Consider the following 144179-nt stretch of genomic DNA (forward strand, 5'->3'; position numbering starts at 1 on the left):
TAGGAAACGAACAAAGCCTACACACCATACATGAAAGCTCCCAAGTGCCCTCTCATTTCAGTGAAGGCCGGTTCATGCAGGCACATTTACCTGGACCTGGAGACGTCCTGAACCTAAGCACCAATGGAACACAAACATTAGGCTATCGTGAATGCTTGAGGCGTCGTATCGAAGTTAGTGCGTAAAAACTACCCATTGCTGGTGCTTCATGGGCTTCTTAGTGAGCGGGTACCATTAGAGACTATCCCAGGCTTTTTATTCCAACGGATAAAGTGCAGCCGCCTCTCAAGCCCATGTGCGAAAGGGCTGAAGTGTTTAGTAAAGAAGGCGCCACGTTTAACCTCCGTTTAATCAAAATTTCGGCGAGGGTATGTTTTATCTCAGGGTTGCTTGCACTGTTTTCTTTTACTTATGGCGCAGAATCGGCCCTTCCCCAGTGTTTCCAGTACATGATACCCATGCCCATATATTGACTCCTTTTGAACTCTACCGACATTCTCATGAACAAAAGCTAGAAAATCCGGCCTTCGCGGCGACAATGTAGTATTTCGTCAATTGGTGACTGCCTGAGTTCCAGCTCGCAAAAATCAAAATATATTTTTGTTTGCTCAGTATATGTCTTTATAATTTAAAATATTCCCTTGTATCAACGCCGCTCCTCATTATTTTGTAAGTGAGGGTGCTTGGCGTCTTTTACGCCGCTTTAGCAGCAAAGCGCAGCCCACCCTCGCATTTATATGAGTTTCCGGCCAGTAAAATAAAGGCCGCAGGGGAAGCGAAATGTTTCGTCGCAGTGGGTACAACACAGAAACACCTCGTGTTTCCCCACCGATCTCTGTCAGAGGTACATGCACTCGATGTGTCTCCAAAATGGAGAAGCGCGCACCGTGAGTACAAACGCTTCCTGCTTTTGCGTACGTGGCATACATTTAGCTTGCGGGTGAGTCAACTGTCAACTTAAACGACAAAGAAACTGATAACAATGGTTTCTTTTCAACACCATTTTCATATTTCTGGGCCTATGCCCTGTGCTTTCAATAAGTCGGCACTCTAGACCCAACACTTGAGCTCATTGCCAGTGCCACGTGTGGTTATGCGGCATACAAGCGATTGAAAAAGAACCAAAAACGAGCAACACCAGGCGTGAATATGGCGAAATTTTTTTTGTTAAGACCATGCCGCGTTAAAAGCGTGGACAACTCACCCGCGCTCCCGTACTGCGGAAATTCCAAACGTGCTTTAAACACAATTCAATGCCTTTTTACGGGGCATGCCACCCTGCCACCCGGAAGGCACTTATTGCTTTTATTCTTACTACAGGACAAACGTGTGCTGCGCCGAACAGGACAATACTTCCATGTGCATTCTAGTGCAAAGCCAGTGGTATACGCATTCTTCCTGGATTTTGTATGCGGAAAGTTCAGCGAAACTTCGTGCGCTTTGTCATCCTGTTTTCTTCCTGCTGATAGACACAGACAATAAAACTTCCGGACATAATCATGGGAACTGACTTCAGTTGGGTAAATTAAGTCCTTAGATGTATATGCACGTGCGATTGGTACTGGTTCGTGAAAAGTTATATTTTTATTCTAGGTATTGTAGTAGTAGGCTTTAAGCGAAACTTCGCTAGCACTTTCACGCTGATGTCACCCTTGAACAGCAATTTCATTTCGGTTGTTACGCCAGAAGCTCTGCGACTATCGTTAGCGGGTTGGATTTTTTTAGGGCCGGGTACCTTGCAATATCCCACCCAAGACTATAACGTCTTCGCCCAACTTGATAAAAATATCCAGAAGAAGATATACGGTGTGGCTGGCTGCTTTCTTGTAAACAACAATAGGTACCAATAGCATGGGTCCAAGGCTTCCCATCATTCAATATTTGACGGTCAGCGATCTGTTGCTAGACGTTACCAAGATCATTTGGAGGCTCACTTATTGCACACCATAACTGCTCGGGTTGCTATCGCATCTTTGAAGTTAGCCTAATGCTAAATACGAATACGAAGTAGTTTCTGGTCTTATTTTCTGCAGCCATCGTTTGAGGTCTGTACAGACATAGCAACATTTCGTGGTCGAGCGGGTAATTCGCCTATTTTTCATTTAAGCGGTTTCGGTTTTATGTCCCCCAGCGACTGGTTGACTTCCTTCTCTTCGTGCTTAATTCCTGGTTCCTGTGGTCAAACCGCCAGACGTGCAGGCCAGGATTTCTAATACAGCAGGAATCCCAGTTCGTAAAACAAAAAGCCGTTCGTTTTTAAGTGAATCATTTGCTTACATCAGCTGTGGTTGGACTACTCTTATGTGCATTTCAAGAGCGCAAACACGTTCGCAACAATTCTCACCTACATTCAGTATGAAAAAAAACTGTGAGGTGAAGTTTTTTTTTTGTTATTGACCAACGTGGCATCATTGTTACCCGACTTCTTACAGCAGGGCTCGTTCAAACTGAAGGACAAAATGTTCCACCATTCTCAGAAAAAGGCCTGAAAAGGGCCTGATTGTTACTGTTCAAACAGTCGCCACACGACTTAAGGTCAACCTACGGGCTTCAAGGACTCCAGAGATGGCTCTATTTTCACTAGCATCAGATTCGAACATCTTAGTGGCTATCTCTTGTCTAAAGTTGGTAAACAGAAATGGTTTGCTCTCTTCTTGGTAAAGCCCGGAAGCACTCCCCAAAAACTAGAGAAGACGTTGCAATCAAGTCTTTGTGCGTAACGTACAGGAGGGAGCGAAACATGTAGTGGAAAAAACAGGACGACTGGCTGGTGTTTACTTCGAAGCACACGGCACTGTGATGCTTCACGCAAACCTAGAATATTTATTAACCTTACGTTAATTAAGGTTCACCATGGCGCGTTTTGTTTTCCCGCAAAAATCAAATCGGCAACTCACCTCAATGAATGCGGCAGCCTGGACTAATGTCGTCCGCTCCGGTGTACATCTGTTGTCATCTATCGGACATTCATTCGGACAAATGTCCTGGCACCGACCAATCGAATCAGGGACGCATCCCTGTGCATGCCGCCGGCAAGAGTAGCCCACAACAAAGGTCCACCCTCGGTGACCCAAATAGGCGTCATCGCACTAGGGATCTACTCTGCCGCGCTTGGCCAAACCAGCTGCGCGCATTCGAGCGTTTAATGCAGGGACAAAAACGGCTGCCTGTGGTCCTCCGGGCGTATCATATCAGCCGAACGCTTCAGTGAATCGGCGACTTCCGAGGTGGCGGCGTCCGTGCATTCGCCGCGGGTCCTCTTTGAGCACCGACATATACGGCATTGACGCCTCTATGTCACTGTCAATGCGAGATTGGCAGGTCAAACTTGACTCTCAAGCAAGCTTGTTTCAAGTTCACGCCCTTAAACCGGTTCGTGTTCACTTCATTACCACGGGGTCGTTAGTTCGACAATGAACCGGTCGCGTTTCAATTAAAAATAGAGGAGGATGCTCGCGTCTGGGAGGAGGGCAACCGGTGCGTTCATTTTATGCCGCCCTTCTCGGCTGATTGAGGATATCATTCGGGCGCTGTGCATGTCGAGGTTGCCGGGTCAGGGTATATCACATCATCGATGCCTTTGATTCATTTGGGTGTGCCTGGCATGTCCGGCGCAACATCTTATTTCCTCGATAGTTTAGTCATTTGAATCTGCCAATGAAGAGCAACGGTTATGCACCGGTTCGGAAAAAAGCCTGTCGTTATCAGTGTTGTTTGATTGGATCATGTATTAGTGTCAATGGGCGCACATTCTTCGACGTATTCCTCGTGAGTATTCCTTCACACTCGAGCTGTGTCCTACCTAGCGTTGTTTTTCTACACGCCAGAGAGAATTCACCTTTATCGCATGTAGAAACAGGACGGGAGAAGCTATGTATATCTTTTTACTACTGTTGAATAGAAAATTGCCTCCCAGCCACCATAACTGAACTGTTTTATGAACCACTGTAACGCTTGGAAACACAACACGCCTCATATCTTTACAGAGAGGAAGCGAAAGTTCTGGGCACCTTCGAGATATGTGGTTCACAATGTATGCGCACTTGGCATCAAGTTTCATTTGAACACAATCCTATTAGTTTACCAGGTATCTAGATAACCAAGCTTGGACTAAAGAGACACGTTGTTGGAGGCGTATGTACAACCTTATAGTGACCACTGACAGCAACTGACGCAGACACAGCAAAAATGCGTTTATTTTCTATCTTCGAAATAGTTCCGGCAGAAAGAATTTGTTTCGAGTGTTTTTAAAGTTATCGATTATCGATTTTGTACCCACGCTGCCTGTACGCCATTTTTGTTTTTTTTTATTTCTTCAACACTTTTCTCAATTTTCTTTTCCAAATTCTAACTGCTTGCGGAACGTACTCAACCAACACAGCCAGCACGTAGATAAGGGGATCGAAAACTACCTCAGCCAAAATCGTACGGCTCTATTCCCATCAGATAACTCAGAAACTTGCTCAAAAAACCTTTCTCTGTTTCCCAGTCTTGACGTTCTTCGACCGCTGGAATTGCGTCATTACAGCGGTGTAGCGGCTATTGGCCTGCTTTTTTTTTTCAATTGCAACAATGAACTCATTCCACGGCCACTTGAAAGAAAAGCCACAAGAGCAAAGCAGAAACGGAAGGCGTATCTGCTGCGACGAGCAAATCCCGCAATGCCGCTCTGTTCTGGCAATAACTACAACTTTCTTAGTGATTCCGGAGGCGAATGAAATCAGTTAGCGTATTTATCCAAAGTGTTGCCGATCACCTTTACGCACTTTCAGATAATAGAAAATACAATTTCACCCCCTGCGCCGAAGGAAAGTAGGGTCGAAGTCATTAAAATTTGTTCCTTTTGTCCTTTTTCCGCTTTTGCTGAACCCTAACCAGAAATACATTATATTCTCTTGATATCGTCAAAAGTCCCCGAATCCTCCAGCTCATTCACTTAGAGCAATTATTTTGCGGCCAGTTTAAGAAACGCAGTGTCTTGAGTGCAGTCCGACGGTATTCTGGTTCAGTGCTTTATGCATGACTACCATGTAGTCCGACAGGATTCTAATATATAAGGCGAGGCTGGCCAGTTCAGAACGTCTGCAATAGTGGCGTAGAAGTTTTTTTCTTCGCTTGTTGATGCCAAGGGCGATGGTTCAACCAGATGGTTTGCTGGATCAACTTCCAGGTTTAGCTCCAATTAAAATTTGTACGGCTGAGGTTAGTTTCCGGTGTTTTAAATGCTTTTCTGTATACTTTAAACTATGTTAGGTTGGTTTGGAAAGAGCAACCCAGTGCCAGCCGTGGCGTTTCGCTAGAAAAAAAAACGGAGGATGTCACTTTAGTGAATTGAATAATGTTGCCCTGCAACACGTTTCTCAACTTACTTCAAAATCCTAAATGCTTGCAGAACGTCGCCAACCAAAACATCAAATACTTAGACTAGGCAGCCTAAAATACCTCAACCAAAAAACTGCTCCATGTCCATCAAATAACTTAAAAATTTGCTCAATTTTTTTTTTCTGTGTCCTAGTCTTGGCGTTCTTCGACCGCTGGAATCGTGGCATTACAGCGGTGCAGCGGCTATTGGCCAGCTTTCGTTCAGTTGCCGCACTAAACGCTTTCTACGGTCACTTTAATAGGAAAGCTACAAAAGCAAACCAGAAATTAAAAGCGTATCTGCTGGGACGAGCAAATCACGCAGAGGCCCCACGTGCTGGCGATAACTATAGCCTTCGCAGTGATTCCAGGCGCGAACGGAAGAGTTAAGGCGTTTATCGGAAGTGATGCAGAGCCCCTTTACAGCACCTTCGGAACTGCACTCTATACATATGTTTAAAGGACAGACAACCTGTTTTTGTCGAGTATAAGAGGTGTTTTTTTTTAATGAGCCAGATCCAGAAACCGAAACAAACTCAGATAATAGAAAATAGCCAGCGCAAGGAAGACGAGGACAAGGAAGGTAACAACAGACACAGCGCGGCACTCACAACTGAATTTTTATTGGAAAAGGAAAAACATATATACACCAAAAACCGCGCATGTTTTTTTCTTTTCCAATAAAAATTCAGTTGTGAGTGCCGCGCTGTGTCTGTTGTTACCTTCCTCGTCCTCGTCTTCCTTGCGCTGGCTATTTTCTATCACCATGAACCAATACCAACTCGCCCAGCTTGCCATCTTGGTGAAACTCAGATAAAACTGCGCTGACAAGAAAAACCCGGCAACTACCCCCTAAAAAAGGCGTGGCAAGAAAATGGGTGAAATAATGCCCTGCAAACGTTTACGCAGACCGTATTTTCTATCAAAAATGAGCCAAATCCTTTTTCCCAATGGGAGTTAACTTTTGGCTTCACTGTTCAGACTTATTCGTGTGTGTTTTCAGATTTTTTTTTTGTTTTTTTTTTGCTTTTCGGAGCTGGCTTATTATGAAGGGGTAATTAGGAGGTTTTCGAAAGATTTTTTGGTGGATGACAACGACGATGTGAACGGAAGAAGGGAACGAAGTGAAACTGAGAGATATGTGAAACAATGAATTCATCTCGTTGCTTCCGTCCCTACGGAGTAACTCTGGCTATGTTTATCTTGTTACTACCATACTTACCATTTTAGTACTTAACTAAATAACCGCCGCTTACAAACCCTGGCGAACCACCCCCACGCTTTCCCCCTTTGAGAGTACGAACCACTTCATTTAAGGTGAAGAAGAATATATCAGCAGCCTTCTTGCAAAGCGTTTCGGAAATTCATGGCCATGCAATGAAGCATGCTTACTTTTTGAGTGCCTTCAGGCGCGCATAAGAAAATAATCCCAGGGAACGATTTGAAAAGAGCTGCTAATGGTGTCAAGGAGACTCACCCGCTCCGGATGTATGTTTATACTGTTCTTGAAGCCCTTTTCATATAATGCCTTTTCCGCCAACACTCAATCGCACCATCCTTCAAAGCCAATTTATGTAAAGTTCTCATACGAATACCGCATCAACTTGAGTGTTTCAATTCGATATGAGCCAAATGCAAACTTATCACCCCAAAATTGCTGAAATTCACCGCATAATTTTTAATTACTTGTGGCCATAAACTTCTCCTACCTGACATGTAAAATATACCATAAAATAGCTTTGACAGCCTTGCATTTAGGTCTGGTAACAAACTTCCGCCTGTTTCTCAAATTCACTAAAGGTGAATCTGGCTCGTTTCGAAAAAAAAAAACGCCTAATATGTTCTCTATCCCAAATTAAAGGGCATCCCTTTAAACACCTTCACGCCAAACGGTTTTGCGGACAGCGCCCTAGAACTTGTTAAATCGATATCTTTAGATCTGCGAGCCGTACGTGTCCGCTTAAAAATAAGGCTGGCAACCATGACATACAGTAGCGTGGCAACATACTTTTGTCTGTATGCCAGATGAAAACCGGTATTTAAAAGCTTGTCCCCAGCATAAAAAATTGTAAATTGCCAGCTTTCTTATTTCTTTACTTGTTCTTTTAATCATTAGGAGCAGACAGATGTGCGTATAGATGGAGTATGATATACACTATTTTGCACGAAGTGGCCATCTGTTGGGATGGATGAGAAATTGCGTGAATGCTGGATTCGTGTTGTGGAGGTTGCTTGTTCGATTTTCCCCGGGCGCGTTCTTCTTTTAAGCTGCCATTGTCGTTTTTGGAAAGTAAAAACGAATATTTCGGCACAATAAACGCCCCTCACTGACGCAGAATCGTCACACAACGTAGAACACATGCAGGAAGCTCCTTCACTGTGTGTGTTTACTGAACGCCGTCGTTGATTCTGGGCATGAGGGTTCAGTTAGCCCCACTGCGCCCAACACAGCGCGGCGGGTGGCGTGTTCTTAAAATTTTCAAAAGGATTTTTTTAAAATAGATACACAATATAAACTTATACAAAGGTGTTCAAGGTTTTGAATAAGCGAGTAAACGCTTTGGCAATTTCAGCTGCACGGTTTGCAGGTCACGTGAGCAGGACACGTTATATATATATAGTCACGTTTGTACATTACGAACAGCCACCTTTCGGATTTCAAAAAGTTCAGTGCCAAAATAAAATTATTTGCGCAAATTTGTTGCTGAATTTCTGGTGGTTACCTCACTATATATAACGCCGGCTTTTATATGAGCTAGACGACATATACTCGACAAAAGTCGGTGGTCCGTCACTTTAAGAAAACTGATGTTATCAATAGGCTATGCGTGCAGCATTTCACACCGCAGTGCTGTCCAGTTGGTCCGCTGCGGACACACACAGCACGGTGCACTCTGAAAGAAAGCGGAAAAGGAAGCTTTATTTTTATGCCGCGTCCGAAGTGATGATTGGCATCTTGATACAGTAACAGAAACTTGTCCAGCCCCGGTGTCTGCTTCTGATATGCGTTAGTTATACAAACAATAAGAGTTGTTCAGCTGAAAAGGCATTTCTGTTTTATTTGCCAAGGCCTAACTGCTCCAGAACCGCGCTTAGCTTGTTCTTAGGCTTAGGCTTGCAGAAGTCTTCCATGTCGCCTTCGGCGTCTCGGCGCCTGTACTCGTTCACCCAGCGCACAAAGCGTGACACGCGCGTGAACCGCATCGGTGCGGTGACCGTGCCGCATTTTCTGGGGCCTCCCGAGAGCACGCCCTCCAGGATCCACGTACCGTTGTCGTTTCGTCGCACCATGGGGCCACCACTGTCACCCTGCGCAGCCAGAAGCAACGTTTTATTGACAAACTTGTAATGAGGACTGGGTTTCGCGCTTGTGAAACCGGTGGCTTTTAACGTGCCAGTGACCCTCAGAGATAGCGAGGTCGAGATGCTCGCGAACGCGCAGAGGAACTGAGAGAAGAGGGGCTGTGATGGGTTAGCACCTTCTTGTTATAACATTCATATTATTTAAATTTTGTACCACAGACGTTTTCTGCATATTAGTCTTTCTTATGGAGAATTAAACGAGTTATTAGTTTGCGCATCGTCTTGTCTTTGGGTTGTTCCTTTTCTGTTTAGGCCCTAAGTCAGCGCGTATGAGCAGTATGTAAAACTAACTAGCCTTGATGCCAATAATCGTTTCCACTGAGGTTTAGACGCAACCATTGCGGTTCTTGACTCGGTGAGTCAGGGAGTGACTGAGTGATTTATAGAAATAGAAAGTGGAAAAGAAGTGGACTGGGGATTTTTTGAACTCATTTGGGAGGTCGCCTGCATACAACCCAGTCAGGTGGAAGGGGAGATGGGTAATGAAAGCGGGTAAGCGAGAGGAGAAGATTTGGAATCTGCCGAGCTAAAATTTGTTCGCTATATTTACTTCTAGTTCGTGGTGTTTTAAAACTATCTAAAATTATAATGACATTCAGTATCGACATACATTGATAAGAATGAACCACGGTCGCTTTTCATTTGTGAGTACGCAATTTCAGGCAGTCGCAATTTTACAGGTTATAAATTGGAAGGGCCCGAAGCTGTCTGAAATAAGGAGACGTATGCTCATACCTAGCCAGGTTTGAGAACAAGAAAGTCTGTCGTGAAGCATATTGTAAAGCAGCCCTCTCTCCCGTATGCGGTTCGCCACTGGGTCGCTATAAACTTAGCTATCATTTCACAGAAGAAGAAAAACGGGACCTGGGGCCCAATTGTCTAAAACAATGGCCGTCACTTTGAAACGAAGCGCTATCGGCATGCGAATGAATGTGTTCGTCGCTTCGGGAGTGGCGTGAAGGGGCGGGAAGCTGTAGAAAGATGATTCCTGGCTGAAAACGACGCTTACTGCGCGCGTAGTTTCGCGCGACGTTCTGGGCCCTGCACGAGGTGGTTCTCCTCGGGACCTCCCTTGTGACTTCACGGGACCTCCCTTGTGACTCCCTTGTGACTTCACGCAACTCCCAAACGAAAGAATTCTTGCATTTGTATGTCGATACAGCGTGGTTTCAAGGTGACGGTCGGTTTTGAGAATAGGGCTCGTGATGCCCGCTTTCTGCATATTCTCAAAATATTTCAGGCAAGAAGCATGACACAACCAACACTGTGAGAGTGAAAATCAGCGAAGAGGAGGTGAGGCAAAAGTTTGAACCAAGGTACGAACTCTTGACGGAAGTCGAGCTGCGACTAGCCGTTCTTCGGCGACATTCAATGTCGGTTGGTGGCGTGGAATTGGTTGAGAACGAGCAGGGGGCGTTGCAGACCTATCCGTTTGTGGTGGAAAATCAGGGCGCGGCACCTTTAAAAAGGTGTTCTGACGTCACGCTAACTTGGACATTTTCGACGCCCCGCGCACTTGATTCTACGATGCCCGCAGCTTACTCATTGCGACGAGATAAGAGAAGTTCTGATTGGAAAACAAAAGCTTGCGGAGCAGACGAACTGTGCAGCCAAATGAAAGCAAGCACACAAAAACAAACAAGCAAGCGCGTCAATGCCTGACAACATATGGCACTCCACGCGCGCTTATTCCCAAAACTTCGGAGTAAAGTTTTGCACACCGAAATTTGTTGATCGACACAACAATGCACGGTAACCCAGCCGTTAACAGCTTTGGTTTAAAAAACTACCGGAGGTCGTGTTAAAAAACTCCGGACGTTATCTCCACCTTCCATTCCAATGAACGTTTGCTGACAACAACAGGCATCATCCCCAAAGTCAGGAATGGGGGGCTTCTAACAAGCGCTCATCAATGTCTAACCCGTACTTCAACGGCAATGAAATGTTGCCTATGCGATCTTAGATCTCTTCTTGGTCTCCTCTACAAGCGTATTCTGGATTAACTGGAATAAACGCTCCCATAATCACGCTGATTCAGGCCCGGTATAGCTGAACTGCAACTGTGGGTTTAAAAAAACGCGTCTTATAAGAGCTTACGTGACACGTAGAGCCGTCGGAGTGTTCTGTGCAGATGGAGGTGTCCAGAATATTGAAGGTGACCCGCTTCTGGCACTCCTCGTTGCTAAGTGTCGTCATCCTGAGCTGCTTCAGTACTTCAGCCAGAACATCTTCTTCGTCCCCTGGGCATAAACCATAACTCTTAAGAGAAACTAGCATAAGTGAGGTGCAGTGTATTTAGGCTGATTTCCGAAAATTGTCGAACGCGTTTAAGCAACAAAAATGCTTTTGCCTAGTCTGTTTTAGGGGAATACAGCCTAGAACATATTTAAAATAAATTTTGAAGTGTGCGAAACGCAACCGAGCAGCCAGCAGAGGACCACGCGCAATTGTAAATAAACAACATCCAAACACGTCACGAGTTTGTGTTTGCCGCTTCCGCACTACCGGCGTTTTCCGCCGGCTCGCCCGGCTCGCCGCTCCAATCGGAGGGCCGGAGGGCGGAGCTTCTTCTCTCGAGAACGAACGACCCGATCGTTGGCGGCGGAGGCGCCGTGATTTCGTCAGCTAATCGGGCAGCTGGCCGCGACCAAAGTTCTACAGCGATTCCAGGCACTCTGTTTCTATTACTGTTTATTACCATTGGATGCGAAAACGCGCCGGAGGCACGAAAAGCTCACTGAGCTAGCCGCACGGTCGCTGTGCAGGCGGCGGCCACGGCCGCGAAGTGGCCCAGGCCGGCGCAGGTAGCTCGAGTGATAACTTGTTACCGCTGCACGAAATTGTCCCCAAGTCCCGACCATGGTGGCTTACATGAGAAAGGAGTTAATGATGCGATGGCGGGTTGCATTAAAAATTGTCATCTGCACCGCTTACGAGAGCGGCACTCGAATATCCGCCGCAGTGCTGAGCCGAACACATCTGTAGGCGGACCTGTAGGCAGACCGGCCGGCTGCTCCCAGCGCGCGTCTTGCCACCCACCGTCTCGATCGTCGCGCGTCGTTCGTTAGCCGCGAGCGGTAGCATTTGCACTCGCAGCGCCTGCGTCACATCCACGGTCGCTTTTTAATTAAGCGCCTCACGAGATCAGTACGTGGGTGCATTCGCAGAAACTGCCGTCGATGCGGATTCGACAGTGCTACGGCGGCTCTTCTCTGTGATATCCCTCCGACGGTCACGTGGTCAGCTTTGTTCACACAAAATCCACAAAATCCATCGTTTCGCGGCACTCGCTGAAACCGAAACTGCGACTGGCCGCATTGAAAATGCCTCTAATTAAACAACCGTCGCACCCTGAAGCAAATGAGGTTTCTACAGGTTATAAGTAGGTCACTAGCTACTTATCGCAACAAAAAAAACAACATGCAAAATTTTTGTGTCAGTGCCCCTTTTGGCCCGCTAAAAGCCGTTGCGGGAAACGACAACTTTAAACACTCTATTACTCTTTTTCTCTCTATCTCTACCTATACATTGATGTGCTTTCCTTATTTTTAATGAGCGTGTTTGTGAGGCCTTTTTGCTTGCATTTTCGTTAAATCCTGGTGCACTATTTTACCATTTTAAGCAACCCGTCCGGTATTGGGCAGGGCTGGCCCTTTCAGGCCACCTAAAAAATGCGCTCTATTTCTCCTTTCCCGGGACAATGTGCACAATCACGTTAGGATTTCATTCTATTCCACAATTATTACGCACTTGTTTCCTTTACTTGATTGCTATGGGATGCGTGGTCCCCAGCAACGAAAGGCCAATGTTTTCACAATTTTAACAGCGATGCTGTTTAAGCTGCTGGTTGGGCCGGCAAACGTGCCCAGAAAAACCTGGTCGTGCGTTGACGTCATCATGTGCACCGGCACCCCAGCTTTAGCGTGGCTTTGCCTCGCTACGCAGGTTCCGGATTCGTGTCGCCACCTGTCGGAGGTGCAATGCAACTGGTACAACCACGGCTTTTGAAACGGTTCACAGGCATGCCTGCTCTATTGCTTGTTGCAGCGATTGGTTCAGTTTCTGTCAACGAAAGACTTAATGCCCACACAAAACAAGCCAATAGGCGTAAATGCTATAACGTTAAGCAACATCTCATTTAGCGTACCACACGCCAGTCCACACAAGCCTAACGGTGCCAACTACACCGGTTTGAGCAACCGCTCGTCTAGCTGCGCCCTTCGCTACTCTTGGAGCTTCACCGCAAAGCCGGTGGGCACGCGTACATTGTATATACCTACATTATGGGGGACTAACGAAGACACCACGCTGAAAACTTGACAGTCTCAACGCATAAATCACCAGAAAACTTGACCGAGTCTGTAAGCATAACCACGCACAAAGTTAGCTGAACCAAGAATAAGCTAGATGAGGCCTCCAGCTTCGCTGTTTGCACAGTCTTCGTTCCACTAGTGCGAAGCTGCCCTTAATTTTTTTTAAGTAGCCTGCCCACATTGATTCTATCTGTTTGTTTACCGTTGACAGCGCAGGTATGTATGAAAACTGCTAACATTGATGTTTTTTAAATCTCGCTATCTCATAACATATCAAATTCGGAGCCTGTGGATGTTTTGCGCCTAAAATTGGCTTGGGCTATGAGGCGCGCCGTAATGGAGGACTCCGAATTGAATTTGGCCATCTCAGAATTTTGAACATGGGCCCATTTTATATGTCACGCCACATATTACAAGCACTGGATGTCGATCTTTGGGACACGCAGGCACGCTTTGTGTGTCCCCATGTGGATATGTCAATTTGCGCGGGTTAGCGTTTTTTGCACACAAATACGTGCCTAGACTTGTATCGGATATTATAAGCTATTCCTTATCTTGAACAATCTAAAATTTTCTTCCGAAATACCGAGTACATTGTACCGAAATTATCTTAAATAGAAGCCCCACTCTGTATCATAACAGGATCATTTTTCGAAACCTGTTTTAACGGGGCAAGGCGGTCTCTCCTGTGGAGAGCTTATTTCGGGCATTCTTATCACCACTTCATTAATGACCTAGCTTGCTTTGGAAAATGCAACTGCATTAAACATCTTGACGAAGCAGCCCTCAAAAATTATTGCGCTTGGCCAAATTATTACCAGATCGGCTTGGGCACACCCGACCAATTGTTTTCGACAATTCAACAACACCCGAACAAAAGGTGCAATTCTTTTAACTCTGCTATTCTAGACGTGCTTCTGCACATATGCAGTGATCGTTCTACTGTTATTTTTTGCCTTCTCGCAAACTATTTTTCCCGCACGAATAATGGTCAACTGCATTCTTGGTCGGGGCGCCACTGTGCTCAACGCTTTTCTGTTTTTGTTTTAACAGTTCCTCGTGCTGTGTGCCCCTCTTGGTTTCATGTTACGGTACGAGCTTTACGCCGTTACATCGCTACCAACAACTTGCATCTTTTTTAATTACTTATTCCATTTGTCACTCAACTAAACAAGAAGATCTCGGTTGGGGCGCGTGCAACTCAGCCCACGGCGGGCGCAAACCTTGAAAGCCCTTTTCATGACCCAACCCTTGCCCACTTGAGCGTATGGACGTGGTTCGAAAAGCTGGCAAAGAGACGATGACATATCCTCTTACAGACTTTGGAAATGAAAGGAAGTGATTTGCAACCTTGCGGCATTAATTGTTGCATGGTTGACATCTCGCGCGTTATCCACTCTAACATAACAATTTTTTTTCGGAACCGTAAATATTCCAGCATTCCCAGCGGCGCTTGAGATACCTACTTCAAAAACTGCTTAACTAATTTCTGTGCGTACAGATCGCCATTTGATGTACCGATACATCACAATACACGGCAACACCGCTCGTGTCGACCACTCGCAAGCTGCAGTTTGAACATTTGTGATTGAATACGGAACGAGCCATTGTAATCATGATACCCTAGGGTAAACAGGCTAGTACCCGTCTTGTCATGCCATATTTGGAGCAAAGTGTACGGTAGATGAATAACATAACATAACAAAACTTTATTACAGAAGGTGGACGCGTAGGTCAGCATGGGGAAGAAAGGAAGGTTGGGGGGGGGAGAGAGTTTAAAGGTTACAATCGGCGGTCGACGCCTCAGGAGCGCGCGAACTCCCACAGAGAAAGCAGCGTCTGCTGTGCAGTGGCGCGTGGCAGCGGGGTTGTGCGCCGCGGGGCTATCTAATGGGCTGGGGGGCGGGGTCTGGTTGGAACCAAATTCCTCAACGACTGCTTGGACGTGGTACATGAAAAAAAAAAGTGGCTTCTCAAGCTCGCCTGAGCACGGCTTTTTCGCCTTTAATTTAAGGACAAGTACTAGAATCCTATCAGGAGGTGGCAACCAAGTTTTTGCTGGAAACTGATCATAGCTAACTGAATGCTTCGTCAGTACGACAGTGTGTAGCCTCTCTTTTTTAAATTGTAGAAACAGTAATATGGTTATCCCTTCTCTATTCATTTCTCACTGCGGCTACGCAAGAATGATAAAGGATAAGGCATCAGGCCGCGAGGTTGTTTCGCAAGCAATCCAATGCACCATTTTGGAGTCCTCTTTACAAAAAACAGACTTCTGAAGTAACTCTAACAGTGTGAAATAATAACACTTAATTGCGGTCATGCTCAAATATGAACAGCTTTATAATGGCCCCGCGCAGTCTGTTGTAAATTTTAGGACACCGATCTGCAGGGATGAAACACTGTGAAGTTAATAAAGAAATATACAGCACTTATTACAGACAGCTAAATTGCGGGAAACCTTTGTGCATACAGGCGATGTTATCATTATAATCGTAAAAGCAAGGCTCAATCCCCGCAGAAACAAAAAAAAAGTAAGCACTTGAGGTGGCAGAGTTTACACGGAACCGGCCCATAGCTCATTGCCTGCTTCGTTGCTCTAAATGAGTGCCAACCAACCCAACGGAAACAACAAGGACACTGACCCCGCAAAGTTCACAGCGCGCATGTTGCGATAAGGCTCGTAGCTGCTGGTAATCATGTGCTTCTTTGGGATTTCAAGGCAAAAGGTGCGTGGTAGTATACCGGTGTGATCTACGTAATGAACCACTTTCGCTTTGCATTACAGACAACGCCGTACGCTTCTACGATCACCTCCAAGGCGAACAGGCGCGCCTCCCGCTGGGACTCGAAGAGAACGAAATTACCCTGAACAAGAAGGACAGCGAATTTGCGCTTATATATAGTGGTGTCGCGTTTTCCTGATTTAGGAAAGAATGCACAAGTGCGAAAACCATTTAGCTTGGTGTTTTGTTTTCTTTTTTTGGGGAGATGGGGTAGTTTTTCACAAAGCTACATTTTAACCCCCCCCCCCCCCCCCGTCCAAACTACAAAATCTGTTTTTGTAAGTTTGAAATTGTCATTTTTTTTTACCTAGGTTTCATACCGCGGATGTATTGAAGGGACCCGGCAAACTCTTTTTGCAATCTCAAACGCCCGCGACCCTAGTAAACAAAATCCAGTACTTCGATTAGGGTCCCAAAGTACCTCAGCCGAAAATTAAGGCTTTATGCACATCAGATGACTTAGAAACTTGCTCAAAAGATTTTTAAATGCAGAGCATTTCAGTAACTGACGATGTCACCCGCGTTGACGTCCGTAGTCGTAGTCCGCACCCCTCCCCCTACACTATATAAAAAAATACTATCCGGCGCGTGGTTTCGATCCCTCGACCCTGCGGGCGGAACGCAATGTACATGGTGCTCTACCCACTGCGCCACAAAGCCGACACAGAATGGAGGCTACGAACGCGCCTTATATCCTTGACTCATTCAAACTACGTCAAGAAGCTGCTGATACAACGCATTCACTACCACCAACTCCCCAAACAGTAAACGTTAACGCAATACACCCACCCCCTATGCCACGCATTTACTCGAGTCCCCCTCGCGGGGAGATGGGCCCTTTTTCTCTCTTTCCCGCTATTGGCTTTCTTCGCCCGCCGGAATTACGTAATTATGGCGGTGTAGTGGGTATTGACCGGCCTTCTTTCAGTGACAGCAATGAACGCAGTCGGCGGCGGCCACTTTAGAAAGAAATGCTCAAAAGCTAAGCAGAAACCGAAGGCATATCTCTCGCGGCAAGGAAATCTGGCCGTGATGCTTGAGGCTGACGATAACTATAGATTTCGCAGGGCTTCCAAACGCGAAGGAAAGTGTGAAAGCGTTCGTCGAAAGTGCTGACCGAGTTTCTTTATTTACAGACAATAATCGTGCAGCCCGACACCGTTCATAGTAGCATGACGTAACTTATCTCCCTACCGTACCATTAGGTAATAATTAAAGCAATGTTAACACAGGGGTATTTCGTTCATATTGCGGGCATCACAGTAGTTTCGCGACTTATTATACGCTCAAGTTCTTGAGTGCTCCGCAAAATTACTTTATTTGGTTAATGTCCAAACGTACCCCTTTACTTTTGGCCAAAATCAACATTAGAAGTTCTTTTTACCCGTTTCCGCATTGTGGACACCTATCGAATATATCTAGCTGGGAAACAGCTGTGGATAATTGATAACGCAAGCGAGTTGTATAGTTCTAAGAAAGTTATTTTACTCCGTTGTTGCTTGAGGTGCAAACTTGCTGCATCCGAATGGGCACCACTCATTAGCGCAGCGTACAGGGTGCATACAATCGGCAACAAACTTCATATGTACAAGCGTAAAAGCCGTACTACCCGCGTTACTCCCGGACAGAAATGATTTACAGTAGCGGCCTTCTTTTTCGGACTCCAGAAATTCGGACTTGCTGGATATTCAGGACATTTCCGAGGAACCGTCATTTGTGCCTTTGAAGATTGTATATGAACAACGGCTATTTCAGACAAAATAAAGCCAAAAGTTCATTTTTCCGAACTAACTTTTCGGCGACAGAGCCACGGTGCTACTCCAGGACGATTTCCTTTTGAATCCTAAGCCACCTGACAAGCTTTAGATTGGACGGGGTTGCCTTGACTCCCGCCGGGGTAACAAACTTTGACCTTGGAGAAGATAATTTTGCATGTAGTAAGCACTCTCTGTACCCCGAAACGGGTCATCCACGCCGCAGTTCTTTTTTCTAGGCACCACTTATTTTTAGGCATCAAGTGATTTTAACTATAGGCAACATCATCATCTGGTATGTCCTGTGTTGCGCATCGCACACGTTCTCTCTTACTTGATCGGTAGCCATTGTTCCATGTGGTTCACCCCGTAGCCTGTACACTGTCCAGTGTTTACGAAGAAAACGTGACGCATGCAGAGATGCGGCCAGACGTTCTAACACGAAGGATGAATTTAAGGCGAGGAACCATTGCCGACTTCTTCAGTCCTGTTTGAACAAACTTTGAATCGTTTTTGCCACTCGCGGATTTTTCGGACGGCTCTTTTATTCTGTCTATTTTTCTTCCCCCTCCAGGTTATAAAAATCGGTCGGCTATTGTAGGTTCATCTGATATAACGAAAGCGATAGAGTGCAGCCCCTCCGATGGCAAGTTTAATTCATCGCCCCCCGGCGGCTTGAATCGTATGAAGGCGGCAAACAATTTAGGCGTCTAGGGGAGAGCGACTTAATATTTATAATGCAATAGCATTCACCCATTTCGCTGTCAGCAGCAGTGATAGGTCGGACAAACCATTCTTCCGCGGCCATCTCCTCTCGAGACTGCTGAAATAAAGTTTAGCAATTATTTTCGGCTAAGTTGTACACGAAACCAACATTTCTAGCCAAAACGTCGGCTAGGAAGAAAACGTTTTATATTTTGGTAAGGTTGAAAACTGGGCGAGTATGTTTAACATTACTCAGACTACAGCGCAGAAAAAACTACGCAGGAGGAATACGTATGTCCTTATCTTGCCCTTGTGTGCGTTTCCCTGCTCTGTACACTGAGTTGTTTTGTACTTTAACCTTAACTGAAAGTTTGCCCTTCGTTGCATAATAACAAAAACGCTGCGACGAGAGAGAATACGCCTCGTATTGATTGATTATAAGATTTAACGCCCTGGCGCTACCCAGGCGATGAGGCAAGCCATATTGGGAGGCTCAGGATTAATTTTGACCACCTGGGGTTCTTCAACGTGCGCCCAAATCTCGAACACACGGGTGTTTTTGCTTTTCGCCTCCATCACAAAAACGGGAGCCGCGGCCGGGAATCATCCGCGTCCTTGTGCGCAACAGCACAACGCCATAGCCACTGAGCCACCGCGGCGGTTTACCCGCCGCGTTGGCTCAGTGGCTAAGTGCTGCTGATGGGGCTGTTCTGCTGAGTGCAAGGACGCGGGTTCAATCCCGGCAGCGGTGGCTGCTTTGCTGGTGGAGCGAAAAACAAAACGCCCGTGTGTACGAGATTTGGGCGCACGTTGAGGATCCCCAGAGGTCAAAATTAATCCGGAGCCCTCCACTGCGGCGCGCCTCATCGCCCAGATGTAGCTCGCTTCCCCGTGATAACCATAAAATTCCAAATTTGAATGAGTGTGTCCAGATGGGTGTTCAGAAGTGGCGTCTCCAAGCAGTCTTCCTCTGTTTAAAGGGTCCGTAGAGGTGTGTCCGAGAGAGAGAGAGAGAGAAACACTTTTATTGAGTCTTGTGGTTTAGCAATGCGTGGTGGCCACCGGTTGGAGTCTAGCGGCGACGGTGGCAGCTCTTGTGACCAAGAGTGTTTGCACGTCCAGGTACGAGCTGCCCAGCGCACGCTCCCACTGCTCATCACTATTTACATACTGGAAGGGGTCTTGGGGGCATGCCCATATGGAGTGGACAAGTGTGGCGGGGCGCCACAGAGGAGGCAGTTCGGTGATGGATACTGAGCGGGGTAGATGCGATCCAGTACTGCCCGACAAGCGAGGGTATTCGTTTGCAAAAGTCGCGAGTGGCGTTCCTGATAGTCGGTGAGCCCTGTATGAGCGGGGGGATAATGGCGGCGGGCGAGGCGGTAATGCACGACGATGTCGTGATAGGTGATAAGTCGGTCCCTCGCGGATCGGGCACCCTGGTAGGGGGTGAGGCTAGCCCCGGCACGGATAGTGAGCCCTCGTGCCGCATTGTGGGCCGCCTCGTTCCCTCCCAGACCAGTGTGCGCCGGGGTCCAAATGAGTTCGACCGGAGAGGTCGGGGGATTTTTGGAGAGGATTTTGGATGCCACGAGGGAAATTGACCCACGGGCGAAATTTTGGATGGCCGTTTTCAAATCTGTGATTATAATTGTTGGAGTAGGCCGGGTCGTTAACGCAACTGCTATTGCATCCTCCTCCGCCACCGCTGGGGAGGTGGTACGCACGGTAAGAGAGGTAACAGGGGGGCTATCCGGGCTGTGGATGGCTGCGAGGGCATAGCCTCCGTGATGGCGGTATTCTGCCGCGTCGACATACATGATGTCTGGTCGTATGGGCAATATCTTCGCCAGTGCTCGCGCTCGCTCCTCCCTGCGAGCCCTATGGTACTCGGGGTGCATGTTCCGTGGAAGGCGACGAACGCGGAGACAGGCATGGGTGGTTCTTGGGGTGGGGACCTTCGGGTCGTAGATCTCTGATGCGCGGATACCCAAACGTTTTAGAATGTGCTCACCAGTGGATGTAGTGGAAAGTCGGCAGAGTTGGTTGATGTGATGGGCTTCAATCAGCTCCTGAGCCGTATTGTGGAGGCCTAGGCGTTCAAGTCTGGCAGTGGGTGCATTCTGGGGAATATGCAGTGCTGCCCTGTATGCCTTTCTAATTAGATTATTAACTTTCCCCAGATCCGCATTGGTGACGCGAAGGTAGTGTAGGGAATAAGTTATCCGGCTGATGACAAACGCCTGTACGAGCCGTAGCCTCTCCTGTTCTTTGAGCCCATGATTTTGAACGGAAATTCGTTTCAGGAGTCCAATCGTTTGATTTACATGGGAGCTTAATTTTGAGATGTATTGTGTGTTTCCTCGGTTTCGTTGTATTACCAGCCCTAGCACTTTAAGGGCAGGCACCTGTGGGATCAGGTGATTATCTATGAAAACTGCGATGTTTGGGGGCTTCGCGATCCGAATTTAGATGGTAGAAGGAGCAGTTCAGATTTGGCGGGTGAGCACGCAAGGCCTGCCAGCAAAGCTTCTTCGGCAACTGCTTGGGCCCCTTGCTACAAGGTGTCCTCGATTTGTGCGTCATTACCGCTTGTTACCCATTACGTTATATCGTCCGCATAGAGACTGTAGTGAAGGTGGGGTATTACTTCTAGGCGTTTGGGAATATTAAGAATGGCCATATTAAAGAGTGGGGGTGATAATACAGCCCTTTGCGGGGTACCAATGGAGGGAAGAGTGAGAATTTTCGATTTGAGATCTGCTACTTGGAGAAACGCCGTGCGCGCCGTGAGAAACGCACGCACGTAGTTGTAAGTGCGTTCCCCAGGGGCCATCGATTCTAGACCGCGCATGATGGCGGCGTGCGAGACCCCATCGAAGGCTTTTGTAAGGTCCAGAGCCAATATTGCTGCTGTGTCGCGCTTGGTAGTAGGTGTTATTACGTCTCGAGATAATTGGAGCAGGACGTCCTGGGTGGATGACCCGGGCCTAAAGCCAATCATTGAATGCGGAAGAGTATCAGTAGATGTAAGGTGGAGCGTGAGGCGAGAGAGGATGATGTGCCCCATGACTTTACCAATGCATGAGGTGAGTGAGATGGGTCTGAGGTGATCGATGGTAAGAGGCTTCCCTGGTTTCGGAAAGAGGGTGATCTGGGCGTGCCTTCATGCCTGGGGGAGATAACCGAGCTTCCAAAAGTGGTTAAAATAATCTGTAAGAGCCGATATTGAGGAGTCGTCCAGGTTATGGAGCATCTTATTGGTTATTCCATCCGGCCCCGGGGCTGACCCGGGGCGGAGAGCAAGGAGGGCGCTGCGTACCTCTGCTTCTGTAATATCTGCATCAAGATCAGTATTGGATGGTCATTTATATAGTGGGAGCTGTTGGGTGTCACCAGTGGGCATATAAGGGAGCAAACTTTGTCTAGTAGTTCTTCATTGGTACCCGGGAAATTTTGTGTGACCATTGTAAGCCGATGGGTCTGCTCGGTCTTCGCACGAGAGGGGTCTAATAGATGCCTGAGGAGGTACCAAGTGCTTTTCATTCCGAGGATTCCCTTCATTTTATTGCAGATTTCATGCCACTTATCTTGGGCAAGCTGGGCGGAGTACTGCTCAATTTCAGCGTTGAGGCGAGATAGTTTCGAGCGCAGTTTTCTGTTGTGCTTCTGTTTGCGCCATCTACGTTGTATACTGCGTTATGCAGCCCACAAATGCTGTAGGTGGGAATCAAGCACATCTGAAGAAATTTCCGGATCCAGCGCGATACTTGTGTGCCTCGCATCTTTAAGAATTTGTTCAGCCCAATTGTCTAATCCAGAAGTGCTAATTTCGGGGGTATCGAGAGTTTGGCGTACTTGCCGGAAGTCGTCCCAATTCGGTAAAAAGGCCTGCCGAGGGCGGCGGCGCACGAAACTGGCTACTGTCACGTCCGTTTAGAGGATGAAATGATCACTTCCTTATGTGTCAGGAGTGGATGCCCAACATGCGTGTTTGACGTGATAAGTGAGGGTGCGATCGGGTGATGAATCACGCTGCACGCTATTGCCTATCCTAGCTGGAATCAACGGGTCCGATTCTCTAGAAAGCCGATGTGCTTGAATCTGATCCCAGAGAAGTCTGCCCTTTCGAGTACAATGGCGGTATCCCCCGGCTGTATGTGGCGCATTAAAATCGCCTACTATGATAACATGGGGGTAACTCACTGTCCGTCCTTCCCCAGCCTGTTGCGTACACTTCGGTGTCTTCCAGCAAGGTGTCGTTGATCGAGTACTCAGGCAGGCAAACCGGCTGAATGAAGTCGCTGAATGGAACTTCTTCCTCGAGCTTCAGAATAGCGATGTCGTTCTGCAGAATAGGAAAGGGGGAAACACTCTGTGGGGACGTCCAAACTCCGTCATCAACATGAGATAGGCGAGCTCGTCTACTCTTGCGGAGGATAAAGGCGCAGTTCACCCTATTGTAGCCCGAATAAAATGTATTTCATGTCGGCTGCGCCGATTTCTGGTGAAATCACTAGGGGCATGCTCCTAATTAGTGGCCTATTTCCTGTACTTCAGTGGAATGTTAGACGCCATTTTCCTCGGTGTAAATAAGGACCTATACAGAGGCATTGAGGTAGGCGTATCTGTGTCGGCAGATAAAAGACTTCAATACCGACTCTCAATCTTTTCCAACCAGATTAACACTGAACTATGCCTAAAAGTAATTTCCAATGACTAAGACCTCCTCCCATTGGGAAAATTGTGAGTGCTTCAGTTCAAATGTCAGCACTGATATATTACGCTACCACTGTTGTTTGTCCCCTCTCTATCGTTTCCAGCACAAATGCACATTTGCAGAATGCGGACGCAATCACAGTGTTCGCCTCATGGACTTCAATAGGACGACATTTCTATTAGAGAATACAGCGGTCCCAGAAAATTATGATTCTGTATTCTTCGCGTCTAGGTGTTGTTTTTATCAGTATGATTATTCTAAAAGTAAGCTAAGACGGGAAACATGACCGGAACCAACGCTCATTTGTCAGATTTCCTTAAAAAAGGATTGCCGCGATAAATCGAGTTATTCGTTTCCAAACTGGCTGTACAAATTTGCGCTCCCGCCAATCCACCAAATGCACTGTCTTGAGAACCATATGAAGTAACTTTGGGGTGGAATCATCCTGATTCCATTAAATTCTTTTTATTTTAAATTTAAATTGTTTTAAATTCGTATCTTTAACGCCTTCAACCCTGGGACCTGCTACGGCGTTTTTATTCACTCAGATATCATGTACACTTTCTGGGAATAAAATTCATTTCGAATAAAAACTTCAATTCATTCGCTCCGCTTTTTAGTCTAAATTGCAGCATATCCGTTAGTTTTAATCAAATGCGTGTGTATCAAATATGATGCGCGAGGTTTTCTTTTCCCACATGCGGCTCACGTACGTTTGTCTTGAACGATGCGCGGTGCTCGCACACGTGCTCCACCCCCACGTCCACTTCAGTCGGGTCTTCAGTCTCCCTTCGGTGCGAGCCCAGGTGTACTCGAACCATTGACATCACCAAGGGTGGGAAGTACCTATCATCAAGCGTCAAGACCAATAAGACAAAAAGCCGAAATCGCGCGAACAGTAAACCATTGCGGCGTTACGTTTCCAACGCCAAGTCGATAGATCCACAGCTCACATGAACGTATGAACAGAACGTCAAGGGTACTGCTGCTCATTTCACGAAACCCATTCCCCAAGTTTACACCTACGGTCCTACAAATTCTTTAGCGTTCCTACAAATCTTTTAGATCCGCTGTCTGAATGCGACGCAGATCTTTTGGAAGCAGTTTCAATATGAAGCACTTGTTACAGCGATCATATACATATATGTCCCTTAAAGTGGCAATGAAAACAAGATACAACTTTGTTTTTGCCCCGAAGTAAAACAAAACAACTTTGTTTCCATTCAAGTCCCGAAAGATAATTTTTTTACCAGATACCGCTAAAAATATTTAAAAACTCGAATTCATTTTTTCGATGAGGCAATATGCGAACGAGAGACGCGATAGAGGACTGCACTAAAAACATACACATGTCTGAACTGCGGATTAGCATTAAAGTGATACGACCAGATGGAAGTGAAGGCCCCGTTACAATAGCCAGACCAGTCAGGTTTCCTTGCGGTGACTTTGGTCGACATAAACCCATCACACAAACAACATTCTGTCATCGTACACACATCGCCGGAAGTCGTCAAGATGTTGTCGGAAGGTTGCGGGGGAGTGGGCGCTGCTTTGTCTTTTCTTCATTGTCTCGGTTATTTAGCAGCCTTATTGGCACACCAAACCAGTATATACTATTTATCACACCTTCAATCCACCTGTTCGAGCACGAAGCGTAGATTTTATGGCTGGCTGGGCTGTAGTACGTATTTCAGTGGTAATATACATAGGCAAACGGGGCCTGGGGTGCCCACTTCAAATGCCTCCATTTGCGGTAGCAAACTCCTGTGATAGACAACTAAATAATTGAGGTAACGAACAAAAGAAACATGGTAACGTATTAGTTGGTTAGGTTAGTTGGTTTAAATGGTAACGTATTAGTTGGTTAGGGAGGCTTCGACAACAATACTTAATGCCTGTCGAACAATGCATTTACAAAGAAATGTGCTGCTATAATAGGTTTCATGAGAATGTAGTTGGGACTTTCGCCTCCACTTTCCTCGCCGCACAGTAACTGCTTAAGCTCACTAACTTCTAAATGACTCAATAAGTCGGATCTCACCCCTATTTCTAAATTAAGTCGCAGAATCATTCGAGTAGCGTTCTTCACGACCGCAATGATTGTGTATTGCTTCGCCCACTTATTACAGTACCGTTTTGTACAGCATAGAATCTTCAAACTGTGAAGTGGCCCCGGTGAGCAGGGCACGATAATCTTTCCGTAAAGTTATTGTTCGTTAATGAGGATGTTGATACCCCTGCGTTAAAAGTTGGAATGTTTAAATTGGGCTTTGGTCGCCGAAGCTATGCCTATGCTACGAGGCGCGCCGTAATGGACGGCCACGGAACTGATTTAGACTACCTTAATATCAGAAATTGCAGCCAAAGCTAGGCACACCGGTTTGCCTGTTTTTGTCTCGATTAGAACGACGAAAGTCATGGGTGCGGTCGAACTCAGCTCGTCGGGCTCAGCAACACGACAACTCAGCAACTAAGCAAGTGCGTAGGGTGTATACGCATGTCCTCTACGTTAGGAGGGGTATGGTAATAACGATGAAAATTTTGTGCCGTATGCACGTTGGAAATAAGGCACGCCAAGTGCACTTCGTGCTTGGACCAGGGGGGCATACATCATATTCCACCACAAAACGTATGTCAGGCAACTAACACAGAGGGGCACGCTGCTTTATTTGTACTTGGACTAGATGTGATGTACTTCCCTGCGGAAAAAAAAGAGTATAAACGATGACACTCCACGGATTTTTGTTTAAGAGGAAAATGGTGTACTGCTAATTGTTTTCCGGTTTTTAAATTCATCACTATGAAGGACTGGCATCCATTCAATAGCTCGACTTATAAACAAGCCCAAGTATTTCTCATCTCACCACCAGAAAGATAGTATTGTGGCGCCAGGGCTTAGATGATCGTCGATGATCCTCGCAAAAAATGTACACAGAATGTACAAACGTAAAAGAAAGTACATACAACTATACTAACTTATTCGGCCACGTATACGCTAGCTACCTTGCAAATATCACCAAAAACGAAAGTGCCTCTGCAGTTGCAAGGCAATACTTAGATAACTGAGCTCCCTTCGAACACCTCCGTCGAAATATGTGCTAATTCAGATTTAAGATCACCTTGTTCACCTATAGGGCACCAGTGAAAAAGTAGTGCCCTACCCACCTCGCTGTTTGGCTCGAATTGCGCGCTTTAGTGCTCAAACGAGCGCAACTGCGTCTGTCACGTTGTTCTTCGCATTCTCCGACCAGTTCATCCCTGCATTTTTGCATATACTGTTTCCCTTTACTACATCTAGCTATATCTAGGGAGATGCCTGCGCATGCTGCAAGATGAATTTCACCACTTTATTGAACGTCCCCAGTCATTTGCCATGCGTTGCGGAAATAAAAATTCTTCCATTTTTCATGGTTAAGCCCCGGGTTCGGTTTTAACTTGTGACTCTGAGGAATTTTTAGGGGCAAAGCCCCTCAGGGGCTCGGGCGGTTGGCGTCTCATGTCGTCGTTGTAACCGTCGTCTCATGTAGTCACGGTATTAAACACCGAGACACTCATTTACGACTTACGCTAGAACGCTTCGTGCTTCAAAGACACGATATTTTTTAGTATACCTCTAGTTCCCAACGGTTTCGTCTCCGTTGGGGAGAACGCCGAGGCGCCAAGAATAAACTTATACACTGCATGCTTCGTCCCTCAACAGGTTTCATGTTAGTGGATATGGCCAGGGATTTTTTTTTTCTGTTTTCAGTTCATTCGCTGCAACAGACAAAAACTTCTTTTTTACCATGCCTATGAAAGACCATCCTTCTTTAATTAAAATCACTGGAGACCTCTTTGTATTTCCAGGAAAACAAAATGTATGCAGAACACAACCCGTTTTGCGCACCTCACCGAATGCCTAATTAAGGTATCAATTTCTAGCTGTTAGCAGACACCATATTTTACAGTGACTTACCCCTAAATTATTAACCGGTAAGAATGACGACGCATAGGCAGTGAAAGATGTATATAATCGGAGAAAAGTGCGAAAATTCGTCTTGCTCATCTCGCACACTCAATTTTTCAGCCATAAAAGCAAGATTCCAGTGGATATCAGGTATCTCTCGACTGTACAAAATGGCCGGCGTTACCATGCATTGATAAATTTTGCCCATCAAGAGTAGTGACTTTTCTCCCAACAAAATGCTTTCCGCCTTGCCCGTTGTCTCCAAAAATGACCCGCATATTTTAAAGTATGTGTCTGAGCCAATTGTTCATCGGACATTGATATTCAATATTCAAAGGGGCAACTGAGCTGAAACACAAGTGGGACATTTTCACTACGTTCCGATTGTGCTTCCTATTATGGAACTTGGCGTTTCTGTAATATTTCAACACAATTCCCCCCGAAACTTCGACAAGCAAGACGGCGCCAGTGCCTATATTAAACTATATTAGGACGTACACTTTTTTCTTCGGAAAAAATTAAAGGCGTCTTTTGCAATTTTGACCCACAAGTCCCTATTTAGCAAATCAATTCTCTAAAGCACTATGCGCAAGTATCTGTCATTTTTGGGCCACACAGAAAGCCTTCGAAAAAATGCTTTCACTCTATAAAAACGAAATGCAGGCATTTGGAAATGCTTTTGTAAATTTTGTTGCCACTGTTCCGGTGAATTCCCAAAGATGCACAAATTTTCAAAAATGAAAACGTTTTTTGCTGCCTTTGTTGAGAGTATCTCTTAAGGAATATTAATTTTCAATACACTCTCGTTCCTAGCTGTAACTTAAGGCCACTCTGAAGCTAAAAATTTTGTTACTAAGCCTCGCGCAAAATTCACTCGATAACGCGATTGCTTAAAAAAGTAGCAGGTACCCATCTCTAATCTCGGAACAAGGGGAACATGTTCTTCGCTGCCGCCGATCATTGGTGCTTACAATTAGTTGCCAGATATATTACTTTTCTTACGGGGAAATCATAGGGGGAAATATTTCATTTTCTTATCGCCTGTGGAAGCACTCTCTCTAGACTTGTACATGGTATCCGGACGACCTGAGGGCTAGTCGACCTACTTACACCAATCTCGTGCAGCGAGGCACACCCGCTCTTTGAAAAAGAACAGCATGCGAAACACTGCTCACCGAACGCAGTGAGATGCCGTGAGGACGTGGCGGCTGTCGATGAGCGCCCCACCACAGAAGTAGCGCTGGGGCAGAAACGGGGGCAGCAGGAGTCCGGCGTGCCATGGCCAGCTACCGGGCACTGCTTCTGTGCCGCCCAGAATCCGTTCTTCGGCATGCAGCACGGGTTCCACGACTGGTCTCCCGCACTGCGGGGCTGGTGGTGGCGTGGACCTGGCCTCTGCAGCTTCGAACAGACATGTTAACGCGACGGCGGCTACGATGGCGACGAGCCTCATAGTTGCACAACTGGCTCTTCAGAAAGGAGAAAATTGATTGGGCTTCTGTTGGTTTTAACCTCCGCGAGCGCGTGGCACGACCGCGCTCTTGCACGTACAACCGGTACGAAGGTTGGAACCGTATTGCACGTATCCTGACGCCCTTACCGCATTTGTCATTCGCTTCACGAGCTGACGTAGACGAATGTCCTGCTTACGGTGCGGATAACGAGCTCGCACGCGATTTGCCGGCTCTCGGGGAACCCAAAGATTACGCAGCATAGCGGGACAGCGCATGTCCGTCCACATGCACAATGCTTTACCGTGCTGATAAGGAACCTGACCGCTACTCGGATGCCGATTTAAATAGAATAGGTGTATAGTGCTTGTCTCGAACGTGACGTAGCAGAGATAAGAGGTTCGATTAAGGAGCTAAAACAATGGACAAACCCATTGTAATCCAGTGGACATATCCGACATGTATGGTTCAAAGCGCTGCTCTGAGAACCGCATACGGCACTTTGCACTGCTGCTAAAAATCAGTACTGTTGATGTCGCAACTGTATTTCAGAGGCTACCATCAGTAATTATGAAGTTTGCAAAATACACTGACGCAATAAATAAATAATAAAAAAACAATAAACCACAATTTTGTATAACATTTATCGCTTAGCCAGGAACTAACCTAAAGAAGGTTAACCACGGCTGTCGGCATCTCTGACGCACTGCACACCATAGGTGTGCCTGACGTGTCCGTACACGTTAACGTGTATGACCGGGGATTACGTGAATGGCCCACCAGAAGTGCGGCAGCCACAACATGGCATATATTCCATGGATGAGTTTGTCAAAGTGTGAAAAAGTGGGAAGCAAGGTGAAGTTGGTAAAACAACAGGCCACTTCAGATTCGCGCCAGCCTACGCATCTCTCTATTTTGGGGACCTCAACCTTCTTTGTTGCACAGAGCGCTATATAAACAGTTCGTGTGGTGGCCGCTTCATGCTTCGATTTTTTCAGTAGCACTAACCTATGAACGCCGAGATACTGGTTCAGAATCTCAACGAAATTCGAGATTATGAACAAAGTTTAGACGGAAGACGTGTTGTGGACTAATGGAATGCTCTTCCTATGCTTTTTGTATAATTGTAAGTTGGTTAATTCGAAGCATTTTGCGGTTTCCGTGGACTTAGTACTAATGGGAGTCGACTAGCTATCTGATTAGAATATGGACCACGAATCATCCCGGAGTCGACACGACTGGTGAAAAAAATCGAAGTCGGAAAAAGAACGTCAGAAGCGAACAAACGAGTTCTAGCTTTAAGAGTTTATTAATGGTTGATTAATTAATGATTGATAGTAATCAATATTAGCGTGGTGTTAAGGCGGATACAAAGTTCTTAAGGATAGTTAGGATTATTTATGTTGAATAAAGTCATATTAATTGGTATGGAATAATGTTTGAAAGGTAATTTATATAATGACTCGTAAGGTGGCCTTAAGGTGATTTAGCTTGTAGTAGGGTGGATGAAGATAAAATACTATGAATTAATGTATATTAGGGTGAAATCGGGTGAAATTAGTTAGGAATGAGGGTGAATTAAAATAGTTTATGGCGCGATACTTGCAGTTAAAACGTAATAAAGGGAATTCCTATTAGTTAAGGTTGCATGAAATAAAATGAATTGGTATAAAATAATGATTGAATAGTAATTGATACTAAAGTGACTTGTAAGACAGGATTAAGTGTATTATGTGGCTTGGGATCAGTTTTCACGGATTAAGGCGATTTAAGATGCACTAGGGAGAAATCAGTGGGGAATTAAGGCCAATTTAGATACTTTAAGGTGCGTTAAGCTGGAGAACACATCATTGTGGAGTAATATAAATTAATGGGAGCGCAGATGGCTACGTTGACAGTGGGTTAAGGCGGAATATAGTGTAAGAAAATCGACTACGAAGGAATAAAGAGGAGTGAGATGAGGGGAATTAAGATGGGTTAATGGGGATTAAGAGGGTCTGAGGCAAATTAATATGAATTAAGGATGGTAAAATGGCGTGGCTCAAGTGTCGACGTGTGGATGTGCTAATAAAAGGTACCCGGCACAATAGTGCTACTGGCTTTAGCATTCAAAACACACAAAGTGACTTAAGTGCCCAAACAAATTCTCTGTCTTTTCAAACATTCCCTTGATACTGAACGTTCATTTTTATACGTTGCTTCGTGATATATGGCGTAGTTGTGCTCACGTCCTGTCTAGGAGCAATAGTAGTGAGCAATGTCAGTCACCTTAACATTTACAGCACCTATCACGCACGCAATTATCGCGCATATCTTCCTATAGATTAGTTTGGCGAATGTTTCAGTCACCTCAAGATAAAAGGAAAGCTTTATCTCTATACATCTACCCTGTACTTTAGGCAATATATCGCGCGACCCAAAAAATTACTCTGCGTGGCTTTTGATCAGGCCGGACTAAGACCCAAATTTCGTACAAAATCTGTGGTGTAATTGGTGTATTGAACGCTATGTGGGTCACCTTAGCCTTGTGACACCGTAGTGCTGTAAGCACGTTATCACTAGAGCTCGTATAAATTGCGGCAATTGAACTCTACCAGAAGTAAAAATCCTATATTTCGCTTACACACGCGTATGTACAACCACGCTTACCCTCCACCCCAATGTAGCACGTACCAGGCTATGCCTTATATCTGCGTTTTGCACGTTTAACGTAAGCAATACGCCATTTTTTAAACTTACACTTTAGCGTACATAAATGCAGATAGCACTCTTGGTACATTTAGAAGGAAATGTAATTAAAAGTTTACAAAGCGTTTTTTTTTCATTGCACTGTAGTAGCGGCAACACCATCTGCATTTAGGGCCACTATCATCACCATCCGCATCCCCCCACAATCATCATCAGCAGTGCTTGCCAGGCAGCGTCAGAAGGGCCACGCGCCACGAGAGATCGAACACGACTGCGCAGCTGGGCGGACGCTTTTCCACACCGCTCTCTAAGTTCTGGCCGGGCCTTACGCACCTGAATAAATGTAGGAGAGCCACAGAGCATCACCGAGTCCACGGCTCCCGTTCCTACATGTGGTGACCCGGGAGTTCCGCGCCATATACTCGGCCAGCGGCACATCGACATGGCGACGTGGGGGGGAGCCGTCGATACCGGTGTTCGACGCACGCCGCGTGAGAAGACGGTTCTTCAAGTTCGACGCTACCCTCTGGCTCAACCACGTCAGTGTACAGCCTCTGAAGCACTCCGTCCTCTGGGAGACGCTTCCGCTAGCGCTCCGCTACGTCCTCGCCCTACCACCGCCCAACGCCACCACCTACGGTGACCTTCGGGCTGCCGTGCTCGCACACTACGGTTATGGGGATGACCCACCGCCGCCTTCACCACACCAGGTAACCTTACAACTTGCGCACGCTGTGCTGTCGCACGTGGTATCTTCCGGGTCAACCAGCACGGCGGCGTCCTCCACCACCGAGGCCGACGACCTGCTCTCCATCTGCAGCGCGGCAGCCCCACCTTCACCGGCCGGACTTGAACCCGGCGACATTGCACGCGCTCACCGACCATCTCCCGCCTCGCCCGCTTCTGCCACGCCACGCGCAGTCACTGGTAAGCCAAGCAGTACTGAAGCAGCGACCTGACTTCCCTCTCGGATTACAGCGCCACCTCTACCTACACCCACGGCAAGCCATTCTGCGACGTCGCCCCACGACCGGTCCACCTCAACGCGGCCCCCTCAAAGCCATCCTATACGGCAGGCACTGTTGGGCACCTATGGCACACACATCGGCGCACCCACCATGTCTCGTCGTGGCATTGCGTGTCCCGTCACGGTGCGCACAATAGAGCAGCATGAGTCTTTCGAACAAGACGTCCTCAGTCTCAACGACATTATGGACGAAACTGCCATCCCACGGAGTGACCTGCTGGCCAGTCAGGAACCGAGTGAGCTGGAGGAACTGAACGAGCCCAATTGACCATACCACAACTGGCTCTAAACCTTGGAGACTTCACTACCGCACGTAAATACCAAACCGCACTCTCACCTGCTCCTTCGCGAAACGACGCCACGCCTTCTGCTCGGGGACGCCGCAGCAGCAAGCGAACGCACAAACATCGTGCAGCTTGCGGCCGAGTCGTCTTTCTCCATCACCCAGCCCCTTTCACGACATTGCCGGCGTCTCGAGCACTGCTGAGAAAACTTTTGGCTCTCCACCATCGGCAACAGCAGCGTCGCGTCCGACAGACATTGGTCACCCATCTACGTGCTTCAGGCTCATGTTCCTTCAGACGTAAGATGAGTCACTGTGCAAAGCAACCACGAATGTTCCTGGCACTTCACCAGTCTCATATCCTTAGGCGACTACGGACGACCCTTTGCCCTTCCCACGCTATACGTTATCGTGCCCCGCGTAACCGCAAAGGTGTCTGCACAACGGAGCCGTCCAACACACGCAAGCCTTCTCCGCCCAGTTCCTTGGACCGCTTTTCGGACCGCACGATGCACCCGAGCCCTTCCAGACCTCTCCTGTGCCTCTGGGTGCGCCTGTTTGCTTTCGCATCACAAGACATACGTTGCTGTCTGCGTCCGCTACGCCACTCTCAAGCTAGGCCACCGGAGGCCTGTCTACGCCCCGGACGCTCTCACCCGAACAACCAGGACCACTTACGCTCTTCATTTGAATGCGGATAAACGTTGTTGACTCTGCTGTAAACACATGTACATAGTTTTTGTTGCGCATAACGTACGTCATTCGTTGTCATCACAGCGCGCTTTACGCTAGGGAGGGAGCCCTGTAGTGGCGGCAACACCGTCTGAATTTAGCGCCACTATCATCATCCGCATCCTCCCACAATGATCATCAACAGTGCTTGCCCGGCAGCGTCAGCAGGGCCACGCGCCACGGGAGATCGAACACGACTGCGCAGCTGGGTGGACGCTTGTCCCCGCCGCTGGCCGGGGCTTACGCACCTGAATAAATATAGGAGAGCCACAGTGCATCACCGGGTCCACGGCTCACTTTCCTACAAGCGTCCGCCCAGCTGCGCAGTCGAGTTCGATCTCCCGTGGCGCGTGGCCCTGCTGACGCTGCCGGGCAAGCACTCTAACGATGATTGTTAGAGGATGTGGATGATGATCATAGCGGTGTTAAATGCAGATAGTGTTGCCGCCACTACCGCATTTTTGTTTATGAAACTATTATTATTTTGCTTTCGAAGGCGCCCGCTGCTGCATGCAACGCGGGTTTAAAAATGGCGCGCGGGCTTCCAGACAAGCACACCCATATTCAGAATTCCCTTTCTAGTGTCGATTAAGTATATTTCATTTGCATAGATGCCGCGTTCTACGGGAACCATGGTGATGTCACCATACAAGGAAGTACAAACAATGCAGCTCGTGGCTTTCAATACATGCACCGTGTGCGAGTGGGTGGCTGCATATTCAGAGTAGAAAAAACAAGCACTGACGATTACTATGTACGGTGTACAGAAAGGCGGCCTGGGGGCAGCCATGGTAGACGATGTGACGTCACTCGATATTGTTGGTTATTTCGGACGCGTTTCTCGCCGTCGCCTTCAATGCGCCGGGGCGTGCTGGCGAGCGCCCTTATGGGCGAATTGTGCAATTATTTTAGACTGTCGCTGTGAATAATCGTTTATCGCGCGCATAGATATTGTGTGCCAAGCTTCAGAGACTTAGTCCAAAAAAATGGCCCATAAAGCTTCTAAAGCGCTGTTCTGATTTGCGCCCATCGCCAAACTCCTGTTCGCGCGTTTCATAGCTGTTTTACACGTTTTTTTTTCTATTCTTTCGTATACAGCTATCGTGTATATCAGGGATGGCAACCAGCGGGCTGCGGGCCGCACGCGGGGGAACATTATGCGGACCCCAGCCCGACGTCAGAACCCGCCCCCCCCCCCCCCCCCTTGACTCTTCTGAAGGCTGACGTGGCAATTTTAACCTCAAATGGGGTACGACAGGAACAAACAAGATCGCTTGCAGTTGACGTTGCTTCCTATCTCCATACTTGCCACGTAACCTCTTCACTTCCTTTCTTTGCAGCTGTCCAAAACAGTCTATACTCCTCAATGCGAAATTAGTGCACATCGTGAACTGCAGTCTTCTCGGTCACGCCGCATATCTGTTGCGTCTTAGCAAGTGAACGCGCGATCAGCAAACGCACGGTGGCGTGCCCAACGACATACTCGGCGGCCGTATGTCGTTGCATATGATGTTTGTCACGCGAATGTCACGTGGTTCAGATGAGCGGCGAACGGGGGAGCGCCTGCAGAAAAACCGAGGGGGAGGATACTCAGGAGAGGCCCCTAGCATCCCAATGCATTGCAAAAAGTGTGGAGGAAGTCACGTGATTTTTCTTGAGCCCATAGACAATGTTGCTTACTTGTTTACAACTGCGGCGGCCAAATTTGGGCAGATAGAACGGACAAATTTTTAAGGCGCTTGGTATGTGGCTGCCTCGCTACGCTTGCAAACCAGCGCAGTCGCTACGACAAACGTTTTTATATCAGGCCAGTTTGAAAACTCTGCCGTCGGAGGCGGCCTTAACTCGTACCCCGGCCGCAGCGGCGCTTACGTCGCGTCGAGATTGGCGGAGCGAGCCGCTGCCGCCGGCGACCTGCCGGGAAAATCCCCTTCGCTCAGCGTTGGCGAGAGCCACAGTTCGTTCTTTGCTCACTTTGTGTTTCTTCGTTGTGAAGTGAAGTGAAATTTATAGCTGCTCAGACGTAGCGCGCAAAGACCGCAGTGCTGTACGACCCCAAACAATGCTCCTGTCGTCTGCGTTCGCCATCCCGCGAGCCTGTTGCTATGACGATGACAAACGCTACTTTGCCAGGCTTAAGAGCTGAAAAATCGTCCTTCTATCTCAAAAACGAAGGCCGTTTTCGATTGAAACATTTGAGTGCAGGTTAGAATGGGCAAATTGAAGGCGAAATCAACAGCTTAGAACATGATATCGCACCGAGGAATTAGCGACGAAGCTGTATTCGCTTCGAAGCGGGACGGCAGGGCGACGCCATGTTAGTCAAATCAAACCGGAGACAGCAAAGGATGATAGGATAGAGTGCTGGGCTCCGTGGGCTCAAGTCATGGCGGCACTCAGCTTCACAAATGTGACGTCAGGGCCTCTCCTAACCTTTTCTTTCCTCCGTGGGCTCAAGTCATGGCGGGACTCGGCTTCACAAATGTGACGTCAGGGCCTCTCCTAACCTTTTCTTTCCTCCATGGGGAGGATGCTGCTTTGCGGCGACGCATGGCGAAAGTGAGGGCGAAGAAGTGAGAGAGGTGACGCCACAGCCGTGCGTGTCGCCCTCCCCTTCACACTTTCGACAGATGCTCCTATCCTTGTTCTTCTACCCTCGCTGCCTCGTTTGCTCACTCGGTTACGCGGACGCGGCGGACACCGCCACCGTTGCTGCCGCGCACCCCGACCCAGGTACCGAATACCAAAGGGCTGCGCCCTAAAAATCATGCGTTCGTGTCTTACCTTACACTGGGAGGACCACCGTTCGGCGAATAAGCATATTGATTTGTCAAGATATCACGTCTGACTCCCGTTCACGTTGCCGTTATCTAACACTGACAGTTTGAGAAGCCGAAAGAGAAGCGTTCCTTGTGCAAGCACACTCGTGGACGTTGCGGGAGACCCCTTACAGCGAAGCTTCGTAAGCCTCGCTGATGGCGCGAAGTCACCGGCGTAGAAGCGCACGGCAGGAAAGCTGAGTTTACAACATGGGTTTCACAAGTCGATTATGATGGTCATAAGCGCGCACACAACAAGCACCTTTTTTTACTATTCTTTTTTCTCGATTCCAACGTCTCGCCGTCGGAATCGATCCTGGGTTCCTCGGGTTAAAAGGACGACATCTATCCGACTGTGCCATTACGACACTGTAGAAGCAGTTGTGGTTTTGGATTAGACTTTGACTCAGATTGCATGGGAGAAATCTTCGCATTTTAAAGGCCCAAGCTCTGACACCCGGAGCCGGCGCTTCTTTTACACCAAAACACAGCGTTCCTGAGATGTCCCACTCAGTAATGCTAAATACCGGGACATGACCCAACACTGCCACTTCCTTCCCATACAACTACCCCTCCCCTCTCTCACAGCTGAGGCTGCCCTTGTGTGGCGCCTTCTTCAGACGCGCACACACATATATAATGGGAGGCTTAGCGCAAGGAAGACGAGGACGGTGGCAGACAAGACAGACGAGACAGGCAGCGCCTGTCACGTTTGCAATAAAGTATGTACGAACGAGACCTACAAAACGTTTTATTGACACACACATTTCCTCGCCACCCTTTATTAGTGCATATGTCGCCTTACCTTTTGTGTTTTGCTCCGGACACTCTCTATCACTATGTACCCTCACCTTTTGTGTTTTGCTCCGGACACTCTCTATCACTAACTCTGCAAATATCCGCGCAAACCCTCCCCCTTTCTGGTAACAGGCTCTGGAGTGGTCGTACCGCGACTGCCAAGAACTTATCACTGGTCGGGCTCTCGACGATGCGGCGGCGCTCTGGGCCACAGCCACACCCCCATCATGAAACGAGTGTTTCAAATAAAAGTGGTTTCTCTCTAGTGCGCGCGTTTTAACCGTCGCTCTCTTTTGAAAGGGACTTTGATTTTCTGTTGCCAGGGTCAAACAAAATAAATGAATACAGTGACGCGCAGTTTTCTTCCAATACTAAGCGATGAAGTTAGATAACGACAGCGTGAATGGGGGCAAATGTTGCGGTGGACCACATAAAAATGATAAAACGCCCAGCGACCTCCTTCCCGTAAGAAGGTTATAAATGATGTATCTAACTCATTCTTACTGCGCATGTGGGGCCCTGACCAGGATGCGCCGCATGTACTGAAATCCATGCGCTCCGTGTTTCGTACGTTGATTGTGAGGTTTAACGCGCCGACGCGGCACAGGCTATGAGGCGCGCCGTAGTGGAGGGCTCCAGATTAATTTTGACCACCTGGGGACCTTTAAAGGAGCCATGAAGACAAAATACAAGTCTGGTTTATGATAAAGACTGCTTAGTCCCGATAACAATGATACCAATATCATCGCAATCTTCGAAAAAATAATGGAGATATTAAAGAAAACGTGTGAAGCAGTCGCGACCCCCTAGCCGATTTCCCGCAACTTTTCTATGACGTCACGGAACCTTGTTTGTGCGATTGGCGGCCGTCTAACTGACCTGTCACGACGACACATCACCGGACGTCTGTAATGGGGCCTCTAGTTCCATTTGACCGCATCACTTGAATGCTAACGTGCAGTTAACGCAGTGAAAATTATGTTTTATTGTTGGCCGGTATGACGTCATTCTTGCTCATAAAACGTCTCTGCGGCGCAAAATTTGAAAGTTTTTAAATACTTCTTCCTTTTTTTTTCGTTAAAAATTATCTTTTTGGGCTGTAATGGACCTGAGTGAGATACTGAATCCTAGTTCTTTCAAATTACACGAAGTTGTATTTTCTCTTCATGGCTTCTTTAATGTGGGCGGAAATCTAGAGCACTCGGTCGTTTTAAGTGCGAATGCACTTCTTAAGCGAGCCTGAATCGTCCGCCGCCGTAGTCCGCATAGCAACAGCTGCGGGTGCGCGCGCTCCTCGTCTTCCCTAGCAACGGGGGGAGATGGGCGCGCGCTGCCTGGCCGCTGACATGGCACATACCCACGTGGGGGATTGGCCAGGAATCGGGCGTGAGAAGGGCTAATGCACCCGCTTAAAGGAGTACTGACACGAAATTTCAAAGCTGAGATCCGCTCTAGCAATCAAGTACAACGACAACACAAATAGGTGTCTGTGAATAAATGCACCTTTCTTTCTTTGTAGTTGTGTGTGTGTGTGTGATCTCTCGTTCGCGAACATTACCGAACCGCGCAAATTCAACTCGTGCATTCGCACTTTCACATTCTTCCCCTCGGGGAAATGCGGGGAATTTTTTTTCTTTTCGTCTCCATTAGAAAAACGGACGGCGTTTGTTCGTATGTCAATGTACCTGGGTAGTACGTCTGTCGAATAATGCACCTGTTCCATAAATAATCATGATAATTGCGTGCCCGTGGATATTTTTTGTTGTATATTCGACACATTGTGAGTGTCCTGAGAATAAGAATTCGTGTGTTATTTAAAAGCATTTTTCGGGGTGCTACGTCGCCTCAACCCAAATTATTTTTCCTTGGCCGAAAAAGCTGCTTTCAAGCCCATGGTTGGCTCTCACAAATTTAATCGTATATCCCTTTCTTCACCAACATCACTAGTAATGGAAACTTCCAAAATAACAAGTATGTTCGAGTGCGGAGTGCAATGTTGTTTAGTGGCAAAATACATGTGGAGGAGGTTGAAGTTACGTGTAAGACGTTTAAAGCATCCCAAAATGCTCGCAAGTGAAAGCACGTGTGCTGATCAACTTGAATGTCATGAAGACAAGATGCAAGTTTGGTTCATTTGGAAGATTGATTCGTTAGAATAGCACTTAAGACATTTTTAACGCCGACTTCACTAAATTAGACCGTATAACGAGGAAAACAGAGAAGAGCCATTGCACTCACTGTCGACTTTTAGGCACTAAGCTTATGATGCATTCTGGGGAAAATTGTTGCGGTTGGCTAGGTTGACCAAATCAACTGAAAATTGAACAAGGATTATCAGCTTGCAGAACAAGATATATGCACTCCTATTTATTACACGTTATTTTATAGCGGGAAGAATGTAAGTGTAAACAATGAAGTTTACGAACGAAAATGGAAACAGAATCACTACATAGAAAAAGCCAGAGAAAATTTGCAGAAAATACAGAAAAAGCCTTGCAGGAAGTAGATTTAGACAGCAATGTGGACATTTTTATTCCAGTTTCCTTCTTCGTTGCTGTCATGTCAAACGGTCAGGTTAGATAGGCCAATATGAATGACATTTCCGCACGACCAGTGAACTGCGAAAATATCCCGGTTGGCATCTGAAGTACAAGTGTATACTCTGCCCTGTCTCTGCTCTTAGAGGATAATGTGTAAACGGTTTATGAAAGGGTAATGGGGATGTTCCTTTTGCAGTGAGGTCTAAATTTATTGCAGTGCTTCAAGTGTGCCGGATAGCTCGCCAGAGTCAGTCAGTATGCGTTGGTGATATAAAAGGATCCACAGATATTCACTTGTCGTTCACAGCTGAATCTGTAAAAATGTATGACTGCTAGGATCCACTGCTATGGGTCAATTCTTCAAAGTGCCATTTACGTACAGCCTAGCGCAGTTGCGTAGTCGCCGGCGGCAAATAAGCCGAATTTTGTGTGTTTCTATGGCGGCAGAGCAGTCAGCACAACGAAGGTATCTGTGCGGCTATTTAGAGGGTCGACTTGTTGGAGAGCTTGACCCTGAGGGATAAGAGCCAGGAGGTGTATGTACCGCAATGTGCTCTCTTCCAATAGAGTAGGCAGGAGTGCCAGCTCAGATTACTCACAGCCTAGAGTCCATAACGATAAAAAGGTGACAATGCAGGAAACGGGCAACGGCGGGACAACCTACCGCTTCTCGGCATCGAGCATGAAAACAAACGCGCCTGCGCAAAATCAACACGAGAAATACCGCATTTTGGCGCGTATAACCCGCACCAAAAATGAGAAAATTTCAAGGGTGCAGTAGAGGTGTGCATTATATGCGAGGTATTTCCTTTGGTGCAGTTTCACCGCAATACGCGTTGGGCCGTGATGCCTTTACAGTAGTAATGGTGACTAAGCCACTGTTATCCTATTAACAGTGGCTATTTTGCACACACAGCTCAACAACATACCAACCTGAAAAAATGTAGGCGGCAAGTCGTGTAGTAGCGTAGTCAGGTAGGTAAGTTCTTTTACATAAACAAATAAGTAATGTTGCTTGAGTAGTAGATTAGATCTTTCCTCTTATGTATAAAATATGTGGGCAATACGCGGCGATATACTTTATTTGCCGACAAAAAGTGTGGTACGTGTTATATGGAGGGGCGGGTTATACGCGCGAAAATGCGGTAATGACGTTTTGTTTTGAAAATTGTGCTATCACTGCAGCAAATGAGCAATTCAAAGGCGTACACGTTTTGTGATATTATAATATTCAAAAGCAGATTATAGTAAAAATGACACTATTCAAAGGCAAAGAAAAAACAAAAAAAAAAGTTTGGCTGCGCCAACCATAAAGAAATGGTTCAAGAGCAATTCCTACGTGCTCCCCAGTAAGTGCGCTGTGCTAAACTTTCAGTGCACACGAAAGATTCATAGGACGCGCGCAGGTTTTGTGAGCGCAAAGATTCACAGAATTTCTATGGTGCACCGTGCAGACAGCCTTCCGCCGCCGCTCATGACTGCTGCGAAGCTGGGTGAGGTAGCGGAAGGAGTGCGCAGCTCAGAATTGTGCGTACTAAAATTACGGGCCCTCTCATCATCCCCACCATGTTTTCTCGTTCGTGTATTTTTCTTCTCGCTGTAAATACGACTGCTGCATGGGCTCGAACACCCTCGTTAGGCCTATTTTCAGGCTTGACGTTCGGTAGCCCTAACGCCCAATTTCGCTGCAGGTACCAGTTGACGCCGTTAAGTTTAAATGCGTTAAGTTAGCAGGAGTCCATGTTTTCAGGCTAGTATGACTTTCGCACTAAAACACCGCGACTCAGGAGCTGAAAATTATGGTGCGACTTAAAATACCTAAACTCCAGGTGATGTCATACCAAAAATAAGTAAGCGCATAATGTAGGTAGTCTAGTAGTGCTTTTAAGCTAAAGTTGTTTGCTATCCTACGCCTACTAAACTGCACCCAATTCCAGTTCATGAAGGTCCCTCCTATTTATGCAATATTCTAGAAGGAAGCCTATTGAATTGGCTTATTGACCAATTCAAAGAATTAGGTTGTTGGTGGATAAGCTCCGCTTCCACAGCAACACCAACGTATATGCCACTGTAACTGATACGGCAGTGCTTCAGAGAACTTACCACAGAAAAAGAACACTCTGTACTATATACATAAACACGTTTCCACATGGAACGGGTAAGGTCGGGTTCAGACTGTTGCCGCAACCGTCGTAATAACTTTAATGCATGACGTCATTTCATGTGTCAGCCAACCGAGCGGCGTGACACGCCGTTTTTCACGTCCTTAGATCACGATACGGCTTTTGCGTCGGTAGTCGAAAGGTAGCATAACCCTTCATGCAATTCTTTTTTACTTATATCTTGAGCCGGCTATCTGACCACAATCAGCTTTGTTAGTTCTTTGCAGATAGGGGCCCCAAAGTTCTTGTGCACACAAGACTTGGCTCAACTCCCGATATGATTGACCACCGGGTACTGCCTGAAAGCAGCACCTTCAGCATATTTCAACAACACAGCTTGCACAGCTTGCTTAGCACGGGTGGTAATGAACTGCTGGCTATTGAAAAAACAGCTTCACCATTTATCATTATTACGAATTTGCTCAGCAAAATCGCCTTTACGACGTGCATCACGTCATGTACAAGAATTTGATCACATTTTTTATCACCACCCAGATCAGCATAATGGTTTGTTAAAGTGCTACGAAAAAGCAATGACACTGCGATTACTCACCGCTCGGCCAATAACGTACACTGGCTAAGGACTTCATTTTTTTCTCAGAATTGTTTGGTCTCTATCTACTTCACATTGCCGCAATTCACTAAGCTTCGTTAGCGTAAGCTTGGATGAAACTTATTTCAAGTACAAAAAGGAGCGCGTTCCTGTAACTTTTAGACCAAGTTTTAATAAACGATCGTGAGACTGTTCATGACATCAGGCACCTAGTGCAGCCTGGTGTTGAAACACACTTCCTTTTATGCACAGTTATTAGCATCAATAGTATAGGTCTCCACTCTATAATATGAACTACGTCTCACGAACTCGCTGGATTTTCTTAATTTGTTATAGCTTTCCCCTCGTTCTTTACTGCCATATATTTTGGAGTTAAAAGCACTTTGATCGGATTATTTGACGCTATCCTGGATGCGGTACTTGTCTACCTTTCTCCAGAGGTCTTCTGAGGTTAATTTTGCTTTGCTTGTTTCGGGTGTTACCCGCAGTGTTCCTCAGGGCTGTATTTAGGGCCACTCCTTTTTAAGTACATAAACAACTCCTTCAGAGACACTTCAGCTTTCGTATGAGTATTTGCGGATGACTGCATTTTATGTAGATTAATAAATAACCCCTCTGGCCCTGTTATAGTACAGAATAAATCAAATAGTTTTACCAAGATGATGCTGCCCGTTGTGAATGTATTTGATCTCGTCCAAATTACTTGGTTAACTGCACACGTGGTGCCACAAGTCGAGGTGAAAGTTCTAATATCATAAGCCAAAGCTATATCACTTCCCGTTGCGACAGCACTGTCGATCTCTTAAAAATATAAAGAAGGGATTAAATGTAGTGGAGTGTAGTAAGGAAGCGGATGTTGGACAATTCTGTCGTACAGTGCACCAGAAGATAGAATAAAACAGACACATATAAATTCCACACCATAGCATGAGATAAAGAGCTTGGCTAGGGAACTACATATCACCTAGAGACAGTGTGCCATAATGTTAATTAGACAGTGACAAACTCTTAGTGATACAATGTGAGCAGCCTTTTTGGTTTATTGTGACCATCAATATCTTGTCCCTGCCACTTTCACAATTCCCGCAGCTGTTGTGCCATTCCTCTGTACATTGGGCACTCTGGCACAGAATGTTTCGGTGCTTCCTTCGGCTTCAGCGTGTAAGTACTTGTCCACCCAGTCGACCACGTGGGACACCTTCATGTAGCGCATGGCCCTTTTGTTCCTCTGGCTCTTGCAGAACTGGCCACCCTTGCTCACCAGTCCTTCGAGAACCCAAGCACCGTCATCCTTCTTACGCACCAGTGGACCTCCGCTATCGCCCTAGGAATGGCCGAAAAAAAGAAGGAGTTAGGCCCAAACTTGAGATGACAAAAAATATCAAATTGAACAGCATTGGTATTCTTTCGTTGATAATGCGCACCAGGCGTGCGCGTGGAGCAAAGCAAAATAAAAAATGAAGCTTTTCCCCAAGCTATTAGTATTCCTAAACAAAAGAAAGAACCGCAGTATAGTGCCAGTTGCCAAGCGTTTTAGTATAAACGTTAAAAAATTAAAGGGGGAGGTTACTACATTTTATTAACGTAAGCATTCCCAACTTTCTAACGTGTACCCACCGCGGTAGCTCAGTGGCTAAGGGGTTGTACTGCTGAGCACGAGGGCACGGGTTCGATTCCCGGCCGCGGCGGCCGCTTTTCTGATGGTGGGAAAAAGCAAACACGCCCGTGTGTACGAGCTTTTGGCGCACGTTAAAGATCCCCAGGTAGTAAAAATTAATCCGGAGCCCTCTACAACGGCGCGCCTCATCGCCTGCGTTTCATCGGCGCGTTAAGCCCTACAATCAATCAAATCAAAATCAAATCAACTTTCTAACGCATTTGTATACAACACAAACACGGTACTTATAAAGGATTCCCTCAGATTAAAGGGTTCGAACAGTCAAAGTATGTAGCTCGTCCCCTATGTGTATATAAGTGAAGTGTTTAAGACTAAAGGAACGAGAAAGACACGCAGGGGACGCTGAACGCTTGAACACTTCTGCAACTTTTTGCAGTGTGGTCACCCCGAAATACAGATTTCTCAGATTTACGCCCTGAAACGTCATTCCTATCATATCATCGTTCGGGCTTGTTTCACATCATCGACTATCGCCGTTCGAAGAGTTTTATACTGCGAATGACGTGTGCGGAGAAGTTCCACGAGCATGTCCATAGGAACGCATCTTGAACTGACGATTTATTTTAGTTCGGCGCAAAGCAGTCGCTCGCTGCTTGGGCGGTCATATTTTAAGACCACAGCCAAGAATTCGTGCCGTATCCCGGGTCGCGCTTCTGAAATTTGTATGCAGGGAGGTTAGTTTCCTTCACTACAATAAACCTTCAGCAAAAACTCGCTGGTAAAAACACAAATCGAAATTTGCGCGCAAGTAGTGGAAGTTAGGTAAGCGCTACCAAGTGAATACAGTGACGTTTAGTAGGTATTTTATGGCCACCAGGCATAATTCAGTGGGGTAACCTTAGTTTCCTTCTTTTTGGCGTGAAATTAAAGGTTTCATTTTTTATTCACTCCCCTTTCTTTCTTCCCCGCACGAGGCATATCACCACGCCCTTTAAAATAAATAAATTATCACGAATTAATCAAACAGTTATTTATTTAAATAATTAATTACCAAATCATTATATATAATTAAGTTCCTTCTTATCACAATCTATGCTGTGTTATTGTGACATCTTTATATCAGCTGCAGCCCAAATGACTCGCTGCCAAGAGAGATCGAGACAGAGAGAGAACATTTATTGAGCTGTACAGGTAGTAGCGGTTCCTTAGTTCAGGAAGCCATATTTTGCCAAGTCATACCCGATGTCAACGTTTAAAACGCCATATAAGCGACCATCTCGGTGACGAAAGCTCTACCTTTATGTCGTTACGGCCCCTGCGATCTTCCTGCTACTCTTTGCCATTCGACTGGTGCCGGTGGCCACCAATTAACTGAACGCTCACAATTGTTCGCAAGCTGTTCTTCGACGGTCACTAGTTGTTATCGCAAACTGAGATGAAATCCTGGTACTGCTAAACTTTTCTTGCGTACATATGTATATACCTCCGGTGGTACCTCCAGATCAACTTCAATCACGCTAGTAAAGAATGCGTTTACACATGCGTTGACAACGTCATTCCTTCCACCACATAACCGTGTCTAATTCTACCAGTGTTACGCACCCGCATTTCTCCGGACAGGTGCTTTCCTCTTTTATTTTAACTTTTATTTCGCTCGATCAACTTTTTGTACTGAAAAGGATAGTTTTTTCGTACATCTGACCGCATGCACTCAGAGATTCCGTATAACAAGACACTTTTAGCCCTATGATTCGGTATACCCCACAAGAGATGTTTGGAATTCAGCAAGCAGCTAAGTGCATACCCTGATTTGCCGCAATACAGGTAAATGGAATAATATATTATCCGGCAAATATTATCATGAATATCATAAAATATATTATTCGTTTCATTATTTTTATTAGTAGTAGTAGCAGTACTAGAGTGGTCGTTATAGTAGCAGTGGAATGTATATGCCATAAACTGGGATATACTACGTACACATGAGGATGCGGCTGCTTTGTCAAAGGAGTACCAAATAAACAACACGAAAGTCGTGCGTTCTTATTACTGTGAGCGCCCCCAACCTGGCGCTTAAATCAGAGGCAATTTACAAAGTTATGACTTTTCAAACTAATTTGAGACACACGATGAAATCCGGTAAGTAGAAGCCAAGAAATGCGAGGCATAAAGCTTCTGCACAAGCTATAGCTGACGCAGCAGCTTAATGCGGTGAGGAAGAGCTGATTATGTTCTGAGTGGTTGTTGGATAGCGCGGTCCGCTGCTGCCGCTTTTCAGATGAAGGCGTAAATGCAGAACGCCCTTGTGCGAAGATTTCGGCGCCCGTAATAGATCTCCTGGTAGTATTAATTATACCGGGCACCCCACCACGGTAACCCTAATTACGCAGGTGTAGCTTGGGCGCGTTGAACCGCTAAAATTTTAAACTTTCGTTACTGTTGTAAGAGGTAAAAAATTGTCTAACGATTGCGGTAGTCACTAATGCGAAATTTGAACGCAGCGCTAACTGCAGAGTCTTCTCGGCGACGGTGCATAGCTGCTGCATTGGCGGCACGCACCTCTGCATTCTGGAGTCGGCGGCACTGTTCCCCTGCTCGGGCAGCACTTCCTTTATCTCGACAAGTGATAGCTTAGTCAGTAAGCGCGCGATGGCGCCAGAGACTCTGGCGTTATGTCGTAGCACGTCGCCACCGCGGAGCCCGTCTGGCGCGGCACCCTTGGCACACCACCCTCCATCTCAAACTTTCACCATGCCCTCCTCCTGCCCTTGCTACTCGCTCTGTCTTCGGTGTCCTCCTCATTCTCGGCGTCACGAGGCTGTCGGTGAGGGACCACGCGAAAAAATAGCAGCGGGCATTTTAAAACTGCGCTCTAAAAGGACCTTTTCACGGTCCCTGCGTCCGAAGCCGAGACGAACCACATTCTATGGACCTGTCCTGCCCTTCAAACCTCTCGCCTGCAACACCTCCGGGGCGCAGGGCTCCATCCTGGGAGACCCTTGATCTACAGCGGTGGATATGGGGCCCTCAGTACCGGTCGCTGCTGACTTTTCTGCGTGAAACAAATGGGATGTTGTATATATAACTCTTATGCCGTAAGGCAAACTCTCGCAAAAAAAAAAGGACATGACACTAAGGTACAAAACACTTAGTAAGTTTTGCGTTATTTTGTAACCACCGTTTTATCACGGGATCACGTATTACCAACAAGCAGGCTTTTTCTTCCCGTTAAAGCTACCGAAATATGCATTCCTGGTATCTTGGGTGTAAAGATATATTTCGGCCCCTATGCAAATTCCGCTTCGAGCCTCTAAAGCTTCATGGCTGCTAAAAATTGTGTCTGCTAAAAAAACTACGTCTTTTATGCACGCATATGAAGATACGATTACCCTACCGGAAAAACTGATTTCCAGAGACTCTTGTGGTACGCTTTCGGTGGCATTTTTGTTTACTAATCAATCGAACAAGCTAACGATTGTCTTACTTGGCAAGGCGTTCCTTTTTCATATGATCCACAGAGCAGGTATTTTGGCACGTCGTGGAACTCTTTCGCGCAGCGTTCATTCGAGATGCTCTTCGTCATGACTTGCTGAAGGCGCTCCGCATGGGATGTCGAACTTAGCTCTGAAGCACATAAAAATAGTTGCCGCTGAACGAAACCGCGAAAAAGAACTGTTGAAACTGCACTTCAACCCAATTCCGAGGGAATAAGTTTACATAGAGAATGAAGTCAGACCAGGAAAAAGAGCCTGGCAAGTTAAAGTAGCAATCAAAATGAAAATTTAAACCAATCTGTAGAGAAAAGGCGGCTTCAGCGCACACGTTTGCTAATTAGGTTCAGCAGCTGAGATAGCAGAATGTATCGGAAGCTCGCGATAACTAACCTAGAATAATGCATAGAGTTTATTTATCTGAAATCACTGGCGTACGCAAGGGGGTGGGGGGAGGGAGGAGAGCTATCATCTATTTATGACTAGACATAATTAGTCTGATGTCACAAGCCACGCACAAACTATATGTAACTTCAAGGTATGCCCTCAACCCGATGTTCAGCCGTTTTGCGATTACAGTGGGGGAAAATTAACCATAGAATAGGAAGGTTACGTACAGTACGTCATCATCCCGAAATATTTTTAAATTTAATAATAAAAATTCCTCACGTTTCTTTTCGCCATTTTTTTGTGTTCTTGTTTGTGCTTTTTCCTCCTCTGATGGTCTCTGTTTCCCTATTCCCCCTACAGAATTAACTCCTGCGTACGCACGTGTTTTGGATTGCTGTCTGCAATGCCACTTATACGACAAAAAAAAACATTTTCACCATAAGCAGTGGCCAACCTTACGCAACTGTTTCTAACGGTAAGCTTTAGTGTTATGGTAAACTACGCGTACCTTTTCTTGATCCCCGAACCTGCTTTAGAAGTGGTGGTCCAATTTGAAGCGAGTCCAATCTGCCGTAGAAATTACTTAGCGATATTTTTTTAACGTTTCAATGCTGCTGTTTGACAGCAGAATAATATTTTTGAATCCCCTTCCGTGTTCAGCATGAAGCCAGTAATAATTTAGTGAAATTTGCCACTATCAAGAATGTAGTTGCAACCAGGTATTATAAATATAATATTACCCGCAAAATATGTCTGTGTAGGAGAGCATATATTTGCGTGATAAACCATATTTTACAGCTTTCATGCTGCTCACTTTGTTCCCTACATAGTTTTTGATTCAGCAATTCCAACGTATGGTAGCTTCGCTGTCGTAATTTAGCGTATTTTTAATAATGTGCAAGTTGGCTCCGGTGTTCTATTATACGCTGCGTGTTATTCCCGTTGTGAACCAGAAGCACAATAAACGTGGGACATTCACCTTTAGTTCGACCCCATCCAGTGACGTAGAGCGTTGTGCCGTCGGAAAGCTCCGACCCAGGCTCCGGTAGGCATACCGGCTGAACTGTGTCGGTGAAATTTACGCACGTCGCAAGCTTGATGATACCGATGTCCATCTGCGGATGTTGGGTTTCGATAAGCTGTATTGCCAGGTGGGCCGTACATTTACGAGAATAAAATAATGAAAAAACGCCATAAATGTAAACTCGCCCTGCTAAATGAAAATCAGTAGGTACCACGGGGGTTTTATAAGCTCGAATGTAGAGAAAACGTTGTTGCATGGCTCTGATTCTCAATAAACTTATCAGTAAGGCAGGTACGGTCGTCCACAGCCTTAGCTAGAGCATCAGATTCGACTTTAGCGAGAATATCTCAAAACGTCTAGTGAAAAACTGTTCAAACGACTGTGGAGGACCTAATTGCTCCCTTAATCTTCAGAGAAATGCAGTAGTTGTGAATAAATTACCTAATTCCAAGGCAGGAAAAGACGGTAAGAGGGTAAGGCGTTGCTCCAGCTAAGATGGTGGATAACTGTACGTTCGCCATTTCATAGTAGAGGCACACATGGCTAGTTTAGATAATTGTAAACGAAAATACCGCGAAATGAATCGTCCCCTTGCACGATTCCATCTTATTGCTTGAGTGAGCAGGTATGACCAGACATAAGGGACCCGTTCCCAACATTTATTTCTGCATTCATACCCTGTATCCCAATCACAAATGCTCTTACATTCAGCGTCCTGCCTACAGTGAAGAAACTGAATATACTTTGTAAAGCCGCACTTGTAGTCCATTCAAAACTGTAAAGAAAGACATCTGCTTTAAGCAGAATGCCATTTGCCGACGTTCTGCCCCAACTGGCTCAGCTCACTGTAGAAGTACTCAAACGTCGAAGAGTGGTTAGGGATTTAGTTCGTCGCTGGCTCTTTTCGGACGCATTCGCTCTACAGTTCGTAGCTTACTCTAGATTTGCTGACTGCAATGGCTGCAATAAAGACATCAACCCTGAATGTTCGCCATGTCCTGTGAGCTTTTTTCGGCTTTTGCTGGAAATGGGTGGCTGTATTTACGCTTAGCTGAGTATTATGCATCCTTAACACACTGTGCTAGCGTAACCATATTGAAACCTTATGTCTTACTTCCTTACAAACAGAGCCTCAAATTTTGTGTAGCCCACTCTGATATTCATGAACAAGAAGAAGACATCTTTCTTTTCATGTAAACCTGCGAATTTTTTCTCAGCTGACAGACACACGTTTAATGCGGAAATGAACACCAGCTTGGAAACATCAGCAAATCAGGCTTCAGCTTTCAGGAACATACCATAACAAAATGAGCTCATCGAACGCTTTTAAAATGTCTTCAAAATGTTCAAAATGGTGTTTGCGGGGTCTTTTTTGTCCGGAATGGGTTATTTGCAGGAGCGGCCTGACGTTTATAGCACGAGATTTCGAATAGCCATAGTAGGCATTATTTATCAAGAAGACTTGCGTCCATCGAACAGTAGTTGCGTGTGCCGCCTTTATTCATAACATTTCGTAACATTTCATAACATTCATGACATAACTTTAAATTTATCATTTATGTCGTCCAGGGGAAAGTTTTTAAAAATAAGTGTGGCCAAGCAAGCTCACCCCACGCCCACTCGATAAGCCTTTGCGAATGTTATACTGCGTTTGCTTTTCTAAGCTGTGCTGGGTTCAGGAGGTAAGCAACCATATAGCCCTACGTAATAATATTACGTAGGGGCCGAAATGCGGAACACCAATGATTTAATGGAGGGATGAACAAAGAAACTTCGGCCGCAATAAATCAACTCAATCTTTAGGGGAGCCCTTTATCATGCAAATAAACATAAAAACGCTGATGATGATGATGATGGTGATTATGATTATGATGATGACAAAGCTGGCAGGGATGGCGGTGACGACGCCAACTCAATGTATACGATGGCCTTAAATTCTCGTACTTGCTACTAAATAGCATGTACAAGGAATCTTGGTAATTAAACCTTAGTAATTATAATGCTAGGCTAGGCTCGCTCTTGTTCGCGTGGCACGGCAACAAACGCATTAGGGAGATGACACGTCACTGTGCCTTATTTGGAGTGAGGCGCTGGTCCAATTTCTACTGGGCGGGCATTTAACTTCATCAGCAGAAAAAATACGACGATTATGAATACTCAGATGGGAGAACATGTGACCGCCCCCTACAACGTTGCTGATAGTTTTGTCACTTTCAAAGATTCATTTGGGCAGTGAAATCTGCATACGTTCTTTGAAGGCCTGTTAACGGCTACGTCGTATTTGAGTCTGTTTAGGCGCTTTCGTTTGTTCAGAACGTTGCCTACTTTGAATCTCTTCGAAGCATCAGCTCTACTCGGCACATAAGGAGGTTCGACGCTAAACGTGCCGTCGGCTAAATATCCCATCAGGCACTACTATAGAGTGACCATTCCTTACATTTCGGTCCGCGTGCACGCAGATGTGCTGCGCACGTGTGTACTGCTCCGTAGGGTCCCGGCTGCGGCGACTGTGCGAACCGACACGTACCAGGACGCTGTTCGCCCGCTTGTGCCTAGGAAGTGTACAAACAGTTCAATAAACGGGAGGTGCTGATATGAAACGCATTTTTAACTACGTTGCATGTGCATGCGTATATAAAAAATATTGGCGCATCTGGGAAACAATTTTATCTTACTCCACTTCCGTGGCAAAATAATAAGCGATGCTTGCGGCTCTAAGTACAATCCCAGGAAACACCTGGTGACGTCCCTCTGACCTTAAAGCTCAGCCTAGGTTAAGCAACGTTAAGCCAGCCGTTCGTGGCGTTTTTTGGCGCCGTCCGAAACGCCACCGACCACACTTCGGTCACCGGCCGAACCAAATCGCAGCGCCGTCGCAAGGACCACCGATCGCGCTTCGGTCACCGGCAGCAGTCACCACCGTCTTGCGACCTTGAGACAGCAGCGTGTCTTGCTTGTCGCCACAGAACTATAGTTTAAAAAGCACTTCGTAAGAGACTGATGCGGAGCGGTTTGCAATTGAATCTTCGCTTCACGTCGATTCCCACCTATGCGTAGGATTTTTAGGACGAAACTCAGATTGAAGGGAGCACCCAACTGTCAATTCGCTCAGTGTGTTGGTTACTGGTTTGCCTAAACGCTTCTCAGGTCGCCAGGAATGCGCCTAATACAAGCCTAATACAATGACAATCTAATTAATAGAACTCTTTGTGTAATTTTCAAGCATGTGATGTTTTAAACAGCTTAACGAAGTTTGCTTTGCAAACATATGAAAACCTTGACTGAAGTCGACTTCGGGTTTGTGCACTCGCAATGGATCCATACGCTCGAAAATACCAGTACGTGAAGCTTATTTTGAATTACCGAAAGAATTCCTGCATTCACGAACTTTGTGAGGCCTCCACGATAACAATTCCCGCACATTAAGGTCAGCGTTTTTTTACAAGGAAGACTTGCCCACAAACCTTTTTTTTCGGCCCTCAGTGTCATACCCTCTATTGCTGACGGCGTGCAGTTAAAGCAGCTGTGCACGCAACCAACAGGTTTTCCAAGCCAAATCCACACTCAACAAAACGTTCAACTTTGCTACGATGGCGTTCTGGGCAATTAGGATAATCCACCGCGACTACAACTTTGTAACCCGGGCGTCCTTCGGTGAGAACTTTTATCCCTCGATCGCGGCTCTTACCTGACACAGTGTGCAGCTGTGAGGACATGGCATTCTGAAATCAGAGCCCCTCCACAGAAGTACTCGCTCCCAACGAACGGATTGGGAGAGTGAAGACCTGCGTGCCATGGCCAGCTTCCCGGAACCGCCTCTTCACCGCCAACCACGCGGTCTTCGGTCTCCAGCCGGGGAGGAATTGGCGTGCGCCCGCAGCCCTCCATGTTGTTCCACGCTTCAATAATCGTGGTGCTTAGGCCAAGTGCTACGAATATGGCGCCACCAAGGCTGAAATGCCGACTGATTCGTTGTACTCCACCTGTGACCTCCATTGTTGCTCCTACGCAGCAAGAAGTATCGGGTATACTCTCGGTGAAGTGTTTGCTCACCAAAAAAGTGTGAAACACATGCTTTTTTGCTGTTGGTTTTCGATTTTCTTACTAGAACATTCTGATACCCTGCATTGTTCTCGAAATTGCCACTGAAGTATGCGATTTGTTTTTTGTAATAAGGGCACATCAAGATTAAAAGCTACTTCGTTACGAATAGTGTGTTAAACCAATACCGAAGAAATTCCAAAGGAAACCACTTAACCTATTAATCGGGTTGAAGGAAGTTACACAGCAATCGCGCGATCACGAGCAATATTTTCAGTTCAGTTCACAGATACTTTGTGCTTACCTTACACACAGCGTGGATACGGTTTCTCGCCGAAGCTATGAAAAATAGGATAGGCACATAAACAGGCTAAGCTATCCGTAATTTGTTATATGCCGTGTTTTCGTAATCCTAAGCACCCCCCGATTCTAAGCACCTTCCTCTACTTTCAGATAAAAAAAAATTTGAAAAAAACTTTGCATTCAAATCTAACCATCCCCTTTCCTGCAAAGAAGCGCGTGTTGCCCAGGCTTCAGCGCTTACTCGATCTGTTCATGAGCCAGAGCTGTCGGAAAGGAGCAAATTCGGTTTCTTGGGCACGGCCTGGGCAAAGTCGAGGCACGAAAGAAGTGGATGGGGAAGTGAAAAGAGGTTGACGCACGATGCTACACGACAGAAAACGCCACACGACGGGAAAGCTGGGCAAAGCAACCACGCTAACTATCGCACGGTACGTTTCAGACGCGTGGAAGTGGACCCATGTTCACGTTGTGGCCAAGACAATTAGGAAATCTTCGATTGGAAACCGCTTCGACGGGAGAGAAGACAGCCTGCTGTGGAACACTGAGAGCAACGGCTCAAGCGGTGCGGCAGACTTGAGTTGTTGTCAGTGTAATTGAGTATCAGACGTAAGTGTCGTAAGTATCAGTCCTCAATGTTTGCAGAATAAAACATTATTTTTGTCTCCCTCCTAATCAGGACCCTGCCGCAAAAAATGTTTGTGGGAGAGGGGGGGGGTGGCAGGGAGGGAGTCATTTCATATTTTTCGAGTCCAAGAACCCCCCCTCACCTTAGGCATCACGACTGTGGAAAAAGGCGATGCTTAGAATCGAGTGAATACGATATATACAGAACACCCGCAAACACACGATGCTGCGACTTCTGAATCTGTAATCAAAACCCACTAATTCCCTAACGTGAACCTTCGTCACGCCACAAAGACGTACGCCTGGCCCAAGATTACCCGCTCACCCCGTACGCAGCCGCATGATGCGTCGCAGATAATTTGGACATCAGGCGCGCTCATACCCCCTCGCATGCAATTGGGACGCCAGGCCGGCACATACCGATGTTCGCAGCAAATGTATAATTGCTTTTGCTGCCAATGCAATAAGGGTGGGAATTCTGAAATCTCAGCCAATAAAAGTTTTGTACCAGTGTAGCCACAACAGCTGGGTTCGCGGTATTTTCAGAGAAAAGGGCCTGAAAGGCTTTCGCCTTATTGATCCACTGGCTATTGTGCCTCCCCATGTCTTTTAACAGCGGAGGTGTTGTAGAAGCCGTAAGTTTCTCGTTGCTGGAAAAAATACATAGGAAATGCGGATCGCAAATGAGAGCATGCCTCGCGGCTAACGCTGAGCGTTCCCGGCACACGCAGTGGCTTTAGCAAAAAAAAAAAGCTGACAAGAACTACGAAGGACGAGAAAATTCCGAGCACTTGTGACCACGTGCCATGCAAGGACTGCCGTGTCCCCGGCTCGCGCAGTGGCCTTAGCAAGAACAGAGACTCCAACTCTCTCGTTAAGCGCTACCCCGCATGTAATGCTTGGCATGAGGAACATGATGACATCGCTGGACATGACGATGTCTACTACTAGCACGGTGCGAAGCAATGACGGAACATGTAAATAAACAATTTTAAACTTGTAGAAATAAGTGGTGATGTGTCCTTTAAAGCTCGTGTATAAACAAATCCTGCAGATAAAAAACCCATCCTTGCTCGGGAAACTGAAACGTGATTCCATCATAAAGAAATTACTTACACTTTTCCTGGCAGTATCGTGAAGACCTGATGAAGTTCGGTAAAGCGCAGTACAATATTCCTCGCCACTTACGGAGGCAAACACAGCTCTAATTCAACTACGAGTTTTATCCTTCGACATGGCTATCACAAGCTGAGCAAATTACTCAGTGCGCCGATATCAGCGCAAAAGCCCAAAATATCAGCAACCGGCGCGATACGTTGTACATTATTAACAATGGATTCGCAATTATCAAAGCCAGAAACGCCTCTGCTCTGAGCCAACTATATCAAAAGTGCGCATTTATTCAATGCTGCACATTTTAGGACGTGCACACTGCGGACTGGCAGGCGACAGCGCCCAATGCGCTAAGCTACAATGTGAAGCTGCAATTCCGAAGTCAATATTTGTGTAACCGTTTTTATGCACAACACAAATTTTTCAAGCGGTATTTTTGCCTGCGAGCAGTTTGCGCATAGAGGAACATCACTGAAGCTAATTCAAGTAGGCTGCGGCGCTGGCCTGCGCCGTCGACGAAGAAAAAATGGCGCTGGGCACGAGGGCGAGTCATAGTTCGAGGGAAGCGCCTTTTAAAATGACACACATAAAAGAAAAAAAGGCTGTGATTAATGATGCTGATGGTTGGATTTCTTGGCGCAAGGCCAGTTGTGGCAAAGAGCGTCAAACAAAACTGCAAAAAAAGCTGTGATTAACGGGGCTCACCTGATCACATTCCTATGAGACTTACTAATTCATCATCCACGGGCTTAAAAACCGTCGTGTACCGCTACGAATGGTTATGCAAGTCCATGGAAATGTCCCTAACGGCCTTGATCACTTAGAAATATGCCACATCTTTGCTAAGATAAAAAATAAACGAGAAACCCATTCCGGTTCACCCAATTTTTCACTAGATGGCGATAGCTGTCCTGCAAGGAAGAGTTTTAGATTTTATTTGAGTACTGAAGTGTCATATCTCTAAAATAAGTAAACTAGGCCGTTTTGATCGTTGATACGTACTTGTAAAGCTTTCGGTATTCCAGCACGATGGTTTTTAAGTCCTTGGGTCATGGAGTATTAAGTCCCATAGGAATATTAACAGGTGGGTCCCCCATAAGGTTCCTAGCTAGGAATTAACTTCAATAATTTTTTGGTGGTCGTGTCAAGTTCAGCGCTATATGTTCCATTATGTGTCGCTAGGAAACCGCATTTCTTGCTTGCAGTAGAGACGGCTGATTTCGCGGCCATGTGAGTGTGTTCCCCATCTAATGCGTGTAATGGAATGGAATGGATAACTTTATTCTTGCAAAAAAGCCAAAAGGCCCTGTTTTGGTATAGGGACGTAATGTTGTGAACGATAAAAGGAAGGGGATTATAACAGTCAAGCGTTATTGCCCCATGATGTAAGACAATGCATAATGCTACGCGCTACCATGCACTGGCCCATTTCCGTACCGAGAGGAGCGCCGGGACGCAGCCCCACCGATCTACGTGTCCGTTCCAGAGTATAGATGTGCATGTTTATTTCATCTAGCAGACTTTGGAAGCATGTAAAACGACCATACTTTCCCTATGTGTCATTGCTTCAACAAGACAGCTATAATTCGCTGCACTTTAATTGGCGCAAGGATTGAATACAAGCTGATACTATTTTCTGTTTCCTTCCAGGTGTGCGGCAAGCTCCCGTACCATGGCACCAGCGAACTGACGACTTTATCGCCCACAGATTCCTCAGTATATGGCCCCACGGGGCAGTTTAGCTCTCCTCACTTTCAAAAGTGTACAAATTCATTCATCCGCTCTCGCCGGTATTGGATATTATAACTTGCAATTCGTGGTGACGTCTCCCGAAAAGTGCGTGAAAAGCCTCACCCGACACGATTCATTCGAGCGCAGTGTCTATACTGCCGTCCGATGGCGCGCTAGCTCAGGTCTGCAGGCATGGCTAGAGTGCCTTCCGACGACATTCGAATATTTAGGACTACGCTAGCACTGCCCAAGCGTCTGTCGTTGTGGCGCAGAGGTTCAGTCATAGCTTCTTGATTCTAAGGACGGTGATTGTCTTGTCTCGATTATTTTGTTCACCTTTAAATTTAATTTTAATGTTATAGTTTAGCTCAGTTCTTGGCGTTTTAAATAATTAGTTTGTGTTCGTTACAGACTGTTATGTTAAGTTAGGTTGGTTTATATTAGTTTACCTTAGGTTACTTTACTTACAGCGATGTAGCGCCAGGGGCGGCATTTTTTCCGAAAGTATGGTAGACGTTGATATAGTGGAATGCTTATAGTAAGACCGTACGGCACTCTAGACACGGCCGTATTTGAAACGGCATTGCCATTGCAATCATAAACTATGACATTAATACAACATTTCTAGACAAACGTATCGATGTAAATTTTTAATCGCCCGTACTGAGTAATGAACCAGATAATTCATCCTCTGTTAGCTTGCAATGGTGATAAACACCAAAAATAATTATCGAACTGCGAATAAAAAAATGAGCGCGTGGGTGCTGCCAGCACATATCGCCCGAACGAAGAAGAAGCATTACCGGTTCGTGCAGGTCTGAGCCCTGCCCGTTCTTCAGCGTTCTGAGCATCTACGCCTACCGTGAAGCCACCTCGTCGACCATGCCCGGACGCCGTCCAGAAGACCAGGGGCCACCAACAAAGCGCTCTGCGTCGGCTCGTTCTTCAAAATCTACCAGCAACAGCGGTTCCTCGACTGACTTATGTGGAGGTCGGCAAAAGAAGAAGAAGCGACGGTCCACCAGAGGCTCCAGGACCTCGAGAAAGGCCGGACACAAGGGCGGCCGCCAGTACACAGAACAGGACGCTGGCGTCGAGGGCGCGCACTCGCAACGCCCCGCGCTGGCAACCAAACCCTCCCAAGAATCTGAGCGGGTGAGTACCACAGTTGCTTACAGCGGAGCGCTCTACGGCATGGATCCAGAAGATCGTCTCCAGCGGCAGCCCGAGCGTAGGCGAACAATTTTCAGCGTATGAAAAAAAAAATATATAGACAAGGTCCAAAAGCCTCCATACTTTGATAGTATACATTGCCTTTTATACTGCCTATTTTCTGCAAAAAAAATTGTGGCAGCTTCATACTAGTGGTGCCATGACTGGGCAAAGATCGAAGTTGGTGGCCCCACCTAGCTTATTCTTGTTTCTGCTAAGTTTACGCGTTGTTATGCTTGGAACCTCGGCTAAGATTTCTGCGTGGTTATGCGCCCAGACTGTGTCACGTTTTCTGCATGACGTCATCGTAAGCGCCCCAAAGAGCAATAAACACTCGGTTAACAAAGTATGTAGAATGTACGCCTGCCCACTGCCTTTGCGGTAAAGCCCCAACAGTAGCGCTGGCGAACGTTTGCTCAAAATTTTAAAGCAAAGCTTTCTACCTGTACCAACCAACGGGTTCGCCGTGGCGTGCGCGACACGAAACTCCCAACACGCCTGGCCAGGGCAAGGGCTTGTCACTCACGGAGCACAGTGGAAATGGCGCGGCAAATGCGCGCTATCACCCAGCGTTCTCCGTGCTCACCCCTGCGGGCACGTCGGTGGGACGGCTTTGTCGACTGCTTTAGCAACGGTTGTTCTGGGCCTGTTTTGGTGCAGCTTCGCGTTCATTGCGCGCTTCTTTCGCACAGTTCGCACAGTTTGATTAACTTGTTCTACTGCACCTCCTGAGTAACCGGAACCCCACGAAATTAAGTGGTCATACGGCAAAGACATCCCCAGGGTTTAGGGACATGCGCCACCGAAGCCTGATTGCGCCCTCTCCCGGCGCTTTGCTCGTCCTGTGCGTAACTGAATGGCGCAAAAAACAAACGGCCGCCGTCTGATAGCGAAGACAGCTAGGATAAGCACCTCCGAGACATCCGTAGCATGGCTCCAGCGGCACATTGTGGCAAACGTTTAGACTTGTACGGCTAACGTTCGAGGTTCCCAGGGTGTCTAAACGTTTTCTGCTGTTGCCTATGAGAACGGGCTAGATTTCAGTTTGGGCCACATTAGTTAACACAATATTGTGACGCTCAGAAAGAGACAAGAAAAGAAAAAGTCTCCCGTGTTTGAGTACTTCCGGTTGTGCGCTACAAACCATTTATTGTATAGATTTCTTGCCGCGTTGTTTGTGTAGCTTCCCTGCAACACTTATCATGGCGAAGATGAGGCATGTTGCCACAACCTTCTGAAAACTGACGCCATGGGGCGCCCATCTCCCTCGTCTCTCCTGGGAGGAGTAGAGAGGAGAACCGGCCACTCCCTTTGCGCTCCGCTGAAGTTCTTCGAATTATTAGCACAAAAAAGAACGGTGAGGATTGACGCCTGCCACAAAACCAAAATTTACGTCGACACACTCCTTTCAGCAGGAAGGCGGCGTACCGACTTGGCTCCTTGGGCTGTGAACATCTTCACTAATTGCGCTTTTCCGAAGCTGGTTAGACGGTGTAGTTAAAATTTTGGGAGCGCAGGTTCACAATACTTCCGCCACTTTTCCGTGAGTATTTATTCAGCGAGTGCACAGTAAATGTAAACACCTAGTTTCAATGCAGTTACAAACATCGTCACGCACTCGCTAATCACCACTTGCAAAGTATGTTATCTTGAAGTAATTAAGCCAGCAAGGAAAAATAAACTGAAGCTGAGAGTTTAAGAATTTGTGGCACCATTATTATTGGTCTGTTTAAATAGTATGCGCTTAACTAATATTTATTTGGAACTGTTAACTGAGTCTAAAATAGCTTGGAAGAATATTCGCTTGATTACAATATTTCTGAAATTTTTATCATAAACTTTTGATATTCAAATGAATTATAAACTACCAAATTTTGAACTAGCTTACCACGATTGTTGCCCTGTTACTAACCGGCATATTACCAACCGCCGAATGCCGAAACGCCATGTGCCTTTATCCCAGGCCAACAACTATCCACTACAGATAGTTTTTTTTTTTTTTCAATCGCTACACCGTAACCTTAGCGGCTCCAGCGCCTACTCCCACCATAAGCATCAGCCAATTTGCAATGTCCCTGAGTAAAAAGTAAAAAAATTAAGAAACAAAACAATCAGGGGGTCATCCAGAGTCGCCTATAGCCTTCTTATCTTGATTTTATTTGGCATCGATTACTTATTCACGATCTTTGTTGGTTTTTTCTGTTTCGCTTTAAAATTAGTTTGTTGTTGTTCTGCGTCTCCTAATCTCACCCCCTGCCCTTGATATTTGCGAAAGAAAATACATCTACTGCAAAAAAATAAATTCAGACTGTCCCCTGCTTTCGCCCGCGCCACTGTAGCTTCTACCGGCATTTTAAGAATCCAAGCATCAACAGTTACTAAAGGTTCCACTAGATAGGTTCCACGTTCTGCTTGGAACGCACGTGGACTATGGCTACGCGGTTCTATAAACGTTGAAATAGGGCGCCTCGATTCACACGCGTCTCGGCCGTACGGCAGCGCTGGCATCGAGGCACCCGGCCTGGAGCAGTGGAACGCGGCAAATTCAAATTGACTTGAGCAAACCTTTAGCGTGTTTACCTTGGGAGCAGCGCGACGCAAGAGGGACAACATGAGGGGTGAGCGGGAAGGGGAAGAGAGGCATTTGCTTAGAAAATGTCGGCAAAGACTATCGCCTTTTGTCGACATTTGCGAAGAAAAGAGCACATACGCGGTCAATGTTTTTAAACCGAGTTTAATCAGCTGTCCTGACCCTGTCGTCACATGTCTTTTGTCACAGGACGTTTGGTTGGAGGTGTGTTTGTTACGGCGAAAATTTGGGACAGGGTAATTCGCCGTCGTGGAATAATTGTACCCTAGCACTTAATTTCGTAATCTGTTCATTGGTATTGTAAGCAGCTCGTCATCGAATTTTTGCACTCTGTTCTCTGAGTTGTAATATCAACTGGTATATATTTGTTAACTGAGGAGGGCGATGAATATCTTGCAATCTGCACGTCTGTGCGTTGCGCTTTCAAGGCGTTTTTTTTTTATTTCTCGCAGACATTGATTTCATGAATGATGTGAAATTGCTGCATTCTGTAAATATAACATCGGGCTAAAATCTTAAAAAATGCACGATGCCAAGTGCTGAAAAAAAAAAACAGGAACTCGTTCACTTTCAAATTATTCCTGTGTTATTCTTGTTTACTTTCATTTCATTTTGTGTAATAAATTCCTGTGTCTCAATCACGTAAATATTTTTGGGTGGCACAACCACCCAGCGGCACTATTTGCTATTCTACATCGACCTCAGTATCTACATCAGTAGCGTCACGAAGCTCAATTCAAAATATGAAAAACGCGAATAAAATAATTGGGTCAAGTTAGCGGATCTCTATGGGAAATGAGCCCTTAAGTTATATAAGATGGTTAAAATTTCACTGGAAGGGATATCCCGGAAGGGTCGTTTGTTTCCTTTTTGTCTGCATCGAGATGTCAACCTGCACCCATACTCACTGTTTAACCACAATTCAAATTTGCATTAGCTGCACGCATTAGTATTTTAATGTGGTGTGCACTTTTGGTAATTAGACAGTCTTCTCTTAGTTGCAATATTTAGGCATCGAACGCCTGTGCCCAGGTAGTATCTAACTGACTGCTTTGATGCAAGCCCATAACTGAATCGCCCGTCTGTCCAGCTTCCTTTTAGCCTCACAATTAGGCGACCCTTGGAGTTGAGTTTCTGCCCGCTGAAGTCCTGCATAGCACGGAAGTTCCAAATATCGGTTATGTATAAGATCAAGCGGGTCTGCTTTCACCCGGCATGGCCGCCGAACCGGATCCGTTTGCAGCACCCGTTCGCGAACCAGACCCGTTCGTCATCAAACAGGCCCGGTTTGCACCTGTATACCTGTCCAAACCTAACCCGGTCAGCCCTTTATGATCGTGAGACGGGACTTGTATGATCCTGTATAGTCTTCAGACAGGTTCGGTTTGAACACTTTTATCATGTGCGGCTGTCAAATAGGCACAGTACGAACCCGTTTAATTTTAAACCGGAGTTTTGGATAGGGTGGTTTTTGTAAGCTGGCTTCCCATTGTGTGGTTTGTGGAGTGAAGCACGGCCATCTACGGATGGAGTATGGTTACAGGCCCAGTTCATGCTTCTCTTCATCACCACCGCCTCTTTCCCGAGTGTTGTATACGTTTTACCACGCGCGGCGTCTAACTCCCCCGTGACATTGCGCAATGCCACGCACTCCGACGGCCCCCTCATCCTCCAGTCCCTCTACTTGAGTTAATTTTGATACCAGAACAAAATGTTTTGTACGACCAGTACAAAATTTTCCTCAAACAGTAAAAAAACTCAGTAGGAGGAGTAGCGCGGACATTAGAGCACGCCGTGTTCTCAGGGCTGAATGGTGCTTCCTATTATCAACACGCATATTGTGCTCATTGTAGTCCAGATTACAGTGCCCTAGGTGTAAATGGATACCAATCTCAGTGAATAAGTTTGGGTAAGTGAGTTGCGAACTCGTTCATCCTTAACGGTTTAAGGTGGCTTCAATCTGACTACGCTTGCCGCCCCTGCTGGCTCCTGCAGCCGTGTCCTGGAGGAGTTGGCGACGAAGGGGCGTTCGTCTGGCTCCATACTCGCTCGCTCGGCTACGTTCTTCCCCTCTCTTTTTTTGTAAGGCATACTGGTGTGGACGACGACGTCTCCCTCCTGCCGAGTTTAAAATCCCACTGTGGAATGTCTCCTGCCGTGGTACGCTTTGGAAAGAGCTTCTTCTCGTAACTGTTTGCGCTACAAAGTGGCATGGAAGGCTTCCTAAGGAGCCGTTGTTATTACGGACAACGTACAAAGACTTTCATTTAGGGTTTCGCCCTAAAACGGTAATGGTCTAAGGAGCCGTTGTTATTACGGACAACGTACAAAGACTTTCATTTAGGGTTTCGCCCTAAAACGGTAATGGTCTAAGGAGCCGTTGTTATTACGGACAACGTACAAAGACGTTCATTTAGGGTTTCGCCCTAAAACGGTAACGGTAATATGCGGCCGCTTTTTTTTTGATAGCCCCTTTCTATCGCTGCAGCGTCCACCGGCCGAGGAGAATTCTGGGCCATTCCTGGAAGATTCTAAATCACAAACAGTGACATCAAGCCTGGAACAACATCTCCGCTCGGGAGAAAGACAAGATGCATCTTCAAAGCTGGACAGCTCGTCGCCAACCGCGGCACCCTTCGACGCCTACCACTACCTGCCAGGTACTGGTGCGTGGCTCACACTAGAGACCGCTTCAATACCTCCTTTGTATCTATGTTCGAGGGCGTCATTCGTGACCTCTCATACTAAATGTTTGCTCTAGCCCACTTTTCTCGCGTGCTGTTTGAAATAGGGGAACCGAGATGCATAAGTGTTTTCTGCCCTTGGTGGTCAAAGGAATTTCACAGAGGTTACGGGTAATGTGCACGCAACATACACTCGAAGGAGCCGAAATGGGCGACAGATAAAACTCCATTTAGGAAGCGATACCGCAAGTGTAGGCTGAAAATGCAGTGCATATTATTACCCGAAGCCGAAGTGGACACTGGCGCATAGCTACAGGGGACCTACGCTGGGGGCGGGGGGGCATGGTTTGAGCTCGAGCTGTCATGGTCACATTCAGAATAGATTCCGACTTTTTGTAAATACATCGATTCACCACTAACCATCGCTCGTTTTGTTAGTACTGCAGCCACGCAGCGATATTTCTACTGGCACAATATTCCCACAGCACTTGGTACCGAGATCTTATAGAAACACGTTTGTCGTTATTACTAATGACACAATATTCAACAAGGTCAAATTTTGGGCTGTTTGGTACATATTCAAAAATAGCAAAAACAGCGCCAAGGATGGGACAAGCAAGAACAACAGGATGAAGAGTTTGGTCCTGTTGTTTTGTCCTTGTCCCGTCCTTTGCGCTGTTTTTGCTATACTTGGACAAAATATTCCGGTCTGTGGCTTCTTTCGCGGAACGTTCGAAAGAAAAAAAATCAGCGCCCTTCCACTCTGCGAAGAAGTATAACCAACGAAGCAGGGTGAGGTAAAGGAGTACACGAAACCGGACTTCTTCAATTGTCGTTTGGAACTGAGCGAGGTTCTTTGCAAATTAGCTGAACGAAACGTGAAAGGAGTAGAGTAGAGGGGGGAAAACATGGAGCTGCTCGTTTCGCTGCCACGTCACAGGCATCTTAGTGAATGTGTAACACACCAACCCAGACAGCTCCACCACAGAGGGCAGCACTCAGGTCGCATCGGGCCGGAAGACGTTGACATCTCCCGTAGCAGAACGGGCAGGTGAATGGTGAGAGCGTGAAGCTTGCGTGAGCTTGCACGCCACCATGCCCCTCTTTCCCCCCAAATGCACGCTTAAAGAAGCAACCGTTGATGTTCCCCCGCTTAGACATGAAGGACGCAGGCCAAAACGTTGCTCCAGGTGCCCTTAAAGGTGTAGCCACTCCGCCGCCGATCTATCGAACCATCGGCCGGGTTGGCGTCCCGTGGCAAGGCGCGCCGCAGAAGCCTACTAGACAAGCAGTCGCTATGACGAAGAACAATATAAGCCAGCGAACTGGATTTCACCGTATCTACAGCTTGTGATTTTTTATTGGAGCTAATTATTGAAAGGGTATAAAAGGTTTCATGAGTAAGCACGTTTTTCGCGCGTCTGAACAATGCGGTGATGTACAGACCTTGTCTGTCATAGGGGACTGCATCCGTCAAGCAAACGTAAACCCTGTAAACAAAACGTCCCACACCACTGCAATTAAGGTTTTAACTTATTTTACTTAACTTCAGAGCAGACTGCTTGTAAATGTTGGTGCAAATGCTTGAAGAGAGTCCGCCTGAAAATAAAAATTGAGCGAACAAGACGCGTTAACAATCGCTGGTTTGTTCTTCCACCCGCTGCACTTATGAACCATAACGCGCTTACTTATGAAAAAAGAAGGGGCTCATGCTTTGAGAAAATTCTCTTAAAATATCGTCCCTTGAGATAAACGAGACCCTCAGTGATCAATGTGTTTATATACTACGCGCGGAAGTAACATTGACAAATGTGGTGTCTGTATCCTTCCCCTGCCACTTTATCCACCGCATGCACCTTTCACTAACACGATGTCTGCGCTTCTTTACCGTTGTTCCCTTATTTCTTTGAATATGTGCACAAAATCTGCGTTTCCTGTTCTGCGTAGCGCATTAACAATAGGCAAAACCGAATTCAATAAAAACTACTAGAACAGGTGACAAACGCTGTAATCGCTCTTTTCCTCGTGTATATGACTCACTTTCAGCGGTGACTTTGTTGGAGTAAGCTATCGATATCCGTGATCAACAAATAGTTGCCATTCTATTAACTTTGTTGGCCGCAGCCACTGCTGGAAAAACGTGACAGATAAAAAAAAAAGTCCCCGCGTCGCTGATACAGTGTAGATATCAAAATTAAGATCAAAACAAATGAAGCCAGATAATGGAGTGATTCGCAACACTCAGCAAAATACGCACGCATCAGCACGTACGTCCTGACCATTAAGTAGTTAGCTGCAGCACGTGACAGGAAGACGCGATGGCTTAACAAAACAAGTCACTGCAGGGGCGAAGAATTACGCGACAGAAAATTTCGTAGTCTTAGACAAAGTGCTCACAAAGTTCTTTCTAAACAAAGTGCTCTCTCATTTCTCCTGCCCGGAATGGCAAGGAAAATTCCAAATGGCATAAAAAGTATTACCTGATAAACAGCTAATACAGACAAACAACTGGCAGTTTATAACTTGAGTGCTTGTGTTAACCTACCCTAGGAGTATTGCGTTAGGTCGGTGGGAAAATCGTAGATGTCTATGAGGCAAATCTCGAAAAAGAATATTGAACCTCTACCTTGGAAATCTTGAATCCGTTGATTGGATACCACAAACGAAATAAGCACTGCATCGATACCCTACTTACTGGCATCCATTCCGTTCTGTCGGCACTCTGTTATATAAATTACAGCCGTCGTGCGCGAACGCATACGCAACGAAATGCAACCGAGCACTTTCTTCGCAACTGTGTATTCATCGTGTTCGCTGCTGATGAAGGAGTTAACAAGCTAAAACAAAAAAATCTTCTTTTCTCCAGGCGAATTAGTATTCGTTTTCACAGCTTCCAGTGTAACACTTTTTTCCACGCACCACGAAGTCACTGTCTCAGCCTAACTACACCAGCGTTCTCTGCTCGCCTACCCTCCGCATAGTTTCGAAACTTCTGCGAGAAGGCTTGACAGTACTGTTGCTCCGTAGAAATGTTTTTGTTAAAGTGAATTTATATAATATCCTTACTAGCTCACGTGGGCGTACCAAACATGCAATTTTCTCATCATCCGGAAGGTATTCGCAGATATTCGACGAGTTGAAACTTCAGGTGCCAACGGCGGCGGCCACACGTTCTGTGGCAGCGTGTTTTTATAGTTTTGACACATCTTCGTGCGTACCATGTCTGGGTTCTGTTTGCCTGCGTACTGATACTCAGGTCCATTAGGGTCTTCCACGCGGCAGAGATATCTGTCACATAGAGTATCCGCGAGTTGGGTCGTCGTACCTTGGTACCCGTGTAGGGCCCTTCGGAGTTGAGGGTAAACGCAACGTCACCTCCGAAGAGCCCTACACGGGTACCAAGGTACGACGACCCAACTCGCGGATACTCTATGTGACAGATATCTCTGCCGCACCGAAGACCCCAATGGACCTGAGTGTCAGTACGCAGGCAAACAGAACCCAGGCATGGATGCCCCCTTTACACTACAAGACCTTCGGGCAGCTTTAGCTAAGATGCGCAGAGGTACAGCCCCGGGAAGAGACCGTACAACAGTCGAACTATTGGCGAACTTATCGGACTCGGCCTACTTCCAACTGTTACATTACATAAATAAAATCTGGGACGGCCGTCCACTCCCCCCAGAATGGAAGACCTCCTTGGTCACTTTTATACCCAAACCAGGAAAAATTGTTAATATTGATAATCTGAGGCCAATTTCGCTTACCTCATGCGCGGGTAAGCTCATGAAGGCGATGGTCCGGGATCGTCGCTCTCCACACATTGAGTCCACGGGCCTCTTTGCTGACACTATGTTCGGGTTCCGCCCACATATGCCAGCACAGGATGTCCTTCTCCAGCTACACCACGACGTAATTCGACCAACTACAATGCGACACAACGATAAAGCCATCCTTTCCCTAGATCTCAAGGGGTCATTTGACAACGTCCGGCACAGCAGCATAGTAGCAAACTTAAGCACAACGAATTGTGGTCAGAAAGCCTTCGCGTACGTCAGAGATTTCCTCTCCAAACGTCAAGCATTTCTGAGTATTGAAGATAAGGAGTACGGTCTATATTACATGGGTACAAGGGGTACTCCACAAGGAGCGGTTTTGTCGCCGCTACTCTTTAACATCGCTATGATGCAGCTGCCACACAAATTAGCTCGGGTAGAGGGCATACAACATGCCCTTTACGCCGATTACACAACAATCTGGAGCACAGAAGGCAGCCTCGGGGAAATGGAGGACTGCCTTCAAAGGGCTGCCAGCATTGTCGAAAGCTATGCTAATGACTGCGGCCTCCAATGTGCCCCAACAAAATCAAGAACTTTTGCACATTAAACCCAATCTTAAAGAGAACACAAGGCTTTACATCTCTTTAACAGGTGGTTCTATCAGAGAAGTGGAAGAAATCAGGATCCTGGGTCTGCTTAGTCACAACGAACTTAGCCCAGAGACCACCATTGCCAAACTGAAGCGAACAGGTGAACAGGTCGGACGGATGATACAACGCGTATCCAACAAGGGCAGGGACACGCTCCGGCTCGCCCATGGCATTGTGACCAGTAGGATCCTCTTCTCCGCACCCTACCTACGTACGACCAAGCAACACGTGAATAGCATTGACGTCATCATTGGGAAGGCCACAAAACGAGTCCTTGGCCTCCCGGTGGCTACCTCCAACACCACGTTATCGGCGCTGAGAGTGATCTATTCGTATCAAGAGCTGAAAGAGGCTCATCTCACAAATCAGTACGCGAGACTCGCACAGACGGCTTCGGGGTACCACTTGCTTAATCGCCTACAAATCAAACACGAGTGCACCCCAGAGGAGACGCGCAAACTCCCAGAGTTGTGGCGGCACAGGCTCTGGGAGCATCCACTTCCGTGTAACATGGAAAAACAATCACGAAGGCAGGAGGGAAGCACGCGCTAAGACCCTGGAAAGGAAACACGGAAATATGCGCGGTGTGTTCTACGTTGATGTGGCAGGGCCGTCGCCTCTAGGGTTCTTCACTGCCGGTGTAATTCACAGGGACCAGCAAGTCGATGGCTCTCCCACCAGGCTCCTAACTCAACGCAAGCCGAGGCGATTGCCATAGCGCTCGCCGCCTCGGACCCGAAGTCAAGGACAATAATCACGGACTCTCGCCGTGCCTGTGAAAGCTATATAGCGGGCACGGTACCACCCTTGGCCTACAGTTTTTTAAAACGAGTGGTGCGGTTCGTAGACCCCGCACCTAAAGAAATTGTGTAGTCTCTGGGGCATCAGGGTCTGAGAGGTAACGAGGCCGCGCACGCGACTGCCCGAGCGCTTACCCAATCCACCGGGCGCCTCACCTATGCTCTCCCGGCTCGGAGATTAGCAAACCACTTCTGCGATTTAGAAATTGTAAAACATTACTACCATAACCGCCGGCTTTACCCAGCCCCTGCAAAGGGTCTGAGCAAGATCGATGAGCGAATACTGCGGCGCTTGCAGACGAACACATTTATGTGCCCTGCAGTAGCAAAGCTTTTCGACCCTAAAACAGATGGGCGTGTCTGCACTGTGGGGAGGTGTCGACACCTTTCACATGGTGTGGGCATGCCAGAACAACCCTGGGTTATCCCCCAACTCTTCCCCTACCAGAGTGGCATGGGAAGGAAGGAAGGAAGGAAGGAAGGAAGGAAGGAAGGAAGGAAGGAAGGAAGGAAGGAAGGAAGGAAGGAAGGAATACGTTTTTTCGTCCATCGGGATCAGGTGTTGGGGGTGGAGGAGGCCCACAGGGCCGCCGCGACCGCCAGGGCCCGGGAGGTGGTCAGGACTTGGCCTGACTCCCCCGGGTCACGCAACATCTGCTCCCAGTGGTGAGGGGAGGGAACGGGGGGTACGGGTCTGCGGGGCATTCGCAGAGGGAATGGTAGTGAGTGTCGAGTGCCCCGCAGGATAGACAGGTAGGGTCAGTAAAGAGGTGTGGATGACTGTGTATGAATTGTGTTCTGTGTGGGAAGGTGTGTGTTTGTAGGATGCGCAGCATGTGGCCCGCCTCCGGGGAGAGGTGTGGGTGCGGGGGTGGGTATCGGCGGCGGAGAAGGCGGTAGTGCAGGGCAATATCCCTGTATTGCAGGAGGGAGGATTGCCTGCCTGCAGGAGCATCGCTTGTAGGCGTAGTGAAAATGGCGACCCGGTGAATTAATTTGCGAGCACGCAGCCCTGCTCAATTGCTCGGGGCTGGAGTCTCAAAAGGCTCTAGTTCGACGGGCGAGAGCGGCGGCCTTGACCAATGGGGTCCCGGAATAGGGACTGCACCTGTGCGGGGGGCCGCAAGCCCCAACTCTCTTTTCTTCTTAACAAAAATAAAGTTTCACTCCTCCTCCTTCTCTTCCTTTACTCACACCGACATTTTTTCAATTCCATCTCTTCTCCCGCCTCGCTAACAACCCGATCGCGTCCATGCGATAGCAAGTTGAAAGGGTAACTGCTGATACTGGTTATGGTGCCGTTATAAGCCGACTGCGCAACTTGGGAAAGAGGCGTCGGTGCTGTCGGGAAGAAGGTACAGTGCGGTGTCGACAAATTGGAGGACAAAGCTTGTGTCTTAGTGACGTACAGCTTCGCTGCAGCGCTTCATTTTCTTTCTTGCAGGTCCACCAAGCACTACATGGTCGCAGCTGTCCGATGAAAAGGACCAATCTAAACAAGCTCAATCATGGCATCCTACTCCACCAAACACGGGCCAACCCAAGGGACGTTCAGCAGCACCCCAAAACTCGACAACCCAACCTGACTCAGAAGTATCTAAATCAACAGCGTCGACCCGTCACTCTGAAACAGGACTACCCAAAGTCTCCCACGAAGACCCAGAGAGAAAAATTTCATCGAGAGGGAAGCGTTTAACCAAAGCAGGAGAGCGAGATGACCGCGATTTGAAACCGAAGGGGACCACCTCATTCACATCGTCGGGGGAGCATTCTACGCGGCCCTCGTCGCGATCGCTCGTCGCCACACACACATCGCTTCCACCTAAGCCTGGTGCTAATCTCGCAATCGAGTGCCGCACTCTCGTCGAGCCATCTGCTATGGTCGTCGGCCCCTTGGAATCGTGGTTCCCGCTTCCCACATCTCTGACAACGCCTAGTGCCGAAGGAATCGCAAATATGCCTGGTGGGGTCCACCCCAACTTACCACCCGCACCGGTAGTACCAGAGAGTCCGGCTACACTCTCTTCCCCCGAAAACCCGTTTGAGCCGCTAACATCTTCCAGACTGAAGGCACCCGATATTGTGTCAGACTATAAACCGGAGAATCGTCCCACGGGCATTCTCAAGCGGCCAAGCACATCGTCGTTGAGGTCCGTCGAAAACGGGGTAGTGGATGCATCCGGCGAGGACCAAGGCAGTGGTAGGCAGTTTTGGAATATGTTTTCGGAATGAGTTTATTTTTCTAAAAGTTAACACAAAACATGCCAAGTGAATGCGTTGAAGCCTTGTTCTAATTTCATCGCGTCGAGAAACAAGACTTTCTGAGCGTGTATTAAATTGTTATGTTTTTAAAGAACATGTCAGGCTGGGACCATAAATTGGCCATGAATAGGAAATGCAACATTGTTTAAACGCTGCTTGGCCTACGTTTGGTGTTCCAATATGCCTATATCGATCTAAAACTAGAACTCATTCTGGTGACGACAATAAACCAACGTTTCGTAACTCTCTCCCCTCCGCTACAGCTCTGAAGGATGTATTGTAAACAAAAAAAGCAAAAAATAGTACAAAACACTCAAATTTCAAGTGATATGTTTATTAGCGATTTATTACAAGCAAGCGTTAAAATCATTATCATTGCGGCAATTGCACGTTAGCCTTCAAGGCATACGATTATGTGGAACTGGACACGTTTTGTTGCGGTGGATTTGTTCGATGGCCGCGAATCGCACAAAGAATATTCGGTGGCGTCATAGAGAAGCTGCGCCTGCAGCGTAAGCTTTCTTCAATATGTCTAATATTCCTTTCAATTCTGCGATAAGACTGGTATCATCGTTATCGCGACACAGTAGTCCTTTTAATGAACCAAACGTGTATTTTGGCCGCATGTCTCTTTAAAGCCTCTTTCTAGCGATATGATACATACGCTCATGTGGTCATCTAAGGCCCCCTGCCTGCACCGCAAGAACACATTAGCCGTCACGTGCCGCATGCTAAAGAGTCGTCCAACTTGCCTGCTTCCATATTACCTGCGTCTACAGGGGGGCCGTTTTTGGACGAGCTACTACGACAGCAGCTGATGCGCGACACGGACCCACGAGGCCTCGACACCTCAGTGCCACCCACGCAAGCAGGGAGCAACATCGTGGAACAAAGTGCGAAGCGGGCCCGTTTTTCTTTCGCCGTCAAGTGGAAGGAGTTGGTAAGCTCCTAGCGCTTTGGCTCGCCTTGGCTTAAAAAAATTGGGCCCATCTCCCCGCGAGGGGGACTCGAGTAAATGCGTCGCATAGGGGGTGGGTGTATTGCGTTAACGTTTAGCGTTTGGGGAGTTGGTGGTAATGAATGCGTTGTATCGGCAGCTTCTTGACGTAGTTTGAATGAGTCAAGGATATAAGGCGCGTTCGTAGCCTACCATTCTGTGTCGGCTTTGTGGCGCAGTGGGTAGAGCACCATGTACATTGCGTTCCGCCCGCAGGGTCCAGGGATCGAAACCAGGCGCCGGATAGCATTTTTCTTTATATAGTGTAGGGGGAGGGGGGGTGCGGACAACGACGGTGCGGACTACGACGGACGTCAACGCGGGTGACATCGTGAATTACTGAAATGCTCTGCATTTAAAATTGGAATATTGGTTTTTGCGAGTTGGTACTTAACGAAGTATCGAAGCGCAGCACGAGACGCGGTACAGAAACGCAGAAACATAGCGCTGTGTGTGTCGTCTTCTGTGTTTCTGTCCCTCGTTTTGTGCTGCTCTTGCATACTTCGCTTAAAAATTAGCTATTCCAATTGAGCAGGAATCTGAGTGTGCCGAGTGCGAGTCACGCTGTTATGCCCCTGCCGAAGTCGGGGACACTGAAGAACATTCCTCGGATATTATTACTCAGATAAAGTTACGCCTTTTCTACCACAATGTGACAACAATGAATTAATGAATAAAATCTGGGTTGAACGCAATCAGTGAGAAAATAAGAGCCCTACGACATTCACTCGTAATAGCAAAGTGGTGGCGTAATCTTGGCAAATAAAAGTTCAGAGAATGATCTACTAATGCGTAGTATTCGTGGCCGCTTGTCTTGAGTGTCAGTTTTTTACAACCGAATATTATGGTTTTTCTAAATCCTGGCCGACCAATTATCTCCATTTACACTATTATAACCATTAGAAGTGAAACATTCGTGAAATCTGCAATACTGTGGAAATTCAGGGCGGTACAGTCGAACCTTCTTATAACGAAGTACCATCGGGCAGTAAATTTGTTCGTTATATCCGATATTCATTATAAACATCAGGGTAAAAATCAGCTCTAATAAATCGGCAATGTGGCTCACGCAACAATCATAGATAAAAAACGCATTGTTCTAGGCTTCGAACCAACTATAAGCGAGGTAGTCCTTATCTGTCTCCTTGCACTTCAAACTAAACAGACAGGGAACGTGAGAACTTGAAATTATAGCAGAACAAAGCTCGTTCGGAAAAACAGGCCGGCCTTCTTATTTACTTAGAGGATGTCGCCTTCGCGTGGTGGCTTTTCACAGTCTGAGCGGAATGAAGTTTTAAATGCAGAGCATTTCAGTAACTCACGATGTCACCCGCGCTGACGTCCGTAGTCGTAGTACGCACCCCTCCCCCTACACTATATAAAAAAAATACTATCCGGCGCCTGCTTTCGATCCCTCGACCATGCGGGCGGAACGCAATGTACATGGTGCTCTACCCACTGCGCCACAAAGCCGACACAGAATGGGAGGCTACGAACGCGCCTTATATCCTTGACTCATTCAAACTACGTCAAGAAGCTGCTGATACAACGCATTCACTACCACCAACTCCCCAAACACTAAACGTTAACGCAATACACCCACCCCCTATGCGACGCATTTACTCGAGTCCCCCTTGCGGGAAGATGGGCCCAATTTTTTTCAATGTCCACGCAATAATGGGCCTTAAGCTACTAAAAAACGGTTGTTTTGTCTCAATTTTTATAAATTTTGCTTTTAGTATGCAAACTTTTGAGTTCCGAGCCTCGCGGGAACCAAATATTTCTTCGTTATACCCGATATCGCGCGGCTCTGGAGGATTTGGTTTCGTTATAAAAAGAATAGGTGCCCTTGAAATGAAGCGTGACCAAATAAATTTCGTATTTAGTTCGCCATATCCGATAATTGGCCATACCAGTGTTCGCTATAGCGAGGTCTGACTGTATACGGTTTGCCATTTCTCTTAATTGCTTAATATTCTCCGTGTTTTGTTTTTCCAAATTTTCTTCGAGAATCTCCATTTAAACTCGTATAAAGATTACATTTGGAAATTTCGCGAAATCTGCATTATTGTGGAAATGCCATGCGTGAAACGTTTTCCCATCTTGCGCGATTTTGTATTTTTTTTCCAAGATTTCGTCCGAGCAATTGTCTCTATTCACGTTATTATACGATTTCATTTGGTACTTTCCCAAAATCTGCATTATTGTGGAAATGCAGGGCGTTACATGGTACGCTAGTTTCCGTAATTATTTTATATTTGTGTTATTTTAGAGTTCTTCAAAATTTTCTTTGACCAATTATTTCCACTTCCGCTATTATAACGATTACATGTGAAACTTTTACGAAATCTGCTATATTATGGAAATGCCATGGGTTACACGCTTTGCCAGTTTCCGTATTTTTTTTTAATATTTCTCTTATTTTTCTAGTTTTTCAAAATTTCGTCCGACCAATTATCTCCATTCGCGTTATTATAATGATTTCATTTGGAACTTTCGTGAGATCTGCATTATTTTAGACATGCAGGGTGCTACACGGTTCGCCAGTTTTCGTAGTTATTTAATCTTCTACGTATTTTTTTTTTAGTTTTTCAAAGTTTTGTTGAACCAATTACTTTCATTTAGGATATTATAACTATTACAGATGAAACTTTGCCTAAATATGCATTATTGCGGAAATCCCATGCGTTGTTCCGTTTGCCGTTTTCCGTTCTTGTAACAGTTTTTTTTTTTATTTTTAGTTCTTGCAAAATTTTATCTGACCAATTATCTCCATTTACGTTATTAAAACAATTTTATTTGGACCTTTAGCGATATATGCATTATTGTGAAAATTCAGGGCGTTGTTACATGGTTCGCCGTTTTCCGTTATTATTTGTTTTCCTATTTTTTAGTTTTTCAAAATTTCGTTCGACCAGTTATCTCTATTTACGCTATTAAAACGATTTCAGATGGAACTGTTGCGAAATATTCACTACAGTCGAGTCCAGTTATAACGATACCGTTAATAACAATATAACGGATATAACCTATATCCGTAATTATAATAATAAATTATAATATATTATTATAATATAATTATTATAATAAATTATAACCTATATTTCTCGTAATTATTTTATAAATATTTTTCTTTTTTTTTCAAAGTTTGGATCTACCATTTATCTCTATTTACGCTATTATAAAGATTGGAGGTGGAACTTTTGCGAAATCTGCTTTATTGTGGAAATGCCATGAGTTACGTTTTGCAATGTTGCGTGATTTTTTAATATCTTTCTTAGTTTTTATTTTTTCAATATTTTGTCAGACCAATTATCTCCATTTACATTGTTATAACAATTACATTTGGAACTTCAGCTACATGTGCAATATTGTGGAAATGCAGGGCGCTACACCGCTCAAGCATTTTCGTAATTTTTTTTATTTTCATTTTTTTTTATTTTTCAAAATTTTGTGCGACCAGTTATTTTTATTTACGCTATTATAGTGATTACAAAATGCATGGCGTTACGCGGTCCTGGTTGTGGGAGTACTCGGCATAGAATGCTACGCATTAATATACTCTGACGACTACGTCACTCTTGAAAGAACACTTCGTTTCTCACCTAACACACTATTTTCATTACTATGCAAGCAGATAGTGGGGCCTGTAGTGATAGGTGGTGTATTACGGAGATCTTGTAGCTTTCTGGCGCACGCGAGGGCCGCCCACTCTGTAAAGCCGTGTATTAAGCGAAATCAACGCTCAACCTCATCAAATGACTACGCCGAAAGTACCATTTGCACTTTTCAGAGCATCTAAATTATCTTAAGGCTTCACGTTAATGAGAACATCACATGAATATTAACGCTAGGCATTAATAACCAAAACGATTGTTTAATGGAGAGAGAGAGAGAGAGAGAGAGAGAGAGAGAGAAGCATAATGGAGAGAGAGAGAGAGAGAGAAGCATAATGGAGAGAGAGAGAGAGAGAGAGAGAGAGAGAGAGAGAGAGAGAGAGAGAGAGAGAGAGAGAGAGAGAGAGAGAGAGAGAGAGAGAGAGAGAGAGAGAGAGACAAGCACTTTATTAAAGAAGACCTCTAAGCGAGGGAGGTGGCCGGCAGCCGGAGCTGTGCGGCGACCTTCGTAGCCCGGGCTATGATGTTCTTCTGTCTCTCCGGGTAAGAGCAGCTCAGCGCTGCCTCCCAGAGCTCCGAGGAATTGATTTGAGGGAGGGGATCATATGGACAGTCCCACATGTGATGTTGCACCGTGGCCTTGTCTCCGCATAGTGGGCAAAAGGGAGAGGGATAAACTTAGGGGTGTATGTGAGTGAGGAGGGCCCTATTAAGAAGGGATTCGGTCTCTGCGAGCCTTAATAGTCGTTCTTCCGTGTACGTCGTTGCCATGTTAATGGGCACATCACATGAATATTAACGTTAGGCATTATTAACCAAAACGATTGTTTAATGGAAGCTGTCGCACGGGGTGTTTGCGTCCGTTCAGCAGCACCATAATGTCCGATAGAGCTCACACGAGAAATCTCCCACTACATGAGACGCGCGTCGGCCTCGCCGAGCGGCAGCGGCAGCAGCGGTAACCGTTTTCCCGCATGCGCGCCACCAGTCGCGCCGAGGAGAAGCGGAGAAAAAAAATAGAGGAGGAATATTTCCCCAGGCCCGCTACCTGTAGGAGCAAAATAACAGAAGGGAAACTGGAAAAAGTAGCATCCGCCTGACCTCACCGAGCTTTTGGCACTGATACGTAGTATGCACTAAGCCAACAGCTCTCAACCGTGAGGGTGTCGGGGACCCCTTCCGGGCTTGCAAAAGTGATTACAGTAGAGTGAAGTAGACCGCCGTTCATCGCCGACTACGGAGGCTTTGAGACCCCGAATTATTCGCATATTCGCATAGCACTGTTGGTGACACGCAGATGACCATACGTGTATGGATTTTCTTAGGATCATTTGCTGCTATGGCGCTGCTTGGCACGGCCGGCCATGTAACGGGAGTCAACTTGGTAAAAGGTATACTATGTCTCTTGCCGCAATCGTCGAGAAGTGGCAAATGGCAGACGGTCAAGGTTAGGTAAGCAAGTTAGGTAAGGCCGGGCTCAGGCTGTTGCCGCAACTGTCGTAGTAATATTCGAGAATGGCGTCCTTTCACGTGACACGCCATTTCTTTACTCCAATAGATCACGATGTGGCTTTTACGTAGGCATAGCCTAAGTAGCCGCTAAATTGTAACAGTCACGCTTTGAGGAAGGGACCAGTTCGCAGTTGTGTAGTGCTTGCAACTGAGTGTAATAAGGACCATACTGGAGCCGGCCCCCAAACTTTCGATTCGGGAAGTGCTTCAAAGACAATGATAGACGCCTTCCCTCGAATTCACAACTTCCCCCGTTAATGTTAAGGCCACAATCGCAGCCTCCGTGCTTGGTCCCGTTGAGACGCCATTCCAGAGAGCACGACCAAGACGCGATATGTAATCAGTGGCCTAGAGAACGCATAGCTATAAGGGCGTGCGTAAGGCGCATGTCCTTATAGCTTATGCTTATAGCTTATGTTTGGACAAAGGCCTCCATTGAATAGCAGCCATCTTACCTGTGTATTCAAGCTTCCACTCCCCAGCCTATGTCGATTTCCATTCTCCGGCCGTTATTTAAACCGTTTCACGACGTGGATTTCCTTTAACATCTCTCCCCCAGCCAGCCTACATGCACTAAGCGTGCTCCGGATAACAGCCCACTAACTCTCCGCGACCTTGCAAATAATCTCCATGAACACTCCGCGCCTTCTTCCCCGGCAATAAGTTCTCCATCTGTGCTATTTCTTTATTATTTTACTTGGTTACTCTCTTTCACTCGTCTGTGGTAAAAAGTCCCTACTTTCAACGATGGACCTACCTTCCTTTGCTTTTTTAAAATGCCCGGCCTAGGCCTATCGCTTTCTGCACCCGTTAAGGCTGGCAGCTGGCAGCATGGAATGCAGTCGCAAAAGTACTACCGTGCAGTGCAGTACTGCCTTGATGGGGGCCGCAAATCGAAACAGGCAATATTTTGTTTGCAAGACTAGCAGAACATTTAAAGGCAATCAATGAAACTGTTTTGTGTTATGTACGCACCACCAAATGCTCTACCGCGCCAAACAACCAACGGGCACTCGCCCATGCAGCTGAAACCAAACGTGAGGGGGCAACTTCTTTATATGATCGCATGCAGGGTCTCTCACCAACGCCGCAGCGGTCACATCCGTTGCCGGGACAGAAGGCAACACAGCCGCCAAACGCGCAAGCAGTTGCACTGGCCTTGGTCGTCCTGACTGTCGTACTGCTGCTGACCTTGGTCTTGGTGGTCTTCTCTCTGGTACAATTCAGCTACGCCTCCCGCTCACGGCTCTGCGAGACCTCCGACTGTCGATTCCACGCCCATTTGGTTGTGGGTGGCCTCAACAAGAGCCTCGACCCGTGCGAAGATTTCGCTGCCTTTGTCTGCTCTGCCTGGAAGCCCATGTCCCACTATGTTGATGGCGAGGTCTCTACTCGAGCGGATGTCGTGCAGAACTTTGCCTCCCACTTCAACAGCAGCCTCGCCAAAGACCGGGAGTAAGTGCATGCCAATGTTTGGCAGAGTTCGTAGTGCCATCACCTTACCTACCGCCTGGTCGGACCAAATATTTAGTTTCGATCATTCGCTAAAATGTAATATGTCAGGAAGGTAGCAGCAGCCATCCTTTTTCTTATTCCACTTGGCCACACAGCACCCACCCTTGCAGCAGCTTCCGAGGACAATCACAATCTAATAACAGCACATGGCGCTATAATTTCTGCACCGTGACCTGGTATACATTCTTTTCGGAACTTCACTCTCATGCAACGCATCGTCGCCTCGGTTTGGTGCTACTCTCAAAATTTAAAGATGGTACAAAAATATTACAGAAAGAATTGCACACAGCTTTGACCACCACCACATCCTTCCCATAACGGGTACAATATTTCACGCGCCCAACATAGGGGCACCTGTATTCACCCGCAATTCCTCGTGTAACCCGCCGCGGTGGCTCAGTGGCTAAGGCGTTGCGCTGCTGAGCACAAGGTTGCGGGTTCAATTCCCGGCCGCGGCGGCCGCTTTTCTGATGTAGGCGAAAAGCAAAAACGCCCGTGTGTACGAGATTTCGGCGCACGTTAAAGATCCCCAGGTGGTCAAAATTAATCCGGAGCCCTTCACTACGGCGCGCCTCATCGCCTGCACTGCGTCGGTGCGTTAAACCGTGCAATCAGTTCAGTTTCAGTTCAGTTCAGTTTATTCCCAGAAGCATCTGGACGACTTCCTGGCTAAAAGCTGCTCGAGCAGCTTGACAAAGGCGCAGGAATCAGAATTCCTCGCGTATTTTTATTTATGTAGTGTACCCCTCTCTTTGGCTTTGTAGGCGACGCAAACTGCATCGACTAGCTGTTTCGAGTTTTTGTGTTCCCTCTTATATAAAACGAAACCCTCACGGCACGTTTTTTAAAGCGAAGTTTTACTACTTTCGTTCAGCGGTTTCACCGCAGATGCGCACTTCTTTTTACATCAGACGCACCCCACTGAGACAGACCCTTCTAAGCGCATCGCGTGATTCTCCGGGCCCCCTTTTCGACAATGCATACAAGGCTCTCTTTTCAGTCGTTCTGTTCAGCTGATAAGCTGAGCGGTGCGCGGTTGCGAGCGGTCAGCTGATCGCAGCCGGCCAACCCCGCCGCCTTCCACGCGTGCCCCGCTTGGTCGTCTCGGGCTACGCAAGTCATCTTGCGCCCGGCGAAGAGTAACACCGCGTTCGCCGCGAATGAAAGCGAGGCGGGCCTCCTCCTGTGAGCGTTGCGCGGGACCGAACGGCGTTGAGCTCTGGTCGGCAATACAGCTACATCAAAGGTTAACCAAGCGCAACCAAGAGTCAAGAAGACTAGCCCAAGCTTTTGCTTTGAATATAAAATGTTATCTGAGCTAAGCCGCTGCCATTTCAGGAAACACCTTAACATTTGTCACCCTTGCCTGGATGGTAATAATAACATAAGCGAACATTTCTTTAACTATCGAAGGTGATACTGCTGAAATGAGTAGTTTTTAAAAAGAGCTGTAATATTTGCAGGAGATTACGATGCTCCACAACTCGAAAGGTTAGTGCAGCTCTTTGGGGGTTTTTATTTTGAGAGATTGTATTGTGATAAATTAGTTGGAAAGACGTGCGTGTATGTGCAATTGGGGCCCAATAATATTTGTATAAGGAGAATGGTGTAAGTAGTGTCGCTTTCCCAGACAATGTGTTGTGTGAGACATTGAAAACTCAGCGCAGTGTGGCGCCACTGCCTCGCTAATCGGGACAACACGAGAGAGAGCGAATGGCTATGCGGAGTGCGCGCGTTTCACAGCAGACGGCGCCACCAGAGAGACCTCTGCTCACGAAGAATGTGTTTCCTTGTGCACTACTCTCATCCTCTTATGTCCTTCTCACGCGTGCCCTGTACCTTTTCGCCTTCCTGCTCGCGTTCTCTTCGCTAGCACCGTCAGTCATTATTTGGCACGGTCCACGTTAGCTCCCTTTCCGCGGCCCTATGCAAAAAAATCGCTCTCTATGTTATCCAGATGCGGGACGGGATTCCGACGGGTCTCAACGAGATGAGCGCACGCTGAAGATCAGCGCTGTATGTCTTTGGGATCACACAGTTTAAGGGTTTTTGGGCCCGTCAAGTTGCAATTGAGCAACTTTTTCCCGATTTCCCTTGATAAAGATTTGTATGTGCTTTACTGGAAATAAACTTTCAACTTTCAACTTTCAAGTTTCTTATAACTTCACAAAACTCGTTTTTGTATGCAGAATTCCAGCAGCACGTCAAGCCCACGACCTTCTCACCACCTGCCTCAATAAGACCGCCTATGGAGCTGAAGGGCGGCACGTCATCTCCCAGTTCTTGGCCGATGAGGGCGTGCCGTGGCCACGACCAGCCGTGACTTCGCTACCCGTCGTCGCATCACCCTTCCGGGTTCTTCTGCGGTTTGCTCTCAAGTAAATGAATGAATGAAGGAAACTGATTAACATAAGGATGGCAACTCGGCCTGAGTGTGCCGAGTAAATTGAAGGATAAAAATATCAGTGCATGTTTACAGCGTAATATTAATCTGGGCTTACAAGAGAAAGGATTTCGGAAGCAGTGAATGTTCGGTGTGGTAAAGAAGTTCTCAAATTCTCCGCCCGTATGCAAACGTGGATACACAGTTCCTGACAAAGTTCTTTAACCTTCCCTTGAAGCAATGAACCTGACATTATTCTGCTCACTGGTTTTTCTAACCGCCAAAATTGCGCATCTAAAATTGCGGCATCATTATATGGATTATTAAAAAAACGCCTGACGTTGGCAAGAGAAGCAGTAAAACAGCTCCTAGAACACGCGTCTTTGAAGCGTTCCATTTCCCAAGCTTTCTGAGGAAGCCAACGATGATAAACATTTTACCTTGGAGATTATTGAAGCGCTTTAGTTTCTATACTACCACAAAAACTTGTGTGCGCCAATAATGCCGCGGTCCATATATACGTTTTGTTCTCCGCTCATCGAAATTCCTTCAAAAGTGCTTACGCTCGAGGTGTTCAGTGTAATGCAAATTGTTTTCGCACAGTTAATGCCGACGGTGAAATCTTGCTTTGTGCGTAATTTAAAGTTTAGCAACACCTTTCACAGCCATTTTACCTATCACATTGAAATGTAAGGGCAGTACCTTTCGACTACGAATTACGCAAACGTTATCTAGGCTTCCGCATAGTATTTTTCCACTCATTATATGCAAGGCGCCTCCTTGCTCTAACTCGAATTATGATTTTCCTGAAACGGATAATGCTAGGTTCCAGATCAGCCGTAATTTTGAGCGAGAATCCTGGTGATGATTCTGATGAACGCGGCGTAGTTGAGAAGTGTCTGGTTTTCAGTGTTATCCCAAATGCGTGTAGTACTATGTCAACCTGCCTCCATTTTCAACTGTAGAAGAAAGCAAAAAAAGCACCATATAAACACAATAATTTTCCTCGTCGGTGCCTCATATTTCAATGAAAATGAGCAGCTTCAGAATTACTCAATTTTGCTATTAAAAGACACTGTGTCATAGGGCGACCTCACGTTACTCATACTGCGTATTATAAAATCAAGGTAACTCTGAAACTCGACTAAAGACCGTATTTACCACAAGACTGCGTGACATGGGAGCGATTCAAAGAATGAAACTCTCGAATCTACTAAACGGCGGTCATGGTCGTCGCCGCTTCTTTGTTTTCTTCTTCCGTTTTTAGGGTTATGGAATAAGAACGCACAGCTTTTCTTCATGTGCGCGGCAGAACAAAAAGAAGGGCGAAAGTTTTCACCCCGGTCCATACCTTGCCGACAGGTGGCGCTTGCCTCTGTGGTTCGACGTGAGGGTGCTGACCAGCTTTGCGGGTGGTAAACGAGCCGTCGTCATCTCGGACAACCCCCAACTGCGGTATTGGGCCGCCCTACACAGGCGACTGCTCGCCGAGGGGGAATTCCACAAGTACTGGCTGGCGCACTACAACTTGCTGGCACCACAAGAACGCTCGAACGACACGCAACCGGCTTTCGCCATTAACGCCTCAGTTAGGGTGAGCTACGGCCCTTTTGTCTGCCATGTGGGACATTAAAGTGCAGTTTGGGACTTTCCTTGTGTAATTACATCAGCGCAATTACACGTCGCTCAACGCCAGGCGTTCGAGCCAGCCCCGTTGTTGCAAGAATGCGTGACCCGTGTTATATTAAAGCCGCCATCTTTCGTTGGTGACCGAATGGCCCTTGGCGCTGCGTCTCAAGAACGTGAAATTTTTGTCGTAAAGTTAGTTTGATTTCTTTCTGATCTATAAATGATAGCTACCAAAAACAAAATTGCATTCTCACTAAGCGACTTCAAAATAAACATGAAACTGCCCAACTTCCTAGAAAGAAAGAATAAAGAAACAGCAGCGTGTATTAGGCAACAGATTCCTGTGGCAGACATTATAGTTCGAAGGACACATCGACCATTCGTTTAACGGAGCAGCAGCCAATAGACCGTAAACGCAATCAGGGTCGATAAGCTAAGGACTCGATGGAGGGATGAACTGCGGAAATTCGGGGGCAAAGGGCCGACTACTCTCGAACACGATAGACGTGGCTGGAAATCTTTGGGTGAAGCATTCTCTGTGCAGTGGACAAAACCGTCTGACGATCATGCCCACCTAGAAATTTGTGAATACTTACATGAATAGGTCAGAAGACAGCACAGGCAAACGTAATGCTGCTCCAAAAGATCATGTGTAGAACTGGCAAAACCAGAATTCGTAAAGTTTACGCTGCACCTTAACTGACATCAAAACTGCTGATATTTGTGGTGGTGATCACTACGACACTAAGAAAGTCGTACCGACTGAAACATAATTGATGTGGGTAAAGTTCATGACGTACGTACGAGTACTCTCCGGAAAACGCTTAGCACAAGCCAGACATACTGCGAAATCTACGAAAAATTGGCTGTGTAATACCTCTTGCGATGCGGTAGTTGAGGAACCATTAATGTCCTTTGGCGGAGGGCATGTGCCGGTATTGAGAACGCAGACGTATTTCCACCGGTTAAAGGTGACTGCTACGCCACGGGGTAAGGCAGCGTGGTAATATACGAACCTCCGCGTAGCACGATATTAAATAACGTGTCCTCAAACCTGAACGGCCCTCGTTTTCACTAAGTATTTCTTCTTCTTCCTGATAGGGGAACTGAAAGCCTTGGACAATCGCCTCTTAGTCTTCACCACAGGAAGCCGTAATGTTGAGGCGTATATGGCGGGTCAAGCAACGTAGGCTCACCCTTTTCTAACAAACCTATCTTCAATATATTTTTTGCCTTCAGGCAGTTCTGCCGCTGAACGAATTTCAACAGCCACAGGATGTGAAAGGGCGATTTTCGTGACCTTATCGACCTGAAATGTAACCTCTCCTCCCAGGGGTAATAAATAATGTTCCGAAGGCAGCAGCTTTACGGGCGCAATCTTTGGAGTACTATCCAAGCAACACCCTCCTCCAGATAATTTCAAAGTGTCAACTAGTACCCAAGTTAACATTCTTTAGAAATTGCCAGCTAGAAGGCCGGTGTCTGTTGTTCTTACCTAGCGCTGTGGATGCTACGAGCTTACCAGCTCGGTACAAGACTATTTAGAGACACCTGTCAAGGCCCTTGCACTCCGAGATACGCGTAGTCATTGGCTCCGCTCTGAGGTGCGTCACTGTTTTTTTAGCGTCATGCGTCAGGCCCATGCTCCGCCTACTATTTCCACATCGGCCGCGCTGTCCTCTCGTCACCTTTAGAATAGGGAAACGGGTGTTTGTGGGCCGGGTAGGGGTAGGGGTGAAACACAACACGCTCGCTCACGACAATTTTTAGAGATTTCCACCGACGAATAACGCCCCGGTTACGTTCCTTGCATGCGGCGCTCTCGCGGTTAAAAGGTCCATTAGTGGCAGGTTCGCCCAGAAAACGCTAAGGATCAAAGCGGTTCTTTGGTCACCCCATTACCAAGCCACGCCGACGACAACACCCACAGCACTTTTTCACCGCACTATCACTTCCTCGCACGAACGTGAAAACTGATTTCAATCCATAGTCCCCTTCTGGCTCGCGGCAATAAGTTTTAGCTTCTGCTACCTACGTCGATCCGCGCGGGCTCCTCCGCAGAAGACAGATGCTTGCAATTGCGACGGTTGCGCGCCGACCGTTTGCGCCTGTGGTAGACGCTCCGTGCGTTTCATTGTTATTCATATCGTGTAAGCCGCGCGCTATATCCACGAACTAAGCTGAGCTCATGTGGCGGGTGGCGACCATCGATTGATTGATTGTAGGGTTTAACGCACCGACGCAACGCAGGCGATGAGGCGTGCCGTAGTGGAGTGCTCCGGGTTAATTTTGACCACCTGGGAATCTTTGACGCGCGCCCAAATCTCGTACATACGGGCGTTTTTGCTTTTCGCCTACATCAAAAAAACAACCGCTGGGGCCGGCAATCGAACCCGCGTCTTCGTGCTCAGCAGCACAACGCCTTAGGCACTGAGCCACCGCGCCGGGTGTGGTGACCATCGACATTCTTCCCTACAATAATTCTCCGTGCTGGAGGGTCGCCCGCTTAGGCGGCCACCCGAACCACCGAAACCACTGGCGGTTTCCCCCAGAACTGGAAACAGTTATTGCCTGCACCATATAATAGAACCCGCCAATAGCGCCGTATAATATTCAGCGCCAGTTGCGTGATAGTGGCTGCGTCACAACCGAATAGCTACGTCAAGGATGCCTTGTATGGCGGCTAGAAGTCACAGGTGAACACAGACGGAAAGAAGTATCTTTCTCGCCTGTACGGCCCCTGCACTTCAGAGAGGAGTAATATTTGGTATATGTTGCCGTACTGCAGTGATTGCGAGCCTGAAATTGCTACCTTCGGAAGCCTTTTTGCGTCCCCTTTAAGGTAACCAAACTTACCGTCCCTGCGCCGATCAACATTCAGGGCTACGACGATGATTTAGCTTAGTTTGTAAGATAAGCGCTTTAAGAGGGACAGTTATCATATCTGTCAATGCCCCCGCTCCGTTGTCAGGCTAAGCACCGCACACAACAGCCCCGTCACACCAGGGAAGAACTTTGCGCCGATCATAACTCTATTGCACCCGTAATGAAGCGAACCACAATTGCTATTTGGAGTCGGACTGCACAGACACTCTAGAATTCTTCATACTGGTACTGTGTATAAACACGACTGCCTCTAACTTTTCAATGCAAACATGCTCACTTATTGCAGTCAAAAAAAGTTAATTATTCAATTTTATTTAATTCGGTTGCTGATCAGCGTAATTACTATGTATATCACTTCGTGTCTCACTGGCCACGTAACGTATTTGTACAGGTGGTTGTCTTGTGCCTACCAGTTCCTAATTTCAAGAAAACCATGAAGCCTATTTTTGAACACACGCTATCAAAAAAGTATTTGCTCAAACTTTGCATCGTGTTTGCAATTTCGTTTACTCACTAATAATAAGAGTTTTCCGGTACGCCAGTGTCTATGCATGATGTTTTCGCACTTCATAAAAAACCAGGTAGGAATTCCTTTTACGTTTTTCCCCTTTATTGCTGAACAATAAAAGTGTCTGCGAGTAGATCTGCCCTGTAACTTAAGGTAGTTCGGCGAGCAAATCTCCCAAGATGTTGTTGCCAAAAAATATTGGTGGGTTCTTTCACCCGCTAAGTTTAGAGCGAAAACTCTTTTACGCCACGTACCGCAAGGTTATTCATCGCGTCGAAATGACTTTGATCTGCTGGAGGCACTGTTGCAGGTGTGAAATCACGCCGCGAGATCCTCTGCGGAGAGGCGGTGCAGATGCTCTCGCTAGCAGCGTCGTCGCTGTGGTACCACGTGACTAGATGAGGCCTTAACGTATGCTTTGCCGGCGCTCGGTCGCTTACTATCGCTGTTTATGGCGCACCTTCGCCGCAGCACAATCGTGGCCGGTGTTACCTTTCATAAAACGCTGATTGCACAGGCGTTGCACAACCAAGCCAAATAGAGCACTCACTCGTGATAACAAGGTTTACAAGTGTTTAACCTGACTCATTTTGGTTTCTTGCGCACTTGTCATTCAACAAGGAGGCCCAGCTGCAGAGCGACGTATTCCAGGCGCTGCTCGGTGACCGCGAAGGAAAGACCTCAGTTGGCGCCATGGTCACACTGGACGAGGTGGAGGCGAACACCACGTGCTCTGGGTCAGCCGCTACCGGCGTCTGGGCCGCTTCCCTGACAGAGCTTACGGCCATCTGGAACGAGGTCCCCTTTAGGGCATCGGACGTCATCCTCCTCAGAGATGTTGGCCTGCTGCTGGCGCTTGAAAGACTCGCCTGCAGTCATGACGCCACAGAGCTCCTGGAGGCGATTGGCTGGCTCCTTGCGCAGATCCTGGCACCCGTGGTTGACTTCGGGATCCTGCGATTCAGGTAAACACTCAAAAAATCTCTTTCCACTACACTTGAACCTTCTCTGATTTATGTGGACTTTGGAAGAGGTGCTGTCAGTAATCCAGAACCAGTAGTAAGGAAAACAAACACGGTGCACCCTTCACAACAAAGCACACCTGACTGCTCTCCACGAAGAGGTACCGCCATAGAGGGTGCTTTGCCGACCTATACCATGTTTAAATGACAGTTACCCTATAAGCTGGAACCTAGCTGTACTCACTTGGTATTCAGTGTTAAAATCAACTACGTGAGCGGCCCTGGACGTGCACACAGTAGTGGTCACGTAGGACAGAACTCATTTTGCTCACATATCACAATCTTAAACGCTGACATGTTGAATGCGCGTCCAGCTATGATGGTGAATAAGCTTTGCTTCGTTGCCGCCTGTCGAATTTACCCATCTGAGTTGACGATTGCAGAAATCGAGATTACGGATTGAGGCCGGCGACTTATCTTTTATATTCTGGAATTTGTACGGGCTTGCTGCGTAGATGTTTTCGAGGAAGAGCGAACTAAGAGAGTCGAGCATTTCAAAGGCGATATTTTAAAGTTTTGATGTGTGCACTATACTGGACGTTCAAAACTAAGCGTTGTGGTTTTCTCAAAATCAGGCATTAGGACGCCCGCGAATACCAACTGTTCAAATAAGTTATTTGGCCACGGGTAATATTATTTATGTCAGTAGCTCGATGAACTAAAATAACTAATTAACTTCTTGTTGACTGCGGTACGTGGGTATGTTAGTACTGCAAAGCTAGAGGCAGTCGGGTTTCTATACAGTATCATTTGAAGAATACTTCTCCCGTATCTACGCTCCAAGATATCTGACTTCAAATTTTAATTGTCATCCTCTTGATCACGCATGCAAGAGATTTAAGATCGGCGCAAAGCTCCTCCTTGATGTGACGCAGCTGTGTCTTCATTTCCCCAGCCTAGAGGGGAAGGGGGCCGTTATCATCTTGGCCGATGCCTCCGCACCGTAGTCGGACTAGACGACGCACGAAGTAGCCGGGTGACATCAAAGCGGAGCTTTGCGCGATCCTTACTCTATTGCACGCGTAATGAAGCGAACGAAAATCACTCTTTGGAGTCATATTAATATCTCGGAGCACAGACACGCTAGAAGACTTCTTCCAACTGATACTGTGTAGAAACACGACTGTCTGTGACTCTTCAATAACAACATGCCCACTTACTCCAGTCAACAAAAAGTTATTTATTCACCTTTAGTTAATTTGGCTGCTGACAGCGGTAATTATCATCTCAATTTGTGTCTCCCTGGCTACGTAACTTATTTGCACAGGTGGTCTTCGCGTGCCTCCCGGTTCCTAAGTTTAAGAAAACCATAAAGCATAACTTTATACACCCAGATTTTAGTGAACCGGGCAATATCATACTGAGTAGAGCCATCAAACCTGTTCTACATGACAAAAGGCTAACCGTTTCTCATTGAAGTTCAGATAAAAGACAAGTGGCACACGTGCTCATCAGAATGAACATCGAACAGTGTATGACTAGAATTCTATTGGTGAGGGGTTGACACCTGGGCGTTTTTTGCCGGAATGCCTCACGCGCAACTCCCGGGCCCCGTAAAACGTAATCAAAGAATGGCGCAGCAGCAAGATTCATCCATTCATTCCGGCCACTCCCCTTCCAACTGCAACATGAATCCTCAAAGACCTAACAGTAAAGTGGCAGAAGGACGGCACTGCTGTGTTCACATCAATATAAACGGCGTAGAACAAAGTTGAATTAATTGCCTGTACGTAATCTCGGCTCACTCGAAGAAACAACGCCAACCTTTGGTTACATTAATTATAACCAATAAAACATCAGTGCGACAGCATTAAAGTGCTATGTTAATCAAACATTTGGGGTCCATGGCGCATGAAACGGCCGATGGAATGTACACCAAACGGCCGTCGTCAACCATTCTAGTGACTTACTCTTCAAATGAAATCAAAATTACAAGAGAGGACTGAATGCACTCGGGCAGAAGCGTCATATCCCAGAGAAACATTACAACGTCACTAATTCCTGTGAAACAAAAATCTGGTAGATTTTTGGTTGCGCAGGCTTTCAAACAGTGTCCTACGGAATGCGTTACAAAAATGGAACCCCTCTACCACCGCAGCTAGGGGTTTCTACTCGAACAAAGGTGAACAATAAGAGAGGTTGTGGCCTCCCACTTAGAAACTTCTGTTGGCCACGACAGTGAAGTTCCACGACAGTGAAGCTCACTACTAAGGCATAAATTTGGTACCTGCATGTACACATGTATAGCAATTACCTGAGTGGCAAAGACGTTCCCGCTAACAGCTTATATACAAGGACAACAAGGGCGATTGTGAATGCTCTCCGGCACACAAATCGATAGAGGAAAGACAATGCTGAAAAAGAAAGTGATGATGATGATAACGGCAACATTGATGATGAAGATAATGATAATGATAAGAAGTCACGTGCGTACGACTGGAAAAGTGCCATCGTAGCCGCAAAATCCTTACCGCACACAGAATCAACGATCTGCATTCCACGCGACATCTGTTTGTTCGTCATTATAGCTACGTTAATGATGGCTGCATTCACAAAATTTTTGGAGTCTATCTTGCGAACAATTTTGTGTTAGACGGCACTGCAGCCTCCCGGCCTCAAAACGCCCTTAGAACGGCTTATCATCCCCACACATTCTTGGTTGCGCATAATTTCAGACTCCAGCTCCGGTATTTTCCAAGTCATTGTGACCTCCACAAGAAACACCTCATGTCCCATGAGTACATGTCTTGGCAGAGACTCTTAAAACTCTAAATTAAAGAATATTTCATTGAACGCCATAATGTCTAACGTGTACAATTACTATTATTTTGGAAGCGTGAAGCTCATCCTTCTATTCAGGCCACTCTCAGTTCAGTTGCGAAGAGGCTTCAGGGCCCTTTGCATATGGCTTTTTTTTTCTTCAGGTACATGACCTGAGCTGAGCAAGAGTTACAGGGTGATCAAACTTAAATGGACATGTTTTCTTAAAATTAGACACTTAGATGGTCCTTAAGAGCGCTTCTACAGGATGGTTGTGTTCAGGGCGGCACAGAATGAGGTGGTAAATATTGATGTAGGTGGCTTAATTGCTAACATTGAATAATTACTTTTTTAGTGGCTGTAGTCAGCAAGGATGTTCGTATCAAAAAGTTAGACGCAATCGTCTTTCTACGCAGTTTCATTTGGAAGAATTCTTCTAGCGCCTCCGCACTCCGAGATCGAACTGCGAAGTTTAATTGCCATCGCATGATTACGCGTGCTAGACAGTGAAGACCGGTGAGAAGGTCCTCCCTTTTGTAACGTTCCTCCTAAGTACAGTGTTTTGTTTGACAATGGGATGTAGGCATAGGCAAAAACAATAACTGGCCCCCTTTCAGTCTTGGGTGGCCTTATGGCGATCTTGAGTACTCAGAGCCCCTATCGAAACACAGAAGAAAGGGGGGGGGGGTGCTTCGTGCCGTTCTACCCTGCCTACATGGGGAACCACGCGAACGCCAATTAAACTCCCCAGTTCTATATCTCGGAGTGCGGATGCGCTGTCATAATTCTGCCAAATAAAACTTAGTAGAAACACGATTGCGTCTAACGTTACAATACAAACATGCCTGATTAGTGCAGCCACTAAAAGTTCAATTATTCAATTTTAATTAATCAGGCCACCGACATAAAAAATAACGACCTAATTCGGTGTTTCTCTGGGCGCGTAACTTCCCAGTAGAAGTGCTGTTCACGAAAATATAAGTGCCTAATTTTAGAAAAACCTGTAGACTTAACCTTGATCACCCTGTATAGTGAACAGGGTGATCAAAGTGACCTGTAGGTAGCTTGGCTGCATAAGACATTGTCTTCATAACCCCATTTGTTTCCCCTGTCTCGCAGGAACAAAGGCGATGCCAACGCGGACGACCGGCATTCTTTATTCTGCGCCCGACAGGTGGAAGAGATCTACCGCCCACTCTTGATAGGGCTTGTTCAGGCGCGAGCTTTTCCCGAGAAAGTGCGGCTGGCTGCAGACGATGGGCTCAACCACATCCGAGACACAGCCCTCCCTATGACTGTTGCACTACCATGGCTAGAAACTTCCGCCAAGAGCAACACCCAGCTCAAGATAGATAGTTCTCGCAGGCTTCTATGGCTTCCCAGCAGCGTACCTAAAAACATATCCACCATGTACAACGACTTCGTGGCTCGACGTAGCTACGACACTTTCGCGGACGCCTGGGTCGATTCGCGCAGTATTCCGTACAACCTAAGTGCCACGAACCGGGACACCTTGGACATGGCGGCCAACCTTGTTCTTCCGCTGGCCGATTACGATTATATGAGGAACACGGTTCGGGTCTCCATCCAGGCTCTCTCCCGCCCCGTCTTCTACCCCGAGGGCACCACGGCCATGTTCTACGGGGGCTTGGGAATCACCTACGCCGCCGAACTAGTGAGATCCGTGGACCAAGAAGGAATGTCGGTGCACTATAACGGGTCTTTTGCCTCCTCTTGGGCATCGACCGGTTGGAAGAGTGCTGTGGCGGACCGCGTCGCCTGCTTGGCTGCCCAGAGTGATGACGGACACGGACCAAAGGCGCCTTCCGGACCCCTCTTCCCAGTGATTCCGGCCCTCGAGATGGCCTACACCGCACTGGCGAATGCGCTCGCGCGGGATCCTCAGCCCATCCACCTCGTCCAGTCGTTTACCGAGCGCCAGATATTCTTCATTACTTTCTGCTACCTCTTGTGCGCGGGCCGTCCAGGCACGTCCTTAGAGTGCAACCGCGCCGTGCGCAACTTTCCACAATTTGGGAGGGACTTCGGCTGCACCCTCGGGGCCAAAATGAGGCCCGAAAAGCCGTGCACATTCCTTTTTAACAACGCCACCAACGTAGCGCCTCCCATCGGGGTACAGCAGTCAATGGCGTTGATTTTTCTTATTTTCATTTTTGGTGTTCTATGGGAGCTGCATGACGTTGCTGCAACAACGTGTCACTGGCCATTTCAGACAGCAATTTTTTGGTGCCTGTGCGCGAAAGCTTCGAACTTTGCACGTGGGTAGCCTTCTTTATTGTTCTAGGTGTGTGTTTTCTTCAGAACGGACTCACCGAAATATTTGCGATTAGCCTTGACAGAAATAAATGTTGGTTATTCGAAATCGCGACCACACACAAAGCCTTCTTCGATATAAGAGTTAACTTGTACTGTGTACTGTGGTTTTTCTGTGACGCATAAATGCCTTTGCACATAATCTACTGTTGCAAAAACCTTGGGAACCGACTTACTGGTGTTATATACCCGTAAAGCAAGCGAGCGAAGAAGTAGAAAACACCGTCCTTTTCTTCCTATTCATCATACAATTGGTTGTACGCCTACATCTGAACAAAAAGGAGTGTTTACTGTCATTGCTAAGGAATAGAAAGGTAATAGCCGCATTTGTAAACACGCTTACATTTACGCACACCTGCAAACTTTGGTGCTCACGCCAGGGATGAGCAAATCACACGCCATAATTGGAGTACAATTCCGGTTTCCATTTGCTATGAGTGACACAACCCTATCCTCAACGAGGCTCAACACCACGCCCTGTCATTCAACTCAATGCACACACTTCCCACACTGCTTCACGAGGATAGATGAAGCCCTACTCAAGCTTTGCGGTGGCGCGGTATCATGATCTCGCTAATTCGTTACTTTCTTTTAAGAAAGAGCAGCGTCTCATTTCCAGATTACATCGCTTAGCAACTCATGTCACGATGGATTGATCGACGCAATCATCCAGGCGCGCTCATTACTTGGTGAGGAGAGTGGAAAGGTATGAGTCGGACTGCAATTTCCCACGGCTTAGAGGAACGTTAAGTGATGGCTTTATACTGGCAGAAGAGTGAAACCATGGTGCTGACATTCATGCGATGATACTTAAAAGCAGTGCACTTTATTTTCGTATTTTTCGAGTCCAACAAACAGCGGATCGTGCGGAGAAACCGCGATTCCTAAATTGCAGCTAAGGCAGCGCTCGAACAGAACAAGAGTCGTAAGAGCATGGTTTATGTGAAAGCCCCATGGTTAATATATCTGCACGCTCCGTGCGCCATCTTGTGATGTCGCCAAGGGGCTATCAGCGTCTGAACAGGAACTTTGCCTGCCTTTTGAGTCTCGCCTCAGGACACGTATATTATTTCGCACTATCAACCGTTCGTTTTTGCCTCATATTCGAGTACTTTTGCACATATATACAGTGTCGTGATAGTTGAACGATACGGGTGTCAGCATCTGAGGTATCACCCTACCGTAACCAATGTGCCCCCAGGCATGGGTGCAGCGCTTCGTTGGAATGTAACTGCGTCGAAAATATTTACAGATTGACCACACAGTGTAAAACTTCCCCTGGGCTATGAGGCGTGCCGCGCTGGAGGGCTCCGGATAATTTTTTTCCACTTGGGTATCTGAAACCTGCGCCCAAATCTCGACACACTGGTGTTCTTGCTTCTCTCCTTTAAAGCCGCCGCTCTGCCTGGAATCGAATTTGCGACCTTCGATTCGAGAGCACAACGCCTTTGCCACTAGCCAAAGCGGCAGATATGGTCGGTGGGTGAAACGAATACCGTTAGCGACAAAGCCGTCACAAAACTGGAATGACACTGCTAACGTAGTCCTGTGGCTTGGTTTGATGTCTTCAAGTATGCTGCAAAAGCTTTTTGTAATTGGTTCAGAACTTTTCACTGCTTCAATCGGCCTCATCGCCCGTAATCGTTTTAGGAGCGAAGCGCCTTACGGGCTTGGGCTGTCGGAGTCTCCTTTCGTCGTCTCCTGTATTCACAGTATCAAAACACCGGAACGCTCGTTTTCCAGCGCCTCGCGCTCGAGCGGAACGCGTACTAAAAGAGAAGTGTATAATGAATAAAACTGGATCAAGATAAACGAACGTGATTTAAAGATTTGTGGAACGCTCTTGTCCGCTTCAGCAATAGTCAAGCAGAGGCTGTTTGTAGACGGGCTATAATTTGTGTCTCACTCAGGTACCCATTAGCTCTCGGCAGTAGGCCTGATCGGGTCGGGTGCTCGGTCGAAGCAAGAAGGCATACTTACCTGGTGCCCGGGCCTCACCAACGGCGTGTACCCAGGGTGCGTCACGGGCATTGCACTGCGCTGGCTTTGACCCCTGCCTCTACCCCAAACTGGGGCAGATGGGGCATGGAAATTGCTTAAATCCGGTACAACGCAAAACAGGGCGCCATCCCCTCCGCAAGCACGCGATTGCTCCTCCCACCGGCGCTTCTCCGGCGTCCAAGAAGCGCATTCCGTGTAGCAAGAGCATGTACAATCATGTACGCCTACATGCACAATCTTTGAATACATTTATAGATTGCATGCTTCGCCCCTTTCTGGATTTCTCGATTTCACGTTAGTGGAGATGGCCCTTTTTTTTTTTTCTGAACGGACGTTCATTGGAAGAAACCACGCCTCTGAATACAGTGTTGTTAGATATAAGGAACTCTCGGTAACAATGCAAAGTTGAAATTATGTAATCGCTCTTCAGCCCATACTTCTTGCATGGCTTTCTAAACAGAGTTTTATCTCCCACTTATTTCGGCTCCTTCGAGTATGTGGCGCGTGCACATTTTCCGTTCTCTCTATTTAATTCCTAGACCCTCAAGAGCAGACGAACTTATGGATTTTGGTGCCTATAGTACTCCACCTCTTCCAGAGCGCATGGCAAGAAGTGCGCTAAAGCAAATATTTAAGTATGCGTGCCCATAAATTGCATTCTAAAACCCAGATACAACGTAATTATTGAAGCTGTCTTCTCTGAGAGCCAGCACAAGCACCTTGCAGGTTCAGGTCGGCTACGACGAGCGTCGCTGTTGGCGGCAAGCCATCCGGCTTGGGCGATACATGGCGTTGCTCCTGCAAGCTTTTACGATGTCGCAGGCTCGGTGTCGTTGTTTGTGATTCCGAATCTACCAGGAATGGGTCAGCGCTATCCTCGGCCGGTGTACACTGCAACGAAAGGGACCATCAAAATAAAGTTGGCGCATATAGACAAGTCGGCACTGAGCTATTAACATTTTTAGGCGGAAGCTCTTAACGACGCATTGAGCAAAAAAAGCCGATGTCCTGCGTTCGTAATAAAAACTGCTCCTTGGGGAAGCGTTCCATGCCACGAGGGGTTCCTTGCCACCAGGGGTTTTCTATTGCGAGCTTAAACTTGGCAGTAGCGAGATGTGGTCGTCCACGCCAGTGCATTAAATATGGAGAGAGTTGAACACAGCCGAACGTGTGAATAGGCAAGCAGATTAATTCACATTCGTTGCAAACTCCTCACCGCACTGCGGCAGGAGCCAGCAGCGACATCACGCGTAGGAGGTAGATTAAGACCTCGCAAACGGTAGTGTCCAAAGCAGAAATATTTAAAGCCTTGCGACCCCGTGAGGCAAAAGCAAGGCTTGTTATGCCTTCAGCTGGGCATTCATACATCGGTTTTACCAACTTATGAGAAGCGCTTAATGTCCCCGGATGTTTAACCAAGTGACTTTTTCTTTGAATTTGTGTGGCCCCTTACACCACGTTGCATAAGCGAGTCGAATGCATTCGAGCTACAAATACCCGAAAGAAAATTACTTCCCGGGTTAATGTACCCCACCTCATGACGGTACAGGTAGCCGTAGTGAGAGTACGGGCCCTCAGCTGTCATCTGTCAGATGTCATCCCTCAAGCTGGGGTCTTCTGGACGGCGTCCGGCCATGGTCAAGTAGTAGTAGTAGTAGTACAAAACTTTAATGATCCATTAAGTAATCCATTAAGTAGAGTGGTTCCCTATCCGGGAATTCAATGAGGTAGCTTCACGGTCGTTGGAGCTGCTCAGAGAGAGAGAGAGAGAGAGAAAGGGCTTTATTGGATCTCCTGCAGTCGGGGACGGGTCAGGCCTCGCAGGGCTTCACCGTCCCGTAGTCTTCGCCACTCACTGCGGCGTCGGGCCGACCCCGAGGCCTGCGTCTGGTCGGCGCGGGCTACTTGGAGAACGCTGAAGAACGCGGTAGTTCTACGAGCCGCACGACGACGACGACGACGACGATGTTGATCATGATGATGGTGGGAGGTTGTGATGGTGATGATGGTGGTGATGATGATGATTATGATGATGACGATGGTGGCGGTGGTGGCGGTGGTAATGATGTTTTTCGGTGAATGCACATACCCAATTAGGGGATCGGCCAAGCATCGGCGGTATGAAAAAAGGTCTTTATTTACAAGCTCCCGTAAATTGTAAATGTAGAAAGGTTGAAAATACTTTTTAACGAACATGTGATGCTTCTTCTTCGTTTTGTTTGGTGGTGGTGGTGGTTGTTGTTGTTGCTCCTTTACTGATGGCACATATCTACAGGGGGGATTGGCTAAAAAACGGGGAGGCTTTTTGTGGCTAACATGCCCACGTCATAGCACTATCAAGTCAGCATGTAGGATTGAATTTGTGGTATTTCCCCGCAGCCTCCACGCACCCCTTTCTCTTCACATTTTGGTGCTATTCATTTTGCTGTTTGTCACCGTTTCGAGCTAACAGAATGCGAATTATGTGTTTCAATGCGCAGTACGAGCGCCTAAAAAATTAAGATAGGTAGCTTTATCCAGGAGTATAATTATAAGGTCGTGGATTATGATGACGATAAAATTGCTCTTGCTAATAACAGGTACGTGTTAAGTGGGGTAAATCGCGCTGTTCCCACAAGACGTCACGAATAACTGCAAATTATAGTAATAACCACAAAGGTGGATGAATAAATGTCTAAATTTTTAATGGTTAGGAGAGCAAGTGGGCGATTTAAATGGAACATGTGTGGGCGATAAAGGCCTCAGTTCGCTGGAGCCATTGCATGGCAGCGTGCCGCACATTACAAGAAAAAGAAAACAGTCAACGTAAGCTGCGTGTCTTCTGTTTCCCGGTATATACTGGCGGCCCGAGAGCGTGGGAGCAGAAGCCGCGCTGCCGCGTCTGTCTCCCACATTTTATAGGCCGTCAGAGGGATCCAGCAACCTAAGCTACCACCACCAATTCCCAATTCACCAATACGCTACCACCACTTTGTACAAAAGGCCATAACCGCTAGCTTCCAAGGGCAATAAATTGTAACAGCAGTGCGCTAAGTAATGTCAAGGCGTGCTTCTGTAATAAACAAGATTTTCTTTGCCAAGTACTCAGCGTAAAAAAATAAATGAACCAAATTCGCCGGAGTCGACTTTTGATAGCCAAATCCGTCAACTATCGTCCGTCGCAGGAAAGTAGAACAATGTAGAAAAATTAGGTGACAAATAACCTTCAGAGTAACGAAGTGCCACCTAATTCTGCGCTCGTGCGATTCCCTAAGAGTACAACAATAATTATAAAAATGAAAATTAGCTGCCTAAATCCACATAGTGTATCTAACCCAGCGTTTTCTCACAATCACTTCAAGAGCAAAAAATATACATAATAACATTTAACAGTAATAAATGAGGCTCACACTTAACGAGTGCTTTCGTAGTGCGACTTGTATACCCACATCGACATCATCGTGAAATAAGTGGGGTCAGTCTATGTGGTTTCATCGCGTTAGTGTTGTCTATGCTTTGCTGCAAGATAACTACTCTAAGAGCTATGTTAGCAACATTGTGCGAGTGTTAGGGATTACACCAAAAGGAAGTCACCGCAAAAGCTCTGGCTTGTACATCTCCGGGGGTATGTAGCCCGTGGGAGAATTGCAACTCGCACCAAACCAAATATATTGTGGGTAAAAGTTGAGAGAACATCTCGGCAGGCACATGCTACTACCTGGTTATGCCTAAAGCTGTTATAGAGTGAGGTCCGATGGTGCCATAAGCACTTTGCTACTTCTCGTTCCTTTTTTGTGCCGTGTTTTTTCCGCGCTGGTTTGTCAATCATGAACGTTCACCAACTCGCCCAAATCACAGACTTCTTGCTAAAGCGACTTCTATCGGTGTTCTGATATAAAAATGCCGTGTCTTGCACTACTTCACCATCCATAACGTAACGTAACAGACACTAACCTAACATGACCTAGCAAACAGAAAAAAAAAATTATTTAAAACACCGCAAGCTTACCTACGCCATGAAAACTATAATTAAAACTTAAACATGTAAAAAAAACCGAAAGCTTGAGCCAGACACAAACCAGCGACTTCGGTAACAGGAAGCTAAGACGGAACATCGACACCACTACGGCGGCCGCACTGGTATATGTCAGTTCTGTCTTAAATATTTCAATATTGTCGGACGGCACTCCAGCCAAGGTTGTTGCGCGACGCTAAAGTTCCGCCCGGCGGCGCTCTAGACAATGCGTAATTTTTATGGCTTAGGTTTTGTGCGGTTTAAACGATTTATTTCTGTGCGTTTGGTCATGTATGTTATGTTTAGGTTAGGTTGTCTAGCTTTATGTTATCTACAGCGATGTAGTGCCAGACGCGACAATTTTGTTGCAAAACGACGATGGGCGTCGATATTGTGGAGTGCTTATAATACCGTCGGCTGGCGCTCTAGGCACGGCCTAACATTAATATTACAGAGAAACAAAAGTCAGAACCCAAAAGAAAAACACCAAGTGTAAATAGATGAAGAAAAAAGAGAAACACTGAGAAATTGTCTGTTTCCAAATGTTACGTGCCAATGTGATAAACATTTGGAATACGGAAAAAATGGAACATATGATGTACTTTTTATGGCTGTTTATTATTGCAAGCATGCAGGGTATGTACCCAATGTGGTTGCTACAAATGTGGGAATCGAAATTACGATTGTATTGCCAACAGTTACGTAAGTTCCGTTATCTGCCGATTCTGATGGGGGTTGTGGTGTAGCTGGTACCTATGAAACCAACCGATCAGCTTTTGGAACAGGGAAGTGTTGTTGCTGTGGTTGTTGATCTGTAATGTTGAGTGGGGGTACTCGCATTCATTCTACGCAAGGATGGTAAATAAACGGCGAAGGAATTGTAGGCCAGATTGACTGCGTTTCTGACCTGCAACCAAGAAGAAACATGATGTCTTGGGGATCTATATTGATGGTATGTGCAAGAAGTTGCATTCTGTTCATGGATGCAAATATCGGGTAGGCTCAGTCTAGACTTAAGGTGCCGAGACAGGTTGCTACACCGCTTCCATTTTTGCTGAGGTGGAGTCATATACTTATGGAGACACCGTTGATGTTGTTTAGTTCGGAATTGGAAATATTTATGTATGGTGTATTTTAGAAATCTTAGATTTGCATGTTATGTTCGGGAGTTCAGTATGTCGTATCTTCGAGGTCAATTCTAGTTACTATATACGGTGCAAATAATTCGGACCACAATTTAGCAGTTACGGGTACATTACTGTCGTTTATATTTAGAGGTGCCGCGTGCCTGCATAAAGCCGGTAACCCTTCTGCTTTCGTTGTTCTTCCTGCCAGTGGGGGTATTAGGTTGAGTATGTAGTCGTCGTTATTTTCATCGACATTGGATAAAAATTCCTGTTGATTGATATAAAACAACACAATAATGTTACTGCATCTAACAAATGATCAAACTTGATTGGAATATCCCAGACTGCCGTTCCACACCCGCACATTGTATCTGAGTGCCTGCTGACAAAACTATTTTGAGTGGTTTGAACGTGAATACTTCTGTATGCCTCGATTGCTTGAAAAATGGCACTAAAAGCGTTTATGTGTTTGTCGTCTATGGTTGGGAAAGATCGTTTTTGCAAATAATTTTACGCCTGCCGCGGTGATGAATAAACTCAAGTCTCCGTGATGTATGGAATGGGCCAGTATACCCTATGTGCAGGTAGAATGCTTTACCCATTCTACTGCGTCGTGATAATCTCTAGTTTTGTCAACAGGTGCGCCTTATACATATCTCCAAGATTACCCCATAGAAGTCTACATAATGACCGCTAAGGACTACGGACTGCACAAACGATGAAGACATGCCTGAAGCATACGATTACTTGGAAACAATATTTACCGAGTTTCCGAAGATCTTACGTCATATTTTATAGAAAGGGTGCGTGTATAATATTTTGAATATGTATTAAAAATATTGCTTTTACTGGTATTAAATCACCTTAAGATAGTACCAATATAACTATTATATTTATATAATTATTCCGATGTTGAAATGTACATGTGAAGACGGAGAGTGATAATACTAGCTGCATATTCTGCAGATAAATGTTTTCTTCCCCATGAAAATAAAAATACATATTAGTCGGAGATTATACAATATAAGACAACGGGAAAACTCGGTTGTTTTACGTTCGTCCCACGTTCTTTTCTATGAGTCTTTGTCTCGTGAATACTACTACGATGTGCTTGAAAACTCTATTCTGGATTTTTCGACGCTCAAGAATTTCCTGGCAAAGTCCTTGGATAAGTTCATGTGACAAAATGACTACTTCTTACGAGATCATCTGCCCTTGGACTGCCCTTCGTGAGCTCACCCAGCAGCGTGATTATTTTTGCACAAGTCAGGGATTCTCGGTATACCCCCTTCGAATGCTCACCCTATTGTTTCAATATCTGTGTGACCTTTCAAACATGCCGCTTTTTTGTTAAGCGTAGCTTATCTCTTTTTCTCACTGAGTGCACGTTATCTCCCCGTACTACTTCGGCATAATTTTTTTCAGCCTTGTGCCTATTATTACCCCGTGACCTTTCAGTACTTCAACGATACAGCAGTCGCTGAACTTATCAATCTTGGCACACTTCTACACAGCGCTCAAATTAGGCTGAGCTACAATAGAGTGGCCAGTGCAGCTGTATTTTTTTTTTCAGCACAAGTAAAAATATACCTAAGCCTTCAATATTATTTTGTCTTGTGGAAGTAAATCGTGCGCCATACAGGATCTCCCCTCTTCGTCACAGAGTGTATCTCTGGAAATCTACGCAGGGGCGCAGTGTTTAGAATTGAAGGCCATGGTTGCGAAAGACGCATCAAACCCAGGTCCGGCGTGACGGTTTTCGCTCCCGGGCGTATACGCGTAATTAAATTGAGTAAAATTTATTTAGAAAAAAATTGTTGGTGGCCGAAGTAGGAAGTCAGTCCCGGTGTTGCCATTTGAAAGGAGAACGCATCTAATTTCCCTCACATCTTCACGTCAGTTCTAGTTTAGGTTGCGAACCAGAAAAATAAAGAATTCTGGAAGGTGGAGGCGCTGCACCAATTATACTTCCTAGCAATGCTAGCTGGGAAACGATTCAGGTGCCTGGAAGTTACATTGGGGTACGTCGAGGAGCAAAAAAGTGGTTTCATCTAGACAATAAAGACAAAAAAAAAGAATATGCCGCCTATTTGCTCACTTCGCTGCAAATGTCGCCGAAAGAAATGAGACTTCTGCGGCCTTTTCGACGCAACTGCCTCTTCTCTCTCCTCCGCCCACTCCTCACGCTGTTTTCTTCTTCTCTCGGTCCTCTTATAATAACAACAATGCAGGATTGCTGACTTCGATTCAATTTTCGCGCGTTCGGACTGCTAGCGCACCTTCTATGCGGACCTTGTTAGTGTCTGGATTCACGGTCGAGCAGAGATATGAAGCCACCTTAACCACGAGCTCGAAGCTTGAGCACGAGCCGTTTGGTATTTTGCGGTTAAAGTGTCGTTTTCAACGTTGTTTTCCGTGTGTGCTATCACAGACGTTACGCCCACGACTATTTTTAATGCAAAAACAGCGCCAGAATTATTTATGTATTTATGTTTCGCTTCGAATATGCATGTTTTTTTTATTGCTGAACAACGTTGACAAGTATATGAAGTATGCGACCAAATTTAGTAGTTTCGAAATTATTTGCCTATATGATATTCACGTACATGTAGTATGGGATTCGTTATGTTGTGGCAGGGTGTTTGATTCGCGAGACAGACTGAGAGACAGACAGGCGGACAGACAGACCGAAATTTCCGCGTTCAAGTAGCCAAAGAAAGAAAATTGCCCTAAAAATTGGCGGATGCCACGCACATCTTGTAATCGACATAAATCGAAGATTCCAGTGTAGTTTACATCGTCAATAATGTCAGTGTTCCAAACTTCATAATAAAGTTCAAGTAGCACAATTTGAAATAACTGCGCGGACGCAATGGCAAAAGGGGATGAGGGGAAAGCTAAATACTGCAGGTCGCTGATGGACTTTCCGCACGCAACTGGGCTGCATGCATACCTGTAGACTCGAAAACCTATTGGTTTGGTGACCATCTGTGCTTTTAATGCGCAGCATTCTTTGCCGACTACCCCCACAACCAGGACCGTTTAACGCCCTGTATTTCTACAAAAATGCAGATATCGCGGAAGCTCCACCGTAATCGCTATAATGACATAAATGGAGATAACTGGTCGCACAAAATTTTGAAAAACTAAAAAATAAGCGAGAAATATAAAAAAGTACGGAAAATGGTGAAACGGGGTAACGCCACGTATTTCCACAATAATGCAGATTTTTAGAAAGTTCCACCTGTAATCGTTATAATAGCCTAAATGGACATAATTGGTCAAACTAAATTTTGAAAAACTAAGAAAGTACCAAAAATATAGTATAATTACAGAAAATGACGTACCGTGTAACGCGATAGATTTCCACAATAATGCGGATTTCGGAAAAGCTCCGAGTTTAATCGTTGAAATAACGTAAATGGACATAACTGGACGGACGAAATTTTAAAAAACTAAAATAATATGAAAAAATATAAAATAAATAGGGAAACTGGCAAAACGTATACCGCATGGCATTTCCACAATATTTCAGATTTCCAGGAAGTTCCACCTGTAATCGTAATAGCGTAAATGGACATAATTCGTCGAACGAAATTTTAAGAAACTAAAGAAATAACAGAAATATAAAATAATTACGGGAAATAGCGAACCGGGAAACACCCTGCATTTCCACAATATTGAAGATTTCGCAAAAGTTTTACCTGCAACCGTTATAATAGCGTCATCCTCATCACCAGCCTATCTACGCCCACTGCAGGGCAAAGGCCTCTCCCATTAATCTAGCGTAATTGGAGATAATAGTATGATTCGAGATAATTGGGCGGGCAGGATTTAGAAAAAACAAAAAAATTGGGTGAAGAAAACTCACACTCAAGACAGGCGGCACAAGAATGCTTCGCATTAGTAGATAATTATCTGAATTTCTGCAGAATTCTGTGCAGTCCATCTCTCTCTACTTTCTTGTCTTTCGCTTGCCTTCCTACTTTCTTCTCTCTTCCCACCTTTAAACCTCCTCTCATATGCCGCGTGGCAAAAACACGAAGTAAAAAAAAAAGATTCGTGTAGCTTTTTTATTCCTTCGTAGGTTCTGGGCGTAGTTCCCCCAATGCTCGTCGTCTTTGATCGCCAACATGCGTTGTTACCTTGACTGACGTCTTTGAGCCATTACAGTCAAGGCCGTTTATAGCGAACTGCAATATGCACCGCGATTTGTTCGATATATTTAATAGTTCGATATAGCCGAACCCGCCTATAACGAGCTTATTGTCACGAATTCGCATTCCGCGGTAGCCCCCCCCCCCCCCCCTCCTCCTCAACTCAACCATCCCCGGATGAAGAAACGAACACAGTAAAGTAGCCATTAACCATACACGAAATAATCCATTTATTGCAATTAATAATGCTTCTTTCCGCCTTAACCGCCTACTTTGCAAAAAAAAAGCGGTGATTTTTGTTTCCACTTTCGTTTTGGCGGCTAAAACTAGCACACATTCTCTACACGAAACATTGTTTGCGAGTCTGCGTTCTGCAAAATCGAAGAAGCATTGGCGGAGCACATCGACTGCCGAAAGCGCTTCACTATAAGCATCGGACGGCTTTCACTCGCGACATAATCGGCAACGTTGGCGAGCTCTTCCCACAGTTCACCGATGCTGCTGTCTTGGTCCGGACTCGCTGACTGGGCGGGTTCCGTCGTAAGTCCCACGCGTCGGAAATAGCAACGGAAAGAGTCGGCCGTCACGTCGCTCCGTGCAAGGCGCAAGGTCCCTGTCGCGGCTCCGTGGTCGCAGCCAATCCACATCTCAATCGCCACTGCGAGACCATGCATTTCGGCGGCCATTCTAGGCGCGCGGAGTTCGATATATCGGATGTGAACTTCGTTATAAGGAATATTTTTCCCATGTATTTCCGTAACTGAAATATTTTTGTTCGATATATAGCATAATTCGCGCTATCCGGGTTCGTTAGAGCCGGGTTTGACTGTATACGTTTTCGGTTTGACCCATGTTTGGCTGATAGCGAAGGCGTGCACTATTTTCGGGTGGATGTCCTGGGCTCAGCGGGAACGTGTGTGAGTAATTTTGTTGGTGCGTCTTAACATGCTATTCAGACGCAATGATGAGGGGGGAGGGGGATGCCCCATATTGATAGAGATTAGGACTCCACCTTGTGGTTCTGTGAGAAACTCAGGATGCTCCCCACCGGAACGGCGGGCGAGGAGAAGCCGTATGGGCAGCAGCGGCCCATTCGGCAGGGAAGAGCGCCGATAGCATGCCCTCAAAAACGTGGGAAATAGGCAGTTGAAGCATATCCTTAAACCAGCATACGAAGTAGAATACCGTAAAGCTGGTGTTTGTTGATGGCTTAATCTAAACCCTTGACGTTGCACAAGCAAGAGAAGTGTTCAGCTATGAAATCTTTGCGCGCTTATACCCTTAGAAAAGTCTGAAGTATGTGGGCATGCTATACAACAAAAGTGAACGAAGGTGGGAGAAGAAACGATCTAGTACATAGTGAGCACCGGAAGGGGGTAGAGTGAGCAAGAGTATTATAGCAGAGAAGAGACGGTTATCGTGAGGTCACCACGCTTGCCCTTTAGTTGGGGGTGCGTGGCTCACCGTGTGGTTGTTTGTTTGAATGCCTGTTCGCGGTCTCTGCATCGAGCCCTGGTGCAAGAGAGGAGGCGTCGCACCTGTACGGGGAAATGTTCGTAAGCGCTGAAATAAAACGGTCAAAAAAGGGGTAGGCTAGTCAGCGGAACTAGTGCTAGAAAGGAGCGGAGATCGTTCAGCGGACAGCGTTTCTTCTAATTTCTTTGTGGAGCAACTGAAACCCTTTAATGTTTCACGGCTCTTGCTCCCCGTAGTTTGGCCACAAAGTTTACTCACAAGTTTGCTCACAATCTTACTCACAAAATAAGCTGAAAGGCACGCGTTTGCAATGTGTACAATTCATTGCAATATTGCGCAATTTCACAATTTCATACCGCGCTTTATTTTTTCTAAAGCCCAGCCTTTGAAGCACGCATTATGTGTAAAGCCCCGACAGAAGACAAACAGCAATAAGCACGGTTTTCAATAAATAAACGTTCGTTTATTGACCACTTCACGTCGACCTGTCCTTCTGGAAGTTGGGCGCCATGTCGCAGACCTCTTCGGCGCGTCCTTCAGCGTCGGCACGCAAGTATTCGTCCACCCAGTCCACGAAGTGCGATACCTTCATGTACCGCATGGCCCTGAAGTGCCTCAGGGAGGCGCAAAGCTTTCCACCCTTGTGGACGATTCCTTCGAGAAACCAGGTGCCGTCATCCGCCTTGCGCACCAATGGTCCACCACTGTCACCCTGCGGTTGCGTTGTGATTCAAAACGGATACAAAATGAATACACGGGATATAGGCACAATGAAATTGTTTTCTACCAACGGACAACACAGTGTTCAATTGCTTTCATGTGAACTTAATTGAAACTTTCGCGTCCTCTTTTGTCGCTTTCCAATAATGCCGCGGAGTCTCAGGCCTATTTTAAAATAAATTCATTCATTCATTCTGAGAACGTCCAGCATGAGATATTACCGGAGAATGCGTACTGTTTGTGATGGATAGATTACGACATGAGGGGATAAGATATTGTAGGTTCGGCATACATGACACGAGAGAACAGAGGGCGAGCGAAATGAAGCAGGAGCTTACTATGAAATTAAATCTATTAGGGCACGTTGAAACGAAGGAAGCCATGGCGTCGTTAGTGTTACTCGCCCTACAGTCAACGCGCGAAAGGTATGATGTTAGATCACACGGCATACAAGCATGCCTTAATCTACAAATGCCCTTTAGGACGAGGCCGCTGCGTGTGGTGTTCTGTCGTAGTTACAGAGAAATGTTCCCCTGAAATTGCAGTGTAGGCTAAGAGAACTAGAGTTCGTTATTTAGCCATTCTTAGGGAGCTTTTCCTGGTCTTAAATAAATCCTCCTTGTTGGGCAACTCATAAACAGTGCTATTAAAAATGAACACTGAGCACGTGCCGCAGAGCTGTCGATACTGTTACGATATACCTGGAACAGTCACCAAGGTGTTCAAGAAGAAATGACTGGTTTATCATGCAGGGATATCACCCTTTATGTTTGTTTGTTTCGTGCGGGTCCTAAGATCATCCCCATCAAGGCGCAGAGGAAAACGTACCCTCATACGCATACTGGCCAACGCTAAACCACCGACATTTTTCATTTTGTGTTTCCGCAGCAGAGGGACGAGGACGCGGGAAAATTAGGCCTAACGTTACGCTTTGAGGTCCACCGTTGTTAACCGGAACCAAAACATTGATGTAAGTACAATGAGTTTGACGCTGTTTGGCACGGCGTTGGGCTCTACGTGTGAGCTGCCTAGCGTTAAGCATAGCAGTAGCAAGATCACATACCCCTACAAATGCTCTGGACACCGAATACCCTCCGAGCATTTCCTTTCGTATACGAGCCCAAACACTCGCACACTACAACACACTCAGCCAACGCTCTTCCCAGGACGAATTTCGTTTTTTGCGTGTCCCAAAGCTCATACACTGTTTCCAACACAGCACTCAGTGTAGTCTAATTTCTACAAAGCCTACACAGCGCTAACACATTCCAAACACTTCTATCTGCTTCATTTTTTATATCGGTTCACCCAATAAATGCACACTGTTCTCTCCGGCTTTCAGAAGATAACTTGTACCATGTCTTCCAATTTTTGCATGTCTATATCTGAAATCCCGACATACATCGAATAAATAAAACCTTATGGGCAGAGAGACAATCTTTGTCGTGTAAATGCCCCATCGCGTTGCTTGGAAACATCTCCCGCAATTCTTAAGTTTCACAAAGCCGAGAACACCCAGCCTAATGCTTCGCCAAATAACAGAGCTCCCTGGACGGGTATATAATTTTGAAATGAGCGTGTGATTTTTCACAGGTTGCTGCACCAGTTCAGAACGACGGGTCTGCTACCGTCTTCCTGTCGCTGAGTCCACAAGACTCCTGCTAGAAGACTCACAGCAAGACAAAGACCTTTTCAAGTCTAGAGACCACTACATCTTACCCCATCCTTTACCCCATCTCCAAACAGGTCTAAAGCCCGCCTTGCCTACAAAAAAGGCTTTTCTCTCTCTCTCTCTCTCTCTCTCTCTCTCTCTCTCTCTCTCTCTCTCTCTCTCTCTCTCTCTCTCTCTCTCTCTCTCTCTCTCTGTCTCTCTCTCTTGCAAACTGTCACCGCAGCCTTTTGGCTTTATAGATTTCATACGTACCCACTTGCTTGTCCGTGCTTTATACTCTAGCAAGTTTCTGGCAATGATGATGAGGAATTCACAAAGTTAGACATAGCTCCAAAACACCTTGCAAAGAACTATACCTATTCCGTTTTGGAAAGTTCGTGGTCGCCAGTAATATTTAATTTGTCCCTGATATCAGTGGTTCGGCACTTCTGTAATGGCTGCAGTCTAACGTTAAAAATATCACCAGGATAAACCTCATGCCTGTATGGCGTTATAACCATTTAAAACTAACCTTATTGTGAAAAATGACTTAAAAATAATTTGGCTTTGTCGGGAGTTTGGCGTGGCGAAGTGACGAATACGTTGATTCGAAATGGCCCATATCGATTATCGGGCACCAGATTTTGGAAAACGCGTGTGTTTCGTTATTAGTGTTATTTTTACTACCTGGCAAGGGGTTCCATCTTCATACGAGCCGCAGAGCAGGTAGTCAGGTACTTCGTGGAATTTTCTGACGCAGCGATCGTTCGCGATGCTCTTCGTCATTACCTGCTTCAGGCCTTCTGGCTTTGACGAGGGATCCAGCTCTGGAGGTAGGCAAACAGACCAAGCTGATAAGCGCACTACTGCGACAGAAATAAAAGTTTTACTGAGAGCACTTGCTCCAAGCTCTGCGTATGTGGAGTCGCGCTAAGGTAACAAGGTAGCACGATTCATGCCATGCGAAATACTGAGGGGACCACAGCTGCTTATAACCGCATTTGACCAGTTCGGTTCTTTTATTAGGGTTTTCATGGTAAAATCGAAGTAATAACTTGCCTCAGAAGGTACGCTTTGAAGCAAGGTTAAAGAAGTCAGTGTCAGTCGATCTTAGCCGTTTATTACGAAGCACCTTGTCTATTCTAGTGCCGCACCAAAAATGTTTCATTTCAATACTGCCCGATGAAAAACCCCACTCACCGAGCAGTGTTTTCCAAAGTTGTGCACAGGCACACACAACACAACGAGGTATGTTCACTCCCATATCTTGCACAGTGATTTGGTGAGTAAAACGTTTAATTGAGCCGAGTAAAAATAAATGAAGAAAACAGAAAGGTAGGTAGCCTGTTCTCAGTTGAGAAAGCTGCAAGCTGACGCCACTGCTGGGGCCCATGGGATCAAATGTTCCTGAAGTCCAAGCCGCGAGCTGGTCAGTTCGCACTGCCACTAGTCCGGGAACGGGGTAAGAAAGGGCGTTGGATGGCAGGTAAATTCGTGCACAAGGTGGTACGTGGTGCATGAGCCTGGCAAAAGGGGCAGTTGTAGGTGTATTGAGTGGGAGAGATGTGGTATAAAACGGCAATGATAAGGTATGTTTGGTTTGGAGTCTTGGCAAAAAGCGGGTATTTTGTAGAGGGAAATAAATATTAGCTGGAGAGTGAGTGAGTGAGTGAGTGAGTGAGTGAGTGAGTGAGTGAGTGAGTGAGTGAGTGAGTGAGTGAGTGAGTGAGTGAGTGAGTGCCGCAGCTACAAAGTCCTTTCGTTTGACAATTATTCCCTTCATTCTACATGTCATCTGCATTTGTATGTAATCAGTGAAAAATGCCATTATTCCTATACAGCTCTTAATCACAAATAATAAAAATTTCGCACTGGTAGCCCAAGCTGCCTAGTCTCACCGTCTGTCTGGCCCCAGCCGGTGGAATATAGAGTTGTGTTGTCTGGCAGTTCTGAATCGGCCTCCGGTAGGCAAGCGGGCCGGACCGTGTCAGTGAAGTTAACGCTCCTGGACAGCTTCACAATGGCGATGTCCTTCTGCAAATTACAACGTAAAACAAGAAATCTTTTAAATATGCTGTGTGCGAGAACTAAAGCTAAACATCACCCACCCCACCGAGGCTGGAGCTTTTCGCGCAGCTTTAATAGGGGAGCTGTTGTTACTGGCCGTAAGTTCGGTGTTGCAGGAAAAAATACCACGAAAATACCGAGCGCTCGTGAGCGCGTGCCTCGTAGTGACCGCCGAGCGTCCTCGGAACGCGCACTGGCTTTAGCAAAAAAAAGACTCCAGCGTTCGTCGTAATCGTGGAAACACTTTTTCGGAACGAAAAACCACGTCATAGCGTACGCCCATTGTTCATTCGTCCTCGTTTTGTCGTGCGCATGCGCTAAGTACTGTAGGAGAGCCCTCGATCGCGGCAGTGTCTAGAAGGCACCCTGCTTGGGAGAGGTCACCTCGGCCACCGCATTCTCTAGAAGCCATTACGGATAATTGGAGACATGGTTACGAGTGCTCCACTCTTTCCCGAGACGACTTGCAGATCGCGCCAGTGCCGCCTGGAGTCGATGACGTAGAGCTGGTGGAAGTCTACAATGCTTAGGATGACTTTGCATCCACCACTCACCACGAAGAAGATTGATTGATTGATTGATTGATTGATTGATTGATTGATTGATTGATTGATTGATTGATTGATTGATTGATTGATTGTAGGGTTTAACGCGCCTGATTGATTGATTGATTGATTGATTGATTGATTGATTGATTGTAGGGTTTAACGCGCCGACGCAACGCAGGCGATGAGGCGCGCCGTAGTGGAGGGCTCCGGATCAATTTTGACCACCTGGGGATCTTTAACGTGCGCCGAAATCTCGCACACACGGGCGTTTTTGCTTTTCGCCTCCATCAGAAAAGCGGCCGCCACGGCCGAGAATCGAACCCGCGACCTCGTGCTCAGCAGCGCAACGCCTTAGCCACTGAGCCACCGCGGCGGGTACCACGAAGAAGACGACGAACTCTTCGATGCACATGACGACAATTACTAGCACAGCAAATATGCAAACAAACAATGATACTGAAAGTTAACTAAATGTCCAGAAATGTTCCCCTACAACAGCTTCGCCATTCAAGTCTTGCGCGCGAGTGCAAGCTTTCATGATTTTTTTTCATTTACGAGTAGCTTTTTGCAGCCTAAACACATCTGCAAATTTAAAATTGGTGATGTATTTTGGGTCAAAGAGGATAGTCTAAGAAATGACTCCTGTGCAGGCCTGCTCTGGAGTTTATCAGCATTTGCCGATGCAACTAATAGACAATAGCTTAAGTGTTTAGTTTCTGACTCTTCGGCATGAAATATTAATACGCGTGATTGCCACTGTTGGCATGTGCAAGTTTGTTTTAAAATCCAACATTTTCTCGCCAGTTAAGATGTGGGAAACAGGCGCATCATTTAAAATTCAAGCGTGAAGAGCACGCATTGCTTCTTTACTGCGACGCGTTCCCAGCAAAATATCAAGAAAGTGATATTCTCATTGTCAGGATTATGTGCTTCATGGCATCTTTATTGCTATTTTTGTGGTTGACTTTGAGACGTGGCTTAAAATCTTTCAGAGAGGCCTTCACCCAGCAGTGGACGCAACCAGGCTAGTGGTGATGACTGTGATTATGATTATGATGATGAAACTAAACTTGAACTCCCAGCACCGCGCTCTAACAGATTCAGACGTGAGCTTACGTTTTCGTCGACGTGCATACAGAGGTGCTCCGCGGGGAGGTACTGCTCCGTATCATCTCGGCTTTTCCGGTTGTGCGACCCAACGTGCACGTAGAAGTTCTCGGGGGTGCGGAATCTGCGGGGTACAAACATTCCCACAGTCAGTTGCGAAAAGGACTGCCATGAATCGTACCTTTACGCTTTGCTTGGCATCCTTTTGGGCAGGAGCTTCAGCTCCTCGAAAGACACAGATACCTATCCGCTCTCCCCAACTTTTTTATGTTGCACTTTGTGTGGAAATTTAAGTAACCCCTCCATAATTCAGCGAGAGAACAGAAAGAAGAAAACGGCTGAGTACACCTAAGTACTTCTTATGAGTTGTGAATGCGAAAGCGTAATGTTTAGTGGCGGCATCCTCCTCCGCTTACAGCGCCACTATCATCACCAACAACAACCACATCCTACTACTATTATCACCAACGGTGTGTGGCCTGGAGCATCAGCAGTGCCACGCGACATTACAGATGAAACACGACCACGCGCCTGGACGGTAGCACGTCTTCGCGGCTTTATAGCTCCGGTCGGGCCTACGTAACCACAATAAATACAGGAAGCCACAGCATATCAAGTCCCCAGCTCCTTCCCACATATACTCGACTGATGCCGCTTTGTGTGCGCATCCATGGATACGAAGCGGCCGCAGCACCCGTAGTGACTTTGCGTGGCGCAGCACCGATGCGCCATGCAAAGCCCCATGGTTCGCTGGAGACTATTGCGCCGCTATGCGAGGGCACTTGATACCGGCGTCCGCTTCTCCGGTTTTCGTTTTGCACACGGTGTTCAGGCGGTGACATTGCGCTACCTTACTAGGCAGACGCGCAGATTCTTCGCGAGCTTCGCGGCTTTCTTAGCGCACGTGCATTATGAACCACGTGACGCTTTGCAGCCAATGGGGAGCTCAGGCTGCTGCCGACCCGCATTGGCATCGAACGGGAATTTGGTCGCTATTTTGCTTCTGCAGACAACCTGGACGCCGACGTCGGCTTGGAATGTGAAATCGTTATTTTGGCAACTTGACGGAAAGCAGGCGTTGGCCTTGCCGTAAGCGGAGGAACCACTCTTACATTATTGTGTAATAAAGTTCTCTCTCTCTTTCTCGGAGGCCAAGAAGCGGCTGCCGCGCGACTGCGAGTAATCAAGCACAAGTGAAGTACCCCGCCTGTAGGCAACGCCTGGGCTATCGCAAAGCCATGTTGAAACCGGTAGTTGCAGTTGTGGCTGTTGGTGCGGTACTCGGCCGTCGGCCGCAACGACACGTCACTGATCAGGCACGTGCCACGCTGAATTACACAGCGGGAGGACAGCCACAATTGCTCGCTACATAAGCGTAGAAGAAGCACTCAACCGCGTTCATTGGACATGAATGCTTCGCACTCACAGCTCCTAAGTGCTTAGACGTGTCCTCGGAAGTTGAATTTTTCCGCTCAAGCTGCAACAGGCCACTTCTTCCCTCTGCGCTATTTGTGACGTGCGCGAGGACTCAAACCACGTCATATGTGAGTTCTCGGTATACAGCATCTAGGTTATCCCTCCTAGTTTCCCTGGGCCAGCCGCTTTTTAGAAGACTAACACTAGGTGGCGTGTTCGGCCCCTGGTCTAGCCGTAAAGGAGCTTTTCGAGCGACAAAAGCTATATAGACTTTCCTGTAAAGTACAGGACTTGGTCAGACTCTCCAAATAAGGGTTCATTAGTGAGCGCATCATCGTCATCATTGTCACCATCATCACTTCATCAATTTCATTTCTCCTATTACGTCTGGTGTAGCAAGCGAAGCACATTTGCCATGTTAACGTCATGAGCACCATCAAAGACCATTGTCTCTCACAGTGGGTCATTTTTAGTTTCGCAGTAAAAAAATTGCGAGGCTACTTCCCTAGGCCTCTCCAGGAAGGCCGTATGGCTGCATTCAGGTGAATGTCCAACTTTCCTTCATAGAAACTTACTCCACCTTGGGGATATCCCCTAAATCTGGTCGATTAACACCTTTCCTTCACTTCGAGTTGTTGATCAATTGGCTCTCGCGCTACAAACTGCTAGCCTGCTGGTTAGCTCACTTGGTAGAGCGACTGCTCCGGTTAAGCGGGGGTCCCGGGTTCGAATCCTGAACCAGGACGAATTTTTCTTCAACTGCGAAGATTGTGAGAAAGCTGTTTAGCTTTCCCTTGTAGCCATACGGCTGCATTCAGGTGGATGTCAAACCTTCCTTCATTCTATGTGCTAACGGAGATTTAGCCCATATCCTTACTCGACGCAGTGGGCAGCCGTGAGCACGTGGCGGTCCGAGATTAAGGCACCCCCACAGAAGTAGTTGCTCTCGAAGTACGGGCTGCTGTGAAGACCCGCGTGCCAGGGCCAGCTGCCCGGGACAGCTTCTTGGCCGCCCACCACGCGGTCCTCGGCGTCGAGCTTTGGCGGAATGGCGGTGCGCCCGCAGCCCTCCGGGTTGAGCCAGCAGTGGGCGGTGCCAGCACCGAACACGATGGCGAGGAGTACGGTGGCGGTCAGGGGACGCGGGTCCAATGGCGCCTGCCGGTTTCGTGCCATGGTCCAAGCTTTGGAAAATTAATGGTAAAATAGATTTCACGCGTTCAGTAAGCGCGTTTAAACAGCATATTAAAAATTAATTGCAGTCACTGGGTCGCCACTATACCAATTGATATTGGCTGCTATATTTTTGTCAACGTGATCTAGCTGAAATTTTGTTTTTTTTTTTCTTGCTTTCTTTATTTTTGTGAATGGCGTTACCGTGCTTACCGAAGCATTGTACAAATTTGTATAGTTATACACTGTATCATGAGAAATGCATGTACTATTGGTGTAACAATTTGATAAGTTGTAAGCATTTTTTTTTGTATCGGTTGCATCAGCTGCTTTATATTATGTTGTGAACTTTCTCGTATATATTGTGGAAGTAGTTATTTTCTTGATGTTCTTTTACTAGAACAGTTGCTTTAGATTTCTTTGGCAAACTTGCTCTGTAGAGATACCCAAACTGTCTATATCTTTTTGCGTAAAATGTACACGCCCCCCTGTTGAACTGCAGAGGGACAGAGTCCTCGTCAGGCGATTCAGCCTTTAGTCTCTGTCCCTGTAGCACACTGTATTTTGATTTTCGAATAATGAATGAATGAATGAATGAATGAATGAATGAATGAATGAATGAATGAATGAATGAAACAAAATGGAAAGCGCGAGACCATCAGGGGACCGTCCTTTCTGGTGTGGTTTGCTAATTTGAATCTCAGTTCTCCATTATGCCGTTTTTCACGCACACAATTTTATGCTTCCAACATCATCAGCATTTTTTTCCTGAGTACCACACATTTCCAACAATGTGACGCCCTCCATTTGCGCAGAAATGCACCAACCGCGAAGTTAGTAAGTGTAATCCTTAGAGCATTGTTCCTATGTACAGATGGGTGAGAAAACTTAAAACGAACGAAAAAATAAAAAATTAAAGAACTGAAAGGCATTAAACATGGTCTGCTAAAATCAAATGTGGAATATACACCACCTTCGCAAGGCGACCACAAAAGTAAACATTACAAAACGCCAACACCGTGAGAATGCACCCCCCAAATGGGCATACAGAGGCACAATTGGCGAACTCAACATTGCAATTTTTACAATGGCTTGAAATAGACGTAATTGGGCAATGAAAAAAAACTCACAGTGAAGAGAACCGGCTTACGGAGTCTCCCACATTGGCAGGCAATTCTCAAAATTGCAGTACACTTCGTGTGTTTGTTTGTCTTGTGACGGGTGTGGGGGTAGAGTATAATATGCCATTTATTTTATCAGCCCCAGCCAAGTACTCTTAGAAAGTCGATTACATAATGTGAAATTTTTTTGTCTGCTCCCAGTCATTCTGCCCGACCACTGGAACTTATCTGTCACCTAGTCCATGCCTAGGTATCGCCAGTTTTAAGCGTTTTGGATCGTTTTTCACGTGAAAACATGTACATAGAAACTGCGCTTACTTCCACGGTGCCCTTGCAAGGCTAGGGCCACCCGCTAACTAACAGGAACAATACTACGTGGAAAGCGCCGTAAAAGCCTCGACGCAAAGCCGATTTTAGAGCAATAGAAAACTTTGCAGCAAAGCTAGCAATTAAAGCCGATGTAAATTATGACGCAGCCCTCAAATATGGGCTCCTACGTCTGATCATGGCGTGCACCTGCCCGTCACAAAACTAACTTCATACACACTTTTAGGAGACCGTACCAAGAACATGGCAAAAACGCTGTGATATCAACGGCACGTAAAGTTTTGCCTCCGTTCGGGGGAAGGAGTGACTTAGGCGAATATTTAACGCCGACATGAAAAGATAACCTGAGTGAAAGTCATTCTCAGAAGTGACTTTATTTGTACTTAAATCCTGCAGTGTCAGCTTGGAGCATTGAACCGGCCGTAGGTAAGAAGCCGATGCATCCTGTGGCTTACAACAGACAAAAAACAGCAGAGGAGGCCCAATCATGGCTCTAACATTTAATTACCCCTTGTTGGTCTGTACCATCCGCTGAACTTATAATTCTTGGCAATAGTTTTCGCCCATTTCTTTGGCTCTACGAACGTGCCGTAGGCTGCCCGGCAGCCAAGATGGCTGATGGTAACCGTTGCAGTAAAAAACAGTGAAAATTCCTGCGATTTGCGCATGAGAGCACAGAGACGGTAAGACATGCTCTAAACTGATTGGATGCTAAGTTGTATGCTTATAGCACTCGTATGTACTGGAGTTCATTTCTGGGCCTATCTGCGCAACGAGTTTCATCTTTGAGCCACTATTTGGCTCTCAAAGCCCACGCTGATGACAACGTCGATTAGTAAGATGTCAAAGTTGAAGAAAGCAGTACTTGATATCCACACAGCTCGTTATATTAAGGAGCTAATATGGGCGCAACAATGAGTGTACTACCGAAAAAAATGATCTTGCGGAATTCGAGCTCAGATTATTGTGTAGGTTGTTAGGAGATGACAAATGTAGGGCGGAAACTATCGTCAGCTCTTTATCAATCTAAATAGGAGCTGCTTGAAATGTATGTGGTCTGACTTTTTTTATGAAGTAGGCGACATTAACAATCCTCCTGTGCACATATGTGTGTGCACTATTACACAGTTTTACGAGTCCGAATACTACGCCGAGTTTTCACGTTATTTCAAGCACCTAGAGTTACGATGACTGTGATTGAAGTCATAACGTGACAACAAGTTACTGTTCAAAACATTTGGGTTCAGACAGAAGTTATTTCCATAGCCCCATTAAAATTGTTCGTATGTTCCATATAATAAAAAGACGCCTCTTGCGGTATGCGCCACAGAATATGCATTCTGGAAAAGTTTCAATAAAAGATGCATTTAAACTTCTGCGTCTCTTGTCTATTTACTTTGGCTCGAAAACAATTTTCGTTCGAAGTTATTTTTAAGGGTTATTTTTTAATCTTGTGGCAGTTTAAAATTCTAACATGGGCCCTTTCTCGGATCGCTGACTCCCACGCGCAAATTTACAAAAGTTAAACCTCGGGAATGACCGCTAGGGGCATGGACATCGTTAAAACTTGTTTAACGAAATACGCATGCTGAAGTTATTCGTATCTGTGGTATGTACGTGATCTGGTGTATATTACAACGCACGGTGGTGCCAGCCTGGCCTTTTATTGACAATGTTAAAAGACACCTCGTCGCCACCTTTTCGGACACATTCGTTTCTTATGCCCCAAAAGATGCTTCAAGAAAACACTCATTCCGGTCGCATATGCACGTATGATCCCCAAAATGCTGCGCACAATAAACATAGTAATATATCGTAAATCAATTCGTAACCACTCACTACGACGTGCCTTTTAGCCAAGGTATTGCTTTGGAGCGTAGAACTCCAACCTGGTTCTGTTCCCACCCCCTAGTCTGTTTTTTTTCTCTCTCATACCGTGTCTTCATCTTCTTTGCCCGCACAATATTTGTCACAGACAACACTTTAAGTAAGAAAACCTCCGTACTCACAATTCAAGCGCCTAAACGTGTTGAGTCGCGGTACAAAACTGCTCCGTTCTGTCAAACACTCTTGGTAATTTAGAGATCTGCTTCTTGGCTTTTATTCATTGAGCAGCGTATGAGCAGCCCTTATCTCCAGATCCCTTTGAGTTTTGCAATATAATACGACCGATAAGATAGAGTATGACGTCACGGAAAGGTTAAACAACGATTCCAGGTACCGCGGCGTTCACGTAGATAGATGTAGCGGGAATCATTGGCGACGAGACGTAGTGAACAATAGTGTTTGTCCAAGATAGGAAACCCGACGTCATACCGCTTCCTTTCCAACTTCCGTTATTACATGGCAGACTGCAGCTTTAACTGTAATTCAGGACGCATGACTGATTGCCTGTTCCTGCCGTCGCCGAAGCGTTATCTGCAAAATGCCACTTCGCCAATGTCTGATGCTAAGTTGGCATTGTTCAAGAAATTTGATAAATGCGAATTAAAATTACTAGAAAGATCTTCGTACTGATGAGAACACGCGGACGTCAGCATTTTAAATAAACGGTGTCATGCGAAGTGAAATCACGTCGTGGGATAGGGAAAAAAGACTAACTCACATTATCGTTTTAAAAAGCGACAAAGAGAGAAAGAAGGAACTGGCTTTATTACGTGGCAGCCAGTAATACTAGACGTCGGCCGAGACCCTTTGTAATCAAAGAGCGTCATCGACCAGCTGAATGAACCAGACTTGATCCGCTGGGTCGGAGCTGAAGGTTACGGTCTATTGTTATTCTGCACTAATGATGTTGCGGCCTATACCGTTGTCGCTTGTGGACAGGCCCACAGGATGTGCGCTATGTTTGACCTGTCCTTACGCCGGTGGCAGTTGTCAGAATATTGCCGGGAATATTAGTGACTGTAGGCAACCAGACTGGGGTACGAGTTCAACGGGATGGAAAGTTGGGCGAGTTGGTTTGATTCATCTTGAAAGCGGGCTGGTCAACGTCCTTCCGCGCCCGTTTTCAAGATGGGGTACGAGTTCATTTGCAGGAATCGCGAAGCACGGATTGCCATTTACTGAGGGCAGGATGGGCTCGGCGGAAGCGGAACACCTTTGAACTGTAATGATGAGTGATGTCTCTGTAGGGCACGAGCTAATCCCTGCTCCAACAGCGAAGCGAATGAGCGCTGTGGTCGTCACCGGCTCGGTTAGGAAATCCTCGGGTTGCGGCGTGTGCGCACTTGTTTCCAGTCAGGTGAGAGCGTGTGGAGATGCAGAAACAATTTAATTATATCAACTTTTGAGAGCTCAGACTGACAAGCAATGAAAATATTTTTTGTGTAAACGATGCTGCTCCGGTGCTCGAGCAGGGGGGGGGGCTTTTCCTGGCCAACCTGGAAACCAGCTCAACCTGCACTCTTAGGCAAAAAGGACTAAAATAGGGACTAAATACAGCCGTTAGTCTTCAGGGGCAACCGTTCATCTTCAAGGGGAGTATCTGCGGCAGAGTATGTGCCGTGTGCACAAATGCGGACTAACTGTTCGTCCCCGTCGATCGTTAAGCAGTAACGGGAAGACGAAACGCATGCAGTTAGTCTCTTTGCTGCGTCGTTAATCCCCTCATGGCGCCGTCGTTGCCCTTTCGCGCATATGTCTGTGAACAGTTTTAGATATCCAAAACACACGTCATTGCAGTCAGCAGGTCCTTTAGATGGTGCCACGTGAGAAAATATCGATGTTAATTATAAGAAAATCGCCTAGGGTAATAGACCGCCGGGTAATGGCAACGAGTGGCGAAGCGCGATGACCAGACGCTTCTCGGTGAGGTAATGTTGATACACTGTGTTGCATAGGATTCGTGAGCGGTAATAACGTTCAATGAAAGCTTTCAAGCGCGTTAACAGTAACACAAAAATTAGTGACAATAGCAAACGTGGATTCCTAAGCGTAATGAATATGTAAATGTTTAACAGACGAGAAAAAACGTAGCAGTTGCTGATGACAACTGCAAAATAAAAATGCTCGCTACAGGTCACCGTCTCGAAGTTATCTTTTGCGCTCTGTACATAATTGCCTTGTGCACCAAAGCTATGACAATGCTGCAACTGCTGTAAAACCTGCTTGCATTTACCAGTCGCAATCGTCTAGCGACGCGAACTTGAAGAATTGATGCTAAAAAAACACCGAATTTGGTTTCGCCGATGCAGGAAAATATGGTCTGCTTTCCTATTCTAACACTCAAACAGACGACACCTTTCACACACGTTACATAGAGCACTTACCATATGTATCGAACACTAAGAATACACCTAGTTTGCGTTATTTGTGCGAAAACAAATGAGTCGTCCGATCGCCCAGCTCCTACCTCAACTAGGCGACGACGAGTTCATGGTTATTTACGAGAAAAAACTATGGTTGTGCGGCTTTACTTACAATCAAACTGAGCAATATTACCTAAAGTTAGGAAAGCGCTAAGCGCAAATCGCGGTCACGTTCGCATGCACGGATAGAAATTCGGACTCGAGTTGCTACCGGTCTGCCGCGTTATGCACAGAACTAAACGCTGTACACTTGAATATTATCTACTGCGACCTCCACCGGGCGGCTTGGTCCAGCGGTAGCGCGTCGAGTTCATTGCGTCTATTTCCGGGCGTCAGTGGTTCAGATCCCTGGTTGAGCTAACGTTTTTTCTTTTTTCTGCGACTCAGCAATTCGTCCTTGGGGAGCATCGGAACGGACCATCCGGGTTGGGGACTAACCGTTCGTCCCCTCCTAGTTAGTCCCTAAAGGGACTAATTATTGTGGCAGAGGCTGTTAGTCCCCCAAAGGACGAACTGTTAGTCCTTTTTGCCTAAGAGTGTTGTGATCTGAGAGAAGACAGCTATTCGAAACCAAGGAATCGCGGAGTAGGGGTGCCTCTCTCGGGGCGAGGCCCATAACGTCAGCTTCTGCCCGACATATTAAAATTTATTCTCTCTCTCTCTCTCTCTCTCTCTCTCTCTCTCTCTCTCTCTCTCTCTCTCTCTCTCTCTCTCTCTCTCTCTCTCTCTCTCTCTCTCTCTCTCTCTCTCTCTCTCTCTCTCTCTTTCGGTTGTTCCCGACTCCGTGTCACACTAACAATCAATTTACCGTATATTCTGACCGGTATATCTAACCGCTGTAACAGTTGTCAGTATTTAAGAAGGGAGAATAAAATGTAGCCTCCACCTTTGTATCGGACGCACAACCCTTTCTAAAATTATTGCGACTAGACACCCTAACAGGTTTTAGAGCAGTGTAGACAGGAACTGTGTGGTATTTGTAGACTCCAAAAGCTATAGTGATGGAGCAGCTAACCATGAAGTTGCGGCTATTGGCGCCCGCAGAAATTTTCCCGAGACTAGAACTGGAGCATACAGTGTAGTTATTATGGTATGTACAATCTTTACCAAGAATAGACAACTATCTGTGTTATGCGGCGGGCAAGGGGAGGGATGCGAAGCAACTGGCATTGCAAGTTAAGAAGAATGTATAATTGACGGTAAACAATGCGAACCAATCAGCCTCTCAAGTCATTTAAAAGCGGCCATGATGACAATATACCACCTTGTTCAATTGGAAATAACTAGCCTTTGGTAACTCACCCAGGTCGATTCCATTCAGGAAAAATATTTTACAACCAAAAAATTTGCCCAGCTTGCACTAGTGTTGCAAGGCTTATGAAACAGCGGAGCTAGCTTCTCCCCACAGTGACAGCGCATCCCAGGAGAGAGGGAGCAGCCGGACCCCAGCTGTGCAAATCCGTTTTGGACGGCAGTGTAAAGCAAAGACCATCAAATTCTGTAGAGTTTTTCATTCAGCTGCAATCGTCGTCATCCCTTTCGTCGTCGTCTTCTGACGGCACAGCCGCGGAGGGAAAGTCGTGTTGCAGCGCGTCCTTGCTTCGGCAGACCTCCACTTTTTCGTCAACTGTTGCGCTAACCGTCTCCACATGTGGATTGCGGAGGGATGGCCTGACAGATTCGCCGTCATCGTCTTCGGCGCGGCGGACCCGTGGCGCGCCGGTCGCTACCTGAAGGCGGCGACGAAGGCGGGAGATCCTCATGTGGTGTAAGCCCAGGTGCAATAGTGTTTCATACTAATATATACTAGAGGGCAAACTGGCGCTGGTGTCTACGCGAGCTGCCGAATGGTGGGTTGAACCCCCTCGGAGGCGGCCATGCCTGGAGGATTAATGATTTTCGACTTGGCTTGACCCATCTGTAATATTGACTTGACTTCAAGGACTCTCTTGAAATACAAGAGCTATAAATAACATTGAGGAGTTTATCAACTACTAGTCGTGTAAACAACGTCTACTTTCTGTTAATTTTATGTTGAACTTTCGAAGAAATCTTGCATTAAACAGAATAAAATTTGTAAGATGCATACACTGCCGAGTTTAGCAGATCCGGCGGTTCGGCGGCGAAGCGTCTGTTTTTGTTTTTAATGCTTATAATAATAATGATCTATATTAGAATAAACGTTACCCCTGGGTGGCACACACAGCTAGACCGAAAGGCTGTGGCTGTGGGTAGACGCCGGTTTCATAATGCGAGGGACCCGGGTTCGGTTCCGACCACTTGAAGCGTCTTTTGTAGCGTAAGCTACACTGGCCGAGGTTGAGCAATTTCGCGTGGCCCTTGAAGGGTCGTGCTGCGCAAGCACGAGGAGCATTGAATTGGAATGCATTGAATTGGATTTGGATTAGATTGGATTGGATTGGATTGGGTCAAATTGGATAGAAAATCCAATCAAATTGGGGTACGGGTGTAAAGTGAACCAGGTCTGCCCATTCGCCGGTCTGCGCATTCCAGAAAAGTGACGTCATAGCCGCGGCAGACGCACTGGCGACGGCTCGTGCCCAGCTGTGCGCCTCCGTTACGTAGTAGCCAAGTCTGACACTGCGAAATATAAAAACATTCGGACGGGGTAATTGCACGCACTCGAGCTTCGAGGAGTACCAGGCGTGATACCACTTCAGCGTCTTCATCTTGCCAGGCTAAGGACCATGTAGGGGTGGAGCGGCATGTGCTCCAGCTCTAAGGTTACCTTTAGCTTGTGCATGTTCGTGGAATCAGAATCAGAATCAGTTCATTATAATACAGAAAGTACATAACACGTGCAATACATACAGAAGGAGGTCCCATAGTCGATGACTGTAAGGAGACCTCCTGTACAATTTAAAAGTGAAAAAAGTTTAATGAACACAGCAGAGAGACAGAGAAAAAACATCAGTAATAATAGTTAGTGGTAAGTAAAATACTGATACACGTATGAAATATCACGGAAAAGTTACCAATCAAAGTAATACATTCAATAAAAGGATAAAACAATAAGTTTATAAGCGCAACATACAAAAACAAGTGGAAATACAAAAACAGGCTATTATACATTGTATATTTTTTTAGTTTTTTTTTTCATTTCATTAAGTGTACGTTAAATTTTATTATATTGGGTAAGGTATACATATTCCAATTTGTTATCCCAGTGGAATAAACGGTCAATATGCACGTATGCACATATTACTGGCTGAAGACATGCCGGTGAACATTCCCTGCTGACGAACGTGCTAAAAAGCCACAAAAAGTTTTAAGAAGGGAGAATAAAAGCTTCACTGCACACATGTTGTTTTGAACCTAGCTTTACTATTATCGTGGTACTCCCGCCCTAGTACTAGATTCATTCTCTTCTATTCTATTCGCTGTATTCTAATTTAGAATACTCCGCTTGCTCAAACTAAATTCGCCAAGGTGGGGCAACACGTGTGATAGGCTAGCAACACGCCACCCTTGCACTTCGAGTGCATCGTGAAAGCGACGACCCGCCGTGGTGGCTCAGTGGCTAAGGCGTTGCGCTGCTGAACACGAAGTAGCAGGTTCGATTCCCGGCCGCGGCGGCCGCTTTTCTGATGGAGGCGAAAAGCAAAAACGCCCGCGTGTGCGAGAATTCGGCGCACATTAAAGATCCCCAGGTGGTCAAAATTAATCCCGAGCCCTCCTCTACGGCGCGCCTCATCGCCTGAGTCGCATCGGCGCGTTAAACCCTACAATCAATCAATCGTGAAGGCGGCGAACGAAGCGTATTGAAGCTAAACCGCAGCAAGTACTTCTGATGTGATTCACCTCGAAGGCGACAGAGTGTCACTTTGAAGTGCGCACGCACGCTTGCCAGACGCATGTATGCACGTCTTGCAGAGATGCCCCAATCGGATAATGTTTTGGCAACGACACAAAAAAACCCGTATCAGAATAATCTCACTTCAAAAAAGTTCCACGAAGTTTGAGACACAGCTGAAGCTTCATCGCGGTCACGAACCGATAGCTCTAAGCGATGCGGCGCAACTCGGCCAACAGCACTGCAATCTCTCGACACGTATGGATAACCACGAACAGTACTCTTAGTGCTTCGACTGTTAGACGGGAAGCGCATTGTTCTGAACGCTGCTTCTATCACTCGGCCTTCTTGTCTCCACTATCATCTAGGCCGTTGCGATCCCAGCAACATGGATAACGGCAGTGGGTCTACTTCAATGGGTCGCACACAAACAGCCAGTTCTCAGATACCAGTTGAACTCGCCGCTGAACTTGAGCTCGATGCTATCAGACAACTGGAACATGACTATATTTAGACCAGCGGGCTCACTCCAGACCGCACGTTAATATTCCGAAGAAATGGCTTCGCTAATTGGGGCATGCGGGTAATTAAATAAGGCCTGCAATGTGAGCTTTTACCTGTTCAAGTTCACCAGTTACAGGTGAACACCGGTGCGCATCCGTCTTGCCCCACCAACCGTAATGCGCCATCAAGAACTATGCCGGACGCCCCCTCCCCTCAGGGGAAGGCCAGTGTGTGTGCGTTGCTCCAACGGAACCTCGAGAGACAGCTACAGTGACCGCTACAGTGAAGCTTGAACATTACTTAGTTGTACTACAACTACTTAGTGGCGTCTTTCCCAATCCTGCTTTCCATTCCCTACCCACAGGGCTTTATAGCCTTCTCTCTGCAATAAAGTCATTCATCATCCTCAACGTGGCGAAATCTAATCAGATTCACTTTTTGCGAACGCTAAAAACTGCCTAAATTGACGTGGGTTGCCACGACAGATAAAGCGTGCAGGCCAGCGTAGATTGCGGTTCCGTTAAGTCATGGTTATATTCGATTCTATGAAGCGCCGTTTTTGCTTTCGAGGCGGCCGGGAATTCACGCCACATGCGGTTATTCCTCGTCAGGTCAAACTGATGAATGCCAGGCAAAAAGGCGAGAAACAGCAGCAGATAATATTTCAATTATTTAAAGTGACCAACCTCGTAGCGTAAATCGTGGTTGCAGAAATGGTGATGGCGACAATAGAAAGAAAAATACGCAGACCTCTCAACACAATGAAGAAAAGAACTCACACATATTACGGCTAAGTAAACTGGGTCCGCTGTAAAGTTTCAAAAGGGCGCCTACATTTGTGTCAGCCTAAAGCTTAGCTACAGGAGCTATTTGGGGCAAGGGCGTATTACACGGTGGATTTGTACCAGTGATTTTTTATTCTCACGTGACAGGCGCAACTAAAACAAAGTCACTCAAAGGTGATTGTCGAAGTAGCATAGAGCTTCAACTCTCGCGATGAAGTTTCGCTGTCTTGATTGATTGATTATGGGGTTTAACGCGCCGACGCAACGCAGGCGATGAGGCGCGCCGTAGTGGAGGGCTCCGGATTGATTTTGACCACCTGGGGATCTTTGACGTGCGCCGAAATCTCGTACATACGGGCGTTTTTGCTTTTCGCCTCCATCAGAAAAGCGACCGCCGCGGCCGGGAATCAGTTTCGCTGTCTTGCTCTGAAGAATATGTTGCTGGGCAAGTTGGTAATCAGCTTTCTAACGCGTTCCAGCGCGACGTCAGACGAAGACTGAGACATATCAAGGGACAAGCGCTAACTTTCAACTGTGTTGATCCCGTGTTGTTAGCACGACCAACTATACTCGTCTGCCTTCGCACTGTAATGTGTTCCAAAGCTTCGCCCTGAAGACTTTGCCCGCCGTTACCAACGGATGCTTAAATTGGCGCCACTTCTTTACGTCTGCGTAAAATAGTTATCGCATTCTCGTGTACATATATTGTCTAAGTTAAACTTTTTCTAAGGTTATAGCATTATAAGGGACAAGAAGGGAGCGGAATGGATTAGGGAACAAACGCCTGTTAAGGGCATATTAGTAGAAATTAAGAAGAAGAAATGGGTGTGGGCAGGGCATGTAATGCGAAGGCAAGATAACCGTTGGTCATTCAGGGTAACAGAGTGGATCCCTATAGAGAAGGCAAGCTTGTGCTGCTGAGCACGAGGACGCGGGATCGATTCCCTGAGGCGGCGGCCGCTTTTCTGATGGAGGCGAAAAGCAAAAACTCCCGTGTGTACGCGATTTCGGTTCACGTTAAAGATCCCCACGTGGTCAAAATTAAACCGGAGCCCTCCACTATACGCGGCGCCTCAACTCCCGTTTTGCGTCCGCACATTAAACCTCACAATCAATTAGAGAGGGCCAGCGTAGCAGGGGGCGGCAGAAGGTTAGATGTGCAGATAAGATCAAGACGTTTGCGGGGATAAATTGGTTGCAGTTAGCACAGTACCGGGATAATTGATAATCTATGGGAGAGACCTTTGCCCTGCAGCGGTCGTAAATAGGCTGATCATGAGCTTAGCTGCAGTGTATCTGATTCACAACTTCTTTTTTTGTTCGCGTATCTCTGATGTTTTTAGATGTGACATTCCTAGATTCCTTAGTCTTCTCTTTTCTGGTTATCTTAGCGTTCTCTCAGTTCCAGCTTTTTATGTGGCCTCTGCAACCCATTTCACGCAAACTCCAACCTTTTTTGTTTCCTGACTTAAGGGCATAATAACATTAATAGCTAAGTAACGAACTTAGACACGTTTCAAGGCGCTATTTTAAAACAAGCTTTCTAGCTATACCAGCCAACGGTTCTTTCGTGGCGTGCGGGACAACAAACTCCCCACGCGGCGGAGGCGGCGGCGGTGGAAGGATGGTGGGGCGGTGGGGGGGAGGGGGGGGTGCGGAGGGTTTCTTACCGAGCACACTGCAGATGGCGCGGCGAATGGTTACCCAGCGTTCCCCGCGCGCGCGTGCCTGCTCACCGGCGGCGGTGTCGGCAGAACGGCTTTGTCGTCTTCTTTAGCGACGGTTGTTTTGGTTCTGTTTTGGTGCAGCTTCGCGTCCATTGCGCGCTGCCTTCGCACGGCTTGATTAACTTGTTCGACAGCACCTCCTGGGTAACCCGCCCCCTACGGAATTAATTCGTCGTACGGCAGACATACGTTAAGTATTGGTTTGCAGGGCGGGAAAACAAAACGTGGAGACCACTTACACAGATCTGGCGCTAGAGAAACGCTACCTTTTGCTCACTGCTTGCCACGAATGGGGCTCCGTTTTCTAAATTGGTGAATTCCTATTAGGTTGTGTTTTTAAAGGTATTACAAAAGGCGACAGTAGCAACTGGTTCCGATAAATAGCGCTTATAAATGTTCCCTCCGCTTTCTCGCAATTCTCGAAGTTACTAAACTAACTGGTTTAACTCGGTTTTAATGGGCATCACTAAGCTCACATGCCGAATTGTTTCGGTGTCTGTGCTTGTGTCGCGTGGTGGTGTAGCCCCAAGCTAGTACATCAAGATGGCTAGGTTCCGCTGTCTTACCCTTCGAAAGACGCTCCTCTCCGTTTTCTTTCTCCCGACTCACGCCAGGGCAACTGCGGCGGCGTCCGCCGCTCTAGCCCGGCCATTGCCGACGCTGCTGCTGCGTTCGGGACGCCACCTTCGCGAATTCCAGGTAATGGCTGGCAGAATCTCTGGTTTCACTCTTAGTATAGCCACCTGTGTCAATTCAAGTGAGGTTGCATGGGCTTTTGTTGTGGGTGTCGTTTAAAGTTTTGCTTTCCAACCACCTTCACAGCGTGGATTGGGGCCAATGTTTTTGTGAACCGATATATGGTCACATTTTTTAGCTTGCTCATGCTGGACGACTTTCTTGACAGCTCCAGTAAACAAAGCCAGTTAATGACGAAACACGAAAGCTTGATTGTATAATGTAGCGACAGTGTGAGCGAAGCTCAAAGGCCAGAGTAGAATAATTGACTACACATGTCGAATGATAGCTGAGGCAATTGCTTTTACAATTGCGCCTTGCTGAACAATGGGAGGTAATTATTCATGCGTCATAGCAGGTTGTCGTCGTAAATAACCTTGCCGGACGCAAGCCTGCTTGGCATCGCTAGAAAACGAGCGCAGTGCGAATAATATAGGCGAGAAAACGAAGACAAATGTTAACTTCCAAATACTGCTCAGAGCAGGAATTCCAGCCAAACCCGGTTATAGCGAACTGTAATATGCACCGCTATTAGTTCGATATATCCAATAGTTCGATATAGCAGAACCCGTCTATAACGAATTTTTTGTTACGAGTTCGCGATACGCGGGATCCCCCCTGCCATGGTCACATAGACAACCGAACACATAAAGTATCCCATTACCTTACACAAAGGAATCCATTTATTGCATGCACTAAAGCTACTTTCCGCCTTAACTGCCCACTTTGCAAAAAAAAAGCGGTGATTTTTGTTTTCTCTTTGATTGGGGCGGCACCAACTAGCGCCGCATTCTCTACACGAAACATCGTTTGCACCAGTTCAAGTCCGTGCTTTTCATTATCGAAGCACTATTGGCGGAACACATCGACTGGCAAAAGCGCTTCATAAAACATCCGATGGTTTTACGATGTGGCATCCTCAGTTTCTTCGGTGTTTTCGGCAGCACCAGCTGCCATGACATGAGCGGCGCTGTCTGTGCCTGTGGGGCTCACAGTGACGGCAAAGTCGTCATTGACAGTTAGGGAGTCCTCAAAGGACACTTCTTTCGGTACAGCATCTGGAACGTCGCCGAGCTCTTTGCGCAGTTCACCGATGGTGCCGTGTTGGTGCAGACTCGCTGACTGGATTAACTTCGTTATAGGGAATATGCTTTGCATGCATTTTTGTAACGGGCTTGCTTTTGTTCGATATATAGCATAATTCGCTCTATCCGGGTTCGTTATAATCGGGTTCGACTGTACTAATAAGGCGATATGTTGGCTAAATCTGAAGCGATGGCGGAAAGTTCAGATGCTGCACCAACGCCAAACGCATCGTATTGCGATGAGAGGTATGATGTCTACCCCAATTTCACTCTTTTATTGCTTTAAATATGCGCAGTTATTCAGTTCAACAACAATATGCCCATTTCAGGATTCCTTCTCGCCTTTCGACATTTTGATTCAAGTGGGACACGTAGTTCAAAGTGACCGCGTGAGTGTTTGTGCCATCAAAATTTGTTACGACAGTGAATAACACTTTTCAGCCATTTTATCTTATTTCAACAGCTGCTCTCTTAAGAAATATTTTGGCATACCTTTGAATGTAACAGTAGTTTATTAGGGTGTCATGTGCCAAGAGTTATGAACTCCGCTAGAAATGATCTAGCTAAAACCGCTTAGGCGTTTCTTTGCACCAATGGGGTTTATATGGCACCTCTTGAAACGTCAGCATCGACGGTCATAATTTGTACATGTTACGTCTGGACGAGTTAATATTAGAATTGTAGGAACGTTTCCTAGCCTACAAGCTGCTACGCATTTAAGGACGCCACGCGAGTACGATGCCGAAATGGAGCAACCTGATGGAGCAATGGAGCAATGGAGAACCATGCCGAAATGGAGCAACCTGATAGACGCCGGCTCCATAACGGGAGGAACCCAGGTCCGATTCCAACTACGGGAATCGTTTGTTTCTTTCACTTCACCCATGATCATTCATCATCATCACCAGAGAAAGTTGGCTTTCCTGCAGTGCGAAATGGCGCACGACGACATCGGTGTGGACACTAAAGTTTTGCTATAACAACCAATCATGCCTCTTTTGTACAACTCACTCTTTGTCTTCCTTGTTATTTTAACTCCCACTCTCTTTCTCCATCTCTTTGTCTTTGGCTTCGCTTACTACTTTCATATTTTTCTGAATCCTACGCAGAGCTCACCGACCGAGCGATCCATGCACGTGGTGATGACGCTGCTGGCCTTCAGTTGCACAGTGCTGCTGCAGTTGCTTCCGGACCTCCCGGTCAGCAGGCCTAATGGAAGTCCCAGGAAACAACGCGATGCTTGCGCGCCGGCCGCAGCCAAGCCCCGCATGTCGGACAGCGCTGTTGTGCTCCGAAGTTCGCACGGTCTCGCTTCCTGCAGCCACATGACTATAGACACCAGCTGCTGGAGCACCTTCAATCGAGAGAGGAACGCCGACGGCGAATCATTCGCGCACGGAATTCCTTACGAACAGCTCTTGTAGGGGTAGGCTGCGCTCGATGAGCAGGACTCTGGCTAAACGTCTGAAGAATTACCTACCTCGCCGAGTGCCTCAGTGCCTCAGTTGCTCAGCCGCTCAGTGCCTCAGCTGCTGTCGAGGCGCTACTTACGTTTTGTATTTTTTCAATTGCATAGTTGGGAAACGGTTACAGCGACTTTCGAGCAGTTTGCCTCAGCGGTTCAGATGAGCCGTATGGACAGAAGATCGCTCCTGAAATATAAACAAAGACAGTGATAAATATACGACGTCGTTTGTGCCGCCAATACTGAAAATACTACGGTTTTTTTTATATGTCGTTCTAGCAATGTATTTTTGCACAATGTGTATTAGTAATAATGGTTCTATAGCTCCTTCCACCACGATAAACAATCGGGAAACTCGTCTCCTCGTTTGAGATTGCTAGTTTTGACGATAAGCCGTTCTTTTGACGAGGTGACACAAGTAGTTGGCGACAAAAGGTTCCCCGTTCTTTTGTCTGGGAAGATTCGGAGTGCTTTCTGTGATTATGTAATCGGTATTGAACGTTAAGGGAAACTTTCCATGTCATGGAGCTGTTTGCGTTTTGGTTATATGTTGTTTCACCGTGTGTTCATTCGACTTTGCCTCTTCACTCCTCCTGATAACGTGTTTTTCAATGCGTGCCACGTTATCGTTTATTTCCCTACCACAATGTAACTTGCGCGATTCGGCATATAAACATGCATGCTTGGAATGCCTTCAAGTACTTCCTCTAATATGAAGTGTTATACTTTTTGTGTGTGAGTGTAAGTGCGCTCTCATCCAAATTTGGATGTTTAACAGGGAATAAAGTTACTTATTTAGTTCTAGGAACGCACCGCAAGTGCTTAGCTTGACCTTTTGCTGTCTTGATACCAATTTACCATAAATAAGTAACGATTTTCACCTGAAACAATTTTTTCCATGAATACAGTTTTTCCTCTTCATTTCTTTCTACATTTTTTTGCATTCAAAAATATTCTTATATGATGCAACAGTGCCGCACAATGTTGGATTGGGAGGTTGGTTCGCCTCTTATTTTACTACAAATACCTACCTTACCAAAAATTCTGAACATGAAAAAATCTCGCACCTCATGCATCTTCATCAGCCACCAAAAGTGTTCGTTACTGTCTCGCCCGTCTCTGCTTTTATTCCATTCTCTGCGTGAAAAAAACCTGTGTTACTAGACATTTTTTTGCTTGAACATCTTCGAAAAGCAGCGTAAAAACACAGACACTATAGGGGAACAAAATGTACGCTGTTGTTCAAAGAGTTTCAACCAATACCAACTCGCCCAAATGCCGATCCTTCTGCATTTTGTTGCTACCAGTACCACTAGTTAGTACTACTGCCAGCACTTTAGACGCAATTAAATTATGGGTCAAGTTTATCATTAGAGCTACATAAGACGACACACAGCTTGCTTTCCAAACATGCGCCGTCAGTGCTGTCGGCTCGACTACCATGGTAGGAAAAATCTCGTTGGCTCAGTTAACATACCCACGCGCAATTCACATCCTAAACATGCCCAAACTCAACTCTTGCATACTCACCTGGTGGATTGACCAGTCATGATGGCAAATGCCAACCGAAGACCGGGGTCGATTGATCCCCAATTTAAATTTGCCTGTGACGTCAACGTAGCCACCGGATAGCTGCCGTCAGAAACTCGAAGCTGATTCACCCGTTTTAATGGGCTGCTGGCTAGTGACGATCACCACTGCCGTCAGAAGCTCATGGCCAATTCATACGAACTTACTCACAGGAGTCACAGCGTGAAACAAATGTGAAAGGCTGTCGCCCATAACGCACGCAGGAAGTGTTAAGTATGTGTCCAATTATTTTGCTGTTTCGATGGACACCGGCCGCGCAGTTAATGCATCTCACAGCCAACAAATCGGTCTGAAGGCACCGTGTGTAGTCGTTTTGGAAACGAGCGTAACGCAAGCAGCGAAGAAAAAGCAAGTGCTGACTCGGTAAAAAAATCTGAACTTGGGGGCTGTTCTACGGCTGATAGCAATATTGTAAGCACCAGTCAAGAATCTCAGTGAGTACTCTCCCCTTTGCCTTCAATCTAGCGAAACCTTGTTTCCCTCCTACTCTGCTTTTCACAGTTGTTATTATTGTTATTCTAATTGCCCGTCACAGGTCGGTCTCTGTTTAACGTAATTGGAACTACGCCATTTTTCACCGATTATACTTATTAGCGCGGCATCTTCGTAGGCTACAAGTCCAACTATTTCCAGGTACAAGAAGACTGTGATTTGGGTGAGTTGGTGAACGTTCATTAGTGAAAATCAGCGCGGAATAAACAAAGCACAAAAAAGGAAGGAGAAGCAGCGCTATCCTGTCTACTTCTCGTTCCTTTTTGTGCTTTGTTTTTTCCGCGCTGATTTTCAATTATGTATTTCCAGGTAGGTAGTAGCGGCGACAAGTCCTCCCATGTATGGAATTTTTTTCGATCGGATAGGATTAGACAGGATTGAATTCGGTTATTTCTTTTGTGTGTGTAAACGCGTTGACCCGGGAGTAGTCAAAACGAGTGCGAAAACTTCGTTGACAAGTGCGGCAAGATTGCTGCTAGTCGTAGATTTAGATTTTCTAACTGGGGCACTGGTTTTACTCGCCAGAACTACACCTGGTCTGCGCGCAGTAGTAGAGGGCTCCGGATTAATTTTGATCTCATGGGAATCTTTAACGTGCCCTGATATCTCGACACACCGGCGTTTTCGTATTCCACCTCCTTCATATTTGCTTCCGCCACGGCCGTGATCGAAGCACCCTTTTTGGCGCCATTCATCATTCGTTCCGGTAGGTATAGGGTAACAAAACTTGGTAGGAGTATAATTTTATGTTAGCAAACAAATATGCGGCTATTGGAGTTTGAGGGAAGTTTTGCCTAACCTAATGAAGCTACAAAACCTGTCATTCGATCCGGTGGGTTAGGGTAACAAAACTTGGTAGGAGTATAATTTTATGTTAGCAAACAAATATGCGGCTATTGGAGTTTGAGGGAAGTTTTGCCTAACCTAATGAAGCTACAAAACCTGTCATTCGATCCGGTGGGTTAGGGTAACAAAACTTGGTAGGAGTATAATTTTATGTTTGCAAACAAATATGCGCCTATTGCAGCTTGAGGGAAGTTTTGCCTAACCTAGTGAAGCTACAAAACCTGCAACCGCTAAGTTTTGTGGTACACACGCTGACAAACGTATACATGCTTTAGAGTCGTAGGAGCAGTCAAACGAACTGAATGGGATGAGCGTGGTTTTCATGGACTGGAGTATTGGGTGGTTTGACGTCCCGCTAAAACTGAAAGATGCCAGTTGGAAAGATGCCAGTAGATGCTCTGTCGGTGTCGCATGCATTTCCAGTATTCGACACAGTTGAAATTGAAATTGAAATTTGTTTATTGTGAAGCTTCCACAGGTACAAATTACAAACAACAACATCTGGGTCCTTAGCCTTCGGCTAGTTCTGAACCCATTCAAAACATAGAGGTTGAGTGTTGGCACGCATGCAACAATCCCAGGCAAAAAGGTATAAAGGTAAAGGCAGCCTGTGAGCAGCACAGCACAACAAATATGGCAACAATTGAACCACAAATATTCCGAATCAAGATTTAAAGCATGACCATACGAAAACACTTGATCAAAATATTTTACTACCCGGGAAACAAGACAAGGAAATACAGGGAATAATACGAGATTTTGCGTAGCAATACATAAATGTTATCAGCGATCTGTACCACGAAAAAGAGTGTTATTTAGGGACAGGGAAAATAAAAAATCACCTTTCAAATAGGCCGTGACATTGGAAGCACGTTGATTTAAAGACAAAACAACTGTACAAGGAAGCTCGTTCCATATCTTCACACCAGCATACTGCAATCGGCGCTGACCGTATGCGTTGTTGAATGGCGGAATGGCGAAATGGCGGAGCAGAGCCTACGAGCTAGCCCGTGGACCATTGTCAATCCCCCAAGCCCATAGAAGTTCGGTCGATAAGAACGGAGATGGCCGCGACGAAAATTTCAAAACAAACTATACATGGAAGTACGAGTAAAAGTTTTATTTTTGTACATAATTATAACTTTCTGGCAAGATGACATCATGTTCTTTTCTCTCTGTTTCGCTTTTTTTACGCCAGCAACAAGGCGATTATGTTGCGGGCCATCATCATCATCAACGTCGTCGTCGTCGTCGTCATCATCATAATCATCATTTCGGGTGAGGGTCATGGTCGCCGTTCTAAACCCGACCATCGATTCGTTGTAGCTTACAGCGAGGCTGGTCCCTTCCTCAATAGCTGATTGGGCTGAGGTCCATGCTCATTGGGCGAGGATTTTCCACTTCCCCCTTGTCATGCACTTCAAGCTTTGTACCTAATATCGGCAGGCAATGCGAACAGGGAAGGGGCAGGAAATGGAAACGCTTTATTTGTGATTGCAGGTTGTTGTGACTGCAGATTGCAATTTGTGATTGCAGAAAGGTTGTTGTCGCAAGCACCATTTATTATATGTGGCTTACCTTGCTGTGCATGTCGTGCTGTGTCTTTTCGCGCAGTTGCAGTTGCCGTTTGCTAACCACATCATTTTTTTTCCTATTCGATTTGCAGGTAAATGTAAGTATGCAAAACAAATACCGCGATAGTTGCACGCTGCATCACAACGTCCCCTCGCGCTTAATTGGTGGTCTACGAAGTGTAAGATGGAAGAGCAATGCTTAAAAACCGCGATATTTACTTTGATTCATCTTCCACATAATGCGAGCACGCTGCAATGCCTATTCGCACACCATCCTTCTGATAGCCATTAATAAATGGCAGACACAGTTCTTTCAGTGATATTCATGGCATAAGGACTCGTGTCGCTATAGGAAGGTACACGCACTGCCACTGCTAAAGGTAACAGTGCCGAGTAGCGCCACGACTCGTGCCACTAGTATTTCCACGTCTAGCGCCACGATAATGTTGCGGCAGTGCGCAATAATCGGCAGGGCTGGAGTTGCCTGACTGTCGCTTGCTACAGTTACGCAGTGCTTCGGGCTGCGCCGGTGGTGGCGAACTGCGGAGTGTTCCATGCGCTGCCGAGTTAGTTCTAACAGGGCCCCGCCTCTGCATCGTAATTTCAAACATGTTATAAATGACCCAAGCATAAGATCATCTAAACACCGCATATACTAAGCCATCTATTCTCTTTCTGTGTGAAATGCCGACAGCTTGAGCTGCCCACAAAACCAGGATTTACTTGGCATTCCGAATTTCCCACTAACTTCTGATAATAAAAGCTTCCATAGCGTAAATACGGGGTAACGCTTTAAGTGTATTCACGCCACCGAAACTTTCTTTCTTTGACCCGAAATCTGATTACTCTGCTCTAAGGCAATCCCGTGATTCAGTTTCACCACAATGCATGCTTAAGTGATCGATCCATAGCGCAACCAACGGTGTTTCGGCGAATGACAGAGACGTTCGCTATATATGGCTCAAAATTGTTGTCCACGCTGTGCATCCCGCAATGCAAAACGTCATGCTTGCATTAAGTGATGCCACAGCGCAGATCACATTTTTGAGTCAAATAGTAGGCTCGACATCGTCATTCGCCGAGATTTCATTGTTGACTGCACAGTTTGGTCAATCGAGTGCACTGATGTAAAGCTGAGCCAGGGGATTGCCTTATAAATTCTAGGCAAAAGGCAAATTCCTAAGACTTTCCGGATAGAGATTCCAGTCACTACCTACAGTCACTAAGCATACATTGTCCAAAAGAAAGCAAACTTACGTAGCGGTAAGTCAGTTTTCATATGATTTTTTAAGTTCAAAGGGCTCACAGCGCAGAAGCGAAGAATGAAAATAGCGCTGCATTCTCTCTCTCTCTCTCTCTCTCTCTCTCTCTCTATATATATATATATATATATATATATATATATATATATATATATATATATATATATATATATATATATATATATATATATATATATATATATATATATATATACAGAAAGAAATGCGGGCAGTCTACAACACCAAAGAAGGCATAGGGGAATGGTTGGACTATATTTTTTACCAATAGTAATTTTTTTTTTCATATTAATTGAAGCGAGAAAGAGAGAAAGAAAGAAAAACACGCGCCCGTGTTTTTCTGGGCGCGTGTTTTTCTTTTTTTTCTTTCTTTCTCTCTTTCTCGCTTCAATTAATATGAAAAAAAAATTACTATTGGTAAAAAATATAGTCCAACCATTCCCCTATGCCTTCTTCGGTGTTGTAGACTGCCCGCATTTCTTTCTGTATTTCCTTACGAGCCCCTCATTTCCTATATATATATATATATATATATATATATATATATATATATATATATATATATATATATATATATATATATATATATATATATATATATATATATATATATATATATCTGCTTGCCTACATTGTGGGAGCTTTGATCACCAAGATGAACAGCTGCCAATTATCTGATTTGTCCGTTTTGCTGCAGTGCGTTTCGGATGTTGTCAGGAACGCTTATTTTCGATATGTTAGGCTTATACGCGGTGCACGGGTGTGTCCACAGACGCGAACGAGCAGCTTCAGAGCCCGGCGCGCAGCGTGGTGTGCTACGTGGGACCGGACCAGGACTGGCGCTCCCTGCCCGCCGATTGCACGCACCTCGTGTACCGCAGCCTCACGGTGGACGTACCCACGCTCAAGCTCGTCGATTCCTCGCTGCCCCGGAAACGTGAGAGGCAGCTCCCGCATTATCGAGGGGAGATTCATCCGTTCTACCATAGAACATGATGTGTCTCAGGCTCCGATCAAGGACTGGGCCGTATTGCGGACGTTCGCACTCCGGGACACGTCTCAATTGTCATCGTCGTGACCTCTTACTCTGTGGGCAAAAACGCGTACACTCATGTCTCGTTAATATGGACCCCGTTAATATGGACGCCCCGCAATATGGATGAAATTTTCGGCGACCGGTCTCTCGCCATGCCCCATTAGTATAGAAACCAGTAGTCCGGACTATGGACGGCTATTTTCGGTACGAAACAAGGTAAATACAGGCATTTTTGACTCGATATTATAGACACGGGTTCACAAAGCAAAAATATTACAAAATGACTGTCGACCCCCAGAGGCTCAGCACGTACCGGGAAATCACTGTTGCCCGTAACATACAAAGCCGAAGCATGCATTTATCTCGGAAAGCTCTTCCTTCCAGTATTTCGAATTAGATAGAGAACATTCGGGAGCAGCGAACAACACTATAGGGTAGTGAACGACAGGGTGACACCCATTTCTTATCAAAACAAGATTGCCCGGTGCGGTATACGCCGGAAAGAGCAAGTCCTGAGGCTGAGGACAAGAGGGCGATACTCGTTCGTGCCTATATTCGATACGCATAAAAGGCAAGGCTGTACGCTTCTCTGGTCAGTTCGGCGGAGGAAATAGCGGATGTTAAGCATATACGGACCGAGGTTCCCGCTCAGATGAAAAAGGAAACATGCCAGTTTAAAAGTCAGACGCCTTCAGCATGTGTTCCTTAAAGTTTGTTTTTTACCTTGATTCATTATTATAGACAACTCACATTATGGGCGATTTTTCTGGGGAACGGAGGCGTGAATAATAACAAAACATGACTGTACTACTTTCTGAATAGGGATCATGATCCGAGAAATGTAGAATTAAAAGTAATAACTAAGAAATAGCAACCCTTCTTATAAACATTATGGCGTCTCATATACTCAGGCATTTGATAATGAGTGCGTCCAGGATGAGTCTGTGTGCGCGCGTAAGTAAACATAGCTGTCATCTTTTCATGAGTTAGCTAATTCTTTATATTACCCATTCCTTCAGGGTTCACTGTTTCTCAATTAACCCTGAATTTTTATTCAGAGCCTTGTTGCACGCAGGACTTGCATTGTGGGGAGGAAATGACCGTTATCTTCGTTTCTGCTCAATTCTGATTTGTTCAAGACATAAAAATTTTGAGATAGTTATTTGCGGAAGTGGCATATTTTGAGCCAACGTTTCCATACTTATGACGTTAGCGCTGAAGCTACTACAGTACAGCCTAGCTCGGATCGTTTTACGCTCTTTAAAAAGGCTGAGGAAAATTTTTTTTTAACTTCAGCGAATAATAGGTCACGATAAGGATAACTTGGCAATGTGTGTTAAGGGATGTCTTTGAATGCCAGAAAAGAAGCCGAAGTACCTTATTTGGAGCTTTAGGAAATTATGTGAAACATCGATTGGCAAATAGACTAATAATTTTCATGCTGTAACGAAAACCTAAGGACGGGCAAAGCTGGCTTCGGAACGTACCATGGCCGGGAGTGGTCGGCTTGCCTCAAAGGAGCGGCCAGGAAACATAGCAGAAGGCTGTTTCTGGAATCTATTTGTACGAGAACTTCTACTATACTCGGTGACAACTTAATAACGGCACCAGAAGTTGCTGCTGTGCCTTATCACCGTAGCCGGATGTTTCTCCATGTGGCGCAAGTAGGGCGTTACCGGGATTAATTTGAACATGGCGTGAGCCGTTCCCGTGACTTTTTGGACTTAATATGCTTATAAACGACTCCAGTGACGACAAACAAACTGCGTAAGACAAGCCAGACGATATCACGCATTCATAGCAAACCCCTTTCAAAACGCGCGCGCTGACGTCACGGGTCTGGCGCTTTGGCGGAGTGATACACTACATGAGGTTGTGCCGTTCTTGAGTTGTAACCGAGTATAGAAATCACAATCCCTGCTAACAAAACAATCGGGGGAAAATAATAAATCTCGCACACGTCCTCCTTCACAAACTGCAACAAAACTAAAATTGCGCTTCTGGTAGCGGTCTGATTTCGCTTTCCGTATGAAGAGCATCATGAAAAAATCCATCACACGCCTTTTAATTCTATGAGAATTGAGTATGAGGGAGGAAGTCATCCCCGATTACACGCCGAAAGTACCAAGTCATATTGGAAGTAGTATTTTCATTAAGGGAGAAGAAGAGAACGGAGTTGGTCAGAGAACAAACGCGTGTTAAGGACATTAGTAGAAATTAAGAAGAAGAAATGGACGTGGGCAGGGCATCTAATGCGAAGGCAAGATAACCGCTGGTCATTAAGGGTAACAGAGTGGATCCCTAGAGAAGGCAAGCGTGGCAGGGGGCGCGAGAAAGTTAGATGGGCAGATGAGATCAAGAAGTTTGCGGGGATAAATTGGTCGCAGTTAGCACAGGACCGGGGTAATTGGAGATTAATGGGAGAAGCCTTTGCCCTGCAGTGGGCGTAGATAGGCTGTTGATGATTATGGCGATTTTCAACAGGCCGCTTTACGCAAAGAGTCGGCACTAGTGGATCTTCTCTGGCGTGATGGTGCAGAGGAGCACGCCATCCGGCAGGTGGCGGAGCTGGGCCGGTCCAACGTGCGGCCCATGGTGCGGTTGACCATGGAGCCTGGCCAGCTAGCCTCGCTGTGCCGCCGCACAGTGCGAAGTGGCCACACCGGTCGCTTGGCGCGCAACGTGGCCCGGTGGCTCCTGCCGCACGGCTACATAGGCGTCGACCTCGATCTCTGGACACCCACCAACAAGGACGAAGCGAACGCCACCTACTACTCCTCCATCGTCGCAGTAAGCACGTGCAAACGGCCCCTTACGCGTGCCGCTGTATATTGGTAGCAGGAGGGCAAAAATGATGCACACCTCCGTGTAGCGATGGCGATGGTTGGACCCGAAGCTTTCTCGTGAGGGATGCTTTGGTGGTCGTCTGAGTTGGCCTTTGACTTAATATTAAACGCAGCGGATTTAGCTTTGACCCTTCAACATTTGATTTCGCAGAAGAAATCTTTGCGTTCAACCATTGTCGTTGAACGCAATGACGGCGTGGCGCGTCATTTTTCTGTCTAATTTTTCCGACAATGCACTCGTCTCCAAATCCAAACTGCTTCGACCGTTTCGTAATGGCACAATTGTATAGACGTCGGCTTGATAATACGACGGACCCAGGTTTGATTCCAGCCACGCGAAGCGTTTTTCTTTTACGATCCTTATCACCGTCACAAAAAGTTAGTTTTTCTGCAGTGCGTTTTCGGCGTGACGTACGCCATCAATGAGACATCAGTGAGACGACCACGGGAAGGGTACTTTTAAAGCCAAGCTTTCTACCTCTACCTGCCAACGGTTCTTTCGTGGTGTGCGGGACAAGAAACTCCCGACGCGGCTGGGGATGGGGAGGGCGGTTTCACTCAAGGAGCACAGTGTAGATGGCGCGGCGATAGCGCGCTATTATCCAGCGTTCCCCGCAAGCAGGTGACTGCTCGCAACGGTGGGCGCATCGGCGGGACGGCTTTGTCGTCTGCTTTAGCGACACTTGTTTTGGGCCTGTTTTGGCGCTGCTCCGCGTCCGTTGCGCGCTGCCTCCGCGTGGCTTGATTAACTTGTTCGACAGCACCTCCACGGTAACCCGGACCCGACGGCATTAAGTGAGAGTACGGCAAAAATACGTTAAGGATTGGTTTGCAGGGCGGGAAAACAAAATGTGGAGACTACATGCACACATCTGGCCGCTAGAGAAGCGCTACCTTTGGGTACTGCTTGCCACGAATGAGACTCCGTTTTTTGAATTGGTGAATACCAAGTCCGTTGTGTTTTACGAGGTATTACAAAATGCGAAAGGAGCAACTGAATCTGATAAACAGCGATTATAAAAGTTCCCTCAGCTTTCTCGCAATTATCAAACTTACTAAACTAATTAGTTTAGTAAGTTTAGTAACAACGGTACGACTAATTAGTTTAGGAACGTGGGTATAAATAGGAATCACTAAGCTCACATGCCAAATTGTTTCGGTGTCTGCGCTTGTGTCGCGCGGTGGTGTAGCCCCGAGCTAGCACGTCAGGATGGCTAGGTTCCGCTGTCTCACCCCTCGATAGATGGTTTTCTCCGTTTTCTTTGCGTCGACGCACAGCCTGGCTACAGCGGCGGCGTCCGCCGCTCTAGCCCGGCCGCAGCCGAGGCTGCTGCGTTCGGGACCCGCCCCCGCGAATTCCAGGTAACGGCCGGCAGAATCTCTGGTTTCACTCTTTGTAGAGCCACGTGTGGGAATTCAAGTGACGTAGTATGGGCACTTGTTCTGGGTGTCGTTTAAAGCTTTGCTTTCCCACCACCTTCACAGCGTGGATTGGAGCCAATTTTTTTTTTCTTGTTACATCATCACCATCGTTTGTCCTCCCATTCTGTAAGGTTGGCTTTCCTGGATTGCGTTTCGGTTACAATGACGCAATTGGTGAAACCGCGAAAGCTTCGCTTTGAAAAGCAGGGTCAAAGTGGCCGTCTCATAGTACAAGTGCATTGGCCCTGCCTCTGTGCAGGCCATGAAGAGGACGTTGGACACGAGTCGTCTGCTTCTCAGCGCCAACGTGCACCCGATTCCTGGACTCATGGAGGACTTGCAGCTGCCGAAGCTCAGAAGGTGGGACTCGTGTTTGGAGAATGCTGCTCCGGACATACGCAGTTGCAGTACGGCTTAACGACGCGTGACGCTGTTTCCAACGTGGTACAGCCATTACCCGCCTGGCAACAATGCCAAATTTTGTTTCTGATTCAATCCTTCCCCAATATAGAGCCATCTGGCTTTGTCTGTCGCAGCAAGAGAAGAAGGAACGAACACTTAACTTGAAAATCAATAACACGGTTTTGGAAGGAAAAAAATTGTCAGCTCTTCCCTGCAGCGCTCTTTCAGCCAACCGACGTCGGCACACGCCGAACTAAAAGCAGCCTTTTTACTACCACTGTGAAGATATTTTACAAAAATTATTCCTTTCATATTACAAAACTCGAAATTATTACATAATTTAAAGTCAAAGCGCATACCTTAGGCCTTGAGGAGAATATTACAATTTCCTACAGGGCGTCTGCAACAGTGGGACGTTTCGTACGAATTGCAGTGTCCACATTTCTGTGTTTCTGTGTCATTTGAGCTTCGCCGTCGTATTGTTTTCTCGAACTGGGGAAGTTCCCGTTTCCCTTGCATTATTTCGAAGCTATGCAAGAATCCGCAATTATAGTGCGTGGAAATCTTACCGTAATGCCTTCGAAGACAATTGCAACCCGACAAAGCAAGCGTAAGGACAACTCTCTGTCGCGACCTTTTTTTATTGAGAATGAATTAGTCTGCCCATTGGTGTATTCCTGGTACAGAATGCGCCCGCGGCAACAAAGAAGACCCGACGGTACTATCCGTACAGGCAGCTAAGTGGCAAAGCAACTTCACTGCTCAGCCCAAAGCAGATGTTAATTTTTTTTATACGCTGCCTTGTTTTTATACCGGAATGTTCTTTATGAAGCCCCTTAGATTCGAAACCCAAAGCAGGAAGCCTGGCAACACAAAGAACAACCCCCCCCCCCCCTGCACAGGCCCTGTTCTAGAGGAAAAATTAAGTGCAACGGCTGCTAGATCCTTAGTTACGCCCACGTTGTTTGAAAGCAGGCAGCAGTTCTACATGAAAGCAACCCTAGATAATCTGAATCAACTCAGTTCACAACTGTGATATGCGGGGCAGAGTAGATACTTCTTTGGCGTGGCAACCTTCAAGCTTCACAGTATGACGCTTTGTCCACAGTTTCATAGGTACGAGTGACTACTCATTGCCTTTTTCTCTATTGCGTGCAGTGAGGTGCACTTTATAGTACTCAACCCGTGCGTCGACTACTCCGAACCTTGTCCCCTCAGAGGATCCTTGAGCTGGGTAAGGATAACTTCTGGTGTAGCCGGATTTACTACTAGGTTTACAAATTGGCTGCCTCTGCTGCGACCACAGCTGGATATTTGTATCGAGAGAATGCAGCTCTACACCTGAATCGGATTGCAACTATACAAAACGAAAACGACCAATCAAAATTATTTATGTCCTTTATGCCCGATATGTTTAATTAGCGTGTTCGGAATAAAGGCACATATTGCGAAAAAAAAACCTGGCATGTTTCTCATATATCCATTGCTTTTATGGCCGTGACTATGCCAATTTTCCTCGCAAAATTGTTAGCGGCTGATCACACAGGCACTGCAACCACATTGCCATCTGGAGTCTGTGCACATATAAAAAGCACTTATTTGAGCCAACGTCGATACTTCCTGAAACATTGCCCCACGTCTCGGTATCACCGCAGCACACCGCGCTGTCTACCTTTTACGCGGCCACGGGCAACCTGGCGCACATTGTCATGGCGGTCCAGTTTCCTGCCAACAACTGGACAGAGGCTCACGCCAGCGAGCTCCTGGAAAAGGTACGTGATTTCTCAGGCGAAAAAAAAAAAATGTGTAATTTGAAAAGTTGTGGGGAGAACAAATCATACACGCGAGCATTACTAAATAGATTTAGAAATTTTTTATGCATCCCTGTAAAATTAATGACTTTCAAAATGTCGCCCGGGTATATAAAAGAGCCCTGTTTGACACTCCTCGTAACTGATGCATCTTGCTTCAACCCGTACAACGGAAGAAATTTTTGGGGCACGTAGTTTCCTTCTCTTCCTTTTCAGAAGTCTGAATATTTCATGAATAATCTCTAACGTTACAGTTCGTTTATTTTTGTGCGGGGCTCTTTGCGCAGGTCGACATAACAGTATAACTACCTATATAACTTGTATGGTATATAGAACTAACAGTATATAACTTAACAGTATAAAATTACGTGTAATTTCCTGTTAAGTAACACTCTTTCATAGATGAATATAAGTTTTAATGACTGTAATGAATGTTCAAATCCTGTACTTCATAATGAGGCTGCACATCACTGCACTGTTAAGAAAAACAGGGCGCTAGTGGCAAATACCGAGTTAGATTCTTGCCGATTTATTCAACAATTACGCTTCCGATCTATTTCATAAATTAAAATAAAATAAAATAACACCTGAAAGTAGTGTAAAACAATACAGGAAATTTTATTTTTGCAGAGGAAAAAATCGGAAGTTACAGGACGACAGAAAAGTAAAGAATTCTGATACTCGACTTGTGCTACTACGGGAGTGCAAGGCCATAAAAGAAACCCCTTGTAGATCGGATGAATGGAAACTTAGCCGACGCGTAGTTACCTTCGGTTTGCGAAACAACTGTTAAAAAAATAACCAGTCAATCTGTGAGTAAACGAAGACTACATCCTTAGGGAACCTTTCGAATACATGAATGACTTTCTGAAAATACATAAATGCTACACCAAAGGCACAGACAGGGTAGGCGCGCCGAGGAATTGCACTACGAATGCAAGGATACCAGGTAACCTTTCACGTTATCCAGTTTCTAAGATTATAAAAAGTTCTTCAAAAGTGCCATAACACAATCCACTATTTCAAACGCAACGCTGTGAATTTCAAAAAAAAATATCCCGCCATCCCAGCCCTGTTATGCCCAGAGAAGCGGTTGTAAAACCCCTGCACGTGCTAATGGGACTATGAAATATTTTATTATTCTACACTGTAATGGTAGTGATATTTGCTTTGTGATGGCTTTGGTAGACCGTGATGAGCTCCGCCACAACATCCTGCCGAACTTGTTTCTTGCGCTGAGCTTCTTGAGCAGGAATATTGGCATTGTTTCTGGCTTGGAGCTTCCCTCTAGCGTCTTGGTAACGATTTTTATCACTTTTGAGAGCACACCGCCTCTGGTCGTTTTGCCATTTCTTTTCCGTTCGGCGTTCCTCAAATTCGCGCTACTCATTGGAAGTCCTAACTTTGCGTGGTCTGCCCCTATGGCGGTACCCGCATCAAGCTGTCGTCAGCGAAAAGCGTCTACAAAGCATGCGCACACCGTTGGCGTGCGCCCAGTTTCCCGTTGGCTGTGACGCGTTCCATAGTGTGCATCAGACAAAAATAAAACACCAAGAGATATTTGGCGCACGGTCAGTTCCCATTAGCTGCGGTACATTCCACAGTGCGTGCATCAGAACTTTGCTTTTTTCAGTGAGGACACCGATGACACGAAAAATGCCGACCACGCAAAGGCTCACAGCTTCGCTCTAAAAAAAACTTCTACCAATGTTTCTCCGGCTACTTCCAAATAATACCAGTAACAAAATATCAACACATGACCTCGGATTAACCGCAGCCTCTTCACTCTCCCTCAAAGGCTTCAGCGCTGCTACTCTCCTTTATGAGCCTCCCAAATGCAGGAAAACCGCCCCTGAGCCACACAGAAATTGATGTCTACTATCTAGGCGAGTTTAATTTCTCTCCCTTTCTCTCTCTGTCTGTCTACTTACTGTGCAGGCTCGCTTCGTGCGCTGGACCCGGCTTCGGGGCGTGGCGCTGAAAGGCGCCTGGACGGCCAGGACGTCGGCACCGCTCATGAAGGCGCTATCCGACTACCAGGCGCCCCAAGACGACATACTGGACTGGCCGGCCACCATGGAACCCTGAGAGAGA

The 144179-nt window shown here is 46.4% G+C and overlaps 4 protein-coding genes across 4 annotated transcripts in view; 2 read left to right on the top strand and 2 right to left on the bottom strand.

Moving 5' to 3' along the window:
- Positions 1-8391: 8391 nt before the first annotated feature.
- Positions 8392-52522, bottom strand: LOC144146449 (transmembrane protease serine 9-like). Its single transcript, XM_077678404.1, has 11 exons — positions 52213-52522; positions 50962-51076; positions 48480-48615; positions 47104-47243; positions 43056-43325; positions 31819-31901; positions 28124-28417; positions 23716-23848; positions 22489-22630; positions 10822-10964; positions 8392-8670 (listed from the first exon to the last, which is right to left on the bottom strand). Exons 1-11 carry the CDS (start codon positions 52518-52520, stop codon positions 8419-8421), a joined length of 2016 nt encoding a protein of 671 aa, XP_077534530.1. The 5' UTR covers positions 52521-52522; the 3' UTR covers positions 8392-8418.
- A 4696-nt stretch (positions 52523-57218) lies between these two features.
- Positions 57219-91464, top strand: LOC144146450 (neprilysin-like). The gene is made up of 8 exons (XM_077678405.1): positions 57219-57491; positions 62627-62798; positions 71093-71253; positions 77512-77894; positions 80144-80332; positions 81700-81931; positions 85982-86325; positions 90262-91464. Exons 1-8 carry the CDS (start codon positions 57219-57221, stop codon positions 91427-91429), a joined length of 2922 nt encoding a protein of 973 aa, XP_077534531.1. The 3' UTR covers positions 91430-91464.
- Positions 91465-104672: 13208 nt separating this feature from the next.
- LOC144146755 (chymotrypsinogen A-like) lies at positions 104673-116508 on the bottom strand. Its single transcript, XM_077678678.1, has 6 exons — positions 116371-116508; positions 112618-112924; positions 110334-110448; positions 108501-108636; positions 107290-107429; positions 104673-104943 (listed from the first exon to the last, which is right to left on the bottom strand). The coding sequence occupies exons 2-6, from the start codon at positions 112914-112916 to the stop codon at positions 104707-104709; spliced, it is 927 nt and encodes a 308-aa protein (XP_077534804.1). The 5' UTR covers positions 112917-112924; positions 116371-116508; the 3' UTR covers positions 104673-104706.
- A 21688-nt stretch (positions 116509-138196) lies between these two features.
- Positions 138197-144179, top strand: part of LOC144145815 (uncharacterized) — a 6057-nt gene continuing 74 nt past the window's right edge. Inside the window, exons 1-5 of the mRNA XM_077677571.1 lie at positions 138197-138394; positions 140132-140232; positions 141433-141508; positions 141930-142046; positions 144024-144179. The exon at positions 144024-144179 is cut by the window's right edge and continues 74 nt beyond it. Coding sequence (XP_077533697.1) covers positions 138197-138394; positions 140132-140232; positions 141433-141508; positions 141930-142046; positions 144024-144173 — 642 coding nt within the window. The 3' untranslated portion in view covers positions 144174-144179. The remainder of the gene's footprint in view (positions 138395-140131; positions 140233-141432; positions 141509-141929; positions 142047-144023) is intronic.

This window comes from Haemaphysalis longicornis, unplaced genomic scaffold (assembly GCF_048455015.1).
Source record: "Haemaphysalis longicornis isolate Haplotype H1 unplaced genomic scaffold, Haemaphysalis longicornis Haplotype H1 scaffold_7, whole genome shotgun sequence".
Classification (NCBI taxonomy): domain Eukaryota; kingdom Metazoa; phylum Arthropoda; class Arachnida; order Ixodida; family Ixodidae; genus Haemaphysalis; species Haemaphysalis longicornis.

Bases quoted from the DNA above. Each gene is read 5' to 3' on its own strand.
- LOC144146449 (XM_077678404.1), bottom strand. From the start codon at position 52,520: ATGGAGGTCACAGGTGGAGTACAACGAATCAGTCGGCATTTCAGCCTT. The intron at 47,244-48,479 runs GTGAATGTCCCA...TATGTGCTTCAG, and splicing joins TGGATGGGGTCGAACTAAAG to AGCTAAGTTCGACATCCCAT. The intron at 8,671-10,821 runs GTAAGCTCTTAT...CTGGCTGCGCAG, and splicing joins CCGACGGCTCTACGTGTCAC to GGTGACAGTGGTGGCCCCAT.
- LOC144146450 (XM_077678405.1), top strand. From the start codon at position 57,219: ATGCCCGGACGCCGTCCAGAAGACCAGGGGCCACCAACAAAGCGCTCT. The intron at 62,799-71,092 runs GTACTGGTGCGT...CTGCGTCTACAG, and splicing joins CGCCTACCACTACCTGCCAG to GGGGGCCGTTTTTGGACGAG. The intron at 86,326-90,261 runs GTAAACACTCAA...CCTGTCTCGCAG, and splicing joins TTCGGGATCCTGCGATTCAG to GAACAAAGGCGATGCCAACG.
- LOC144146755 (XM_077678678.1), bottom strand. From the start codon at position 112,916: ATGGCACGAAACCGGCAGGCGCCATTGGACCCGCGTCCCCTGACCGCC. The intron at 107,430-108,500 runs GTGAGACTAGGC...GCCTACCTCCAG, and splicing joins CGGCTGGGGCCAGACAGACG to AGCTGGATCCCTCGTCAAAG. The intron at 104,944-107,289 runs GTAGTAAAAATA...ACGCAACCGCAG, and splicing joins AAGATGGAACCCCTTGCCAG to GGTGACAGTGGTGGACCATT.